Source organism: Gracilinanus agilis, chromosome 1 (genome assembly GCF_016433145.1).
Source record: "Gracilinanus agilis isolate LMUSP501 chromosome 1, AgileGrace, whole genome shotgun sequence".
Taxonomy (NCBI): Eukaryota; Metazoa; Chordata; class Mammalia; order Didelphimorphia; family Didelphidae; genus Gracilinanus; species Gracilinanus agilis.
In genome coordinates this window covers 612,942,048-613,086,226 of record NC_058130.1, presented here as the reverse complement: position 1 = coordinate 613,086,226, position 144,179 = coordinate 612,942,048, and the positions used below count along the sequence as shown (strand labels likewise).

General features: G+C 39.3%; 1 pseudogene; it reads left to right on the top strand.

Annotated features, from left to right (window-relative positions):
• Window positions 1-54,325: 54,325 nt before the first annotated feature.
• On the top strand, window positions 54,326-106,874 carry LOC123254751 (annotated as a pseudogene).
• The last annotated feature ends 37,305 nt before the right edge of the window (window positions 106,875-144,179 follow it).

The window sequence follows — 144,179 nt, the reverse complement described above, 5'->3', positions numbered from 1 at the left end:
CACTAGTCTTCTTGACTTTGAAGCCACACCACCTCTCTTTCTTCTTAAAAAATATGTTTTATTTATTGAATTTCATTGCTGCTGAACTGGAACTTTATTTCTCTCTCCAGTGTCTAGGCTCTTTTTTAAATGGATCGGTGATCTCATTGATATAGGGAACCCCCAAGCAAATGATTCCCTCTACTATGCAGGTTTGCACCTTTTCAGTCACTTAAGAGTATTAGATAGGGGCAGCTGGGTAGCTCAGTGGATTGAGAGCCAGGCCTAGAGACGGGAGGTTCTGGGTTCAAATCCAACCTCAGACACTTCCCAGCTGTGTGACCCTGGGCCAGTCACTTGACCCCCATTGCCCACCCTTACCACTCTTCCACCAAGGAGCCAATACACAGAAGTTAAGGGTTAAAAAAAAAAAAAGAGTATTAGAGAGTTTAAGTGCCTCACGCAATGTTACACAGCCAGTTGTGTCAGAGGGAGAACTTGAAATCAGGTTTTCCTCCATCAGAGACCAGCTCCCTGTCTACTATGCCTTCTTGCCTCTCTTCAGTGGGCTCCTTTTTTGTTTTTTAAAATAATCCTTACAACCTATTTGTACAAAAATATCTATTGCAGATTCTTTTTGTGGTAGTAAAGAATTGGAAATTAAAGAGTTGTCTATCAATTGGAGAATGGCTGAACAAGTTTTTGTATATAATAGTGATGGAATGCTATGGTCCTAAAATAAACGGCAGGCAGGATGATCTCAGAAAAATCTGGTAAGACTTACATGAACTGATGCAAAGTGAAGTGAGCAGAACCAGAAGAACATTGTACATAGTGACAACAATATGTCTTGAACAACTGTGAATGACCTAGTTATTCTTGGCAGTGATACAATACAATCCCAGAGACTCAAGATAAAAAATGCCATTTGCCCTCCAAGAAAGAACTGATGAAGTCTGAATGCAAACTGAAACATACTATATTTAATTTTTTTCTTTTTTAATTTGAGATCTCTTTCACAAAATGTCAAGTGTAGAAAAATGTTTTATATGAGTATATGTGTAAAATCTATGTCAAATTGCTTATCATCTCAAGGTGGGGAGAGGATCAGAAAAAAGAAGAGAATTTGGAACTCAAATTTTTAAAAATTGTTTTTTACATGTAATGGTTTTTTTTTTTAATTAAGTTTAAAAAAATCTTACCTTATGTCTTAGGATCATTTCTAAGATAGAAGAATGGCAAGGGGGGGTGGGAGAGGCAGCTGGGTAGCTCAGTGGATTGAGAGTCAGGCCTAGAGATGGGAGGTCCTCGGTTCAAATCTGGCCTCAGACACTTCCTAGCTGTGTGACCCTGGGCAAGTCACTTGACCCTCATTGCCCACCCTTACCACTCTTCCACCAAGGAGCCAATACACAGAAGTTAAGGGTTTAAAAAAATAGTAAAAAAAAAAAAAAAAAAAAAAAAAGAATGGCAAGGGTTAATTAATGAGGGTTAAATGATTTGACCAGGATCACAAATCTAAGAAGTGTCTGAGACCAGATTTGAAGCAAGGTCCTCTGGACTCCAGGCATGGTTTTCTATTCACTCTGCTACCTAGATGCCCCTTTATAGGCTCTTTTTTGTTGTTGTTGTTGTTAATTTTTTTTAACCCTTACCTTCCATCTTTTCATCAATACTGTGTATTGGTTCCAAGGCAGAAGGGTGGTAAAAGCTAGGTAATGGGAATTAAGTGACTTGCCCACAGTCACACAGCTAGGAAGTATCTGAAGCCAGATTTGAACCTAGTCCTCCCCTCTCTAGGCCTGGCTCTCCATCCACTGAGCCCTCAATGGGGTCTTAATAAATATTTGTCACAATATTTTCTATTCTCTGCTCATATCATATCCTCCTCCCAGCCACCAGCCTTCTTTCTTACTAACCTTTGCTGCTTTGCTCTGAGCTCTGAAGGAGTCATCATCATCACATTTGCCCCCCCAGGAAAGACGAAATCACTATCAGCTAAGACAAGGCCACCAAGTGGCCTCCAGCAATGGCGGCCTTCACATTCCAAACAGAATTCATTCTAAGACCTAAAAAAAATAAGGCAAGGTTACATCGTCCCAACCCAAAACTGCTCACACAGAAACTGGTGTATTTGTTAACGACTACTAACCACTCCTCCCCATCTGTCAAACAAGGAGGAATTCCACAGGTCCTTTACTCCAAACAGCCCAGATGGCAGCTATTCTCATTCAGGACAAATACTTCACACTCGGTGACGTTTTTTTAATTGCAGAATTATCAACATCATTTAATTTTCAAACACACTGTAGGTGGTACTTGTTTTGAAACTGCTAATGATACATCACAGCAGAGTGAGAATCGTGGTGATAATAAAATAATTCACACCTAGGTAGATTCAACACCTTAGTGAATGATTATGATATAACTGAAATCCAGAAGCACCTGATAATATCCAGTATTGATATGAATTTATTTACAGTCATTAACAAAACACTCAATGTGGTATTTCAAAAAGGAAGTGATCTATTTTTAAAATTGGGCTTTTTAATGAGCTAAACCTGTGATTTCATTTGTAGAGAATTCCCTGCGAAGAAACTCCCCCTAGAAATTGTTTTATAATTTATAATCTTAGTTGCGAGTTATAATTTATAGTTATAATATAATAGTTATAATTTATAATCTTAGTTAGGCGGTGAAGTGGGTAGAATACCAGGCCTGAAGTCAAGAAGATTTCTCTTCCTGAGTTAGAGTCCAGCCTCGGCACTTACTAGCTGTGTGTCCCACTCCAAGTCACCGAATCCTGTTTGCCTTTATTTTTTCATTGATCAAATGAGCTGGAAAAGGAAATGGAAAACCATTCCAGTACCTTTGCCAAGAAAACCTCATGGATGACATCCATGGAGTCACATAGAGTAGAACACACTACGATGATTGAACAACAAAATAGGTAAATGGCATGGATTTCAAATGTCAAAAACTATGGAGAGGGGGTGCAGCTGGGTAGCTCAGTGGATTGAGAGTCAGGCCTAGAGACAGGAAGTCCTAGGTTCAAATCCGGCCTCAGACACTTCCTAGCTATGTGACCCTGGGCAAGTCACTTGACCCCCATTGCCCACCCTTACCAATCTTCCACCTATGAGACAATACACCGAAGTACAAGGGTTTAAAAAAAAAAAAAAAAACTATGGAGAGGGGGTGCAGCTGGGTAGCTCAGTGGATTGAGAGTCAGGCCTAGAGACAGGAGGTCCTAGGTTCAAATCCGGCCTCAGACACTTCCTAGCTGTGTGACCCTGGGAGAGTCACTTGACCCCTATTGCCCACCCTTACCACTCTTCTGCCTTGGAGCCAATACCCAGTATTGATGAAAAGATAGAAGGTAAGGGTTTAAAAAATTAAAAATAAAAAATAAATAAAAAATGAAAAAACTATGGAGAGGGGTAGCTGAGTGGCTCAGTAGCCTGGAGATGGGAGGGTGTTGGTTGTGATCCTGGACAAGTCCCTTAACCTCCACTGCCTAGCCCTTACCTTTCTTCTGCCTTGGAACCAATACTTAGTATCACTTCTAAGACAGAAGTTAGATGGTTTTGGTTTTTGTTTTTTAAAAAAATTATAGAGTGAGAAGTCAAGAAATGAATCTAGGAATCAAAGAGGAGGATGATCTTCCCATCTTGACCACTGAATTGGGAAAAATGGGAAAAGGTGAAGCTTTGATAACTGGAAGCACTGACTCTGAGCTGAAGGCAGGATCTTCATGAATTAGGTTCACTTTTCCCTATGCCATGCTGCCTTGTCACTGACTTGATAAAGGATAGGAAGTGAGGAAAATCCCCTACCAAAACAGGTCCTTGACTTTATTCATTTAAAATGCTAGGAAAAGGGGACAGCTGGGTAGCTGAATGGATTGAGAGCCAGGCCTAGAGATGGGAGGTCCTAGGTTCAAATCTGACCTCAAGACACTTCCCAGATGTGTGACCCTGGGCAAGTCACTTGACCCCCATTGCCTAGCCTTATCACTCTTCTGCCTTGAAACCAAAACACAGTATTGACTCCAAGACAGAAGGTAAGGGTTTAAAAATAATAATAATAATAATAATAATAATAATAATAATAATAAAATGCTAGGAAAAAAATACATTGGAAAACAAACCTGCCTTAACCAGGGCTGAGGCGTGGCAATGGGTTATAGTATTTTTAGAGTGGTTTAAGGTTTGAGAAGCTCTTTCCTCACAACAGCCCTATGAGATGTTCATGATGACATCAAACAGGCACCAGGAAGAAAGAGAGAAAGAGCACTGCTAAGGGGACATAATTCTCAAACTAGTTTCGTGTCTGTTCTCCATTCTGTGGGTTGTGGAATTTGGAATGGTTTGGTTTTTTGGACAGTTTTCTGAGTAGTTTCAAGGTTTACAGATAATAAAAGATATTGTTACAACTCTCTCTTTCTCTCTGCCACAGCTTCCTTCATTCCCTTTCCTCTGCTTTTGGTTTCTCTTTACTTTCAGATGATAAAACATTGCATCCTTTGCTCTTTTCTTTTCTTTGGAAAAGGGGGTCTCTCTATGATTTAAACTATGTTCAGAGTAAAAATATTCTCACTTTTGGGGCAAATGGTGTAAAGTTAATAGACCACAATGAGAATACAGACTCCCCAAATCCAAATTACCATATCTTTTACTTCAATGATATATCTCACTGAGGTGGGCACTCACTCTACTGATGAATGTTTGTTTGTTTTTCTTAAACCCTTACCTTCTGTCTTGGATCAATACTGTGTATTGGTTCCAAGGCAGAAGACTAGGAAGGGGTAGGCAATGCGGATTAAGTGACTTGCCCAGGGTCACACAGCTAGGAAGTGTCTGAGGGCAGATTTGAACCTAGAACCTCCAGTCTCTGGGCCTGGCTCTACTGATAAATGTTGCAGCTTATCTGGGGTCTTTTGATCCTATGTAATTCTTCCTATTTTTTTAACCCTTACTTTCTATCTTAGAAATTATTAAGTATCAGTTCAAAAGCAGAAGAAAGGTAAGGGCTAGACATCTGAGGTTAAGTGACTTTCCCAGGGTCACACAGCAAGGAAGTATCTAAGGCCAGATTTGAACCCAGGCCTTTCCTACTCCAGGCACTAGTGAAAACTGTTTTCCTGCATTTTTAAATTTCAATCTTATTTTATTTTTAGATCATTTTTTCTCCCCATCATCCCTTCAAAATCCCACTTGAAAAAAAAAAGTCCCTTATAAACACATATAGTCAAGCAAAACAAATTCCTGAGTTGACTACATCTAAAATACATGTGCATATCTAAGTATACACACACATACACACACACCCCACATATATATATGTATGTGTATATATATGCATATATATATATATTGAGAGAGAGAGAGAGAGAGAGAGAGAGAGAGAGAGAGAGAGAAATAGATGGAGAGATTGTGAGATCCATATTGCTGAGAGGGGTTCAAGCTGCAGAGATGGGTGCAAGCTGCAACACAGAATTCCATAGTGCCCCTATGGATCTCACAAGATGGAGAGATGGATGGATGAATAGATGACAAAAAGAAAGATCAATAGATAAATAGAAAAAATCAATACATAGAAAGAGAAAGAAGGATAGATAGCTAGATGACAGAAATAAAGATAGAAAAAGATAGAAAGATCAATAGATAGAAAGAGAGAGAAAAAGGAAGAAAGAGAGAAAAAGATAAAGATAGAAAGATAGACAGGCAGACATCATATCATGGAGAAAAGGAGCATTAATGACTAAAAGAAATAGGAAAAACTTCTTGGAGTATGTGGCTCCAGGAGAAGGCTATGGAACAAGGAGGTAGATGAGCTTTAATAACAATCAGAAAGTTGGAATCATTGAAAACACTGTGAAATTTCTCATATGCTCTCTGTCCCAATATCCTCCTCTTCATCATTCTCCTCCTCCTCATTATCCACCTGGCCAAGATATACATAGAGATAGACTCAATGTTCAGTTTCATGTCACAACTTGGACAATATCCTCATTCCTTTCTAGGTTGTACTCTGAACTTTCTCTTCCATTCCTCAGCTCTTCAACCTGAACCCCTGGCCCAGCCCAGAAGTGCCCAAGTTTGAAGCACCCCTGGCAGCCTCTCCCCCTGATTGGATGTCTCCTCCTAGTCTCAGGATTGAAGATCCAAGCTGTATCTCATCCCTCTCCAGACATCCTCTACCATCCCTTCACCCCTTTTTCAGTTCAGTATTGTCTACCCCATTAGAATGTAAGCTCTTGAGTAAAAAGGATCATCTTTCTTTCTACTTATATTTATATTCCCAGCACATCGTAACTTGACACATCGTAAGCACTGACTGATGGGCTGACTGCATTTTTTTCCACTTTGTTTTTCTGATATGGATGGATGAATCACTTTTCCCTTACCACAAATTTCATTGAGCTGCCTCCTTTGTAGTATTTCAGAGCTTGGAGTATGTGGTCACTTTGGAAAAGGAAAATGTGGAAGACCCTTTTAGCAATAGAAAAGCCTTCCTTCCTTGGAACCTTTCCGATTATGCTAGTGAGAACTTTGGGTGAGTTTTTTAACACTTCAATTGATAGCAGTACCCAGGAGGATACTGAATAGAGTCATTTTGAGTCACCCCTATATGAAGTCTTTTTTGGTATATGTGTGAAAACATCTTAGAAGGAGAGCCTTCGAGGCTGTATTTTGGGGGCAGCTATGAATAGAGCACCAGACCTGGAACTGGGGGGACCAGAGTTCAAATTTGACCTCATGCATTTCCTCACTGTGTGACCTTAGGCAAGTCACTTAACCACAATTGCCACTTTTCTGTCTTACAATTGATACTAAGACCAAAGGTAAGGGTTGGGTTTTTTAAGACTATATTTTATTCTGCCAAATCAACTGTTTTCCTAAAATAAATAAATAAATAATAAATTGAATACAATCTTCAATTTTCCAGTTGCTGGCCCATTCAAAAATCCTTTCCAGCTTGCTGTGATCTAACAGCTTGTTCTGCTGCCATATTCATTCAGACCTTAGGATGGCTCCCATGTCTCCATGAGGCATCTGCAGAAAATAAGAAGGAGGGGGCAGCGGGGTAGCTCAGTGGATTGAGAATCATGCCTAGAGATGGGAGGTCCTAGGTTCAAATCTGGCCTCAGACACTTCCCAGCTGTGTGACCCTGGGTAAGTCACTTGACCCCCATTGCCCACCCTTACCACTCTTCCACCTAGGAGCCAGTACACAGAAGTTATGGGTTTAAAAGAAAAAAAGAAGATAAGAAGGAAAACCTTTTTACAGTAAGCTTTAATATCACAAACCACTCTCCTGCCTTCTTCTGCTTTATCTGTCATCTTCTTCCTTGTATCCACAGTGGTCCCTAGGATACAAAACTGAAACAACCCCCTGCTCCAGTTTTCCTCATGAATTCTGCCATCTCTCCCCCTTCCCCTAAATCTCCTACTCCAAGCCCTTACTGCTAACTGGGAAAAAGATGGCTAAGCCTGTTGGTGCTTTAAAAAAAAATCCAGAGGATCGATCACATATATATTAATTAGTTTATAGGTTCACAGCCATTATAAGATAAAAGCTGGCTGAAACTATCCCTTCCTCTCCTTCTGTGTCCTATCACCATGCTCCAGCCCCATCGGCTACCTTCACCTACTGCTTTTCTAAATGTGACTTTTTTTTCCTTCAAGGCTGAACATGATAATCATTTTTTAAAATCAGATTTTACCTAAATAAAAATTTTGAGTACAGGATAGAAGAATGCAATATAATTTACCTTGGCTTGCAACACAGAAGAACCCTAAACGTGCATATGTCTCCTTTAAAATTACTACACTTTGCAGAAATCAATAAGAGATCATTAATAGGAGACAGCTGACTAATTCTTGCAGATGGAACATGTACTACAATTAAAATTTATCTTTAGTTTAGATGATTTAAAAGATTATATTACTGACAATCCTCTCTTCTTTCATTCATGAAAATCTTGACTATTTCCCTGTGACTGGAATTATGTAAGTAAAATCCAAACAAAAGACATAACAATTGAATGCCTGCTATGTGAAAAGCTCAGTGCTTTGGGCTAGGCGAGTGGTTCCTAAAACTTTTTTGAGTATGAAGACATCTTTTTAACATCAGAAAAATTTGCAGATCTCCACTTAGAAGTAGCTGTAATATTAGTATCCATTAAGAAAATACATATATAAAAAAAAAAAAAAGAAAATACATATAGAGAGATTACTATGATCTGAGTAGCTGGAAACTAGGGCAAAGGTTGCTAGTTTCACTATCTTCACCCAGTCCTATTTGGGTCTTGCCCCTGAACTGATTTGCATGAAAACCAGAAGTATTATGGAGGGTGAAAATAATCTCTCATACCAACTCCATGTAAGATGTTGTTTTGTTCACTGGAATCCTAAGGAATGATTTGAAGGAACCCAAGCTAGCAAGTCAAGAATATGAAAGGAGTTTAATGAAATCTCAGACCATAAGTAAGATAAAAGTTTAGACTAAGAGAGACTGAGTGGCAGCAGAGGGAAAAGTGGTCTTTAAAACAGACTTTTAAATGTTTATACCCTTCTCCATATAGCTGACTGGGTATATCTGGTGAGGGTCTGCATCACACAAAAATCTGAAAATAACCCATGGAGTTATTAACTAGAGAACTAGTCAATGCCATATTGCAGCTGTGGACCAGCATATGATATCAGAGAGTGGCAGCAAGTTAGAGATGCCTGGTAAAGAACAACACAGCGACAGCATCAGAGGGAAGGGAATAAATATTTATATGATGCCTACTGTATGCCAAGTATTGGGTAGAACTGAAGTGTAGGAAGCATAAATTACCTTACCCATATGGATTCCATACGTGTTCCTGTCTATGTGCGTTCCTTAGTTATATGTGTCCCCCACACATGCTCATCTATGTGTCTACTGTCTAATGCATGTTCCTGCATTTGACCCCTCTCCCACTGGTGATGTGGTAGTCACCCATAGAAGAGTTTATCCCTGTGTATCCGAAGGAAATCTTTCTTGACCCTAACTTTGCTAGTCTGTTTTTTCTTTGAACTATGTCCTGTGGTCAGCATAAAATTATAAAAAACATTAGTGGCTTTTTGTGGTGGCAAAGAATTGGAAATTGAGGGGATGTCCATCAATTAGGGACTGGCTGAACAAGTTGTGGTACATGTTGGTAATAAATACTGTTGTGCTATAAAGAATGATGAACAGGATGATTTCAGAAAAAGCTGCGAAGATCTGCAGGAACTGATGCAGAGAGAAATAAGCAGAACCGGGAGAACATCGTACACAATAACAGCAATGTTGTACGATGATTATCTGTGAAAACTTGGCTGCTCTCATCAGTGCAATGAGCTGGGACGATCCTGAAAAATTTATGATGGGGAATATTGTCCACCTCTAAGAGAAAGAAGTGTTGGAGTCGCCTTTCACATCATTGTATCTTTGGTTTTATTTGGGGGTTTTGGTTAAGCATGACTCTGCTCTTATAACAATGACCAATATGGAAGTGTGTTTTGTGGGACAATAAAAAAAATTAGTGGCAGCTTATAGGGCTATAGTTTTGTATATATATTTGACCCATAAACAGCTTCAAAGCTGGAAGAGTTTTCTAAGGGCCCATTTTAAGGGGGTCTGGGTAATACATAGACAGTGGCCAAAGAGTTGCTATCAATTCAGTAATTTTATTTAAAAATTGAAGACACTTTATTTGAATCCTGTATGAAAGAGTAAAGCCCAAAGTTTCTCCATACAGAGTGGTATTTAAAATTGAGCCCAAGATATAGGTAAGATGATAAGGAGCTAAGGATGTCTCTAGCTAGGGAACTCCAATGGATGGAAAACTAGAAATAAACAATAATTTTCATTTCAAAATTGTTCATATTCTATGAATGAAGCAAAAGGAGGGTGTAGTAAAATGGAACGAGCTTGACTATTCAAAATACAGTCCTCCTACTTATTACCTATAAAGACTTGAACAAGTAATTTAACTTTCCTGGAAGTAGAGGAAAGGAGAATAGACAGCTTTTTTTTTTTAAATCATTGTGGAGAAGCGGCCCACCTTCCTCATCAGTATTAGCAATGACTGTTCCAACTACACACTATGCAGACCCCACTCGGGTCCATTGGTGTTGTCTCTAGCCACGACCCTAGGCCAACATTCAGAGAAGCAACGCCATTTTTTAAAAAATATTTTTTAAATGTTATTTACATTTTTTAAATTCAATTTTGTTTAATTTTCAGTTCTGAATTATCTCCCTCTCCCTTCCCTTACTCACCCAATAAGAAGTTAAGGCCTGGAGATGGGAGCTGTCCTAGGTTCAAATCTGTCCTCAGACACTTCTTAGCTGGGTGACCCTGGGCAAGTCACTTCACTCTGTTAACCTAGCCCTTCCTGCTCTTCTGCCTTGGAAATGAATCTGATGGTATTGATCCTAAGACAGAAGGTAAAGATTTTTTTTTAAAGAGATTGGATATATAATAATAATGATGATAACTTTTATATAGTTCCTACTATGTGCCAGGCACTGTGCTAAGTATTTACAAATATTATCTCGTTTGATTCTCACAGCAACCCAGGGTAGATAGTTATTATCCTCATTTTACGACTGAGGAATCTGAGGCAAATAGGTGTTAAGTGTATTGCCCAGAGTGGCACTAGTAAATGTCTGAGGTCCAGTGTGTACCCAGGTCTTCCTGACTTCAGACTTGGCGCTCTCTCCCCTGTATCACTGACCTACAGAAATGACTGAAGGGCAAGATTCCAGAAAAGACAGGAGGACGGGGAATCAAAGGCACAAGGAGAAGAAAGCCTGCATGGAAAAGGTTACGACTTGGGTTTGGCTTTAAGGGATAGGTTGGGATTTTCTAGAGGTTGAGAAATGGAATGAGAGGTTGAAAAGATATATAGCATGAGTAAAGGTTCTCAGGGGGAAATGGGCAGGCCAGGTTCAGGCGAGCCAGGACTCTCAGCGTAGCCAAAGCTTCCTTCAAAGGAATACTGGCAAGATAGGTTAGGAGGAGAAGTGTTGGGTCTTCCTTCCATTCCCTTCTTTCTTCAATGCTATCCTTTCTTCTCACTAGCTATTAAATGTCTTTCCATTGACGCAGAAGGAAAACATATCGATCACGTCGTTCGATGGGGATATGATTAGGGTTTTGATGTTAAAGGATCATCTACTGCAAATATGAATAACATGGAAAGAGGTTTTGAACAATGATACATGGATAACCCAGTGGAATTGCTTATCAGCTCTGGGAGGGGGGGGAAAGAAAGGGGGAGGGCAAAAAAACATGAATCATGGAATCATGGGGAAATATTCTAAATTTTTAAAAAATGAAAGAAAAAAATGTCTATCCATTCATCAAAGCCCAACTGAAATCCTAGACTGTAGAAGTCCTTGGCCAATATTTCTGGCTCTTTCATCCCATTCTACATTAACCATCTCAATTAGATAGGGCAGTAGCTCAGTGGATTGAGAGCCAGGCCTAGAGACGGGAGGTCCTAGGTTCAAATGTGGCCTCAAACACGTCCCAGCTGTGTGACCCTGGGCAAGTCACTTGACCCCCATTGCCTAGCCTTTACTACTCTTCTGCCTTGGAGCCAACACACAGTATTGACTCCAAGACAGAAGGTAATGGCTTAAAAAAAAAAAAAAAAAAAAGATTGCATGATCAATTAGATAGGGCAATCTTGCCTTAGAGAAGATACTTGGTGCCATTCCTTACCCAGCCAGAGAAATTCCTTACTGTAGAAGGTCAGGAATTCTCTCCCTCAGTTCCTTGGACTGTTAGGAAACTAAAGACCCAAATTCAAATTCTTGTGCCCCTACTGAATAATATCAAACACTCAGCCCAGGGCAAGAATAAGGCACTCATTACCAAATGAGGTACCAGAGTAGAGGGTTCCCTCCCAGATTTCTGAAACATCAGGCTGAGTATACAGAGCTTCACAGAGGGGAAATTACATGTCACCAGCCCTGCCCAGAAGGACTTAAACACTAATACACGTAGACCCCGCCAAAGCAAAACATAGTTTTACCATATGGTGTGTAGTTGCGATCTTACTCTTAATTATATAAGTCTGTAAATCCTTCGGTGTGAAAGATAAATTGGGGGAGGCTGGTGTCTAAAGCAAAAGGCATTCCAGGCAGTCTGTGCGTAATGTGACAAGCCCACAGTGACCCAGGGAGCCTGCCAGGAAGGGCAGGTGTTGCCGGGAGCTGAAATCTGTCTCTGCAGGTCGATGTCTGTGCCATTGGATGGCTGCTGAATCATGGGAAGTGGACTGGTCCAGGCCCCCTTCACCTCGCCCCCTGCCCCTCACACATCACTCACGGAACTGTTTCTTTCTCTAAAGGCAGGACTGTATCATAGCAGCTGAAATTGGATTGCCTCTGGGAAAAACAAAAGAATCCATCCCCCAAAAAATGTGCTAAGAGAAGTGGTTTATTTTCAGCTACCCAAGGATCATGGGGTAGCAGTAGAATGATCGGGTGCCCCAGGAGCATCCTCTGTCAGTTTGGGCAAGAGGAGAACGCAGAATCCCCTTAATGGCTTCTTCTGATGGGTACTAAGCCACATGGAATGTTAAAGCTGGAAATGACTCCTTTTTTGTTTTTTTAACACATAAGGAAACTGAGGTCTAGTCAAAAAACTAGAATTAGATCCCTAGACTTGTATATTCATAGTACAGTCTGCTTTCTATTGTTTCTACAACTTGCCTTTTAAAAAAAAAAAACCCTCATCCTCAGACACTTCCTAGCTGTGTGACCCTGGGCAAGTCACTTAACCCCCATTGCCCACCCTTACCACTCTTCTGCCTTGGAGTCAATTTTTTTTTAAACCTTTACCTTCCGTCTCGGAAGGTAAAGGTTTAAAAAAAAATTAAATAAATAAAATAAAAAACAAAACCCTCATCTTCTGACTTATAATACTACTAAGTATTGATTCCAAGGCAGAAGAGTGGTAAGGTCTGGGCAAAAGGGGTTAAGTGACTTGCCCAGGGTCACACAGCTAGGTTACAACTTGCATTTTGTACTCCACAGTCCAGCTGAATTGGCTTTCTTTTTATTCCCTGTGAGCCATGTTACATCTCCTATCTAGCCTTTGTAGAGGTTATTTCCATTTTTGGAGGTGTATGTGTGTATGTAGGCATATATGTAAATGTAATATGCACATATGTATATTTCTGTGGGCATATATGCACACACATGGTATTTGCCCTTTTTATTATATGTGCGCACATACAAATATACCTATTTACATGTGTGTATAAATACATATATATATAAACACACCAAAAAAAAAAACCTAATAATAATAAACAAAATCCAAGAAGAAATCATAGGGAAATGTCCCCCAAAATAATGACAAGATACTTAAAAATCTGACAGCCAATAACTTCAGGATTTATAGAAATTAAATTATAAAAACTACTTAAAAATACATACACACAATGTTTATGTCACCCATGGAGGTGCCCTTTTCCCAGAGAGAGCTCCTATTAATCTCTTTGAGGAAAAAAGGATCCCAGTTCTGGTCATACTGAGTCCAAGTAGATACAGTTCAGTATCAATGAAGCCTGATTGCAAAAAGCAAAGATTTGGGCCTTTTCTTTTATTCTTTAGTTCATCGTACCCCACCCCAAAGTCTCAAGTCAAATATCTGAAATAAAGTTTAGATATGGCTCATATCTAAGGTCTCTTCAAAAGGGATAAACAGTGCCTTTTCTAGAAAAGTTATTTACTATCTAAGGTCATAGACATCAGGTATAGGAGAACTATTTACATCCTCAACCACAAAAGAAATAATTTAAACACAAAAGACTTCTTTGCTCAAATTGACAAATATATAGAATATGAAACAATAACGTGCAATTTCTGTTATACTATCCCAAAAGGCTAAATACCATGTTTCACATTCACCTCCAATCTGTACCATCCAAACAGTAACTCCAGGTTAAGACCTTCTAACCAGCCAGATATTCATGACATCGTCCAGGCAATGGTCATCTTCTCCTCCAAGAAGGCTGTGTTTACAGCAGGAAGCATTTTCTTCCGGATTACCAGTGCCAAATTCTATGATCGAATAAGATAATAACTGTGATAACACCACACCAAAAACATAGAAGGAAGGTCTCCAGCAAGAGGGGTCGAGCCACTTTGGAGGAAGTTATCTACAGGAAAATGTGGACAAGAGTTGTATAGGACGAGAAGGTGTTGATGGGGCCCTTTTTCTATATTTCTTGACATGGTATGAATAGTAGAGAAGCATAGAGGCAACCCATCAATTATCCTTAATGCTATCACTGGATGCAGTACAACCATAGCTGAGATCAAGGACACGATGAAATGTTTGAAAAGCATGTATTTCCATTAGAAGATTTATCTTTGAAAAAAGAAATTAAAAGCAGCACATTGAAGAAAATCAATAAGCAATGCTTCTGAAGTTCTCAAATATTTAAATGGTCCAAACCCTGATGCTTTTTTCTGTTTAGAAAAATCTTTACACTTATGTCTAACATCCACTCTAAAAAGTTGGGAAAAAAATAACTGTGATAACAACTTAGCACAAAGTCTGGCACGTGGTAAACACCATAAAAATGTTAGTTATCATCATCATGAACTCTCAAGTTCACAAATTAGTCATCAAGGCTAAAAACAGCCATCTCAGGGTCACTATTCAGTCACCTGTGTTCAAAAGGAAGAAATGCAAAATGGAAGCATCGAGAGACAAGAGATTCAATCTCAAACTTACTTAAGCAAGAACATTACTGCTGTGTGTGTGTGTGTGTGTGTGTGTGTGTGTGTGTGTGTGTGTGTTGTATGTTGCCACTAAGGTTGTGACTGGGTGAGAGAAGAAGAGAAAAAAATCTACCCACCCATCTGGAAAAAGGACAAATGTATTCAAGTCTACAGTCACACATTTGAAGATAGAAAGAGGGAGCAAAATCAGAAGCTGTTTCTCCTTTTAAAAGCCTACTGAGTCAGCTGGACACAGCTCCCAGGGATGGAGGCCATAGGAACCTATCAGGAGTCTCGGGTGGTAGATGCAGGGACCCCTCTAAAAGGGTCCAGGGCAAAGACTCAGCTCCACTGAATGCTGTAAACCAGAACCCTGAGGAGTTCCCCCAAGTTACCTCCATTATATATGTGCATATTATATTAGAGGCAGCTTGGTGAAGCAGTATATAGAGTGCTAGTCCTGAGTCAGGAAGAATTCAATTCAAATTCAGCCTCCAACTTAACCTTTGTCTGACTCAGTTTCCTCAACTGTAAAATGGGGATAATAATAGCACCTACCTATAAAAGTACTGTACTTTTACTTTTATACTTTTACTACTAAAAGTATAAAAGTAAATACTCCATAAACAAAAAAGAAAAAAAAATCCGATTTCCTCTCTGGTTCTAAGTGGGGCCAAAAAATTTAATCAAATTTTCCAAATCACAAGGGCGTCAATGCCCCTAACCCCCACAATGTGGAAGGGATACCTGCACTTAATATTTGCTTGAAGATATACTTAGTAATAAATTCTTTAAAAGGCCAGTGCTTCCACTTTCCACCTTATCATTCCACTGGAACTTCTCACATAAAGTTAGTAATTTTTATTTTTTAAATTTTTGCTTTGTTTGATTTTTTTCAATCACCCAAGAAAAAATTTTTGACCTTTGTTTTGGATTTCAGATTCTTTCCCTCCCTCCCTTCCCTCTTCCCCAGGTCCCCAAGCAGTAAATAGTCTGATATAGGTTATACCAGTGCTTTCATGTAATACATATTCCCATATTCCCCATGTCATGACTGAAGACACGTAGCATCAAAAAATTCATTAAGGAAATAAAGTGAAAGATGGTGTGCTTTGATCTATAATCAGATTCCAACAGTTCCTTCTTTGGCTGTGGATAGCCATTTTTTAAAATCATGAGTCTCTTGGGATTAGCTTGGAACCTGGTTTTGCTGATAATAGTTTAGTCCTTCACAGTTGATCATGGTATAATCGAATGATCTCTTAATTGACAAATCTAGTGACCTTCTCTCCATCCTCACTCTCCTTGACCTCTCTGCAGTTTGGGGCACTGTTGATGGTCACTCTCTCCTCCTTGATATTCTCTTCTCTCTGGATTTTCTAGACTCACCTCTCTCCTGGTTGTCCTCAGTCTCCTTTACTGAATCTGCCTCCAGATATGCCTTCTGACTGTAAATGTCCCTCAAGATTTTCTCCTGAGTTCTCTTCTCTTCTCCCTCTATACTATTTCACTTAGTAACTTCATCAGCTCTCAAGGATTTAATTACTATCTCCATGCTGATGATTTTCAAATCTATCTATCCTACCCCAATCTCTGCTGACCTCCTATCTTCATCTCATTTCAGACATATTGAACTGGATCTCCAGTAGACATTTTAAGCTTAACATGTCCAAAACTGAACTCCTTTCTCCCTAACCTCCACCACCACCCCCACTTCTATCTTCCCTGTTGGCTTTTCTTTTTAAACAAAAACCCTTACCTTCCATCTTAGGATCAATACTGTGTATTGGACCCAAGGTAGAAGAGTGATAAGGGCTAGGCAATGGGGGTCAAGTGACTCTCCCAGGATCACACAGCTAGGAAATGTCTAAGGCCAGATTTGAACCCAGGACCCCCCATCTCTAGACCTAGCTCTCTTTCCACTGAACCACCTGGCTGTAGCATTACTTTTGGTGGCATCACCATCCTTCCATTTTCCTAAGTTTACAGTCTAGGAGTCATCAAAAACTCCATACTCTCTCTTATTCCCCCATATCTAATCTGTAGGCATATGCTTTGACAATACAGATTGTCAACTTCCCCTTTGCAGTGTACCTCAAATATATCCCCTTCTCTCCTCTGACACTGTGTGAGATTAAAAATTAATATCCAAATACTCCAAGTATTATATTTTTATAAGGTTTATTCATAATAACTAAAATAAAAAAGCTAGAATAAAAAGGGTGCTAATCCCACTGCCCACGTGGGAAAAGAGAAGCAAGAGGGTGGGCTTACCACAAACTTATAAACAACACATGAAGACGCAATGTGGATGGAAGGAAAAGGATTCTGGGTAATGTAGGTCAGGGGTTCAATATTTTCTAATTATACAACTGCTGCCTCACACTAGACAACTGTTGTAGTCTGCTGATAGGTAGGTCAGCCCTGCCTCAAGTCTCTTCCTATTCTAATCCAAACTCCATTCAGCCACCAAAGGGATCTTCCAAAAGCACAAATCTAATTATGGCAACCCCCACCTCCTGTGCACACATGTGTACATATGCACGCACATGCACATACACACACACTCAATAAATGCCAAAATTAAATACAAAATCTTCTGTTTGATATTCAGAGTCCTTTATAATCTAGCCATCTCCTACTGTTCCAGGCTTCTTATATCTTGGTCCTATCATCTAGTGACATTGGTCTCCTGGCTATTCCATGAGCAAGACAATTCATCTCCAGGCATTTTCCCTGGCTGTCCCCACCCTGCCTGAAATGCTCCCCAATTATCGACTTCTTTGACTTCCTTGAAGTCCCAACTAAAATCTTGTCTTCTTCAGGAAGCCTCCCCCCATCCCTCTTAATTCTATTACCTTCCCTCTATTAATTATTTCCTATTTATCCTTTATAGAGTTTGTATATGTCTATTTGCCTGTCATCTCCACCATTGAATTATGAACTCCTTGAGGGTAGGGACTGTCTTCTGCTTCTTTTTGTATCTCTCATGCTTAGATAGTGCATAGTTTTTGTTGTTCAGTCATTTTCACTCATGTCCAACTCTTTATGACCCTATTTGGGTTTTCACAGCAAAGATATTGGACTGATTTGCCATTTCCTTCTCTGTGGCACATAGTAGGCACTTAATATATATTTCCTGGCTGACTTGACTGCTTGTTGACCGCTTGGTCAATCACATACCATGAAACCCATTTTTCCTAATCTTAGGGTCCTTGAGGAGGTGGCCTACCTCTACAGCTGAACCATTATAGCCAGTCAAGTGTCCAAGCCTCTTTATAGCAGTTCAAACCTGGGTGTGGATGAGGTGGAAGGGTTTATAGCTCATTCAAACAAGGCAGACTACTCAACAAGTCCCTGCTGTGACCTCCTCCCTCCCTGGCATCCTGCCACCTCTTGAGTCTATGTTTCCTTATACTGCTTTTTCGGAAGTACTGTAAGAAAGCTCTATTTGCTGGGAACTCCAGAGGCCCCATCAAAGAGGAACCCCAAAGAGGGCTGAGGATAGGATGAGCTTGCTCTGTCCTACACTCAGCAGAGCATGTCTTTTTGCGCATTAATGGACACAAAGGGGAGAAATGGCAGATTCCCCCTTTTGGAGGAATTCAATTAACAGGCAAGTATTGACTTTTTTTTTTTTAAATAAACCAAAGCAGTTTCTATGTAACCTAATTTATTTTTAGGAGGTATTTATTTTATTTTATGCTTTTCATCTGAAACGAGAGTGTTTCTTGTCTCCATCTTTGTCTCCAATCCATTGTACAAATATTTTTGCCCCAGTCTGTTTTTTCTTGAATGTCTTTCTTCACAGCCTGGGCTTATTGGAATAAGGAAAGCAAACTTAGCACAGAATTGTTCTACTTTCTTCTTTGGTGTGAGAGGATAAGTAAGGTATAGAAAGGAATTTTAGAGGGAAAGAAGCTCAGAGTTGAAAGACATTTTAGCAGCCACCTCGTCCAGCCCATACCTGTACAAGAGTCCTCTCTATAATATTAGTGACAAATGGTCATCAAAGCCTCCTCTGGGAGAACTTCAGTGAGAGGAAATCCACCATATTCCAAGGCAGCCCCTTCTACTGTTGGACAGCAATACCAAGTTTTTTCCCTTAGATCCAGCCTGTTTTGTCTGTGTGACTGCCTATTTGCAACTTCTAATCTTTACTCCTAGTTCTCTGCCCTCTGAAGCCAAACAATATAAATCAGGTCTTATTCCTGAAGGCATTGAGTTTTTTCCTCTCCAGGCTAGATGCCTGTCGTTCTCATCTAGTCTAACCTCTTTGTCTTAAGGATGAAGGAAGGGCCCTATTAGCCAAAAGTCAATCAGGTAAGAAGCAACAATGTCATCTTGGACCCCATGTCTCTTGACACTAAACGTCCACTTCTTATAAGTCTTCCTATAAATCCAAGTCAGTCCAAGTTTGAAACAAAATCACCCCCTTGTTCCACCTCAACCCTTTAACTACTGGGCACAATTTAAATAGTTTTCACTTATTTCTTTGGAGGAAGAAGGAAGTTTTCATCACATGTTGTTCTAAGGTTTGGATTTCATAAAGAACCTATGTTCCAAAGTGTTTTAAACATATCCCTCAGCTTGTCCCTATGTCCTCCCCAAGAAGTTTGGAAGGATCAGACATTAACATTCCCCTCCCAGTGAAGTATCTTAAGTGCGAGGAAATCACAAAATATTGTCATCAAGTAGGAGTGACAGCACTGCATTCTTTATTTTAAAAACCTCAAAAAAGAGTGCATTTGATAAGAGCATCTTTGCTTTCTAGATGTGGGTTTTTATTTCCAATGGGGGCTCAAAATAGTCCATTTGCCAACAAGAGTCAATACTGGTTGTCTGAGATCTTCTGGGGGTTAAATTTCCTTCCAAATTTGTAAAACCAACATACCTACTTACCTTCCCTCCTTTCTTCCCTTCCTCCCTCCCTCCCTTCTTTCCTTCCTCATTTCCTTCCTTTCTTTCATTTGTTCATTCATTTATTCATGCATTTATCTATTCATCCACTTATTTATTCATTTATTTGTTTGTTTATTAATTTATTAATTTGTTTTTGTTTCAATTCAATTTTAATTTATTTTCAGGTTTTGATTCATTTCCTTCTACCTTCCTTCCATTCTTTACCTCACTCCCTTCCCCCCACATTGAGAGTGGAAGAAAAACAAAACATTTATTATGAATATATATAGTCAAGCAAGATAAGTTCCCACATTGGCCATGTCATATACATATTTATATAAGGAGAAAGGAAGAAAGGAAGATATATATATATATATACACATGTGTATATATATATATATAAATATTTATGTCTCATCTTGTATTCAGAGTCCATCATTTTTCTCTCAAGCAGTGGACAATGTTTTATCATGAATCTCTTGAAATAGTTGAGTGCTGTGTTGGTCAAAGTTCCTAAGTCAAAATTGTTTGTCTTTACAAAATTGTTACTATTGTTTAAATTGTATACTTCCCTCTGCATCAGTTCAAATAAGTCTTCTAAGGTTTTAAGTCCTTGCCTTAAGGCATATTTTTTAAAGTAGACAGTCGTTTTTAGTATATCAGTCTGATTACTTTCTGACCTGCGTTGCCAAGGTATAGTATAGGATACATGAGACCAAGAACAATTCCCCAATGGATAAGGTGTCAAAGGAAATAAATGGTTCTCAAAAGAAAAACTGAAAAGTATTAACAATCATATGAAAGATTCTAAAACAACTCCCTGATTTCACCTCACGGGGGCAAATAGGCAACAAAAGACAAATAAGTTACTGTTGGAGGGACTCTACAAATACAGAAATACTGATGCTTTGTTGGTGCAGCTGGACAATTGTTAAAGGATTTGGAAAGTACTTTGGAATTAGGCTAAGAGAGTAACTAAAATGTCCAAACCATTTGTCCCAGCTATCCCATTACTGGGCATGTATTCCAAGGCATCAATGATAAAGAAAAAGGCCTCTTAGACAATGAAATATTTACCATGATACTTTTATATTAGCAAAGAACCGGAAACGTTCCCATCATTTGTCAAATAGGTAAAGAAACTTTGATTTGTGAATGAAGTAGGAAAATACTTTTTTCCCCATAATCTTATGATGCTTTAATTTTCTTTTATACCAAAATAAAGAACTGATGAAAATACCAATTATTGTCAAAGGCACCACCATTATCCCAATCACCCAGGCTCACAACCTAGGTGTCAGCCGAAGCTCTCAATTTCTCTCAGGCCCCATATCCAATCTGTTACCCAATCCTATCTCCAAATTCAATGTTACCCATTCTATCTTCAAAAACGTCTCTTCTCTGACACCACAGTCAGCATGGCCCAAAACCTCATCCCTTCTTCCCAGATTATTGCAATCACCTTCTAAAGTTCTCTCTGTCTTAAGTGCCTCCCCACACCAGAGCATCTTCTACATAGCTCTCACAGTGGTCTACTTAAAGCACAAATCTAACTATCTCCCTGTGTCTCTGTCTCTGTCTCTCTGTCTCTCTGTCTCTCTGTCTGTCTCTCTCTGTCTCTCTGTCTGTCTGTCTCTCTGACTCTCTCTCTCTCTCTCTCTCTCTCTCTCTCTCTCTCTCTCTCTCTCACATACACACACACATACCAGTCAGTAAACTCCAATGGCTTGCTATCCCAGGATACAATAGAAAATGCTCTCTTTGGCATTCAAAACCCTTCATAACCTTTCCCTCTCCTACCTTTCCAGTCTTCTTACATCTGCTCACCCTCAAGAACTCTACAATCTAGTGACGTTGGCCTCCTTACTGTTTCATCAAGCATGATGTTGCATCTCCATTGGGAATGTCTCCCATTTGGAGTTTTCTTGGCAGAAAGACTGGAGTGGTTGGCCATTTCCTTCTCCAACTCATTTTACAAATGAGGAATTGGAGGCAAGCAAGTTTCAGTGGCTTGCCCAGATTCCCATACCTTGTGAGTGTCTGAGGCCAGATTTGAACTCAGGAAGATGAGTATTCCTGACCCCAGACCCAATTCTATCCACAGTCACTCAGCTACCCTATTCCAATCATTTTACCTGACTATTCCCCATGCCTGGAGTGCTCTCTCTCCTTCCTCTATCTCCTGGCTTCCCTGGCTTCCTTCAAGTCACAACTAAAATCCTCCTTCTACAAGATGTCTCTTCCAATGATTTTTGGGGGTGGGGGGGAGGCAACTATGTGGCTCAGGCCTGGAGGCAGGAGGTCCTGGGTTCAAATCTGATCTCAGACACTTCCCAGTCGTGTGACAGGCAAATCACTTAACCCCCATTGCCTAGACTCCACTGCTCTTCTGCCTTGGAAACAATACTTAGTATTAATTCCAAGATGGAAGGTAAGGATTAAAAAATAATACTAGTGACTTCCTCTTATTGATTATCTCCAATTTATCCTGTATATAGTTTGCTGGTGCATTGTTATTTACATGTTGTCTCCCCCATTAGACACAGAGTACCTTGAAAGAAGGGATTATTTTTTTGTCTTTATATGCCCTGTTTAGCACAATGACTAACAAATAGTATATGCTTTAATAAATTCTACATATAATAAATACTGTATATGTTTTAATAAATACTATAAAGTCTTAACTATGTCTGAAAAGACAGTCCTCTGTTTCTTCTTATTCCCAAAGAAAGGTTTTCATTGTTGTTGAGTCATTTCAGTCGTGTCCCACTCTCATGACACTATTTGGGGCTCCTGTGGCAGAGGTACTGGAGTGGTTTGCCATTTTGTTCTCCAGATCATTTTACAGATGAGAAAACTGAGGCAAACAAAGTTAAGTGACTTGCCCAGGGTCACACAGCTGAGATGTATCAGAGGCCAGGTTTGAACTCGGGGACCAGGGCTCTATCTTGCCTAAAGAAAAGGGATGAAGCTAAAATTTCCTGGGAAGTGAGAAGTGAACAAGCACAAGAGGGAGGGGAAGTCCATGATTTCCTCTACCAGAGACAAAGGAGTGAGAATGGGGAAGAAGAAGAGATTACTGCTGCTGCTACTGCATTAACCAGGAATGAGATGCTGAGAATTTAAAAAAAAAAAAAAAAACTCGCTGCAATATGGGTAAGCCACATGGAGCCAAGGCAGAATGGTCATAGCTGCTTCTGATGCTGAGAAGGAAAATGGAGAAACTTCTGTTTTCTCTGTCCTCTTAAACCACTCTGGTTCTTGCACTAAGTCAGTATCCCCAGCTCTCATTTCAATCTTCATTGTTCACTTTCTGTATATTCTGTATATAGCCTTCAAAAGGAATACGTTGCTCTAGGTATGATTCATTGAGTGCGTCTCTCCTTGGGGGATTAAATGCAGGCAAAAGGGAGGTGATGGTGGACCAAGAAAGCAGATGGAGATGGAGAAATAGATTCCCTTCCTAATCGCCAGGACTTTGTCAGCTGGGAGCTCGAGCTGAACAAAAGAAATATTCTTAGAGCTTTCTGAAAGCAAAGAAGAATAAGTGAATCCTGGACACGGGATCAGCCAGCGGTTTTCTGGTGGGATGTGGTCTGGAGACACGAGTGGGAATCATCCAGCCGTGTGCTACCAAATGTTTAACATACCAATTTGGGTGGGGAGGGGAGGGGAGAATCTACATTTTTAATAAGTCCTCCATCACTAAGTCCGGACAATCAATAAAACAATAAATTAAGCCCTGATCCGTAGCATTTATAGATTTCAGTAGATTTTCACCGAGTTGGTTAGAGCTGGCCCCAGCACAATTCTGTAGTCTTGACTAAAGAAACTTCTCCCACGCAGAGGAGCCCAGCAATGTCTGGGGGGAGAATAGAGAGGAATTAGAAAAAGGCAGAACATATGAATTAAGGTAAGCAGGGAAAGAAAGAAGGAAAGAGAGGAGAGAGGAGAGAAGGAGGGAAAGAAAGAGGGAGAGATAGAGACAGAAAGTGAGGGAAGGGGGCAGCTAGGTGGCTCAGGGACCTGAGAGCCAAGCTTAAAAACAGGAGGTCTGGATTCAAATTTGACCAGATACTTCCTACCTGTGTGACTATGAGCAAGTCACTCCCCCTTCTATTGCCCAACCCTTACCTTTCTTCTGCCTTGGAACCAAGGCACAGTATTGATTCTAAGACAGAAGGTAAGGGTTCGTTGTTTTGTTTTGTTTTGTTTTTTTAAGAAAAAGAAAAGAAAGTAAGGGAGACAAAGAGAAAGAGAGAAATGGAGAGAAATATACTAGTTGGTTTTCTTCAGACTCCTACCTCTTATCAACTCCTGAAACCACTGCTGTTTATTACATATAAATATGTAAAATATTTATTTTTTGTTATTCTGAACTTAAAAACCAACAAACACAAATGTTGTTTTTGTTCAGGTGTTTCAATCATGTCCAACTCTTCATGACCTCATTTGGGGTTTCCTTGGCAGAGATACTGGAATGGTTTGCCATTTCCTTCTCCAGCTTATTTTATATGAGGAATTAAGGTACATAGGTTTATGTGACTTGCCCAAGATCACACATAGTAAGTGTCTGAGGATGGATTTGAACTCTGATCTTCTTGGCTCCAGACCTAGTGCTTTACCTACTACGCCACCTCGCTGCCCTACAAACATGAATATTTCCATGCAAAAAGAGGAATGGATATAAAACTGTGAATCTCTGTTGTATGTAGTTTTCCAAATATAATAAATTTACCATGTTAATTTCAAAATTGTCTTCTTTATCTGTCTCCCTCTGAACTTCCATTTGCTCACTTCCACATTTTTTTTTTAAATTTTAAACCCTTAACTTCTGTGTATTGACTTATAGGTGGAAGAGTGGTAAGGGTAGGCAATGGGGGTCAAGTGACTTGCCCAGGGTCACACAGCTGGGAAGTGTCTGAGGCCAGATTTGAACCTAGGACCTCCCGTCTCTAGGCCTGGCTCTCAATCCACTGAGCTACCCAGCTGCCCCCACACTTCCACATTTTTAAGAAAATGTTTCATAGAAGGAGAATTTATTCTTGAAGATTAAAAAACAACTGACAACCCACCTTCCCCACTTTCTCCTTCTAAAGAGGCAGGTTAGAAGCACCCAAACACCTTCACTTCGAACTAGTGATGTAAAATTTCACTTTTGTCAACAAGGATTTGGGAACTGGTGTGCTCAAGAGGTCAGAGACACCAATGACGGTATTCAGGTAGATAAGTAGGCATTTCCCTAAAGAGAACAGCAACTGCTGTTTCTATCAAAAAGTTGTTCTAAAGTGGCGCCCAGCTTCTCTATACTAGCAGCAATGCAAGGATCCAGAGCAAGGCTGAGGGACTTATGAGAAAGAAAACTAGCCACATTCAGAGGAAGAACTGAGGGAGCAGAAACAGTGAAGAATTGTTATCTCTTTTTGGGCCATTTACCCAAGGATTGTTTTGGTCCAAATTTCTAGGTATTAAAGGCAATAGAGAGCTTGAACACATGAGCTGATGAGGATATTATTGGGGATGAAGACACTAAAAGATAACTCTAGTCCAACTATCAATAATATGGAATTAGGTCTTGATCAGTGATACATGTAAAACCCAGTAGAATTGTGCATTGGCTAAGGGGGGTTAGGGGGGTTTGGGGAGAGGGAAGGAACATGAAACATGTAACTATGGGAAAATATTCAAAATAAAAATATAATTAAAAAAATAAAAATAAAGTGGTGCCCAATATTGGACTTTAAGAACAGTGGAAACAAATAGCAAATATTAACTCTTCCTAAACGCCCAGCTTTCCCTTGTTGTTACTGTCTAGTCATGTCCCACTCTCTGTGACCCCATTCTTGGGGTTTTCTTGGCAGAGATACAAGAATGGATGGCCATTTCCTTCTCTAGCTCATTTGACAAATGAGGAAATTGATGCCAACAGGGTGAAGTGACTATCCCAGGATCACACAGCTAGGAAGTACCTGAGGCCAGGTTTGAACTACCCACCACCTACCTGCCTTTCCTGGGTTATCATTTAAAATCATATTACGTTGCCAGACTCAGTTTGGAATCAACATTTTTTTCCAAAGTCTTTTACCTTAATTATATTATTATAATCATATTCCATTATCACATGTAGACATAAACACATGTATATGCACATTTCTACTTACTAATATCAAAATGAAGTGAGGTCAAATTATACTCAGTTAATATTTCTGACCTTTTCTTGAGGGGATGTTAATGTTTGTGACTCATCATCCACCTTATTATATTTCTTATCCCAGTAGATTGGTGTCTAGGAGACTTGTCTGGATTGTACAGCTAGTAAATGGCAGAGTAGATCCTGGTAGATTAAAAAAACTCATATCCCAATAGAATACAAGCTCTTCAAGGGGAGGAAATATTCATTTTTGTCTTTGTGTCCCAATGTTTAGCACACAAAAGACAATAATCAATGTCGGTTTGACTAAATTGAATTTATGTATGATTATTCTTCTCAGTTATTTAAGGTTCATTGGGAATTTCAAGGCTAATCTCATAGTAACAGTTCGAAAAGGAAGTAAAAGACTTTGAAAAGAAATGTCGAATTCCATTAGCCTAATGATATATGTAGATATGGAAGGATTTTATATTTTATTTTATATTTATTACTTATTTTATTATTTGTTACATGTAATATTATATTTTACTATTTAATTTGATAGAGAAACCATGTGATATAATGGAACAAGCTCTAGTTTTAGAGGTAGAGGAGGATCTGGGTTCAAATCCTTATTTAGAAGGCCCCAGTTGAAATCCTGCCTCTTCAGCCCCTTGCTACAAATTACCTTTGGGCCATCACTTCTTTTGTCTTGTCTTTAGTTTCCTTGCCCATATAGGGGTCGTACCAGATGACCCCCAAAGCACTTTGCAACTTTAAATCTATGGCTTCTGACCTCTTAAATCTATCTGCTATATGCCCTTTGGGAAAATATAATATAATGAAAAGACTATTGGGCACAATTTGGGCTTCAGTCCTGGTTCCACCTATACTGGCAAAGTCACTTATGAATCTCAGATGAGGGAAATGTATTATGCTTAAAATGCTTTGTAAACTTTTAAGCACTCTACAAATGACAATTCATATTGCTATCTCATTCTAGCCTCACAACTACCCTGGAAAGTGGACAGTAATGAATTTCTTTTTTCAGACCTTTACCTCCCTACCTACCAGTACTGTGCACTGGTTCCAAGGCAGAAGAGTGGTAAAACCTAGGCAATGGGGGTTAAGTGACTTGCCCAGGGTCACACAGCTAGGAAGTATCTGAGGCCAGATTTGAACCCAGGACTTCCTGGCTTTAAGCCTGGCTCTCAATCCACCGAGCCACCCAGCTACTCTCATTTATTATTTATTTAAATAGTTAATATTTAAATATTTTAATTTAATTTTTAAATTATTTTTTTAAAATGTTATGATGCTAGAGGAGTTATCCTCATTTTACAAATAAGGAAATTAAGACCACCAAGAGAGGTTAAGTGGCCTGTCCATAGTCACACAATTAGTAAGGGTCAGAAGAGGCAGGATTTGAACGAAGACTTTCCAGATTCCATTCTACTCTGACACACTATTGTGGATGTAAAGTGATTTCCAAAATGTAGAATGCTATTAATAATAGTAATGTATTTCCGAGGGTACCCCATATTTCATTAAACCCCATTCCTGTATTTCATTTATAATTTTATATTTGCATTTTTAAGGGGGAGGAAAAAAAAAAGTTCTGGTCAACCCTAAAAGCCAACTATTCTGAGGACATTAGGGAGGGAGTTTAAGGGAGATAAGTGAACTTTCCCCTTCATCTGCTCTTTTTAACTAAGCTATTTTCCCTCTAAATCTTTATATTCCTATATATGTAATATAGAAAAAAATCACAATGACTTTGCAGGAATTTAGAAATAATAAAATTTAGAATTTGTTTTTTTTTTCCCCCAGAAATTCACCATTTACCCCTTAAACATAAGCTGTGAAGTTTTGCCATATTTCAAAATATAATTTTATTATGCCTTGGGGCCAAAAAAATGTTCAGTATCCAAGGAGCAAACCATTAGGTACCTCCTATATGCAAAGCATTCCCGGAGGGAGATACCACCACTCTTTTCCAGCCAAACTGGTCTGGCTAATTTCTGGCTCCCAGACACATGCTGTGCATTTCCATTTCCCTACTTTTGCCTCTCCTGTTCCCTTTTTCTAGAATTCAGTCCTATTCCCTATTGCTTTCAGGGCCTCCTTCCTCTAAAACCCAGCTCAAGTCCTGCTTCCTCCATCAGGCCTGCCCAGGCCGCCTCAGCCAGCTTTGACCTTGTTTTCTTCTGCACTGAGAAAGTACATCGTGTCTTCCACACTGTCTCGGTATTGAACATGCACCGTCTTGCACAGTTAGTTATCTTTTTTATGGATGTGTGCCTTCTCTCCCCCGACTGGACTGCAAATGCCAGGACTCTAAGGGCTGAGTCTCACATATATACCCTCAGAAACTCCTAGCAGAAGGTCCTCCTTCCTTTTAGCAGGCACTGCACAACCAATGGGTGGACTTCTTCAGCTGATTCTGATTTGACTCATCAATTCCTTTCAAATGTACTAGAAATTGCTCTGTGTGTGTTTGTTTGACAACAAAAATTACTTTTTGCTTTAAAAATAATTTCGATCTTTGCAGTAAGAAATGAAGTTAATATTTTTAAGTTTATTTATTTAATTAGTTAATTTATGATATTTTTTCCATGGTTACATGACTCATGATCTTTCCCTCCCCTCCTTTCCCCCTCCTTCCCCCACCCCATAGCCAACAAGCAATTCCACTGGGTTTTACATGTTTCATTGATCAAGACCTATTTCTCTCTCTTTTTTTTAAATAGGCAATGGGGATTAAGTGACTTGCCCAGGGTCACACAGTAGGGAAGTGTCTGAGGCCAGATTTGAACCCAGCATCTCCCGTCTCTAGGTCTGGCTCTCAATCTACTGAGCTACCCAGCTGCCCCCTATTTCTATATTATTGATGGTTGCACTAGGGTGATCATTTAAAGTCTATATCCCCAATCATATCCCCATTGAACCATGTGATCAAGCTATTGATTTTCTTCTGCATTTCTGCTCCCACAGCTCTTTGTCTGGATATGGATAGTGTTCTTTCTCATAAGTCCCTCAGAATTGTCCTAAATCATTGCATTGCTGCTAGTACAGAAGTCCATTATATTCAATTGTACCACAGTCTCTATGTACAATGTTCTCCTGGTTCTGCTCCTTTCACTCTGCATCCATTCCTGGAGGTCTCTCCAGTTCGCCTGGAACTTCTCCAGTTTATTATTCCTTTTAGCACAATAGTATTCCATCACCTGCATATACCACAGTTTGTTCAGCCATTCCCCAATTGAAGGACATACCCTCATTTTCCAGTTTTTTGCCACCACAAAGAGTACGGCTATAAATATTTTTGTACAAGTCTTTTTCCTTATTATCTCTTTGGGGTATAAACCCAGCAATGGTATGCCTGGATCAAAGGGCAGGCAGTCTTTTAAAGCCCTTTGGGCTTTAATTTCCAATTTAATTTCCAATTTCCAAATTGCCATCCAGAATGGTTGGATCAATTCACAACTCCACCAGCAATGCCTTAATGTCCCAATTTTGCCACATCCCCTCCAACATTCATTACTCTCCCCTTCTTTCATTTTAGCCAATCTGCTAGGTGTGAGGTGATACCTCAGAGTTGTTTTGATTTGCATTTCTCTGAGTATACGAGATTTACAACACTTTCTTATGTGCTTATTGATAGTTTTGATTTCTTTATCTGAAAATTGCCTAATCATGTCCCTTGCCCATTTATTAATTGGGCAATGGTTTGATTTTTTGTACAATTGATTTAGCTACTTATAAATTTGAGTAATTAGACCTTTATCAGAGGTTTTTGTTATAAAGATTTTTTTCCCTAATTTGTTGCTTCCCTTCTAATTTTGGTTGCATTGATTTTGTTTGTACAAAAACTTTTTAATTTAATGTAATCAAAATTATTCATTTTACATTTTGCAATATTCTTTATCTCTGGCTTGATCTTAAAATCTTTACTTTCCCATATATCTGACAGGTAAACTATTCTATGTTCATCTAATTTACTTATAGTTTCCTCTTTATATTCAAGTCATTTACCCATTCTGAATTTATCTTGGTGTAGGGTGTGAGATGTTGATCTAAACCTAATCTCTCCCATACTGTTTTCCAATTTTCCCAGCAGTTTTTGTCAAATAGTGGGGGTTTTTGTCCCAAAAGCTGGGATCTTTGGGTTTATCGTACACTATCTTACTGAGGTCTCAACTTAATTTTTTTTAAACTCGGAGGGGGCAGTCAGGTGAGACGGTGGAGATGGGAGCTGCTGGGTTCCAATCTGGCCCCAGACACTTCTAACTGTGTGACCCTGGACAAGTCACTTTACCGCCATGGCCTAGCCTTTCCCTCTCTTCTACCTTGGAACCAATACAAAGTATTCTCGGAGGTTCCTCCCAGAACCTCCATGGTGAGGACAAGCCTAGACCAAGCATCCTTCACAGGCCATCATGGTGCACTGGGAATCTACCTTCTCAACTCTCTTTTATGCTTCCCCTTTCATTGGAATATAAGCTCCTTGAGGGAAAAGACGGTCTCCCTCTTCGCTTCTATTTGTATTCTCTGCAGTCAGCACAAGGCCTGGGATGGCTCAACATTTAATAAATCTCTGTTGGCTTCATGCTTATTCTTTTCTAGTCTACCACCACGTGCCTCTTTGAAACCTTCCTGAAAGATGTGAAGCAGGAAAAATGGTCCAACTGAGTTAGAATCCAGCTGTGTTTCCTTTCATTTTATTTTGGTTTTTCCCCAAAATATCAGTGTGAATGAATGCACTGAGCCTGGAAAATTTTAAGAGCATCCTGGAGATAGGACTTGAGATTTTATGTACTTTATACTTTCATGAAATAATATTCAAATTATGAAATGATATTCAAATTAAAATTTTTAGAATGCTCTAGGGGATGGCTAGGTAGTTCAGTGGATTGAGAGCCAGACCTGGAGGCAGAGGGGAAATCCTGAGTTCAAATTTGTCTTCAGACACTTCCTAACTGGGTGACCCTAGGCAAGTCACTTAAGCCCCAATGCCTAACCTTTACCACTCTTCTGCCTTGAAAGTGTCGGTTCTAAGATGGAAGATAAGGGATTTTTGCTTTCTTGTTACTCCATGATTTTGGAAACAGTTTTGAGGTGTTTTTTAAACTCTTACCTTTCATCTTAGAATCAATATTGTTTATTGGTTCTAAGGCAGAAGAACAGTAAGGGCTAAGCAATGGGGGTTAAGTGACTTGCCCAGGGCCACTCAGCTAGGATGTGTCTGAGGTCAGATTTGAACCTAGGACTTCCCATCTCAAGGCCTGGCTCTCAATCCACTGAGCCACCTAGCTGGTCCCTGAGCACAGTTTTTTTTTTTTTTAAATTATAATATTCAAAAAAACTCAGTAAAAAATTGTTATCTCTGGCCATTTACCCAAGGATTGTTTTAGTCCAAATTTCTAGGTATTAAAGGCAATAGAGAGCAGAGCCCCGAGTTGGAAAGACTTGAATTCAAATACTGCCTTACTTATTAGTCATGTGAATGAGGAAAGCTGCAACCATTCTGTGCCTCAGTTTCCTCTTTTGTAAAATGGAAATGATAATAGCACCTACCTTAAAGGGTTGTTATGAAGATCAAATGAGTTAACATATGTAAAGCAGTTAGAAACCTTAAAGCAATATATAAATGCTAGTTACTACTACTTTTCCATCCACACATAGGCTCAACTGTTCCATTGTTTGAAAGGAGAAAGTCGGCTTCTCCTAAGAGGTCATAGCCATCTAGGTAAACTGTAGTTTTCATTAGTAACAAATATAATTTTTTTTTAAGTTGGATGGCTCTTCAAGAAAATCGTAGGGAGAAAACAGTAACACAAATATCTAAAGATACAAGAAAAAATAGGATCTGGCTTCCATGCTATTTCACAACTGCCTATAATTGAGGTAAAAGGAGAGAGAATGGCTGTACCAGCCACAGAAGGCAGAAGGAGACAATAAAGGTTTTTCAGAAGCTCTAAAAGACTACATGTATATAGCAGGGAAATAAGTTGACCACAGGTTAGAAATAAGTCAATTTTAAACCTGACCAATAACTGCCTTTTTTGACTCTTAAACAATTAATGGTAGTCATCAGCTTGGGTCGTTCAAATTTAACCTCAGGGCTTCCCTTCCCCTGGCCTTAATCCAAGGTCCAGTGCCATTTTGTCTTGTGGCTCTCAGTTCTCTGAGCTCCTTCATTTAATAGTTTTCCTTTAAAAAAAAAAAGCAAACAAACAAATCAAAACAATAACAAAATATCCTAGCATGTATTAAGTGTTATGGCATAATTCTACTGTGTTTCGGGGATCTCCTTTGGTAAAATAAATATTTAACACTAAGACTTGGAGAATATTTTGATCACTCAGACCTATATTTTTGTCTACATCTATCAAGTCTTCTCCTTAGTTTCCTAAGGCTATTGGGGAATTCAGGAGAGAATTCCAGATTCCCAGCAGGCCAAAATGTAATAGTTTTGTTATACTTTCTTTTTGTAAAGATGAATTGTGTCTATTCATTGGGTGGATTTAAATGGAAGGGAAATTCGAGACACCCAAAAAAAGGAGCCTTATACAGAAATACCCATCTGTGGTGCAGATTTATGAACACTTTTAAGACCTAGAATAGCTTCACAACTCTAAAGCCCAACACAGAAGTATTCCCCCCAGCCATATTTCGCATTCCAGGGGACAGTTAAATTTTAAATTTAAAAAAAAAAAAAATATATATATATATATACACACACACCATTTGTGAAACATCAGAGCTGAGTTCATCAATAAAACTGAATTTTGTGAGTGATGGAAGGAGAAGTTTTAGCTTATTTAAAAATGTGCTGATATATATTTCTTAAAGAGGTCTGAACCAGAGGCACTGCTTGCTTCAGGTTTTGGAAGTTCAACTTAAAATAAAAGGAAGGATGTGACAGATAGTGATGCAACAGGGCAGCTGCTGGTATCAAGTGAACCTATGGAAAACGTTTTAAAGGAACTGAAGAACTGGCTGGTAACAGCATCGGTTACTGAGTAAGCAACTCAGCTCTTCCACAGTTTCTTACAAAACACATCTTGACATGGCAGGATAAAAAAATTAAATGTTTAAGAAACAGTGAAACTGAGCTTGGAAACGGACATTTGTACGAGCTTGGCACGCTCTGGAATCCACATGGGCCAGCTATCCCACAGAAGTTTCTTCTCAGAAGTTTTTCCAAAGAGAACTTTCTAGAAATGATCAATAAAAGAGGAATTAAAATAAAATAAGAGGCTGCTCTCTCCTCTTTCTTTAGACACATTGAAGCTGATTCAAAAAGTTAAAATGAGCAGCAAAGGCCACTCTTGCTGTGCAGAGTGTTCTGCCTTTTGTTCAACTGATGAAAACTAATATCTGATGAAAACTAAAAATTTCACTCAACAATCCAAATATTTCCAAAATATCCAAATATGTAGCCTCATCTATACAGGAAAACCCGGGTAGCCAAATGAATTTTCCTCTCCCATATTTTACATGTATGGCATTAGATCAGTGTGATCTGTCTGATTAAGCAAGCACCTCTAAGAAATATAAAACAAATGCAACTAACTGTTGGATGGTTATGTTGTGAAATATTATATTTTATTTCCAAGAGATAGATAAGAAGTTATGGGTCAGGCTGTGATTTCTCAAGAATGATTATACCATATGATGCTGGATAGCCAGCCTTCTTAAAAGCATAGGATGGATCATAGATTTTGAACTAGAAAGAATCTTAGAAGTCAGCCAGTCTAGCTCCTTCATCTTACAAATGAATGAAATTAGCACTTAAAAAAATAATTAAGAGATTTGTCCAAGGTCACACCGGCTCTAAGTGTCAGAGTCAAGACTGAAACTGAGGTCCCTGAGGTCTTTTTTTTTTCTTTTAACCCTCACCTTCTGTCTCAGAATCTGTTCCAAAACTGTAAGTATTAGGCAATTAAGATAAGCCACTTGCCCAGGGTCACATAGCTAGGAAGTCTCTAAGGTCAAATTTGAACCCAGGACCTCCCATCTTTAAGCCTGACTTAAATCCAATGAGTCACTCAGCTGCCCCTCCCAAATTGTTTAGAATTTACAAAGGAATATTATTAATCATGATAATATATCGTGTATCATATCAATAATCAAACAATATTCCTTTGTAAATTCTACAATTCTAATAGAAACCCTCACTTTAAAAACCCACCCAAATCCAATTAACTTCATTTAGTCACTTGATTACTAAGTAACCAAACTTAATTTGATACATTCCATAGTCTTGGAAGAAGGAATGAAGTTATTAAAACATATATTCACAAGCCAAATGCAAATTTATTTTCTAATAGATATGTTACATTTTGTTTGTCCTGCTCTAGGTTTGAGTTAGTCAATCATTGATTCTATGGTTAGCATATGCACGTGTAAAAGGACTGGACCAGATGACCTTCTCATGGTCCCTTGCAGCTGGTTGATTCGGAAACTGGTAGGTGGCACTGAAAAATGCCCATAGAAGTAGGACCTGAATTACAAACTACAGGGCAGAAGCAAAAGGTAGAAAGGTAGGAGGCTTCCATAGCATACTTATTTCTAGTGCTTCTCTTGAAATGGGAACAAAATACTAGACTCCTTGAAAAAAATGAACAAAAAATTTGGTCTCAACAGAGCTTCTAGTCCATAATCTTCTTAAACCTTTGGTTTTAAGTAATTGCTCTACTATCAAAGGTAACTTTTTTCCTCTCACTCTGATAGAAATCACCACTCACTACTGGCCTAATAATAACCTTGACATCTATATACCTCTCTAAGGGATCTGATCCTCCCAATAGTCAAGTGACAAAAATCCCATAGTTGAAAGTGACTTGCCAAGTCTTAAAGCTCAAAAGTATCAGAGGCAGAATTTGAGCATAGGTTTGCCTTATTCCAAGCCACAAAACAGAATAAGATTAGAACCTAAAGCTGGTTAAAAATAATTCTGAGACTATAGCTACTCTAGTCAGGGTTTTATTTACAAACTTGGAATCAGGTCTCTACTGTGCATCTCCTTCCTCAGTGCCCCCTGATTGATTTAATTTTGGTCAATTCAGCTTAATTCAGCATTGCTTATTGAGTGCAAGGCACCATACTAGATTTGAGGAAAAGAGAAAGAAAGAAAGGAATGAAGGAAGGAAGAAAGAAAGGAAGGAAGGAAGGAAGGAAGGAAGGACTTCTGCTCCTGCTCGATTGTAAATAAACACACACCCCTCTTTTTTTAAAACTCTTAAGTTTCCCTCTTAGAATCAATACTGTGTATTGGGCTGGGCAATTTGGGGATAAATGTCTTACTCAGGATCACACCATTTGAACCCAGGATCTCTCATGGCTAGGCCTGGTTCTCTAGCCACTGAGTCACTTAGCTGCCCCCCACGTTATCTCAAATAACTGAGATGGAAACGGTTCAATTTGATCTTCCTCATTGACCTCCTCTTCATTTCAACATATCCCTGTCTCTACTTGTTTCCTTTCATCCTTTGCAGCAATTTCAGAGGAAGTGCTTTGACCTTCTTCTCTAAAGTTCTTTCTTTCCACATCCTCAGTCCCATCAGAAGTCTGTTTTTTAACTTATCTTCTCATTAGAATCTTCATTCTTTTCTGCTTCACTAGATCCTGAAATTCTGTTCTCTCCTCTATGCCTCTCCTGGTTTCTTTGTACCTGAGTACTTTGGATTACAGAGATCAATAAATATTCAATGAGTTTTAGTTTTACACACATGCACACTTCTCCTTTTGTCCCATCCCCCTTGCGCAAATCCCATCCTTACACTATCTTAACAAAAATTTAAAAACTGACCCAAAGAATCAAGGGTATATTCATTCAATCTTGGCATTATTCCAATTAACACTAACATTTTCTCTAAACTCCTCCAAAAATAACCATAAATTTGTCTCCATTTTCTCACCACCTACTCTTTCAGTGATTAAAGGTCCTCCCGCTCCTGCTAAACATGCAGGACAGCCAGTTATCTCTTTAACAAGATCAAGAATTTTTGTCTATCTATGCTAAACGATTGTGTGTGACTGGTAAGAGATAGGTATTGTTAAGCTTTGATTGTTATTGAGTAAACATGCAGAGACTCTGGACCCCAAGGAGAAAGAGATAGGCTCTGACATCCCAGGAACAATAGATCAAAGGGGAAAACAAGCATCCAGTGAGGAACTGTGGAAAATTGAGAAAGTTCAATGGGTACCAGTAAAAACTTGCTGCTCAAATACTCAGAACTAGTCAGTAAGGAAGTGAAAATCAAAAAATATTGACTCTTCTTTGGTTTCTTTGGTCGCTCAGTTGAACTTGATAAGAGTTCTCAATCATTCCCTCTTTATTAGCTATAGGAACTGTCTACAAACATGCCCAGGTCTCCCCAAACCTAAAACTGCCTTCCCTTTGCCCTTTTGAACTATCCAAAAACTGCTCCATCTTTGTCTTTCACAGCTAAACTTCTTGAAAAAGTTGCCTCTACCCTACATCTCCACTTCCTCCCCACCCACTTTCTACTCAATGCCTTGCCATCTGGCTCCTTCCCCTAACTCTAAGGAAATAAGTTGCTCTCTCAAAGATCATGAATGGCATTTTTTTTAAAACCTTTACCTTCTGTCTTAGAATCTATACTTCCAAAGTAGAAGAGCAAGGGCTAGGCAATGCTAGTTAAGTGACTTGCCCAGGATCATACAGCTAGGAAGTGTCTGTGACCCCATCATCAGCAATATTCTAACAACAAAATCCAACTGCCTCTCTTCAGTCTTCATCCTTCCTGACTTCTCAGCAGCATTTGATAGGGTTGACCACTTCCTCAAACTGTAAATTCTTTCATCCTTTGACTTCAGAGACCACATGCTCCCCTGGTTTTCATCCTAACTCCCTAAATGTTCTTTCTTGATTTCCTCTTCATCTTCTTCCTGACCCTCTCAGGGGAATCTTCCCCTCAGATTTTGTAGTTGGCCCTCTTCTCTATACTCTCTACCACTACAATCTCTTTCATCAAGGGATTCAACAACCTCCTCTATGCAGATAACACTTCAGTTCCAAAGGACAGCCTCTCTCCTTAACCTTGCAAGCCACAGGTCCAACTGCTTATAGACCTGATTGATATTCCTAAAGCAGAGTTTTGATTGAGTCATTCCCTTGACAAGATCCAGAGACTCCCTATGGACTCTAGGCCTCTGATTTGCAATTAAAAGCCTTCTGGCTCATTCCTACTTTTATACGTTATTATCCCTCAAGCAATATATGCTCCAGTCAAACTGGACTATTTGCTATTCCCCACATAAGACAATTGAGCTCCCATCCCTATACCTTTGCACAAGCTGTGCCCGGACTCAAAAATTCTCCCTCCTTACTTCTTCCTCTTCAAACCCCCAAATCCCTTCAAGTGTCACCTCCTAGAAGACTCCTTTCCTGATTCCCTAAGTTGTGAATACCACTGGGTGCCTAAATCTTTTAATTTATTTTATACATGTAAGAAAGGGGTCCTTGAAAGCCTAGAATCTACTTATCACCCCCCAAAAAGGAGGCCTACAACTAGCTGCTTAACTATATAATACATGGAGCCATCACCAGGAGGGTCTCTTAATGAGATGCAAACTAGTCCCACATATGGAACAAAAAGAAAACAATGGAAAGTGTAGAATTATAGGTCACACGTTAAGGTGACCTTTAAATGTCAGTTCCTTGAGTCTAGGAGACAGACTTAAAAAGGAACCCAGCTCCAGACATGATGAGCAAAAAAGGCATGAAGCTGGGTTCCTCTTTAAGTCTGTCTCCTGGAGCTGGGCAACTGTCTCACACTGCACCAGTCCTGGCCTTTGCAGAGCCAAAGGAACCTTGTAAAGAGCTTAGCACAATGCCTATCACATAGTAGATGCTCTATAAATGCTCCTTCCCCATCCCTTCTATTTCGTATCAGCCATGGAAGACTAATAGAGATGCAGGTGCTCTGATATATGTCACACCAAAACAATGGTAATAAGAAGGAAGAATGAAGACTTTATGTGTCCCCCAGAGAACATAACTATAGGCAGTATGGTGGAAAATATGAGACCTTCCCCAGATAGTATGCTTCTAGCATATGTGGATCTTATTTCATCAAGCCAGTCTCCTCCGCCTCAGGAGTCTGTAGATGACTGGAAGTGAAAGCAGATGGCTGATAAGAGACTGTAAGAAGTGATCCAAGGTAAGAAGCATGGCAAAGATTCTGCAAAATTCAAGTTCCAGATCCCTGAAAGTACCCAACTGTTGAGATAATGGCAGAAGCTGGCACTGTGCCAAGAAATACTCTATTAGACTATCACTGGCCCTATACAATGAACCAGAAAACAGTTGGTGCTATTTAGAGGAATAAAGCTTTACATGATGACTTTGGACATATAAATCAAAAGAAGAACTTACTTCTAGTAAAGAATAGACTTTCTTGATCCAAAATGGCAGCACACATCACTTAAAGTATGAGTCGTGCTCACTGCATGCAAAGAAAAGTCCTGACCACTTGGGAAGCATCCTAGGAGAACACAAGCACTAGCAAAGGAATGAATTTGTGTACACTGTTTTCTATCTCTGGAAGGAGATGCTAGTAAGAATACGAGCCATATTCTGGTGATGACTGATTATGTCAAAAGATTTGCAAAGTCATACCCAACCAGGAACCAGAAAATGTCTTAAGTTGCTAAAGTAATGAGGGAGAAGTAGTTCTTAGGGTATGGACTTCTGGGCAGAATCCATTCAGACAGAGCCAAATATTTTGAAAACAAATGACATAAAGAGATATTAACTTGAGCTGGCATCAAGAAATTTAGAAATATATCTTACTACCCTCAAGGGACCAAAGCTCGAACATTCCAATAGCACATTACTGAGCATGGTAGACACACTGAGACCAGAATGAAAATCTCGATGGAGTCAACATTGACTCCTAATTCCTAATTATTCCTAATATAGGTCTCTACCAGAAATGATGCCACGGGCTTTACAATATGATATACCTTTTGGTATTTGGTTGATAACTACACTTACCCGGTGCCTTTCATTTTGGAGTGTCTGCAAGTAGAATAGATGATGACTAAGGTCCCTCCCAACTCTAAATTTATGATCCCATAGTTGAGGTCATTTCCTCATATGGAGGCCATTAAGGGAAGGCATTAAAACACTGGATTTCATTCCTTCATCTAAGACAGAATCTGAAAGAAACTTACCATTTAGCTACAACTTCAGCTCAGAAGAGTGCTGACATCCCCAAATGCCCAAGTTTGTTAGTAAGACCTCGAAGAAGAAAGTTTTGCTAAAAAATCTTGGAGCTCAGAGAGCACACATGTTGGCGTCTCAATGGAAAGCTTTTCTTTGTTGGAGAGAGTTAGAAAGAAACACTAGGCAACGAACCTGTTTGCAGAGTCGCCCCAGAAACTGGTGGAGGACAGAAAATGTTTAACTAGGAAAGAGGAAGAATATAAAGGAATGATCCCTAAGAGCCGAAGACCTAACCATGGAGAAAGAAATGAATGGTTACAGGAAGCATCTCCCACTGATAGTCTTCAGCCAATCTCCACTGATCCTAAAATTATCTAACCTAAAAAAACTATCTAACCTAAAACTGATCAAATCATGAGAGAGCCATCAAAGCATCTCAGGATTGCTGTTCAAGGACTCATCCTCAGGAAAAGAAGCACTAAGGAGAAGAGGCAGGCAGGGACTTGAGATTCAATCTCTGGCTCACCTTGCCCAATGCCTGTGTTCACTGCCATGTGCATTTAGCCACCATGGCTGCTATTGGGAAGGGAATTCCCATCCCCTATCACAATCCCCCTGAAATCAAAGGGAAAAGGGCAAAGTCCTAAGTCACATGTTCAACAAAAGAAGAAGAAAAAAGAGGCAGAGAATGCTCTTTAGCAAGGTGCCAGAGCTCACGTGTTGGCTAGAAATGGCTAGAAGTGGAGTCAAGAATAGCGATTGACTGATGTATGACATTATTGAGCATAGATTCAGGAGGCCTGGCTCAAAACTTACTAGCTGTGTTCATAAGGGAGTCACTCAAAATCTCTGGATGCTAGTTTCTTCATTTTTGAGAACCATTTAGAAAATTTAGAAATCTGTAGAATGGGAATAATAATACTTTTCCTACATGCTTTTTAAAAACACTTTATCTTTCGTCTTAGAATCAATATTGTGTACTGATTCCAAGGCAGTAGAGGGCTAAAGGCTGGGCAACGAGGGTTGAGTGATATGCCCAGAGTCACAAAGCTAGGAAGTGTCTGAGGTCAAATCTGAACCCAGGACCTCTAGGCCTGGCTCTCCATCCACTAAGCACCTAACTGGCCCCATAATGATACTTTTACTACCTCCTTAAGGTTACTAAGAAGAAAATGTTCTGTAAACCTTAAACTGCTATATAAATGTAAATCTGATTCAACAAACAAGTATTTCTTCATGAAAAATATGGTACTAGGCACAGGGAATAAAATGAAGATTAGTTCCTGCTCTATTATTATTAGCCCCTTCAATTAGAATATAAACTCCTTGAAGGGTAAGAAGCATAATTTTTTTTTTGCTGTTATATTTTATTGGTATCTACAATACCAATAATTAGCAAAGAACTGGATAAACTTTATATAATAATAAGTAATTACTGCAATTGATTTGTTGAGTTTGTTATTCTCAATGGTATCATGTTTGATTTCTTTCTTCTACATGCTTTTTAGTACCTTTTCTTTTCCCCAGGGTACACAGAGAATAGAAAGAGGACCACTTGAACCCTCAGAAGGATCTGAAGTTTAAATATTAAGCCACTGTATTCAGAGGCTAGAAGTTGGTACAGGGAGCCAGATATGGCGTCCAGGTTCTAAAAAACTAAGGATAAGGACTAAAGGTGAAGAATTCTTATTTTCCTCAAATAAACTAGAAATCTGACCTTGACACTTGGAGGCAATGGACTCTAACTGTTGGAAATGTAGAGCAAGGAAATGGTAATAGGAGAAACAAGAAAACTCCCACATCTCATTCCCAGGGTGCTGTGAGTGTGCATCTGTGTATTGTTGGGAAGGCAGAGATAAAATTAAGGGAAAGCGGTAGTAATGTTGGATTTGCACTTTAGCAGTGATTTTTTTTTTAGAAAAGGTAATTTCGAGGGGCAGGTAGATGGCTCAGTGGTTAGAAACCAGGCCTGGAGACAAGAGTCTCGGGTTCAAATTGGGCCTCAGACACTTCCTAGCTATGTGATCGCTCTTCTGCCTTGGAACCAAAACTTAGTATTCATTCTTTTTTTTATTGTCATGCAAAACACACTTCTATATTGATCATTGTTGTAGGAGCAAAGTCATACATAACCCAAACCCTGAAATAAAACTATAAATATGCTGATGTGAAAGATGACTCCAACAGTTCTTTCTCTAGAGGTGAATAGCATTCCCGGTGAGAAGTCTTTCAGGATTGTCCCAGATTGGTGCATTGCTGAGAGGAGCCAAGTGTTCACAGATAATCATTGTACAATATTGCTGTTACTGTGTACGATGTTCTCCCGGTTCTGCTAATTTCACTTTGCATCAGTTCTTGCAGATCTAGTATTCATTCTAAGACAGAAGAGAAGAGTGTTCTTCTAATTACTAAAATCTCTTGTAAATTAATAAATAAAATTATTAAATATATTCCCAGGGCCACCCCCATCTAACCTCCCCCATATAAAAGAAAAGGCCATAAATGATATTAATAATGTTATGGGCATAAACATAGATATGACCCAAGAAACTTCTTTGTAAAAGAGAGGACTAAAGTTCCATTCATTTTGCATTTTATTTATTTTTTTTAAATCCTTACCTTCTGTCTTAGAGTCAATACTGTGTATTGGCTCCTTGGTGGAAGAGTGGAAAGGGTAGGCAATGGGGGTCAAGTGACTTGCCCAGGGTCACACAGCTGGGAAGTGTCTGAGGCCGGATTTGAACCTAGGACCTCCTGTCTCTAGGCCTGGCTCTCAATCCACTGAGCCACCCAGCTGCCCCCTCATTTTGCATTTTAAAGAGTGTGAAATCTCCTTCTGAGATATTAATTAGCAGAAGAGCTCAGGATGTATCCTTAAATGGCTGATTATTAAGACCATAGTACTCTAGGCTGAAATATTTTTTTCACTTCTATATTTCCTCCCATTATTTCCTCCATGGAGGTACCCTTTTTTGGTGATACAGACCACTATCCCTTTCTACAGTCAGTCTTCATGAATTGATGGTCACCCCTCTTGTAATAAGCATAGACAACATAGGAACCAGGAGAGCCTGGGGGTGTCCTGCCCAAAAGGGGAAGGGAAAGTTCAAGGACAATGCCAGCCCCAGGGTCATACAGACATATCCCAGGGCTCTATTCAAGCTCACAGGGAAGAGACACCGAATTTAACCTGGCTAGTTCTCCCAACACAAACTAGGAGGCCTTTGCCTACTAGAATTTCAGAGTACTTAAGAAATAGGATGCTTCCACAGTTAGGAAGAATGAAGTCATGGAAACTAGAAAGTAACCATCAGACAAGTTAGAGAACTAGGAGAGAATAGTTTCACCAAAAATCCAGAGGAGGAAAGGGGCAGCTGGGTGACTTGGTGGATTGAGAGACTGGAGATCCTGGGTTCAAATCTGACCTCAGACATTGCCTAGCTATATGACTTAACCTCCATTGCCTAACCTTTACCATTTTTCTGCCTTGGAACCAATACACAGAATCAATTCTAAGAAGAAAAGTAAGCGTTTTCTGGGGAGAACATGAAAATTTTCCTCCCTCTTATAAAAAAAAAAAAATGGTACACTTGTCTTTCTCCAACCCTGAGAAACCTTCCTCCTTCTCCACAACCTTTAAAAGATCAGCCTCAGTGCCAAGTAGTTCATCTGGATCAAGTGACTTAAACACATCCAAATCAGCCAGCGCATCTCTTACTCTCTCATTCCTTCACTTATTCAACGAGCATTTATTAAATGCCTGCTATGTGTCAGGCACTGGTATTCATAAGCAAAAATGAAACTTTTCTGCTCTCAAGGAGTTTACATTCATTCTGCCAGAGGGAAACCACATCCACACAGATAAACCAAGACAAAACTTTTAAAGCTTAAAACTGCACTAATATTTGGGGAACATCCTGTATATAAAAAGTGTTGGGGAAAAGGAAAATGGTCTCACACCTGGGGAAGTGGGTCACCAGAGAACTTCTGTACAAGGTCACAGCTGATCTTACCTTTGAAGAAAGCAAGGGATTCTAAAAGACAGAGGAGAGGAAGAAGAGGTGCATCGGAGCAATGGAGGACAGCCAGGGCAAAGGCTGAGTGTGTGGGAGATGGAATGTTTTGAATGGGCAAATCAAACAGGCCAATTTGGCTGGACAGTGGATGAGGGAGAGAAATGAGAAATCAGTCAGGAAAAATAATTTGGAGCAAGATTGTGAAGGATTTTAAATGCCAAACAGAAAAGTTTGTGTTTTAGCCTACAGGCAAATGGAAGTATCTCCTTACTTATCTTGGCTATTGACTCCATATTAGCCATTTTTGTTTAATCTCATGCAGTCCAAAGGCCATTCTCCCTGGCCAAGAAAACAGAAGGAAACGGAGTGGAGAAGCTCTTTCTCCTCTCTGTGGTCAATTATTATTCCAGCCACCCCAAGCAGCTATCCTGTCCTTTCCTTTTTCTCTCAAGAGACCTAAAAACAAATACTTTTTGCTGTCTTCAGTCTTCTTGGCCAGCTTTGGCTCATCCTGACCTTTAGCAAACCTGGCACTATTTCTTACATTACTGTACCATGCTTTTTTCTTCACCCTTAATTATCTACCCATGCTACCATCTTTTGTGCATGTCAATAATAAGGAACAATTATAGTGTTTTAAGTTTTTAAAAGCACCTTACATACATTATCTTGATTGGTCCTCACAACAAACTAGATAGGTGGATGCTATTATTATCCCCATGAGATGAAGAAACTGACAGAGAGATTAAGTGACTCACCCAGGGTCATACAGCTAATAAGAGTCTGAAGCAAGACATCTTCCTGCTTTCAAGTCCAATACTTCATTCTATTTTTGTGGGGATCAAATGAAATAATATTTGAAGGCCATTTAGCACAATGTCTTTACATGGTAAGCACCAGATAAATGTTTATTTTCTTTCTTTTTATTTTTTATTAAGTTTAGTGTGTGGCTCACTGTCTTTTTCTCACACCACTCCAACTGATGCCATCCTACTACTGGTATTCAATATGCACACTCATGTTTTCTTTTCTTTTTTTAATTTTTTTAACTTTAATTTTTTTTTAATATTTTTCCATGGTTACATGATTCATGTTCTTTCCCTCTCCCCCAAACAGTCGCCCCTCCCCATAGCCAATGCACAATTCCACTGGGTTTTACATGTATCATTGATCAAGACCTATTTCCATATTATTGATAGTTGCACTAGGGTGATTATTTAGCATCTACATCCCCAATCATATCCCCATCAACCCATGTGTTTGAGCAGTTGTTTTTCTTCTATGTTTCTACTCCCACAGTTCTTCCTCTGAATATGGTTCTCATGTTTTCTTGATTATCCTAACTTCTCAGATCCTCAGTTCCTATGTCCTACTCTTCCACATGGGGATGGTTATCACCTTGATCTGCCCATCATCCCTCTTCCATGTTCAAGAACTCTGTAATTCCTTTATCCATTCATTTTATTACTGTTCTCTCTCCCTGTATCTTTCTATTCCTAATTCTTTTCTTTATCCTCATTGTGAGTTCCAGTTCTTCCTCTCCTCAGTACTTTCCCAGGGTATCAACCCTTCTAAACTTGTTTCCCTTCCCCGTATTGATCCATCCCTTGGTGAATCAGTTCAAAGATATGAAATCATCCATTTTCAAATCCTTTATTCTCCTGGCCATCCATCATTCAAACTTTTAAAAATCCAGACTATGGATGTCCCCACTCTCCCATATCTTACTGCCTATGATAGTCAAGTCATCATTTCCCAAATGGTTACTCTCCTAAACTTCATCACTGTCTCCAGAAACTCATTTTCCTACAAGATCTAATCAGCTCTAAAACTTATACCTGCCAGTATCCCCTAACCTTCCTCCCTTAACTAGAAGGAGTAGAAGGCAGACAAGGGAAAGATCTTCCCAGATCCTCCTCTTAAGAAGCGGACTCATGTACTATCTTCCCCCTTTAGATTGCATGCTCCTTGAGGGCTCACTATCTTCCCCCTTTAGATTTCATGCTCCCTGAGGGCTCACACTCCCTCTTTTTCTTATTTGTATCCTCCTAGTGTTTAGCACAGTGCTGGGTACCCAGGAGATGCTTAATAATTATTTATTGATTAATTGATGGCTTATTCACTACACCAGAAATCTAATTTAATTGGTAAATGCCCTGTGAATACATTTCAAACACTTTAGTCGAATTCCCTTTTTCCTCCTCATCAGAATTGTTTCTCTGTGTTTTTAGAACTTCATTCCTGAGACTTTTCTATCCCTCTCAGGGATACAGAATTTGGAACCAGAGGATTCTATCTAGCCTTTCTCTGAACTTAATAAAATCTCCTGTCCCTTGGTAGGACAGAGTCTTTGAAAAACCAGGGTCATCCCGTGATATGAGTTGTTCTAAAAGGATATTAATGAAAGAATATTTAAATAAAACCTCAGACTTTTACATATTATAGACCCTCCATCGCCTCGCTCTTAATGCTTTTTCTGTCTTGGTATCAATCCATTCTAAGATAGCAGTTAAGGTTAAAAAAAAAAAATCTAACCAACTCTGAAACTTAGACTTTGTCAGTGCCCCTTCCTCCTGAAGCCCTTCCCCAGACGACAATCTATGTAATAATGTCCCCCACAACACCAAACATCCCATTCAAAATGTATGCTTGGTTGGAGCTGCTCAAGAATCCAAAGGCTGACATGGATAGCTTGACTTTGTTTTTTCTGATCTAATACCAAACTAATGATGCATAACTGTTACAGATTCAAAGTCGTGTCAGAGCATTGAAGGAACGGGCTGCTCCTCTGGGGGCCTCAGAAGAACAAGTAAGTCATGCCAGAGTTCTCTCCAAGTCGAGATTTCCTCCAGCTCCTCGTCCTCCTGGGAAATAACCCAAACGCCTGGAGTCACTACCGGTGCTTCAGCCAAAACGGGGAAAGCCCCTGTTGGGTTGGTCCTCGCTTCCATCCTTTCTGAGGTGAGGATCCCCAGTGCTGTAGGTTTGGGGGTCTTCTGAGGGCTGTGAAAGTTTGCTCCTAGGAAACACTGAGTTCACAAAATGATGACAAATAGTCATCTGATTCCACCGAGCAACACAGTACAGTCATTCCACCAACTGCAATGTATAACTGTATCAATAGTTTCCTGATTCCATTTTTAAAAGACAAAAATAATTTTGAGATTCCCAGGATTTCCAGAAGAACTTTCAAATTCTTCATTTTTTCCCTCCCATAAGACCCTTAGTTTCTGTCTTGGGATCAATACTAAGTATCAGTGAGAAGTAAAGACTAGGCAATTGAGGTTAAGTGACTTGCCCAGGGTCACACAGTTATCCAGGACCTCCCATCTCCAGACCTGGCTCTCTTAGCCACCCGAGCCACCTAGCTACCCCAACTTCTTTACTTTTAAATGCTGCTTCAGCTCCCATTTCACAGTCATGCATCTAGATTTTTTTTTTGATTGTGTAATGGGGAATAACATAGGCACAGAACACCTCTGATGGCATTTCTCCTTATGGAGAAATGTGTGGGAGCCTGCTTCCAAGAAAGACATGATAATGTATGATGGAAGGGCCTCTGGAGAGATACTGGAGCTAAGGCAGACAATTTGTTACTGGTTTTGGTTGGCTAATCATATGGTAAATAGAAGGCTCTTTGATCAGCTATGGAGATATTCCAAAAGGACTAACAACCAGAGCTTGGGCCGTTCTCTCTTTGGCTTTGCTCAGACTCCATCCCTGATAGTATCTGATGAAAAACAATATTATAAAGTGTGGGATCCATATTGAGTTCTGGGGGGAACTATGGAATTCTGTGCTGCAGCTTGAACCCCTCTCAACAATACGGATCCCACAAAAGGGAGAATCCCTGGGCCGGCTCCCTTTCAAGGTCAGCCTGTGGCCCCTCGGAAACAGGTCTCCTTTTGCCTCAGCCTTTGCTTTTTTCTATTTTAGGTGAAGGGTCTGGAAATTCAAAAGGTCAGAAGAGTCAGGGGACAGCCTCTGGGTTTCCCAGCATCTCAGAATCTCAGGTCTGTAGCCAGCCCAGAAATGATGCCCTCAGGAGCAAGGCATGACTTCAGGGAATGACCTTTCAGACCCAACCCATTGATAACTAAGATGAGGACTCAAACAGCGGCATCAATAATACAATTCAAGGTGAACTTGGTGAGATGAAGACATGTAGTAACCGAGCTAAGAATGATCCCCCTCTCTGTAGAGGCCGAGGCCATACAGGAGAGGTCCCTTGGGTGTTAGGGGACCAATGTTTCTACTCTTGGTATTGCTCTATCTTCTACATAAATACCCCTTTGTAAAAGTTAATTGATGGTCCAGAGAGCTGTAAAACTGTGACTAAGATCTAGCAATACCGCTGTTGGGTCTGCTTCCCAAAGAGATCAGGGGAAAAGGAAAAGAATCTGTATGTTCCAAAATATGTATAGCAGCTCTTTGTGGTGGCAAAGAACTGGAAATCAAGGGGATGCCCATCAATGGGGGAATGGCTAAACAAATTGGGATATGGGATTGTGATGGAATACTACCGCACTGTAAGAAACAATGAGCAGATTAATTTTTTTTTAACTTGAAAGAACTACATGAGCTAATGAGGAGTAAAATGAATAGAATCAAGAGAACATTATACGCAGATACAGATTTAAATTTTGAAGAATAACTTGTGAATGTTTGCTGGATGATGCTATCTAATGATATAGAGAGATCAGGAAGGGGCTGAGATTTAAAAAATAATAATAGGAGTAGTTCCCACCCCAGTGGGAGAAGGACATGGGAGAAAGAGAAATAAATGTTAATTGAAAAAAAGTAAAATTAATTTAAAAAGAGAAAACAGTTAATTAACATTAAGTGGTTTAATAGAAATGGAGGCCATTCCATGGTCCCTCACCTTGGGGAGAACACAGCTAATGGGAACTGAATCCAATGGCACTAGAAAAAAAAAAAAAAAACGGGTATCCCTAGACCCTGGAAAGGCAACCAGCCTCATTTTGGGAGACTGAGCATGAGCTGCCCTCAAGTTGGGAACAACCTGTTAGCCAAAATGCATTCTAGTTCTATCTTCTTTTCACCACCCCCATTAGACTCAAGGTACTTGGCAAATACCCCAAATGGCCAGATAACAAAAAGTTCTGAAACCCCCTGAGGTCCTCAATGAATATGGATTCTCTGTTTCTCTGGGAGCTTCTCCTTCACAAACTTTTCCCTCATCATTCTAGTCAGAGAAACAGAATGGGTTATTAGATAAAATGCTAGGGAGAGAACTAGCTACATGACCCTGGTCAAGTCACTTAACCATCATCTGATAAATGGGATAATGATAGCTATAGCAGTTACCTTAGTGGGCTGTTGTGAGGATAAAATGAGAGAGACAGAGAGACAGAGACAGAAAGAGAGAGAGACAGAGAGAGAGACAGAGAGACAGAGAGACAGAGAGAGAGAGAGAGAGAGAGAGAGAGAGAGAGAGAGAGAGAGAGATATTGAGAGTTAGAGACAGAGAGAGAAACACTTTACAAACCTTAAAGTCTTAGTTCAATTATTCCCCTAAACCTTGAATCCCTTATACTTTTTTCCACTTATACTTGAGATAACCCTTGACTTATACTTCTTTTTTGAACCTAGATATTTGTAAGCTTAAAGTTGAAATCCCTCCACTTCACCCTAATACATTTATCAAGCTTAACATTTATCGATTATTCTCCAGGTATAAACTTGGCTTGGACACTTCCTCTTTGGCTGAGGGACTCAGTCATGCCCTTTGAGGTCTGTTTAAACCAGAAGCAAGCTCAGAACCTGAGACTCAAATATCTGGTGGGAGAGAGGAGAGTCCCCTCTGAGGAGGAATTACTTGGAGGGGGTTGGGGAAGAGAGGAGAATGCCTCCCACACAGGCTGAGATCTGCTCCCCATCTTGGACAATGAAGTACCTCCCCTGTGGCTATTATAATTATTGTTGGTGGTCTAGTTCAGCCATGCCCAACTCTCCATGACTAGCCATGGCTAACCAGACCCTTCCGTCCTCTGCTATCCCTCAAAGTCTAACCAAGTTTATATTACTGTTTCCATGACACCATCGATCTCATCCTCTGCAAGCGGAGAAAGGAAAGCATCTTCTGCCCTCCTTTCTCCTTTTGCCTTCAATATTTCCCAATATCAGGGTCTATTTCCAGTGAGTCCTGTCTTCTCACTATGGGGTCAAAGTATTTAAGCTTCAACTTTAGTATCTGTGCTTTCGGTGAACAGTATGAATTAATTTCTTTAAATATTGACTGATTTGGGGGCAGCTGGGTAGCTCAGTGGATTGAGAGTCAGGTCTAGAGACAGGAGGTCCTAGGTTCAAATCCGGCCTCAGACACTTCCCAGCTGTGTGACCCTGGGCAAGTCACTTGACCCCCATTGCCTACCCTTACCACTCTTCTGCCTTGGAGCCAATACATAGTATTGACTCCAAGAAGGAAGGTAAGGGTTTTTTTTAAAAAACAAATAAACATATCAATAAGCACACGAGAAAGTGTTCTAAATCTCTAATAATTAGAGAAATGCAAATCAAAACAACTCTGAGGTATCACCTCACACCTAGCAGATTGGCTAAAATGACAACAAGGGAGAGTAATGAATGCTGGAGGGGATGTGGCAAAATTGGGACATTAATGCATTGCTGGTGGAGTTGTGAACTGATCCAGCCATTCTGGCTGGCAATTTAGAATCAGGCTCAAAGGGCCTGGGTTTGTACCCCAAAGAGATCATAGATAAACAGACTTGTACGAAAATATTTATAGCTGCGCTTTTTGTGGTGGCAACAAACTGGAAAAGGAGGGTATGTCCTTCAATTGGGGAATGGCTGAACAAACTGTGGTATATGCGGGTGATGGAATACTATTGTGCTAAAAGGAATAATAAACTGGAGGAGTTCCAGGCGAACTGGAGAGACCTCCAGGAACAGATGCAGAGCGAAAGGAGCAGAGCCAGAAGAACATTGTACACAGAGACTGATATACTGTGGTAAAATTGAATGTAATGGACCTCTGTACCAGCAGCAATACAATGACCCAGGACAATTCTGAGGGATTTATGGTAAAGACGCTACCCACATTCAGAGGAAGGACTGCAGGAGAGGAAACATATAAGAAAAGCAACTGCTTGAACGCATGGGTCGGGGCGGACATGATTGAGGGTGTGGACTCTAAACTACCACACCAATGCAACCACCAATGGTTTGGAAGTGGGTCTTGATCAAGGACACATGACAAAACCAGTGGAAATGTGCATCAGCCATGGGTGGGGGGAGGGCGGGGGGCGAAGGGGAAAGTAGGAGCATGAATCATGTAACCATGTTAAAAATGAATATTAATAAATGTTTAAATTAAAAAAACACACACAAACAAACAAACAAATAAATTAATAAATGTTGACTGATTTTATCTTCTTGCTGTCCAAAGGACTCTCCGAAGCCTTTTCCAGCACCACAATTCAAGAGCTGTGATTCCGCAGTGTTCCAACTCTCACAGCCATACTTCTAGATTGCTTCTAGAAAAAAAAAATCTAGAAAAAAATAGAAAAAAGGAAGGTCGTTTTAGTTTGCCATAGCTTTCCTTCTTAACATACCTAATACATACATGTAGAATATAATATATATGTGCTTACTATATGCTGAATTTGAAGTTGAGCTGAGTGCCAGTCCCTATACAAAGGTTCCTCATCCCTCTAATTTAAAGGCATTAAAAAAAAAACAAAACCTTATCTTCCATCTTAGAATCAATACTCTCTATTGATTCCAAGACAGAAGAGCGAGTGGTTAAGGGCTAGGCCATGGGGGTTAAGTGACTTGCCCAGGGTCACACAGCTGGGAAGGGTCTAAGGCAATGATGGGCAAACTACGACCCACAGGCCAAATTCGGCCCACTGAAATGTTCTGTCCTACCGGGTCATTATTCCTAATCTGACAAATACAATGAGTAGGATACAATACAATGAAACTTCAAAAGAGCTGTCTTAGAAACAGACTGACAGATGAACATTTCCTTTCCTTTGGCCCCCTCTTTAAAAAGTTTGCCCATCACTGGTCTAAGGCCAGATTTGAACCTAGGACTTCCCATCTCTAGGGCTTGCTCTCAATCCACCAAGCCAATTAGGTAGGACTTTTTTTTTTTTTTAAAGAAGAGCTAATACTCAAATCTGACCTCAGACACTTCCTAGCTGTGTGACCCTGGACAAGTCACTTGACCCCCATTGCTTAGCTCTTACCGCTCTTCTGCCTTGGAAACAATCCACAGTATTGATTCTAAGATGGAAGGTAAGGGCTTAAAAAAAAAAAGACATGCGTGTAGAACTGGGGCTTCAAGCTAGCTGGGTATAATTTTAGCTGGGAAGGGGAATGCAGAAGAAGTTGTGCTCTGGTATTGTCCTGAGTCTTTATTGTCCCTATTAAAGAAGACTTTGTTCTGGAATCGATATCTCCCTCGTAAGCTGGGGATTCTTTGCTTTGGCTTGGTTTTCCCCACTGATAACACACAAAGGATGAAAGTCTCACACCAGACCATTAAAAGGGAGAGCAAAGGTACAGGTAGAAAAATGACCCGAAATTGGGAGGTGGGACACAGAGAAGCCGGTCAGATCTGAGACCCTCGTTCCTACCGAAAACCCAAAAAGCCCCTGCGGGGGTGGCAAGAGCCACAGAGTTCTCTGACCAAGTGAGAACTGGATCCAAGGGACAGGGAGGGCCGGAGCTCCAACAAGGAGGGGTCAGCCCACGCCAGGATCTTCCAGGGTACCCTAACTTGGGTCTCCTGCATAGGTCCCAGGGAGGTGAGCTTTATCGGAGAAGAAAAGCCACCTGGCTCTCTAGCAACTCAAGGAGTAACAGAAGGGAATTCTAGGCTAATGCAAAGGAAGAGCTGTTAGGGGTTCAGTCATGAGCTGTTTGGACTTCCTGTAGATTAAAGAAATCATTTTCATATTCTATATTCAGCGGTTGATTCACCCAAGACCTTCCATGGGAACTGGGGACCCCTTTCCTTTTTTTTTAACAGATGTACAGAACCAAACCACATTCCAATGTTCCCAGGAGAAACCCTGGGTGGAGGCACAAGCCAGAGTATTATTATTTCAAGCAAAAGCAGGATGACTACTTGTCAAGTAGATTGCAGAGAATTCAGGTTGGACTAGATGCCTTCTGAGTCCCCTTCCAAGAGGATGTTCTATGATTATTAAGAGTGACCCCAGGGGCAGCTGGGTAACTCAGTGGATTGAGAGCCAGCCCTAGAGATGGGCAGTCCTAGGTTCAAATCTGACCTCAGACACTTCCCAGCTGTGTGACCCTGGGCAAGTCACTTAACCCCATTGCCCACCCTTACCACTCTTCCACCTGGGAGCCAATACACAGAAGTTAAGGGTTTAAAAGGTTTAAAAAAAAAAGAGTGACCCCAAAGACTGAATATCACTCGTATTAACACTAAGCTTTAGTTTTGGGCCACGGGTTAGAGGACAAAATTTAGATTTATATGGATTTTTTGGATACTGATTTTTTTAAGCCACCTAGCTGCCCCCCTCCACCATGAATTAGTCTTAAAAAGTTACCTGGGGAGGAGGGGGGCAGCTAAATAGCTCAGTGTATTGAGAGCCAGACCTAGTCCTGGGTTCAAACATGGCCTCAGATACTTTCTAGACCAGTGGTTCCCAAACTTTTTTGGCCTACCGACCCCTTTCCAGAAAAAAATGTTACTTAGCGCCCCTGGAAATTAATTTTTTTTAATTTTAATTTAATTTTAATTTTAATTTAATTAATAGGAAAGATAAATGTACCTGTGGCCATCACCACTCCTCCTGGATCACTGCAGCACCCACCAGGGGGCGGTGGTGCCCACTTTGGGAATCACTGGTCTAGACAATGGAATTAACTCTACTAAGACTACAGCCTAAGGGGACATCTGAGTGGCTTGGTAGATTGAGAGCCAGGACTAGAGATGGGAGGTCCTGGGTTCAAATCTGACCAAGCTGTGTGACTCTGGGTAAGTCACTTAACCCCCATGGCCTAGCCCTGATGGCTCTTCTGCCTTGGAACATACACAGTTTTGATTCCAAGACAGAAGGTAAGGGCTTAAAAAAAAAAAAAAAGTTACCTGGCAAACTGAGAATGGCTGTTGAGTGTTTTGTCCAAGGTCCCACAGCCAGCAGGTACCAGAGTGGAGACCCGAACTCAAATCCTTTCTGCCTCTTCAAGCTCCCTTCTCTAGCCTCTGGGCCATAGACTCCCTCTGGTGATTCTGGATAGTCTGATGATTTCATACCAGAAAAAGAATCCCCCATCCACTGTAGGGTATTTTTCACCTGCCTAAGTAAGATCAAGTAATCAGGCCGCCAGTGACTGCATCTGGAAAATGACAGTCTTCAGCCTAGGCAACTGCTCTGACCCCTGCAAGAAGCCTTCATTCCCAGCATTGCACTTTTGCAAATTCCTGTGTGGTAGGAATCTTGGCCCCCAGGCTCCCCCGGCTGCTAGCTGGCCTAGGAACATTCCTGGTCCTGTTCTCTAACATGCTCCATGAGAACCAGAACCACAAAACCCGGCGATTTCGATTCCTAACCTCCAGGACCAGGCCGGGTCCTTATGCTAAGCCCTGGAATTGTTGTTTCTTTTTCTGAAATGCTGGTCTTTTCCCAGCCCTGAACAGAGGCTTGTCAGGGACAGCCAGCACCTGAGACTGGAATTTCTAGTGCTTGAGGCAAATACCTTTGGTCTCTAACCGGATTGCAAAGCTCCAGAAAGACACCAGCCCCAGCCCTTCCCTTCCACCCCATCAAATTTTTTTTTCTTCTTCCTTGAAGACTTAAGTTCAGTTTTTCTCTGCAAACAAACCACTTTGCATATGCAATAGCTCCCTCCAAAAGGACCCCTTGGCTTAGGGTTGTTGTTTTTTGTTTTTTGTTTTTTTTTTTAACCCTTACCTTCCATCTTGGAGTCAATACTATGTATTGGCTCCTAGGCAGAAGAGTGGTAAGGGCTAGGCAATGGAGGTTAAGTGACTGGCCCAGGGTCACACAGCTGGGAAGTGTCTGAGGCCGGATTAGAACCTAGGACCTCCCCGTCTCTAGGTCTGGCTCTCAATCCACTGAGCTACTCAGCTGCCCCCAGTTTTTTGTTTTTAAGGTGGAGAGAGAGAAGGAGACTAGACCCTCCCTTCTTCCAGGATTCCCTCTTTCTGTTGAAAGTACCTCCATCTTTGCCATGTCCCAGGTGGGTAGACATTATCTTGGACTCCTCGTCCCACAGAGCCAATCGGGCACCAGATCTCGCCGCTTCTCCCACCACCATCCACATCCGTGCTTCCCCTCCCTGAGCGGCTATGGCCTTGGAGAAGTCCCCATTCCATGCCGCCAATGCCTCCTCCCCGCTCTCCTGGCTTCCAGTCTCTCTCACCAGCCTGGTCCGCCCTAAACATGGCCCCCAAAGTAATTTTCCTTACATGTAGATGGTGTGATTCTCTCCTCAACCAACTCTATTAGCACCTGGGGGGTACGGTGGAGAGAGCACTCAGGAAGACCTGAGTTCAAATCTAGTCTCAGGCACTTATTAGGGGTAGGACTCTAGACAAGTCACTTATTTTCCTCAGTTTCCTCAATTGTAAAATGTGAATGGCAATAGAGCCAATCATGCAGGATTGTTGTGAAAAGCAATGAGATAATATTTATAAAGATGCTTAGTGGAGGCAGCTGGGTGGCTCAGTGGATTGAGAGACAGGAGGTCCTAGGTTCAAATCCAGCCTCAGACACTTCCCAGCTGTGTGACCCTGGGCAAGTCACTTGACCCCCATTGCCTAGCCCTTACCACTCTTCTGTCTTGGAGCCAATACTCAGTATTCACTCCAAGACAGAAGGTAAGGGTTTAAATTTTTAAAAATTTAAAAATTAAATTAAAATAAAAAAAGATGCTTAGTGTCAATAGTTAAATGCTTATTCCAGTGATGGGCAACCTTTTGAGGTTGGTGTGTCAAAATTAGCCAAAACACTGAGCATAATTCGGATGATGTGTCACTTGGAGAAAAAAAAAACATAATTTCACGATATTTATAGTTTAAATAACAAAATGTATAATTGTAATATATAACTGCATTTAATAAACCAAAATAGGTAAATTCATATAGGCAGAATTGTCATCTATAGTGCCCAGAGTGTGCTCACTACACTACGGCAAATGTTTCATCCTCGGCATGTGGCCCCATGCTTCTCTGTATGTGGCCGCGTGTCATCGAAAATGGCGACATGTACATGTATGTCATAGGTTTGCCATCACTGGTTTATTCCTTCTCTCCTCTCCCAATTGCTTTTAAGTCATATAAACTCTTAGTTTAGTTGTGAAAATCCTATGCAACCTGGCCTCAATCTATCTTTCCAGCCTCATGGTTATTATTCCCATTCCACAATTTGTGATTCAGACAAATTAGCCTTCCCTCTCTGGGACATTCCCTCTCCATTGGCCATTCCCCATCCCTGAACCATACTCACTCCTTACCTCTGGCTCAGAAGAGTTCTTCCTTTAAGATGAAGCTCAGGGGGTAGCTGGGTAGCTCAGTGAATTAAGAGCCAAGCCCAGAAAGGGAGGTCCTGGGTTCAAATTTGACCTCAGACACTTTCTAGCTGTGTGACCCTGGGCAAGTCACTTAACCCCCATTGCCTAGCCCTTCTGCCTTGGAACCAATACATAGTATTGATTCTAAAGTGAAAGGTAAGGGTTTAAAAAAAAAATAAGATGAAGCTCAGGCACCATCTTCTACATGATTTTCCTACTCTCTCCAACCCCTCATGGCCTCCCTTTCAAACTATCTTATATTAAATTACTTTGGATATCCTTGTATTTATTCACTTATGGTTTATGCTGTATATATTTTTATATGTATTTGTCTCCCTCATTAAAATGTGAGTTCTTTGTGATTGTTTCATTCTTTATACTTGAACCCCCAATGCTTAGTACATTACCTGGCACATAGTAGATACTTAATAAGTAGTTGTTGATTAATTAATGATTTCTAGACAGTTCATGTAGATACTGAAAGCATTTTTAAAACTTAACAACATTGAAAGCAACACTAATCTTGGGTGCAAAGTAGTCCTGGGTGGATGATGTTAGATGTAAAGAAAGTAGATGTGTCTTTTTTTTTTTTTAACCCTTTTCTTCTGTCTTAGCATCAATACTAAAACAGAAAAGTGGTGAGAGCTAGGCAATGGAAAGTTAAATGATTTTTGCCCAAGGTCACATAACTAGAAAGCGTCTGAGGTCAAATTTGAACCCAGGACCTCCTAAAACTGAGCCTGGTACTCTATCTGGCTGTTCCAGGAGTGCTTCTTCAAAGAATCTCATACCCCTAAGGCTAAGTGCTAAACATCTACCTTCTAAATATGAAAAGGTCCTAAAAAAGACTTCCACGTATATAGGCTACATCCTCAATAGAGAATTTCTAGAAAGACCTAGAACCCAATGATCCTACTACCAGATATATAAATAACTCCAAGGACATCAAAGATGAAAGGAAAGGTCTTGTATACACAAAAACAATTTTTGTAATCTCTTTTTGTAGGTATTTGGACCAAAAAGGAAAGTGGATGCCCATCAATTGGGGAACAGTTAAAAAACTGTAGTATCTGCATAAAATAGAATATTATCATACATGAGAAATGAGGAGTATGAAGGGAAACTTGGGAAGATTTGTCGGAACTGGACAACTTACAAGATCACAGAACATTCAAAGACTTCAGAACGCTGGGCCCATTGTGATTTCAAGACCTAATCACAACGCTGCCACTCAACAGAAGCGTGGCAGATTCTCAGTGCTGAATGAGATGGGCATTTTCAGGCATAGAAGTGCTTTTGTTTGACCAGTCTTATTTGTTACAAGAGAGGCTCTATTGAGAAAAGACAGCATTGAGAAATGACAGTAATTTTTTTTTAAAGATCATCTACATAAAACATTTAAAAAAGGAAAAATAAAGAAAAAGATAAACGACTTTCACAGAATGAGCTGAGGAATCTGTGATCTGCCTAGGCTTGAGGAAATTAGTTCTCACACTGTTGAGATGATCACCAAGCTAGTCAAGTGTCACTGCTAATAAGCTAGTGAGTTTTCTCAACCCATATTGAAAAGAGAATTGTTATTCTCCTTTCTCTCTCTTCCAAAGTTACTTTATCCTTCTGTTCATCCAACGACTACCTTTACAGACTATCTCCTGCTCTACAGAAGGACTTTCTTAGAAATAATAGATCATCGAAAAATATTCTTAAAAAAATTATAAAATAAATTAAAACAAAAAAGAAAGAATGGATTATATAAATCCTTCTAAGTCTTAAGCTTTGTTTAAGGGATGCAGTCATTTGTATATTTTTATTTTTTAAAGACCTTTTCTGTCTTAAAAACAAAACTCTAGGAGGCAGCTGGGCAGCTCAGTGGATTGAGAGCAAGCCCTAGAGATGGGCAGTCCTAGGTTCAAATCTGGCCTCAGACACTTCCTAGCTGTGTGAACCTGGGCAAGTTACTTGACCCCCATTGCCTAGCCCTTACAACTCTTCTGCCTTGGAGCCAATACACAGTATTGACTCCAAGACTGAAGGTAAGGGTTAAAAAAAAAACAAAACTCTAAGATAGAAGGGCAAGGCAATTGGGGTTAAGTGACTTACTCAGGGTCACACAGCTAGGAAATGTCTGAATCCACATTTGAATCCAGCTCCTCCCAACTCTAGGTCTGGTACACTATACACTATGCCACACAGCTGCTCCCATCTGTATATAATTTATAAATCTTTCTCTTTCAACATAGCCAATTCCACAAGAGATTTTCATTTTGGATACTTTTAAAAGAAAAAATTTTTTCCAGTTAAAAACTCACTGAGAGATATTATGCCTAACAAAAAGTAATAATCAATCTTGAATCCAGAAAAGGGGTAAGGAAATATCCCTCCTCTTTTTCTTGAGGATTTTGGGGCATCGGGGAACAGAATATCACATATACCGTGAGACACCATCGAAATGCCCATTGGTTTTGTTTAACTATATTAAAAATTATTATTTCAAAGGCAGACTTCCTGGGATAGGGTTGGGAAAGATTGCAAATAGTATATATAAAAATGGTTATGACATAAAAATAAAAAGCAACAATAAAACTCTTTTAAGTAATACATATAAGTGGCACTCAAAAAAATTATTTGATGAGGGGCAACACATCATAAGAGAAGGATTAATTAGGAGCCAGAAGATTTGGGTTCTGGTCTCTCTACCAACTAATTGCTATGTAAATTGTACCTATAAATTCAAATTTAAGTTCAAATATAGATTCTATTTGAACTATAGACCATAAAATGAGATCTTATAGATTTCACAGATTCCCTTTGAATATAAATACTTGGAAATATACATTCTTTATTATTGGTCTAGATCTGATTTAATTGACTTGGGGAGCTTTCAGTGTGGAATGCCTTCCCCATGCAGTTATCGCTGTGACAGTTTTAGAGAGATGCCCAGGCCACTGTGACTTGTTAAATGATTTGTTCATTCTATATTTGCTTTGTTCTAGACCTGTGGTTTTGTTGATGTAGTGAGTTCCTAGTAAGGAAACACCTTTAAAACCAGGTAGGTAGCAAACCGTCAACAACTGCTAGAGTCTTAGGGTTGAGTGTTTATGATAAAACAGTCATCCTGACCCCAAGGCTACGTGTCTATATGCTATGTGGTGCTGCCTTAGTGCTTCTTTGTGCCTCTCTGCAGGTACCCACAGACATTCACCTATAGGTGCATATACAAGGGTGGGGTGGAAATCACATTAGTTATAATCCATAATCAGGGTTTTGAGACTTCTCTACCAGCAGCAAAGCAATGATTTAGGACAATTCTAAGGGACTTAGGAGAAAGAATGCTACCCACATCCAGAGAAAGAACCGTGGGAGCAGAAAAACAGAAGAAAAACAACTGCTTGATCACATAGTTAGATGGGGATATGATTGGGGATGCAGACTCTACAATCACTCTAGGGCAAAAATCAATAATATGGAAATAGATCTTGATCAATAACACATGTAAAAACCAGTGGAATTGCGTGTCGGCTATGGGAAAGGGTCTGAGGGAGGGGAGGGAAAGACCATGAATCCTGTAACCGTGGAAAATTTTTCTTAATTAATCAATAAAATTAAATTTAAAAAGAAGAATCAAGGGAGATAATATTTATAAAGCACCTAGAACAGTGTCAGGCACAGAGTAAGTGCTTATAAATGTCAGGTATTATTGTTATTTTGTTGTAATAAACATAGGATTCATGGGACATTGAAAAAGGAAAAAAAATTGAATTTTCTTCCCTAAATATTATTCATTATTAAACATTATTCATATGAATGCACATTCACACATAAACATATAATCATAACAAACATTAAATCACATTTAAATTAAAATTTAAATAAAAATTAAAACATTAAAAGATCAGACGAGTGGTAATTAGCCTGTATCTCTATGTATGGCAGACTGACCCAACTTTAAAATGAGAAATCACACCACCAGTTGTAGTCGCATTGCTGACCGCCCATCTTGTCTCCAACTCCCTCATTTCTCCCTACCTGCCTCCTCAGACTTTAACCAAACTGGTTGGGTTCTAAGGGGCAGTCTGATGTAATAACTAGAGTGCTGAATTTGCCTCTTGACATATACTAATTGTGTAACCTGGGCAAGTCACTTAATCTCGCTAAACCTCAGTTTACTCATCTATAAAATGACGAGGCTAGACTATGTGACGTCTGAGGTTCCTCTCAGCTCTTTATCAGTGATCCTGTGATGTTACCTTAAACACACACACCTTCAGGATGGCTTTAAATGGAACCACCTTGTGATGAAGTCCATTGCATGATACAATGGAAAGATCCCTCAATATGGAGTCAGGAGCCCCGAGTTCAAGCTCTTGAACTCACCATTTAGGAGTCATCATAAACATGATCTGGTCTCAGTTTCTCTGAGCCTTAAGGATTCGGGAGTATTTTTTTCCCTGGGATGGGTTCTAAGCCCACATTATACGGTCTCATGTCCTAAAGCAAACAGTGCTATGGTGAAGTTCTGGTGTGTACTGCCTCCGGATCCACAAGCTCTGGCCATCAGTCTCCTGCTTTATAAATAGAGAGGGTTGGCCCAGATGGTCTCAAAGACGGGTGCCAGTAGCTCTAAGTCTGTGATTCCATAAACCTATGATTCTGCATTCTTCTTAAAGTAAACCACTTTAGTGGGAAACTGTTATTTAAATCTAAATAATAAATAAACTTTTTATCACAGACAGAAAATTAAGGTTTCTTTAAAGATGAAAGAATCCATCCCTGGGCAGCAGTTAGGATAGATGACACTCTTGCATTATGCCAGTTTTTATAAAGGCTTTTTGTTCCTAGGGTACCCAGAGTATACTCTGATGGAGCCAAGACCTTTGCCACTCTGAGAGCTAGTGGGCAGGCTTTTTGGCTGCCTTTGAAGAACAGTGGAAAGAACACCGGATTTGGAATCAGAGGACCAACTTTGAACCTTAATTCATTATTTACTTTCTGTGTGATCTTGGTCAGTTAGGTGATATATACTAAGGAGTTGGATTTAGAGTCAGAAATAATAATTATTATAAGAGCTAACATTTATATAGCTCTCATCGAGTACCCAGACTCTGTACTAAAGCACTTTATAATTGTTATCTCATTTGATCCCAACAACAACCCTGGATTGTCATTGGTTTTTATTTTAAAACCTTTACCTTCCATCTCGGAATCAATACTGTGTATTGGCTCCAAGGCAGAAGAGTGGTAACAGTAGGCAATGGGGGTTAAGTGACTTGCCCAGGGTCACACAGCTAGGAAGTGTCTGAGGCCAGATTTGAACCCAGGACCTCCCATATCTGGTTCCCTGGATTAGTTTTTGTTGCTGTCTGACTCTTTGTGACCTCACGAACTATAACTATCCATGGGGTTTTCCTGGCAAGGATATCAGACTGATTTGCCATTTTCTTCTCCAGTGGATCCTTTTGTCAGGCAGTCAGAGGTTAAGTGATTTGCCTAGGGTCATTCAGCTAGAAAGTGTCTAAGGCTAGCTTTGAACTCAGGTCTTCCTAACTCCAGGCCAAGCAATCTCTCCAGTGAACCACCTAGCTGCCTCCTACAACCATGGTGGCTAAGGGCTATATTATCCCCATTTTACAGATAGGAAACTGCAACAGACAGAGGTTAAGTGACTTGCCACAGATCACAGAGCTAATAAGTGTTTAAGGCAGATTTGGAACACAACACAGCTAGTATATGAAGTCCTGTGTTCAAATCCTGCCTCAGAAACCTGCTAGCTCTGTGAGCCCAGGCACATCACTTCACTGCTCTCAGGTTCAGTTTCCTCATCTGTAAAATAAAGGAGTTAGAACAGATGATGATGAAGGTCCCTCCCAATTCTAGATTTAAGATCCTTTAGTCAAGAGCATTCCCTCATATGGAGGCCATTAAGAGCAGGCATAAAAACCTTAGATTTCAATCTGTTTGAACTTCCCATAGCCCAAGACAGCTACCACAAAGGCAGCAGTGGGCTCTCACATCCTTTAAACACTGAAACCATAGACTCCTCTTCTTCCCACAGTGATCTTGCTTTGGTCTCCAGAATCAAGGGAAATGAATTGTTTTCCTGGCCAAAGACTGTAGAATTTTCTTTGGGTTTCATGATGCTTGAGTCATGTTCATACTTCTTCTATCAAGAATCCTCTGACACTGGTAAAAGTACACATTTGTGTCTCCCAGATGCCACGTCATTCCTTGAAATGGCAGGAGACAGGAAGGAAAAAGACAACGTGTGCAGAAAGAGAGCAAAGCCCCTTCAAAAAACCTTTCTTCAGGCTCCTGGCTTGGAAAGGCTTCTCTTCTCTCCTCCCTCTAAAGCAAGAAAAGGCAAGCCAGATGCAGAAAAGCCACCTCCCTGACGATCAGAAAAGTTGTGCCTGTCTTACCTACTGCTAACCATGGACTTGTTTGAACTGTTTCAGGGGGTCCAAAAAGACAAATTGGAAGAGGAAAGGGTGGGGGAAAGAAGGTCATTTCTAACAGGAGCAGGGAGAGCTGAGAAAAGAGGCCCAGAGAGACAGAGTTAGTTCCTCAGTTGTCAAGTTTAAACAAGACTAAAGCATCTGACTTCAAAGGGGTCTCTGCAAAGTTAAAGAAACAGGCAGGGTGTGGAGAAGAATAAAAATTCTGGACCATTAAGGAAAAAAGATAACTGAAATAAAACACGTCTAACCCAGTGGAATTGCTTGTCAGTTCTGGGAGGGAGGAAGAAAAAGGGAAGAGAGAGAACATGAATCATGTAACCATGGAAAAATATTTGGAAATTAGTTAGTTAATTTTTTGAAAAGCTATATGAAAATTGGATATGTGAGTTTTAAAGTATTTTTTAAAAACTCGTTTCTTACCAGGTTTTGGATTTTTTTTTACACCCTTATCTTCCATTTTGAAGCCCCCATTTCTTACCATGTCAAGATGGACAACGTAGGTTTGCAGCTCTGTCAAGGACATCTGGAAGTTAGCTTCAAAATTTTAACTGTTGGGGACAGTGAGGGGGCTCAGCGGATAGAGAGCCAGGCTTAGGGATGGAAGGTCTTGGGTTCAAATCTAAACTCAAGACACTTCCTAGCTGTGTGACCCTGGGCAAGTCACTTAATCCCCATTGCCCAGCCCTTACTGCTCTTCTACCTTGGAATCGATACACAGTATTGATTCTAAGACAGAAAGTAAGGGTTAAGGGTTTTTTTTATTCTAACTGTTGCCCTAGCAACAACCCAGAAACAATCCCTGGCATCTGTAGGGATTTCAGTCACGTATGTAGATTAGGACCATTTAGGGCAGAATTAACAACAGAGTTAAATATACATATATATATATATATATATATATATATTTATATATGTGTGTGTGTGTATACCCAAAAAGCATTTTTATGGGAATTAATCATACAATGAGACTATGCTGAAAAGTCACTTCCTCCCTCTCTCCCTCGCTTCCACTAAACCAGTGGAGGAATAGTAAGTAGTAAAGAATATTACCATGGAATGCTATTAATAAATATCTTGGTTCTCCTGAGCAACTTTACATCATGAATCAAAACCTGTTTTCACAGGTCTTATTTCTATTCATTGAATTATTGGGTAATATCTGAGGGAAGAAATTATCCCCACTTTACAAATACAAAATATTGAAGAACAAAGAGGTCAGAGGATTATAGACTCATAGATTTAGAAGTGGAAGGAATCCATCGAGTCCAAACCTCCCGTTTTAAAGATGAGGGAGCTGAGGTCCAAAGGGTCACACATGAATTAGCACAGCAATGGCTTTGAGTTTAGCCTTCTAGAAACTGTACCACAAAGAATTATCTATAAGTTAATAGCCTCTCGTCTGTTCCTATGATAACCAAAATCATTACACTCATAAGATCATAGCTCTAAAGCTAGAAGGGACCTCAGAAACCATCTAAGCTACCTCCCTTGTTTTACAAGTGAGGAAACCAAGGACCAAACAGGTTAAGTGATTTGTCCGAGGTAGTAAAATGGCAAAAGCAAGATTTGAACCCAGATCCTCCAACTTCAAATCCAGTATTCCAATCCACTCTGCCTCAAGAATTTAGCTATGATTTTGACCTGTACTCTGTATTCTAGAGAAGATGGTCTATCATTTTCCTTTAGCTCTTTTTTTTTTTTAAACCCTTACCTTCCATCTTAGAATCAAAACCATATATCAGTTCCAAGGCAGAAAAGTGGTAAGGGCTAGGAAATGGGGATTAAGTGACTTGCCCAGGGTCTTTCATTTTGTTCTGTGTTTGTCCTGGACTACCATGACAACCTGAGGAAGGAGAATGAAGGGTCTTTCTATCCCCTTCCTTTATCTAACATCTATCAACTCTACATTGTTACTCCAATTTGATACTTGAGACCAGAAGCTCCAGCCAAGTCAATTCCAGGACACAGTCACAACTACAGCAATGAAACAGCAGAAGAAAATAAGGATGTTTTTTAAAACCCACTTCAGGACATCAAAGGACCTATGATCTCATCCATGTAAATACTTCCTGAGCAAATCTCAGTCCATCTGTGCCATTTTATCCTGAGATGTTTGTCAGAGTTTTTTGGTTATTCCTCTGGAAAGCCTCTACCCAAAGCACCATGGACCTTTGTCAGCTTCTTTGAATACACCAATATTTTAAAATCCAGATAGCTCAGTTGATGAGACTATAGCCCACCACACACTAAACCAAACCACACAAAGGTTGACCATTCCTATTTGCCCTAAAAAGGATTCTGGGTATCATCTAACACTATTATATAAGGAAGGAAAGAGACAAGAGGTATACAGGATCATAGATCAAAAGGACTTCAGAGGTCTTTTTACCCCTCTCATTTTCCAGATGAGAAAAATTGAGGCCCAGACCAGGCAAGTAATTTGCTGAAGGTCATATAAATAATGTGGAAGAACCAAAATTTGAACCCAAGTTCTCTATCTTCAAATCCAAATCATTTTCCACCATATTAGGCTACTTTCATTTTCTTTACATGCAAAGAAACTATAATCAGGCCCATTTGTTGTTGTTCAGTTGTGTCTGACTCTTCATGATACTATCCACAGGGTTTTCTTGGCAAAAAATACTAGAGTGGTTTGCCATTTCCTTCTCCAATGGATTAAGGCAAATAGAGGTCAAGTGATTTGCCCTCAGTCACCCAGCTAGTAAGTGTCTGGAAAATCTAGAAGTTAGATTGGAACTCAGGTCTTCCCGATTTCAAGCCCAGTACTCTATCCACTGAGCCACCTAGCTCCCTCCAAAATCAAGTTTATAACATCCAGTTGTTGCCTACCAATTAATTGTAAAAGAACAGAAACAGGGCTTTTTAAAAAAATTTTTAAATTAACTTAATTTTTTAAAACCTTTATCTTCCATCTTAGAATCAATACTGGGTATTGGTTCTAAAGCAGAAGAGCACTAGGCTAAGGTTAAGTGACTTGCATTTTTCTCTTACTTTCTGTGTTTCTAATGATAATGAGCAAACCTATAAGGAGTTAAAAATTTGCCAGGCATCTGGGTAAGTTTCCTGCTAGCTAGGAACAGGATGATAAAGGCTCCAAGGACAGTAAGCACAACTTAGCCAGAAACTATGTAATGCATCTTTGGCCCTAGTCCTTGGGTGCTCAATCAGAATCATTCTAAATCAGGGTTCGACACATATTAGAGGTGACAGACAGAAGTCTAATGGGATGCTGGTGAGAAGACCACTTCCTGGCCACATGAAAGGCTTCAGAATCACGACTGTGGCTGACTTTAAAAGCAGATGGATCAGTCTTCCCAGACCTCTCCGTGCATCTTTGATGAACTAGTGTACCAAGGCACCCCCTAACCCCCCCCCAGGACACTACTCTATCCCCACAGTCCCTCACTCTCATATACTCAGATGCAACACACAGAGAAGTACATGTGGGCCCTTCAAAGCAGAGACATCCGTGAAAGAAAAAGGTACTAACTAGGTCATGTTAACCTTGTAGCCTCTCCCTTTCACTCTGCAAGATCTGCCCTCTTCCAAAGAACCTTGGACCACGGAGGAAAGAAAAGGATTTTGTAATGGAGGTCAGCGATGCACGCTCTGCTCATAAACAGAGCTCCTTGCTTTTTTTTTATTATTATTTTTTTTAAACCCTTAACTTCTGTGTATTGGCTCCTAGGTGGAAGAGTGGTAAGGGTGGGCAATGGGGGTCAAGTGACTTGCCCAGGGTCACACAGCTGGGAAGTGTCTGAGGCCGGATTTGAACCTAGGACCTCCCGTCTCTAGGCCTGGCTCTCAATCCACTGAGCTACCCAGCTGCCCCAGCTCCTTGCTTTTTAACACCCAGCATTCACCCCTATTCATAGAAGCTGCTCCTCCCTCGTTGGAGATTCATCCCGAGTGTGTTATAGAATAATTATTATTATTAATATCGCAATGATGAGCTCTTTTGCTGGTCTCCTGCTGTCTCCTGATACACACTATGGTATTAGGAAACCTGGACTATTGACTCAAAGTGGGGAAACAAGATGTTTTCCAAATTTCTCAGTTGCCAAGCACCGGGCTCCTCCTCTCCATGAATAACATCCTGATTGGAGGGAATGATTGAGGACTGGCAAAAGAAGATAAAAACACAGGGGAAAATGCTGATGTTCTTTCTCACATCCAACATGGGAGAGAAGAATGAGAAGTGGGCCAGAGTAGCTGTGTGCTAAATGCAGCAGGGGGAGGTTAGGGAAGACAGGAAGAAGAGGAGAGCGGCCACCAAGACACCAAAAGGCATACAGAATGGCCTTCCAAGGGCTGAAAACACAGCTCAACTCTACTCTCCCTCTATCAGGTCAAAGAGTTTTTGCTACTTCTATTTGCTCCCAAAAAAAAGCAAGGTCAGGAATACTATTGACCTAAGACTTTGAAATGGATAGATAAGATGAATAGAGCTAAAATTCAGGAATGTTTTTCACACAGAGCTCAGATCCTCTTACAATCTTCAATTAACAAGCAATCAAGGGGTGACTGGGTAGCTCAGTGGACTGACAGCCAGACCTAGAGGCGGGTGGTCCTGGGTTCAAATTTTGCTTCTAGCTGTGTGACCCTGGGCAAATCACTTAACCTCCATCACCTAACCTTTACCACTCTTCTGCCTTGGAAACAATACATTGTATTGATTCTAAGGCAAAAGGTAAGGGTTAAAAAAAAACAAGCAATCAGAGTATTTGACATTCATGTCCTTCCTTTCCAGCTTCTCTCCAGCCTATCCTACCTCTTCCCTAAAGATGCTGAGGGACGGAGGGTACCAACCCGTCCCTCTCAGGCAGGTTACCCGATCTCTTCCATAATGATGTGCAGACTTGGAGAGCAACACCTTCTCCCCTGTTCCCATGCCTCCCAAACAAAATAAAACTAAACTTCCTTTAAGCAAATCTGATTGTGAAAATTGACAGTAGAAAAGTTTATTACTTTAATATACATATACAGAAACTCATATTTAAAATTAAGAATGAGGCCACAAACATGGCACATAAATCTAAACAATATCGGTGTCTGGGCCTTTCTCAGATCCTTCAAAACTGCTTGCACTAGTTAAATCATCGATTTAGAACTGGAAGGAATTTTCTGAGGTCATCTAGTCCCATCTCCTTAATTTACAAATGAAGAAACAAAGACTTGGAGAGATTTCATAACATGCCTAAAATTACAAAGAAAGAGTCGGGAGCAGCAGTGAGATTCCACAGCTTAAATCAGTTGAGGCCACTTCATCCTGGACACCCCTAAAAGAACTTGAAATGTTAATAAATCCACACACACACACATACCCCATTCTCTTGACTTGTTAGTACTAGAGGAAATACAAGAGCCTACAAGAAATGGAAGGAAACAATGGCCCCAAAGCAGAAGGGAATACTGCACACTAAAGCCAACCCTTGGACTCCATCTCTGAAATAAGGGTCTAATCTTTCTCTTGGGCCCGGTGCTTGGCTGCTGATGTGAAGCTGGAACATGTCTCAGTATTGGGTGTTTGTGGGTGCTGGCTAATCCCTCCAACTGATTCACACCTTTATTAAACTGGCTACTTGGGCAAGAAGGAGAATGAGGCAGGCCCCGGCACTCTGGGCAAAGGCTAGAGCAGAGTACAAACCCAGCGCACCTAGACACGTCACGATGGGCTGATTTCCTAACCTCGTTTCTGTGTCAGAGGACGCCACCGTTTCCCAGGGGAGAAGAGGAGGACCTGAAGACAAGAAGCAGGTCTACAGAATACATTCATCTCTCTCCGAGGGAACAGCCATTTCCTTTATCCGTTCACACCCTGTTTTAATAAACTAGAACTAACCCACTAAGGCAGTTGACATCACTCACCAGCCCTGGGCTGCATGTGCAGGTTGGTGCATGTGGCTGACATCAGGCCTGTAGTCTGGGGAAAGCTTGTGGTGTAAAGAAGATATCCTGTTTCCCATGCACATGATACCAGTTGCATCAGTGGGTTAAAGTTCAGAGGCAGCCAGGTAACAACCTTCAAGGTGATAAGCTACACTTTTCCTGGCAGATAACCATGGTGAGAGACACCAGTAAGTTCCTATACCTCTGCCTTCACCAGTTACTCTACTTTTGCCTTAATTGAAGCCTCTTTAACCAGTCCTGGTACTGATCATCAATTAAAAATGGATTAACTGAATAATTATTTTTCTTTCCAAAGCAGACATGGATAGTATTTTCCAATACACTGCTGAAGCTGTGTAGCTTATTTTTAGTAAGAGAAATCACGGTTCCCAAAGGATGTGAGATGAAGGTTGGAACATGGGTGGAGAGTTTCTTTTAGGATGGGCAGGCTGGATTGTAAGCAGCGGGAATAGGGGATCAGATTTTTAGCTCCACCAAGACAGAACTTGTGAAGGGCTGATTCAATAGGTGGCACTCTTCCCTCTGAGTCAGTCCTGAACACCATGTCCTGACATGGAAGAAAGGGGTGCTGAGCTCTCCTAAGGGTGCTGGCTGTCTGTCTTCCAGATGAAATGTGGATCTAACCTGCCTTTTTAAGGAGCCCTTGGCATTTGTCCATAAGGGCACTTGAGGAAAATTCCTGCTAGGTAGCAATAACTGATTAAAACTTCTTAGGGAAGTTATGACTGGATATTCAAGTGGTTAAATATTTTCTGGGTGCCTACTGTATACAAGAAATGCTATGGAGGAGAGAGATGTTTCAGGCACAGTCCCTATCTTCAAGGGGTTCGTTGTGTAGACAGCAAAGCAAAGTATTAAATACTTGGAAAAACTCTAGGTAATAGAGTTATTTTGTTTATATATAGACAGTGAGTTATCAAATGAGTGATAGTGAAATAGTGTTATAAGTTCAGAGGAAGGGGAAATCAATGAAGAAAAATCTGGGAAGTCTTCAAGAAGAAGAGGAAGGAGATTCATTATGCCCTTCAAGAATGAATAGAATCCAGAAAGGGCAAGGGCATCACATGTAGGGGTAAGAAGCAAAAGGAAAGATAGATTGGGCAGCTGGGTAGCTCAGTGGAGTGAGAGTCAGGCCTAGAGACAGGAGGTCCTGGGTTCAAACCTGGCTTCAGCCACTTCCCAGCTGTGTGACCCTGGGCAAGTCACTTGACCCCCATTGCCCACCCTTACCAATCTTCCACCTATGAGACAATACACTGAAGTACAAGGGTTAAAAAAAAAAAAAAAAGGAAAGATAGATTTCCACTGTCAAGAACTGTTACGGGGGGCAGCTAGGTGACTCAGTGGATAGAGAGCCAGGTCAGGAGTCAGGAGACCCTAGATTCAAATCTGACCTCAACTACTTCCTAGTTGTGTGACCCTGAACAAGTCACTTGACTCCAATTGCCTAGCCTTTACCCATCTTCTGCCTTAGAACAGATACTGGCTTAGGAAAGAAAAAAAAAAACTATTGTGATACCTTTCAAATTGACTTGGTAGCATTCACTTCACGTAGAGGTGGTTACATTCCACTGATCTCTAATTCTAGTTAAAGCTACTAACTGTATTTAACCCATCTCATGAAGAATACAGATTTTAGTTGAGAGTTGTTACTGTCTAATTTAATTTATAAACCAGGTTGTCAAAACAAGTAGATGAACAGCATTTTAAATACCAAAAAATGCTCAGAGACAAGCAAAATAAGCACTAAATTTATCTCCTCTGTGATGAAACTGAGGAAAGTTTGAAAGCAGAAGAGCCAATTACCTGAAGACTGAAAAGGGGAAATGAGTGAGTTTTCACCTTCTGAGACCCAAAGAATCATCTCTGAGGAAACCAAGCTATCGTTATAAAAATGGGAAAACAGAAAAAAAAAAAAAAAAACAAAGAACCTAAATGAAGCCAGCCCCTGGCAGCACCCTTTTCAGAACTGAGAGTGGCCACAGACAAGATAGTCAGGGTTAGCAGCTTCCCCAGAGCCTGGATGCATAAACTCATCACAGACTTCTCCCTCCAATACTAGCAAGGCTCACATATCAAGGTGGTTTACCAAATGCACAGAGGGGAAACAGATGGACAGGCCCTATTGGTTTCTCTTCCAGAGAGAAAGAGTCCCCATAGAGAAGAGAAACTCATACATAGCAGAAAATATCCCCAGGGACCCCAGACCACCACAGCGTTAATGTTTCTCTACTTCAAAGCTCTACCCAGCTCCACTCACTTCCTTTGGGCTAAGGCATACTGTATTCATAAAACTGCAAAGGGCTGGTCAAAAGATCAACGAGACTAATGGTTATCTTGCTCCTCCCCTATTACCTGCTCTGAGTACAATCCTTCTATGGATAGAAATTCTCAAGGCACAAATAACTAATTTAGTTTGTAAGCAAGTAGATGAATGACATTTTAAATACCAAAAAATGCTCAGAGATAACCAAAACAAGCACTAAATTTGCCTCCTTTGTGATGAAACTGAAGAAAGTTTGCTCTGGTTTTTGGCCTTTTTGCTGTGCTGCCTTTCCCCATGTGCTAACAGTTACCTAAACAAACAAACAAAAAAAGGCATCACAAAATCCAATCAACCTAGAGATAGAAGGATCTGGGTTCAAATATGACATCAGACCCATCCTAGCCATTGGGACTCTGGGCAAGTCATTTAACCCCAATTGCCTAGCCCTTATCACTCTTCTGCCTTGGAATTGATATTTAGTAGGGATTCTAAGACATAAGGAAAGGTGTTTTGTTTTGTTTTGTTTTTAACTAGCCAACTAAACTCTTATTTCACACATCAGGCTAGATGAGTGGCTAGTTTAAGAAAGTTATCAGTGAAGCAAAGCTGTGTACAAAATTAATAAAACAAACACATTGGGGGTGGAGGTAGTGAAGAGTAGTTACCCCAAAACAAAACTATTTTAATTTTTCAGCTATGCAGGCAGAAAATCAAAAACCAAAAGAGGACAAAACATGCCAATGAAAGTCCCAGATGAGAAATGATGACACATACATGGAGTTAGTGCCACTAGGAAAGAATACTGAATACATCATCAGAAGAGGGTGGGAAATGATTGATGGGAAAGCAAAAGGCATCAATTAAACATATTTTCTAATAAATGCATAAATCTCTCACAGAGTAAAAACACATTCCACGCCAGAACTAAAGACATAATACATGCCAAATTAATGACAACACCGAGTGCCTGCTTTGTGCAAAGCCCCCAGCTTGGCCAACCAGCTATGTCAACGAATCTATATCCCAACAGAAAGAATGCCTGAAGCAAAGGCATGCACACCAATGAGCACATCTGGGCACACACACACACTCACACAGATATACATATGTACCACAAGCACAGCGAGTAGGGGAATGTCCTTTCCCCCAATTGAAGAGACAGAAAACTCAATAAACAAAGAGGAAAAGGACTCGAGATAAGGAAGTCCAGCCACCCATACAAAAATGCAACATACACAGAGTACCAAGAACTGAAAACATTCACTAGAGAAGGGAGTTCATCAAAACACAATGGACCTCCCCTTTCAGCACACATGGGGATTTTGTGTTCTATTTGCCACCGGATCAAGCAGGCTGTGTCAAAAGCTGGAGTGTTGAGAGTCTCAAGGTTATTGCTGATCCTGAGCAGTGCACAGGGTAGCCAGCCCATCCGACTTCTAAGGAGAGGGAAATGCTGACATCAGGAGGGCTGGCAAGGCTCCTCTCGAGAATCTGTTCCCAGATTGCCGGCTACTGCCTACAACTAAAACCAATCACATTTAATCTGAGCAGATAGCTTACGACAAATATTTCTGTTACAGTAACATAAGAGCATATTAAAATACAATACCACTTTAAGACCAAAGACTGTTAAAGGTTTGTGTTTATAATAATCATATAGCCCTTAGAGACTTATAACCCACAATCAGGATTGTGTAAGGGCTGCAAGGCTGCATATACATACTGGAGGAAATCCCAGGGTCTCAAATAGCAGTGGTTGCTGCTTGGATCATAGCAATAGCTATTTCTATTGCACAGACATGCACACGCATCTCTCTTCCTCTCTCTGTCTCTCGCTGCCTCTGTGTGTGTGTGTGTTTTTCTCTGTGTGTCTCTCTGTTTGTCTGTGTGTCTCTCTCTGTTTCTCTGTGTGCGTGTCTCTGTCTCTGTCTCTCTCTGTTTCTCTCTGTCTCTCTGTCTCTCTGTCTCTCTCTCTCTCTCTCTGTCTCTCTCTCCCCTCTCACACACACACACAGAAACAAACAACTTATTCAGCCTGTAGGGGAATGTTCTTTATCCCAACTGAAATGCCTTTGTCCCCTCTCTCCAGCATTCTTTTTTTTTTAAACCCTTACCTTCCGACTTAGAAGTAAACTATCAATTCCAAGGCAGAAGAATACAAAATGGGAGCAAATTAAAAATCAAGGATGACTCCTAGGTTGCAAACTGGAAGAATAACGATAGCCTTGGTAAATAGAGAAGCAAGGAGAAGGGATGGGTTTAGAAGGAAAGATAATGAGTTCTGTTTTGACATCCTGAGTTTGAGATGTCTACAGACAGCCTGCAGTTGGTGATGCCTAAGTGAAAATCAAGAGAGAGAAATGAAGGTTCTGCATATAGAGATTTTAGAGTCATCTCCTTACAAATAATAATTAAATCCATTTGAGCTAATAAATAACTAGTTAAGTATAAGGAGAAAAGAAGTAGGGTACACTCTTATGTAGTGGGTAAGATTGTGGATAATGGTTAATGAGCCTGAGAAGTAAAGGAAAACCAAGAAAGTTGCCATGAGACCTCAAGAATGAGAAGAAATATGGAAGAAGTTTGTCCATAACATCTGATGCTGCAAAGATGCCAAGGAGGATAAGGACTTTCAAAAAGCTATTGGATTTAACAACTATGAAGTCAATGACGACTTTGGAGAAGCAGTTTTAGTTGATTGGTAAAATCACAAATTGTATTGCAAGGACTTAAGAAACAACTGGGAAGTGAGGAAGCAGAGATAGAGAATATAGGCAGCTTTTTCTAAGACATTTGCATGTCTGTGCAATAGAAATAGCTATTACTATGACCCAAGCAGCAAGGAAGAGATATCAGATAGAAGATAAGAAATGAGAAATCTAAGATAGCTTGAAGGATCAAGACAATTGTAGGGGTATTTTTGTTGTTGTTGTTGTTGTTTTTAAACCCTTACCTTCCGTCTTGGAGTCAATACTGTGTATTGGCTCCAAGGCAGAAAAGTGGTAAGTGTGGTAAGAAGAGTGGTGAGGGTAGGCAATGGGGGTCAAGTGACTTGTCCGGGGTCACACAGCTGGGAAGTATCTGAGGTCAGATTTGAACCTAGGACCTCCCATCTCTAGGCCTGGCTCTCAATCCATTGAACTTCCCCCCAATTGTAGGTTTTTTAAAGATGAATGAGATCCATGTGTGTATGTAGGCAATTGAGAGGATTCCTTGTGGGACAGGTATCTGGAGATGACAGCAATGTTTTTGAAAAGTCAGTAAAACTTTTTAATATTTTGTTAAACTCAAAGAATGGTCCCAGCTGTATCAAGGTCTTGCTACTAATACTACTGTAACATCTTCATCTCTCAGTCAATAGTCACAGAAGGTTCAAGAAGTCCTAGGAACAAATCAGCCTTTCACGGCATTGAAATCCTATTGAACTTCTGCAAGATCTAATCCTTCATAGCAAGTTGGAAAGGGAATTGTGAGGGGATGCCAGCTCAGGACCTCTCTGTCCTTGGGTAGATCCATTTGAATGCCATGATGAGGATTCAGTGTGTCCCAAGAATTCTATTTTGGTTGATCAGGTCAAAGACTTGTTTCTCAAACTTGGCCTAGACCCCGTTATTATCAAGGTTTCCAGCTGTGGTTCTGTGATATATTGTTGAGCACTTCTGTGATTTATTTCATGCAGAGCATTTGGTCAGGAATGCAGCTGCCATTTATTTGCTTGTTCCTATTAGAAAATATCATCCACCACAGCCCATTTTGCTTTATAAGATAATTTCCCAAGAATGCACTTTAACAAGTGCCTATATTACTGTGATAGTCACACAAGGATTAAAAGCAAGGTACTGCATAAGTTCTGTGTTCATCTGGAAGAATCCTTCTTGGTTAAAAGGTTTTTTGGTTTTTGTTTGTTTGTTTGCTTGTTTTTAACCTGAAGAAGTTGTGCTTCCCTTCAATAGCTTCCTTATATCTACTTACTGTGTATCTTATATGGAATCAAGAATTCTAGATTCTTAGTAGAAGGGGTCTCACAGGCTGAGTGTTTCAAGGAAAATCAGTAAATATGATAGTGATCTTTGAGCTAGGGCAGAAATCTCAATGGAGTCAGTTTAGTGCATACCTAGGATACAATCAGGAATGATGCTATAGGCTTTATCTCATTCTTGTAAATGTTTGGGGGTAAACTGCCTCTGGCTATTAACTTGCAAGTATGTTTCTGGATTAAGGGAAGAGCCAGAGAAGACATACCTAGTCATGGTTTCAGCTCAGAATCTCAGTGAGAATATGATACTCTCTTTGGTTGCCAAGATCTTCATCCAGGTGATAGAGTTCTGCTTGAAATAATTGTATTCAGGTATCCAGGAACAGGTTTTTGTTGTTATTGTTCAATCATTTCAATCATGTCCAACCCTTCATGAGCCTATTTGGAATTTTCTTGGCAAAGATACTGGATTGGTTTGCCATTTTCTTCTGCAGCTCATTTTATAGATGAGGAAACTGAGGCAAACAAAGTTAAGTGACTTGCCCAAAGACACACAGCTATTAAGTGTATTGGTTGGATTGAACTCATAAAGATAGTCTTCTTGATTCCAGGCTTGGCATTCTATTCACTGTACCATCTACTTGTCTGGGTCTAACTTAGGGCCAGGTCTAGCTCAGGGGAGTTCAGTGGTTCAAATTTCAAATCAGACTGCAATGAGGCGCCTTTGGATTATAAAATGAAATTTTAAAAATTGATTTTCAATATAATTTGATATAATCTTCAATATGCAATCAAGTTAAATTCAATATAATTTAAAAGGCTACGATTCCTAGCTAAATTTGAATAAAACAGTACTTTTCTCCACTTCTAAATTCGTCATAGTGCAGCACTCTGGTTAAGAAGAAATCATTCAGGAAGGTCCCAAACCCCTGTCCCTGCCACCGTCCCAGAAAATGTTTAACAAGCTTTGGAAAATGTAGGGGTAAGAAATGTGTGTACCAGTGACACTCTTTTAAATTTAATCTAAGGATCCAGGACAACTTCAAGAAACTAGATTCTCCACCGCCATAGAAGGAACTGATAGAGTCTGAATGCAAATTGAAGTATACCATTCTTTACTTTATTTCCTTCATGAATTTTTCTCTAGTATAAGTATTATATGTCTTCTTTCACAACATGACAAACATGGAAGTATGGATTGCATGATATCATATGTACAACCTAGATCATAGTCTCTATTGTCTCAGAATAGGGGAAGGGTAGGAAGGAAGGAGAGAACATGGATTGAAAATGTCAGAAAATTATTATTAAAATTGAATCTACATGTAATATAAAAAAAAGTTCGAAATGTTTTCATCTGCATTATTTTTTCTTTATCACTAAGTTCAGATAATCAACAAAACAATAAATCAATGCAAATGCTCACACTGGAAATTTAACAATCAACTCTCAGAGCCAAAGTGGGCTCTGAGCCCAACCCTACCCTTCCTTCTGGGCAATGGGAATTCTGATAAAATTACCAAAGCTCTAATTCCAGTAGGTTAGACCTTCAAGCCTCAGGGACAAGGAGGCCAAATCAATAATTTAGTTCCCTAGTTCCCTCAGGCCAGCCAATCCCAAGGAAAGAGTCTCTGCCCCCTTGAAGGGAAACCAGATCAGCCTACATAAAACAGGTGTCACTCCCACCATAGTCCGGAATGTACCAGATAGACAATGGAGAGGGAAGTCCCCTTAAAATCAAGTTGTAGAAAGAATTGGCAATTTGCTTGCTTATAAAACAATCCCAGACTTGGCCAATTGGTGAATTGATTTTGCTTAATTACGCATATTTTTAAAGGGATTTGCTTTGTTTTTTCTTCATTTTGGCTGGGCTGAAGTTTCAGAGGAATACAGTTAGTAAGAGGGTTGTCAAAAATAGAAAAAGAAAATAAAGAAAAGAGGATAACTGAATTTTTTTAAATGCAGAAGAGAATGGAAGAACAAATAATAAGCAAGTAGGTCAGCTTTGAAAGTTATATATATTGAATTTGTTATGTACTTTGCATATGGAAATACTCATTTTGTCTGGTGTTTTTTTATAATAACAAAAGAATAATTAGAATAATTTTTTGATAGCCTCCAGAAAATGGTCAAAGATAATGTATTGAAACTATCCACTGCCTATGGGGATGAGTGTGTGAGTAGTGATTGAGTGTGTGAGTAGTGATTGAGTGTGTGAGCTAATCTGAATAGCAAAACTCACTTATCTGCTATGGAGGGGCTGTCAAAGCCTGATAATATCTCGGAAGATGATTCTGAGGGTACCAGAACTGGGCAATGGTACATACCAAGAAATCAAGGAACTCAGGAGCACCTAAGGGTTCACTGAATTGTGAGTTAGGCCTAGAAACAGGAGGTACTGGGTTCAAATATGACCTCAGACACTTCCTAGCTGTGTGACCCTAGGAAAGTCACTTAACCCCATTGCCTAGCCCTTACCCCTCTTTTGCCTTGGAACCAATACATAGTATTGATTCTAAGATGAAGGTAAGGGTTTAAACAAAAAAGATATCCCCATTTGAATTCCTTGTAAAAATCTGTAGTTGAGTATGTCTAAAGTTAAACTTATTAGCTTTTCTATATTATCTTTTGCAAAATTATGTATTTTTGTGGTTTCAACTATAATCCTGCCAGTCCTTCAAGTTCACAAAACCTTGTTTTTCCCTCTCTTTTATCTTTAAGAATAAAATATGTTAGCTGGCATTCATATAGTACTTGAAAGTTTGCAAAGCATTTTATATATATTATCTCATTTGATTGCCACAGTACCCTGGGAGGCATGTATTATTATTATTCCCATTTTAAAGCTGAATAAATTCGGGCTGAAGGAGATTAAGTAACTTGTTTAATGTCAAAGAGAAAGTATGTTAGAAANGGAAGGAAGGAAGGAAGGAAGGAAGGAAGGAAGGAAGGGAGAGAGAAAGGGAGGGAAGGAAGGAAGGAAGATCAGAGAACTCAACTAAATCTATCCCAATTACAGATGAACCTCTCTACAGATAACAGGGAAAGATTGAACTCAGAAGCAATAACTATACAACGTAACACTCCAGTCATGATAGTTCCTGGGGGAAACAAAGTGCCTGTAGGGATACCATGCTAGCCAGCCTGAGCCATCCACACAAACTCACAATTCTGTTTTCAGATCAACACAGTCCACACATAAGAGGCTCCCGGTGAACAAAGGTTATAAATAGGAGACTAAGAGCCATCCATAAATTTAGGGTTAGAACTCTAGACCAATAGGTCTATGGATGCTGATAATCACCTACAAGTTCAAGAGGACACAGCAAGATTGCCAGGATTTTTTTCTCGGATAAATAGATTTATAATAAATAATTCATAGGGGCAGCTGGGTAGCTCAGTGGATTGAGAGTCAGGCCTAGAGACAGGAGGTCCTGGGTTCAAATCTGACCTCAGACACTTCCCAGCTGTGTGATCCTGGGCAAGTCACTTGACCCCCATTGCCCACCCTTACCACTCTTCCACCTAGGAGCCAATACACAGAAGTTAAGGGTTTAAAAAAATTTTTTTAAATAATAAATAATTCAGGAAAATAATTGACTAACCAAACAAAATTCACTGAGGGACTTTGTTTTCCAAACTGCGTTTTGCTATAGAACTATATTTCCTTAATGTGACATTAGTTAGTAGGAACTTTGAAAATGATGTTCTACATTTTACTCCTGAGATGGGCTTCTGAAGCATCTATGCTAAAATATAGTAGTTAATACCCAGGCAGTGTTTCACCATGTGACCTCTATGTGGTTATGGTATGTGACTATTATATATCAGCATGTATTTAGTGGTAACAATTCCCAGGTTACCAATTATGGTAGGCCTGTACTCTCATTAATTTTCAAATCTCTTAAGAACCATATGCCGTAAGTGTTTTGATAAGATTCTTTGGCAGAGGAGAAATCACTTGAGAGACCAATACTTGAGCATCTCCAGGTCCCTAGAGAGCTACACCCAACTGGGACTATAGACAAATAGACACAAAAGCACCCTGGTTGAATTGCTAGAAACAGCAATTTTTCAGATGGGAGGGGGGAGAAGTTGGCCCTCTCCCCCCTCAGCCACAGATGTAATCCCAAAAAGCAGGAGGTAAATAACCAGATGTTAAATTAAATTTAAAGACTTTCTAGAGACCCTGATTCCTTTTTTTAAAGTATGCGTTGGAAGGAGGGAGGGAAGTTGCTTAATTGAATTGGAAAGAGTAATTGCCATTGGCAGGCTGAAGATAAGCTACACCCCTCATTGCCCTTAAAATGCTACTTTATCAACCCTGCAGTCAGTCTAAGCTAGAACCTTTAGGTTTAGGAAGAATCCTGCACCTGAAAGGGAATGGATTTGTTTCCACTCTAGTGGCCATGATGTTTTCCAGCTACTCACTCACTTCCTAGAAAGTCAGACTATTGGAGAGGATTTGAGAGAGTTCAGCTAGGTCCAGCAGAGAGCAGAGAGTCACAATCTCTTTATGAAGACACGTTCACAGAGAAGCTTTCGAGGCAGGAAACAGATTCAAGAAGCAAGAGCTCCAATAACAGAGAGGAGAGTTTATGGATTCCAGAGAACACTAGCCCTGGAAGACAGGGTGCAGGGCAGAAAAGGTCCAGGGACCCCAACAGAACAAGCCACTCGGAGACAGGAACACCTATGTCCGAGAAGACTCCTACCTTTGGGAGCCTCGTGGGACCGCTGGGTGCCTCAGTGGTCAGAGCTCTGGCTCTGAAGTCAGGAACATCCGAATTCAAATCTAGCTTAGCTAGGAGACCCTGAGCGAAACAACGTCATCTCCGTTTGCCTCAGTTTCCTTAACTGTAACATGGGAATAATAATAACATCTATTTCCCAGAGTTATTCTAAGGATCAAATGAGATGATAATTTTAAAGTTCTTAGCACATTATATCCCTGTTAGCTGTTATTAACTATTATTATTACCTTTGGGTGGAGAGATAGCCCTGAGGGAATGAGATATACCTATTTATGTGCATGTTGTCTCTGCCATTTGAAAGAAGGATCCTGGAGGAAAGGGGTGTCTTCTTATTACGTAGCAAAGCGCCTCATCTATAATGAGGATATAATAAAATGCTTATTGATTGATCAGTGGTAAGTAATCACACTGAACATACGGTGAGAAGAAGACACACTACTGTTCAGAGAGGGTCAGAGGGAAGAACAAAGGATAAGGAGGAGGGAATTTTTTGGAAGCAGTCCATGTAACTTCTAAAAATAATGAGCTAGTGAGTGTAGGAGGACAGGCTGCTCAGCATCAGAGCTGATTTTTTTTTTTAAAACCCTTACCTTCCATCTCAGAATCAATACTGTATATTGGTTCCAAGCAGAAAAGCAAGGGTTAGGCAATAGGGGTTAAGTGACCTACCTGTGGTCACACAGCTAGAAGGGGTCTGAGGCCAAATTTGAGCCCAGAATCTTCCATCTCTGGGCCTGGCTCTCAATCTGAGTCACCTCGATTTTTTCTCAGCATCGATTAGAGACCAAGACTTGGTGGAGGCATCTAGGAGCCTAGGCCAGGAGAAGAGATTACCCTCAAAGCATTTCTGCCAGGGTTTTGGAGAGGGATCCTATGGTTGATAGCTTATTGACCAAGAGGGACAAACCGTAAACCATTAACCTTTCTTGCTAGATGAGACCTTTGAGGCCATCTAATCCACCCCCTTCATTTTGCAGATAAGGAAACAGAGAGTTGAAGGAACTTACTTCAAGTCATTCAACTAGCAAGTAAGAGAGATGAGGCTGAAACTCCAAGTCCAGTGGTCTTTTCACTAGAAATGCTAATATTATAAACAGGCCTGCATGGCGATCACTGCACTTAACAAGTAAAAAAGTCATATAAATATATAACACTAACAACATACCCCAATAAATTAGGGGTCAGCGGATATGAGGAAACAATTTTCCAAAGAATTACAAACACATGAAATCAGGGTTTCCTCAGACACTTCCCACTCTGTCCTGGGCAAGTCACTGAACCCCCATTGCCTAACCCTTACTGCTCTTCTGCCTTGGAACTAATATAGTATTGATTCTAAGATGGAAGGCGAGGGTTTGTTTTTTTAAAAAAAGATACAACTTACAACAATGCTAAGGTTTTACCTTACAATATGCAAATTGGCAGAGTTGACAACTGATAGGGACATTCAATATTGTTGGAGAGGCCATGAGAAGAAAGTCTCACTAATACCTTTTTGGGGAAACTGTGAAGTGGCCCAATTGTTCTTAATGTCAATTTGGAATTTTTATTTTTTTAATTTATTCAAAGATATTTTATTTCCCCAATTACATGTAATAACAATTTTCAACATGTGTTTTCCAAATTATAAGATACAAATTATCTCCCTCCCTCCCTTACCTCCCCCCTCTCAGAGGTAAGCAATTTGATCTGGATTATACATATATTATCATGCAAAATATACTTCCATATTGGTCATTGTTGTAAGAGAATATTCATATAAAACCACTGATTTGGAACTTGAAGACAGAAGCAAAGGTCCAAATATAGAAAAATATTTGTGTTCTTATAAAGACTTGGGAATAAAATGTATAAATGTCCATTAGTTGGGGAATGGCTAAAAAAACCGCATGTAAATGTAATATGATGATATTATGCATTGAGGAATATGGAGGCATTTATATGAATTGATACAGAGAAAATAAGTAGAACAAGAAAACTAGATATACTAATGAGTACAGCAGCATAAAGGAGAAGATTACTAAAAGGGTATCAAACTGAGAATAAAGGAACCAATGAGCATCCCGAAGAACAGATGAAAAAACATGCCTCCCTTCTCATGGCAAATGACCATGGGGCTCCTGGGACTGAGTGTTGTATATACTGCCAGATGTAGTTGATTTATTATATGTTTTTATTTAATTACTTTGTTAACAAGGAAGAGTTAGATCTGGAAAATGGGGAAGATTGGAAATTACTGTAATGTAAAAATAAGAGATGTCAGCAAAGTTTATTAAAAATCAAATCCCAAACTTCCAAAGTTAAAAGGGATCATCCTGGCCATCTGGTTCAAATCTCTCATTCTACAGATAAGAAAACTTAACTTTAGAAATTAAGTAACAGGGGCACAAAGTGCTACTGTCAGGGTTCAAAACCCTGACTATAAGCCTAGCATCATTTATTCTACACTATATTTCTTCACAACTGGCAATAATTTTCAGACTTAATAATTCTAGCAAAATTAGTTACTCACAACACCTCCAATGTATGGCTCGAACCATTTGTACTTAGCAGTGGGAAAAAGTGCCTCAATGTGGGACTGACTCAGGGCCAAGTTTTTTAATGGAGTACAGAGTTGTAGGGATAACTTGAATCAGCCAGTCACCCCCTTCACTAAGCTGACTAAGCCCTTGTTTAGTCCTCTGATTTAATTATCAATGGAATTAGAAATTCTCCATTCGGATTCCTCAATAGTGTCACTAGCACCAGTACCAGTTATTTAAAAGTGGCCACTTCCTCTGTCCATTGGAGGAAAGGGGGATCTCCAGCTCTTTCTGTGTCATGCCAGGGTTCTTCTACCGGTGGCTTTTGGAAAGATGGGAACTTCAATGTATCCAAATCAGATTACATCTTTGCCTAGCTGTTATATCACTGCCAGCAGGTACAGAAAAACACATGAGGGAATGGACTATTCTCATGATCTGCCTATTGAATATGCTGCCTCATCATTTGACATCCAGAAAACTATTCAACCTGCTTAGAAAATTCAAGCAAGCAAACCAGAAAGTATTGAAAATAGAGTGAGGAAAAGGTAATGAGTTTTTTACTAGTTATGTGACCCTGTGCAAGTCACTTGACCTCTATTTGCCTTAATCCACTGAAGAAGGAGATGGCAAACCACTCTAGTAACTTTGTCAAGAAAACCCCATGGACGGTGTGATCCACGCCTCGAGGTCACAAAGAGTCAGACACGACTGAATGACTCAACAACCAAAACAGAGGAAGCTCTTCTGGACTGGATCTTCAGCTGCTACAACAAAAATGATTTGTTGTTGTTCAGTCATTTCAGTTGTATCCAACTTTTAATGACCCCTTCTGTGGTTTTCTTGGCAATGATACCAAAGTGGTTTGTCACCTCCTTCTCCAGCTCATTTCACAGGTGAGGGAACTGAGGCAAACAGGGTTAAGTACAGGGTCACACGGTTGCTAAGTGTCTAAGGTCAAATTTGAACTCGGATCTTCCTGACTCCAGGCTGGCTGCTTTATCTGCAGTTACCTAACTGCCCATCAAAAATGATGGACACCCTCAAAAACTCACTAAATTTGGCATTTCCCAAAGGGGTAGAACCCAGGAATACCACTGTTGAATCTATACTCCAAAAAGATCAAAGAAAGGAAGAGGACCCAAATGTACAAAAATATTTAGAGCAGCTCATTATGTAGTAACAAAGAATTAGAAACTAAGAGTCAGACATAAACAAATTATGGTTTATGAATGTAAAAAGGTACTACTGTGCCAGAAGAAATAATGAAAGGGATGGCTTTAGAGAAAACTGGAAAGGTTTGTAAAAAATATTATAGAGTGAAGAAAGCAGAAACAGGAGAATAATTTCTACAGTAGTAATATCATCATAAAACATACAAGTTTGGGGTTTTTTTATTTGAAATTTTTTTATTTAATTAATTTATTTAGAATATTTTGCCATGGTTACATGATTCATAAAACATAAAAGTTTGAATGGCTTACCTGTCATCTCAGGGAGGAGGGAAAGGGTAGGAGAGAAGAGAGAAAATGTATTACAAAATGTCAGAAAATGATTATTAAAATTGTATCTACCCATAAATAAACAAGAAAATAAAATGATGGGCACCTTGAGGAAAGAGTGACCACTCTATATGAGAACTCACAATAGGGAAGAAAAGTCAGACATAGTCTGACATTGACAAGCACCCTAGATATTGAGAGTGGGCTGCAAAGAGTTCAGTCAAAGGAATAAATAGGTAGGACCTTGTGATCTAAAATTCCATTGGGAAAGGCATTCCAGGAAGGATAGGAATCTCTAAAGAATGACATTCTGAAAATTCTGACAGCAATAAATCTGATAAAGTTTGGGGGTGGGGAGGACAGTGCAGTGGATAGAATGCCAGCCTGAAGTTGGGAAGACTCATCTTCCTGAGTTCAAATCTAGCCTCAGACACATACTTAGCTGTGTGACCCTGGGCAAGTCACTTAACCTTGTTTGTCTCAAAAAACAAATATAGAGAATAAGTTTCTAGGCATGGATTGCCCTGAGTTCTCCCTTTATTTTGGCATTAAAGATATCTCCTCCTTAGGGTATGAATTGGCTTTGGCTTTGGCTTCTTGGCACCTCCTGCAATCACATTGAAGGTGATTGATATATTCCTCCTCATTTCAAACACTACACTACCTGAGCTACATTCTTGGATTTGTTTGGGTTGTTTGTTTTTTTTTAACCTTTATCTTCCATATTGAGTTTAAGGCAGAAGAGCAGAGGGGCTAGGCAATGGGAGTTAAGTGACTTGCCCACCATCACACAGCTAGGAAGTATCTAAGGCCAGATTTAAACCCAGGACTTCCCATATCTAGTCCCAGTTCTCAAGAGCTGCCCCGGATTGGTCTCTAAAAGATCCACATGGAGACAACAAGAGCTGAGAGATTCGAGAAAGAAAAAGGATTAGAGTCTCAGCTTTGGTTCCCTGGAAATGAAACCTCTTTCTCCGTGAAGCCCCACTTCACATGGTCTCAGGAGAGGAGAAAGCACTCAGTTCCAGAGATGGCAGCATAAAGAGGGAGCAGGAAAGGGAGTTCTTGAACAAGGAGCAGCATTCTGGGCTCCATCTCCTAGAGAGAAAGGGAGGAGTTCCTGAATAAAGCCAAGCTGGTGGGCCAAGGGGAAGAATTCCTGGTTCAAGCAGCACAGCTAGAGCCAAAGGGCAATGTAAGATAGCGATGAGATATGAATGAGCCACCAAGAGCTTTCCTGTAAGCAGCACCCTGAGTTATAGAGACCACATAGGTCCCAGGGGTGAGAGGGCTCGGGGAGAAGGAGCAAAGGGGGATACCCTGGGGGTGGGGGTTCATCTGAGTACTAGAGCTGAGACTCTTTTCTTACCTTTACTGTTGAGCTGCTTTACTCTCGTTTTGTTTTCCCTGCCAAGAAGAATAATCTTTGACCTGGGAAGGGCAGAACCCAAATGGTAAAAGGGACTTGAAATCCAAGATAAATATAGAGATGGTAAGAGAAAACTTAGCAATCCTGGATGAATTTAACTTGCCAGGACAGGGCTACATGCAAGAATACTGAAAGAACTAGTAAATGGTATCACTGGCCAGTGGAAATTTCTGAAAAATCATGGAGAATGGAAAAGGTGCCATTGAACTAAGGAATGGCAAATGTTCCAGTTTTCTAAAAAGGCAAGAGAGGAGAGTCTGTAAACTATCGGCCAGCGAGTTTGACTTTCCATTCCTAGAAATATTTTAGATAATGTTATTTTTTTAAACCTTTACCTTCTTAGAATCAATACTGTGTATTGGTTCTGAGGCAGAAGAACAATAAGGGTGAGTCAGTGGAGGTTAAGTGACTTAACTAGAGTCACACAGCTAGGAAGTGTCTGAGGCCAAATTTGAACCTAGGACCTCAGGTCTTTAGGCTAGGTCTCAATCCACTGAGCCACCCAGATGCCCCCTAGATGATATTATTAAAGGAAGGGTAAGTGAATATCTAGAAAAGCAATTAGTGTCACAAACAGCCAGCACAACTTCATCAAGAGTAGCTCATGCCAAACTAAACTCATTTCCTTTTTTAAAAATCAGGTTATAAGTTTAGTAGATCAAGGGAATATTTCAAATATAGGTTACTCAGATTTTAACAAAGCATTTGAGAAAACTCTCTCATGCTCTTCTGATGAATAAGATAGAGACATGAGCCAGACAATGGTAATTTAGTGGATTCACAATTTGTTGAATTCTGGCCCAGAGAATGGGAGCAGAATGGCAAAGTGGACAGAGTTTTGGGTCTGGGGTCAGGAAGACCTGAGTTCAACCCAACCTCAGACACTTACTAGCTATGTGATTGTGGACCCTTTTAGCCTCTGTTTCCTTACCTATAAAATGAGATAGAGAAGGAAATGGCAAACCATCTTTGCCAAGAAAACACCAAGTTATGAGGACTCGAGCACAACTGAAAACAACTCAACAGTGATCCAGAGAATATCCATAAATAATTTTACATTAACTAGAGAAGTCTCTAGTGGAGTACTCGTGGGTCTTGGCATTGTAGCATAGATTTTTAGAGCTGATAGAAACCACAGAGGTCATCAAGTCCAACCTCCTCAGAAATGAAGACCCAAAAGTTTGAGTGATTTTTTTCTCAGTCACAAAGCTAGAAAGCCACAGAGCTGAGATCCTCTGCCTCCAAATCAAACATTCTTTCTAGCATGATAACATGTTTGAGACATATCAGGTTCCAGAAGAACTCTTTCTGTGTGTTGAAGAGATGGGAGGAGGGAAAAATCAGGCCTGAACAAGTACAGAACTGACTGGCCCCAGAAGATCCCAGATCAAACTATACTCTCAGCTTTACCACAGGGTGACTTGTACTCCACAGACTTTTAGCTTGAAAACAGCCAAAGCGCATCCTGCTATAGATTCCTTTTTACCCCTGTTTGCTAACAAAAATCAAGGTCTTTCTAGATTAGCTCATGGATACTTTGAATACACCACATTATACTTGGTTGACCCATTATATGTCTAGACATTTATAATTCCATCTTATTTAAAAACTCTCTAAACAAAAAAAAATCAATTCTATTTTAAAATTTTCTTTTGTGTGGCAAGATAACTTTAGTTCAACTTAATTTATAAGTCCAATTAGAAACATACTTATGAAATAAATCAACTAGCATTTATTAAGGACCTACTATGTGCCAAGCATGCGAAGACTTCCCCTGGCAGAATGGACAGATAAGAACAATTTGTTCCAGTAGCCACAAAGGCAGCTGAAGCAGAGCCTGCAGAACTCTTAGAGCTTGGTCAGGCACTGAAGACATCAAAGTCATCCACTGCATCCTGGGCCACCACTGGTTGTCCTGACTTTTATCTTGCCACTGGACTTCAATGATTCCAAAAGAGAGAGTGAGGCTGATGGCTTGATGCAACTCTGCCTCACTTAAGTTGAATTCATGCACAAGTCAAGACATTGATGCTATTGGTCATCTACAAAAGAACAAATAATAGCTGACTTCTTTGACTATAATTGGAAGGAATCCTAGAGATCATTAAATCCAACTGTCTTATTTTACAGATATAGAAACTAGGGTTGAGCAACTATGTGCTAGAAGTACTATTCTAGGTACTGGGGATTCAAAGACAAAATTCAAAGTCTCTTGTATTAAGAAACTTATATTCTATCAGGGTAGACAACATATACAGAGGTGGGAATGTCATGAAGACTAGGTCAAGTGAGAATGCTAACATGAAGCCATTATCCAAGAGTTCCCAAAAATTCCAGGAATTTTGACCATCGAGAAACTTTCTTCTTCTGGGAAGCCACATGGCCAAGATATACAGAAGTTAAGCAAAGAGGCCATTCGGGTCTGCAGTCTCCTTCCAAGGCAATAGCTAAGGGGGTTTGGGGAAGTGAGCTTGTGGGGAAAGTAAGTGGGCCTAAGAGCTCATGGTATGACAGAGCCTTCATGAACACAGTTAAGATAAGCAGAGAGAGTAGAAATCCTATGGGCCAGTGAGAACTGAGTGGAGGGAGATGTGACTAGGGACCAGCAGCAACTATAGTTAGTAGACTCCTAGATTCCAGAGACAGCTTCTTTGTTCTCCTCTCTTCCTTAGAGCACTCCAGGAAGACCTCTGCTGCACATTTACCTGTCTTATTATTTCATTTTTCATCCCCTTTCTAACAGGTGAGTAGGAGGATGGGGAAGCAGGAAGAGATTCAATTCCTCCTCTCCCTAGCCATCATAATTTCCAATGCAATTGGAAACCTTGTTCATTTTAACACTTACCTATATCTGTGGCTGTGCTTTTTGAAATATGGCCATTAACAGGCCTTTTTGTTTTGTTTTGTTTTGTTTTCCCTGCCCATTAGTTTGAGGGTTGGGCCTGAGAGACTGAAAGTCATACATGTAGCAAGTGACGGACCAGATCTGAGTTCCCTTCCTCCAAATACAGATATAGGCATATTTCTACTGTAGCAAGCTGTTTCCATATTACTGTACATAATTCTTTTAATTGACTTGGAATATTCACAGCAAAAAAAAACCTAGAAAGGGATAATTCACCTTTCCACATCTTGGAATCTTAGATATAACAGCTGTTTACCTTCTTTATCCCTTTTTACAGGAGTAGGATCTCTTGCCATTATAAAAATTTTCAGTGTGAGCATTTATACCTGGAAAATCATCAAATACTACAAATTGGGGTCTGATTTATTGTTTTGTTGATTTTTAGACTTAAGAAAGTGATGAAGAAGATGTTAAAAGTGCAGATTTAACTTAAAAGTGCGTCTAGCTTCTTTTTTTTTTTTTCTTTTGAGGGAAGGACAGTTTGTTAAACATTTACCATCACACTGCTGTCTCTCCTCAAGTTTCCCCAAACTCTAACATTTTTCCATTTTAGCCTGCCACCGAGAAACTCTAAGAATTTTTTAAAATAATATTTCAAATGAAGGAACTAATGTTTTATCATGATCTTTGCACACATCTTTAAAAAAAAAAAACTAGCTTTGCAGAGCAGTTCTGCAACTACCACTATCATCAACCCTCCCTGAGACCTTCTTAGTCCCTGATTGTGGCCAGGCTCTTTCTGATCCTTCCTGAATTTAGCACTATCCAGAGCTGAAATAAACAAATAAATAACATGGTAGCTCTAAAATCCCAGCACAGAAGGCAGAAGGCCCATTACTCTTCATTATTGGCTTGAAGGGATGGAATTTCACTCAGGAAGGGGGAAATGATCACACTTAACAAAGAGATGGAGGGCAGAAAAAGGCCCAGGCTTCCACATCCCTCATGGTATTCGTTAGGAAGACTAAATAAAAACAAGATGCCTGGGTAGTTGTGTGGAGATGATCCTGACAGGTCATAAGGAATGCTCTCTTCCTTAGTTCTCCAAGACCCCGCTGGATGATGGTACCCTGTCATAATCAGCCCTTGCCAGCCCCCAAGCTTTTGAGATTGTGCATATTCTGGAAACTTGGGGGGAGAAACGCTCAAAATAAAACAGGAAAAAAAGAAAGGAGGGGGAAAATGAAACAAACTGTGGAACTATGCCCTGGCACCTTTGCTAACAAAGTAATGAAACCCATACAGAGGTAGTTAGTCGATCATTTCCTAGCCAGGGAAGTCAGGTCTATGGGGATTCCTGGTCAAAGGGTTCTTTTCCATTACGTTGTCAGAGCCCCTTATCTGGAAGTAACCCCGAGCACAGCCATCGATCACTGGTCAGGACAGAGGTTACATCAGCCTCAGCCACAGAGCAGCAGAGGCAGGGCAGGGAGAGGGGGACAGTTTCAGAGCTCACCCACGAAAGAACAGCAATTGTTCTGCATTCTCAGCACTCCTCCTTGACTGTCCAGTGTTTCCAGTTACAATGCACAATACACTTTGGCAGGAAGGAAGACAGCATGAAAAACTATACTGGGCAGCATTTATAATGTAAGCAGCTTGTGAACTTCCTCTTTAAAAATACAATAAAATCAGTATTTTACATGCCACTTGCTAGTGCCGTGGGGTACTCCTTTAATAATTTTATTTAAAACGTGAAAACATATATACATTAAAAAATATGGAAAGTGGATTAAAGGACTTTAATTATCGAGTACAGAAAGAGAAAGGATAGGGTTTTCTGCACTTTTCTCCAGAATCTGGGACTATTTTTAGAAATTATGTATTTCTACTTTTAAAACATTACGCAGGCTAAATGCAACAAGTTCAAATCCATACCTCAGCCTCCAAGAATCACTTAATTTCTTCAAAATCCAACTTGGACACCACCTCCTATATTTGTCATTTGTAGTTCACTCAAATTCCTTAATGTCCCCCCCCCAAGATTATTCTGTATTTGCTTTGAAGGTGAAGCAGTGTGGCACCATAGAGATGCATAGAGATCTGAGTTCAAGTCCTGCCTTTGGTACATAGGCTATTTGACTCTGAGCAAGTCAATTAACTGTCAATTCTCTTGGCAATTCCCTAAAATTATGTCTTCAGCAAAGGGACTTCCCTTACACGAGGAATTCCTGATATCAATGAAAGCCAAGGGCCAGTTCAAATCTCTATTTACTTTGCATTTATTTTAGTTTGATTTATCTATGAATATGTCCTGTCCCCAACATTAATAGAAATTGAAAAAGCCCTCAAAATACGCACTGGGTAAATCCTCTGAGGCAAATTCTATGGGAAGACTTGAGAGATGAGACGATAAAAAGGAGATACTCCCACAAAATGCACCGGCAGGAGGAGGGTTGAAATCTGCATCAGTGGAGGAAATATCCACTGTTGAGATGACAGATTCATTTGAACATCTGCAGTCTATCCTCCTCTCCAATAAAACAGAAGCTCCTTGAGGGCAGGGACTGTTTTGTATCCCTGTTGTCTCAGCACCTATCTAATACAGTGTCTAGCATACAGGATTTTTTTTAATCCTTTCCTTCCATTTTAGAATCAATACTATGAATTGGTTCCAAGGCAGAAGAGAGGTAAGGGCTAGACAATTGGGATTAAGTGACTTGCCCAGGATCGCCCAGCTAGGAAGTATCTGAGTTCATATTTGAATCCAGAACCATCTCTAGAACTGGTTCTATATTCTGAGAATACCTAACTACCCCTGAGAAGGCTTTCTTGAATGAATGAATGAATGAATGCCTATGACAGATTCTGCAAAGAAGTATTTTTGTAATCCATCTGTCATTTAATAATTGAATTAACTAAACCTTTCAGAACTAGTTTCCTTTATCTGGAAATGCAATTCAATTCAACAAAAGTTTATCAAGCATCTACTTTATGCAAAGCGCCATGCTAGATGCCAGGGATTATTGTTCAGCCTTCATTTTCAAAGAGGACCAATAATATCACAGATTATATCTGGACATAGCTCGTGAATTGGATTTTAAGGGAGGCAGAATTGCACAGAGTTGTCACTCATTCTCTCTTCCAGTCATCAAAGTCCAGTGGCAAAACAAACATCAGGACAATGGCCCAAGATGCAGGGGATGACTTTGGCATCTTGGGTGTCAGACCAAGCTCTAAGCACTCCATTGGCACCTTCGTGGCCATTGGAACAAATTGTTCTAATCCACCAAGAGAAGTCTTTATGTGCCCTCACTCGACAATGGGTACAAAGCCTGTTGATTACCCTCAACCTGGTTTAGCCTGCCTGTTTAAAGGGTTTTGCAATTTGGCTATGTTGACTATACCAACAACAGAGTATAAATGCTGGCAAGTCCTATGTCAGGTTGTAGACTTTGTGCATGCCATAGCTAGTTGGAACCACAAGTGAAAGCTGGGTAAAAGGTAAAACACCAAAGATGGAGGAACAGCCCTGAAAAGGGCTTGGCAAGCTCTCACACCAGAGATGCTAGTACCCCTGCAACATTCTATACCCCATACATACCACTGCTGGGAATACAAAGGGGGGGGGGGGAAAAGAGTCCCTGCTCTCTGAGACTTTATATATTCTGGGAAGCCTTTCAGAGATCCAATGTATACTTTGTTAAATGATGGATCTGTGATCTCTTCAGCATAGAGCCCAGTCATAACAGTCTATCATGTCTAATTCCTCCTACAATGTGATTCCTATCCATATCCTCCTTTTCCAAGGTACTAAGGTAGGGAAGGAGCCTCATCTAAAGAACTGAATAAAGGACAAACATACTGAATAATTCCACTCTGATAGTAGAAGTAAAATGCCTACTCACTTGCTGAAGCTAGGTTTCTTTTTTTCTTATCTTTCCTTTTTTTTTTTAAAATCCTTACTTTCTGTCTTAGTATCAATTCTAAGACAAAAGAGAGGCAAGGGTCAGGTACTGGGAGTTAAGTGATTTGCCATGGGTCATACAGCTGGGAAATGTCTGAGGTCAAATTTGAACCCAGATCTTCCTGACCTGGTGCTCTATCCCCTGTACTACCTGGTTGCCCCCAAAGGTAGGTTTCTAATAATCAGTTAGGATTTACTGAATCCCTATAATCTGCTAGATGTTGCTTTTCTAGCTTCCTTCAAGTCCCAGTTAAAATCCTAGCTTCTATTGTAGGACTTTCTAGGTGCTCCTAATGCTAGTGCCTTCTCTCTCTTAATTATTTCCAATTTATCCCTTATATAGTTTATTGAACAGAGTTGTTTGCTTTTTGTCTCCTCCATTGGACTGTGTGTTCCTTGAGAGTAGGAACTATCTTTTTACCTTTGTAAGATTTAAATTAATATCCAACACTCTAAGAATTATATTTTATAAAGTTTATTAATAATCGCTTGAAGTAGAAAGAATAAAAAGGAAATAGAAATTTTAAAAAACCTAATTATCTAACAAAATTATGACCTGTGAGCAAAAACTCTCCTGGCTCTCACCTCATGCCACCTCCACCAAACCCAATCACAGGAAGAGAGAGAGAGGTGGGGCTACACCAAATTTATATCCTCCCTACATCAGTGTGAGAAGGAACATGGGATGCTGGGAATTGGGAGTTCTAGGGTACAGAAATTAATTATACACCTTCATATCCCTAGCATTTAGCACAGTTCTTGGCATATAGTAGGTAGTTAATATGTATTTATTGAAGGACTAATTTATACTCAAATACTGATTTGCACAAATATATCATATGCAATATGATAGAACAGCATAGATTAATATAAATCAACTAATATTAGGGTACATATAATATTTATATGAAGTTTTCACCTAAAGTAATTTTTTAGTATAGAGTTGACTCTGAGTTCTGGAAGGCCATGCCAACAGAGTAAAAATTCTGGCAAGTACTATGTTGAGCTGGAAGAAATTCAAATATGTGTCCAGTGATGGCACATGCATTGATTGTCCATATGAGGACTGACCTAATCAATCAATCAACAAAAGATTTACTAAATGCTTCTCACTATATGCCAGGAACCATGTTAAATGTTTGTGCTGTTGCTGTGGTTGTTCTTTTGTTTGTGACCCAGTTTTCTTGGCAAAGATACTGGAGTGGTTCACCATTTATTTCTCCAGGTCATTTTACAGGTGAGGAAACTGAGGCTAACAGGGTTGAGTGACTTGCCCAGGATCCCACAGTTAGTAAGTGTCTGAGGCCAGATTTGAACTCAGGAAGATGAGTCTCCCTGACTCCAGGTCTGGCTGTTATATAATTTGGTACATAGGCAATACATAGAGTAGAAGAAGGAGAGTAACTGTAGAGGACTAGGTGTCAGTATCTGCATCAGGCGTGGGTAGGGTAAGGAAAGACCTCCTGCCAAAGGTGGTATTTGAGTTGAGATCTGAAGGAAGACAGGAATGCTAAGGAGAAGAGGAAGAAGAGTATGGCAGGCACTGGAGAAAGTCCATGCAACGTTATTAAGGCAGATGAAGGATGCATCATATGTGAGGACCATAAAGAAAAGAAACGTCTAAGAAGACTGAAAAGACAGGCAAGGGCACAAGTGCTGAAGAACTTTAAATGCCAAACAAAGAAGGTTATATTTGATTTAAGAGGTAATAAGGCACCACTGGAGACTGAGCAGGGGAGGCAACATAATCAAAATCTATACAAAAGCTTGGCCTCAGGGTGATGTTTCAGCTTCAGCAACTCACAAACACCATATTCCAAAGCACCAAGGTGTGATCTGCACTGATGGAAGGAGTAGCCAGTAATGAAATTCCAGATTCTTGACCTATTCAAATAAACTATTCCAAAGAAGAGAAGAAAACATGAAACTCCTTACCTTCTTTGTAGCAATTGGGAATCCTATGGGTACGGAACATTGAAAATATGTCAGACTCAGTTGTTCTGTTTGTTAAAAAAAAAAAAAAAAGCTAATTGCTTTTTTCCCCTCTTTTAATTCTATTTTTAAGTTTTTTTTGTTTGAAGGGGATAGTTTGGCATTATTTAGAAATAAAGGTGAAATAAAAACAATTTTAAAAATAAGTAAAAAGTTCATTTTTGGATTTTGAGAAATACACATATGATTTAAAAATAAGGTACATTACCTACTTTAAGCAATCCAATATTCAAAGATCCCAAAAAGATGAATTAGAAAATCATTGGATCTTGAGCTAGAAGGAATAATAGAGGTCAACTAGTCCAGTTCTCTAGTTTTCTCATTTTAAAGATAAAGAAACAGGCCAAGTTATTTAAGGTCATACAGGCAGTAAGAAGCAGAGGTAGGATCTGATCCATTGTTTTTTCCATTATATCATATTGCCTCCCAAATGACTTTTCACATTGCAAAAAAAGACACTCAAATTTTCAAAAGGATTCACTGTTATTTTCATTAAATAGCCATCATAATCATAGTTATTTATATAGTGCATTAAGATTTTCAAAGATCTATGCAAATATTATCTCATTTGATTCTCACAACAACCATGCAAGGTAGGTCCACCTTTTACATATAAGGAAATTGAGGCAGATAGAGGTTAAGTGACTTATCAAGGATCACGCATACCTTGGAACTAGGGTCTGAGATAGGATCTGAACTCAGTTCTTCTTGACTCCAAGTCTAGTACTCTATTCACTTTACCACCAAAGGTACATTTTAAATAATTCCATTTTATTTTTTAGATATTTTGCATTTACTTAAAAAAAAAAAAACACCTCCAACAAAATAGTGGGAAAACCCTTGGGTTCTGTCAAAAGTCCTGGGTTTGAATCTTCTCCAGTACTGACTGATTATAAAATCTTGGGCAAGTCATTTGTCTTATATGGGTCTCAGATTCCACCTCTGAAAAATGGCGAGATGGGATTAAATTAACAAAGTCCCTACCAGATTGAAATTCTTTGATTCCATGAAGGGTCTACATGAAAAGTTTATCGCCCATCTAAATTACAGATTCACCATTGTTCATTTTTTTAAGGCTTTTCAGTGAATCTCACTTTGGCGGGCTGGAGATGGGGGATTGTTTACTTCTGAGAAGAGCTCAGATCTTGGTGACATTATGCATGTCCTTCTCCCAAGGTTGGAAAAACACAAAACAAATAGTTTATAAATTTCCATTTTCTAGGAATGTCAAGCTAATTAATGTTTTCTCCATTGTCCAATCAGTGCCTAAGCCCCTGTATTAAAAGGGAACGAAGGGCTTTGCTTTTCTGGCTTGCCTCGAGTGAAGGAGATTTTCCAAAATACAGGAGTTCCTGTGAGCAGGCACTTCCGGGCTTGGAAGATGGTGTAAATTTCCCCTCCCATAGAATAGTATTGTGTAATTATATACATTGTGGAAACGACACGTCTGAAGCATTAATGATTCAACAATGTGTTAAAATACCAGACCATGGGAAGGAGTGGACTCTCCAAGCAGGCAGATCCAGCACTCCTGAGAAGGTTTTGTTTTTTTTCTAGGCTGGCCAATAACAAGCATGTTTAGTGCTAGAGGACATGGAGATAAATACCGATTCGCTGTCTTTTGCTGCTCCAGAAATATTTTGCTCCCCTCTCTGTCCCCAACTTCACTGAATTGCTAAATTCACCCCGAGATTAAAATTTTGGTTCAGTGCCTATGGTAAATGGAACATGGGAAGCTTATAAATCAGATATTCATAACTCAGAGAATAACTATAATTACATTTTAAATTGTGGCAGCACCAGGTCAGGGGTAGCCACAGGGCTGGGCTAGCCAAGAGGTACTAGGACTGGGAACCAGGCCAGCTAACCAGGGCAGACGAGGGATTACAGTCAGGGGAGAGGTCATACAGAATGGAGAAGCCTGTAATAGCTGGAAAGGACCTTTGAGGTCATCATTATCATCACTAATGATGGGTTTCGATATTTTTTGTAGAGCTTTCTTTCCATCTCACGAAGGGTCTTACATATGCAACCTTTATCCTTTACCCTGTGAGGTAGGCACCATAAACATTATATTCCCATTTAGAAACTAAGATTCAGACACATTTGGTGTGACACAGTTTTAGTGTCATGGGTGAACCCAGGTCTTCTTCCATCTACTGGATACACTAATTCACCATATTATATAGAAATGTAGCGTAAGGTTGAGTACAAAACTTTACCACCCCAAGGTAGACTGAATAGCTTTAAGAGATGAGAACATGTTTCAATGAATCACTTAGAATCCCAGGAGACTAGGTTTTTGAACTGAAATAAAATCACACAAGACATGTTCAGATAGATTGAAGAAACTTAGCCATGTCCCTAGATCATCTACAAATTATCAAGTGAGCTGAAAAAGGATGGAATTCCAGAAATTTGGAGCAAGTATGGCTTTCTAGAACATTCCTGAAGAGGAATCACCTGGGTGAGGGAGGAAGGGAAAAGTTAATCATTGGGAGTGATGGTTGGAATAAGAATCATCAATGGGCTTCAATAGTCTAAAGCAGTGGTTCCCAAACTTTTTTGGCCTACCGCCCCCTTTCCAGAAAAAATATTACTTAGCGCCCCTGGAAATTAAATTTTTTTATTTTAATTTAATTATTTTTTTTATTTTATTTTATCAATTAATAGGAAAGAGAAATGCACCTGTGGCCATCACCACTTCCCTGGATCGCTGTAGCACCCACTAGAGGGCGGTGGCGCCCACTTTAGGAATCACTGGGCGAAAGTGTTATACAATTACTGAGGATTCTAAGAATAAGCCCAGAGTGAAGATTTGGGGGTTTCAAAGCAAAATGGTAAGGTCTGAATGCATGAATGGGACAAGATCAGCATCCAAACATCCGAATAAGATAAGGCCATGATCTCTTTAGAGAGGTGACCATCTAAAGACATTTAACTAGCTGTGTGACTAAAGGCAAGTGTTTAATTCTCTGAGATATATTTCCTCATCTGCAAAATGGGGATAATAATACTGGCACTATTTGTCCCAAAGGACTGTTTGAAAAAAAAAATGATTTTGTGAACTTCAATGAGCTATATAAATGTTATGTTATTGTCAATATTATTATAGTGACAATCTAGACCAGTGTCATGGGCAGAAACACAGAGTATATAGCCAAAAGTTGTGCCCAGATAGCCAGTGTGGTCAGAATATGCACATTAGAATGTATAATATATTTACATGATAATACATGTATAACCCAGATCAAAATTTTACCATCTCTGGGAGGAGGAAGGGAAGGGACAGAGGGAGACAATTTGGATCTTTTAACTTCAGAAAACGCATGTGGCAAATTATTATATGTAATTGGGGAAATAAAATAGCTTAAAAAATGAATAGGTAACATATTAAATATAGTTGTATTAGTTTAAATAGTAAGGTCAAACCTGAGCAGAAAAATAGAGGCAGAAGTATAATCAAAACATATAGCAAAGTTGACATTTGAGACCCACAAACAGACATTAAACAGCCATAATTTAAAACTGATATGGGGTTCCTGATCTCTAGGGGTACACTTCTTTGCTCTAGGGGTCCTCCAATGGCCTCACACCAAGGCCCACATATCTATAGCATCTATTGCCTCTCTAGGTTACTCATCCAACACACACACACACACACACACACACACACACACACACACACACACACACGAGCACCTGCCTCTCTCTTGAGCCACTGTCCAACCTGTGACTTAATACATCCTGGAGTGGAGAGAGCAGTTTGGCATTGCTTCTTCCCAAATGCCGCATCCCCTAAAAACTTGGACCTCTCCATTCTCTGACTCCTCCTCAGGGTTAAGAGGTCTAGGAAATGGGCCACCCCCACCCCATTACCTTGTCTCAATTCACAGAGCAACCAAACTGCACTGAATCATCCCTTTTGCTGCAAAACTGACCCTGCCTGGGACAAATTAAACTTGGCACCCTGATCACAACTAAGGTTAAGGTTAATAGATGATTATGGCAGGGGACAGCTAGATAGCACAATGGACAGAGCTCCAGGCCTAGAGTCAGAAGGTGCTTGGGTTCAAATCTGCCTTCAGACACTTCTTAGCTAGATAACCCTGAGCAAATCGCTTAATCCCAACTGCCTAGCCTTTACCACTCTTCTGACTTGGAACTGATACTCAGTATTGATTCTAAGACAGAAGGTATGGGTTTATTTAAAAAAATGTATTTGTTTGTTACATTAAAGTTCCCAGGTACCTCCCTCCTTCCTTCCACTCTCCACACTAGAGAAAGCATCATCTGACAAAAAAAAATTGTATATATAAAATTATGGCTTCCTTGTTTCTACTCATCATTCTTTCTCTGGAGGTGGATATACACAAGCCATTCTTCAAACAACATTTCTATTGCTACATATAATATTTTCTTGGTTCTCCTCATTTTGCTCTTCATCATTTCATGTAGGTCTTTCCATGTTTTTTTAAAATTCAATAATATTTTATTTTTCCCCAATTACATGAAAAACAACTTTTAACTGTTTATTTTTTTAAATTTTGAATTTCTAATTCTCTTCCACTCTCCCTTCCTCCCTTTTCCATATTTTTTAAATTAACCCATTTATCATTTCTTACTGCATAAGTAGTATTCCAAGACAATAATATGCCACAACTTATTTAGCCATTCTCCAATTGATGGGCATTGTCTCAATTTCCAGTTCTTTGACACACCCTATAGACTCTTGGACTTTTGTCTTCTGCCCTCCTGTTATAGCTAAAGGATTATGGGTCTCTTCTAGCCACTGTGCAGCTGAACCTTCCTATATGCACTCACTCACTGAATTAGGATGTAAAAGCTCTTTAAGAACAAGGACTATCTTGCTTTCTGTTTATATCCCCAGCACCTGGCACCCAGGAAGTGCTTAATAAATGCTTTCTCATTCCACCTACTTCACCAGACCTGTGCTTGCCTAAAGTCCTCAAAATGTTAACAGCAGTTCTGGGTGTGATTAAGAGAGAAGATAAGAGTGTATTACTGAGTCTGAGTATAATACTGAATTTAAGCTGAATATGAGAAAACAGCTTGGTTTGGAGCTCCAACAGAGTCACTAAAAACATTGTCTCAAGATAGGAACAAGCAATTAGGTCCACACATCAGTATAGCCAGGGTATGACTGGATAAAAAGCATCTGCTCTCTGCCCTAGAGTTAAGTGCCCTTCTTGGTGTGGGTGGATAAAGACTAGCAGGTGTGGACTGTTCTCAGAAGTAAGGTTCTGCAGGGACTAGTGATTATAGCAAAGGGCTAAGACCTCTGGGGATTCCTTACAATTCAAACTGAAGGGGACTAAGATAAGAAGGAATGCAGAAAGCCAGGGGAAATTTTTTTGCAGCAAGTTTCTCTGATAAAAGCCCCCTTTCTCAACCATATAGAGAATGGAGTCAAATTTATAAAAATATGAGTCATTCTCCCATTGATAAATGGTCAAAGGATATGAACAGGCAGCTTTCAGAAGAAGAAATCAAAGCCATCTAGAGTTATATGAAAAAATGTTCTAAATAGCAACTGATTAGAGAAATGCAAATTATAAGACAATCCTGAAGTATCATCTAGCACCTATCAGATTGGCTAATATGAAAGACAAGGAAAATGACAAATATGAAAGACAAGGAAAAACTGGGGCACTAATGTGCACTGTTGGAGTTGTGAACTGATGATTCTGGAGAGTAATTTGGAACTATGTCCAAAAGGTTATAAAATTATGGGTACCCTTTGACCAAGCAATATCACTACGAGGTCTGTATGCAAAAGAGATTTTAAAAAAAAAAGAAAAAGAATCTATCTGCACAAAAATAGCTATATCAGCTCTTTTTGTGGACTCAAAGAATTGGAAATTGAAGGGATGCCCATCAATTAAAGAATGGCTGAACAAGTTGTGGTATATGATTGTGATAAAATACTATTGTGCTATAAGAAATGATGAGCAGGATGGTTTCAGAAAAACCTGAAAAAACTTTTATGAACAGATGCAAAGTAAAGTGAGCAAAACCAGGAGAACATTGTAGGAGAACCAGTAACAGCAGTATTGTACAGCCATCAACTGTGAAACACATGGCTATTCTCAGCAATATAACAATCCAAGACAATTCCAAAGGTTTATGATGAAAAATGCTATCCACCTCCAGAGAAAGAACTGATAAGAGTTTGAATGCAGAAAAAAGCATAATTTTCTGTTTTTTTCCTTGGGTTTGGTTTTTGTCTGTGCTTTCTTTGCAACATAGCTAATATGGAAATGCTTTACATGATTGATCATGTAACATCTATATCAAAGTGCTTCCCTTCTCAAGAAGGGGGAGAAGGGAAATAAGGAGAGAATTTGGAACTCAAAACCTTTAAAACAAATGTTAACAATTATTTTTACAGGTAATTGGGAAAATTTTTTTAAATTTTTTTAAACCTTAAGGGACCTGAAGTAAAATCTCTAAAACATTATTCTGAACCCAAACATATTCAAAAATAAAAAACATAACTCAACAACAACCAGTCTTTTCTTAATTTCATTGACTAATTGAATTTATTACTTATTTTTAGGGTCATACATATATAATTAATTTAATTGGTTAATTAATTTAATCAGTATAGGTATTTCCTCTTCTACCAACACAAATCACAATACCTCTGCAAGGGTCCTCAAGAGTAGCTGCAGCTGAAAACTATTACCCTACCACCAACCTCTCAAGGAGCTTCTCCTAATTGAGCTAGACAGGTTATTGGATCAATCAATGAGCATTTATTAAATACCTACTGTATACCAGGCACTGTGCTAAGTACTGGGGATACAAGAAGGCAAATGACAGTTCCTTTCCTGAAAGAGATATTATAATAGAGGAGACAACATGCAAAGAACCTATATACAGGAAAAATGGGAAGTAATTAGCAGAAGACACTAGAATAAAGAGCTGGGAAGGCTTCCTCTCAAGGATGGGATTTTAGCTGAGACTTGGATTCATGAAGGCAATAGGTGGAGTTGAGGAGGGAGACATTCCAGGAATGGGGAAATGTGAAAGAAAATGCCTAAAGCAGAGAGATAGTCTTGATTGTGTGACAACTAGGAGGCTAGCACCAATGAATCAAAGAACACCTGTGATGGAATAAAGCATAAGAAGCCTGGAAAGGTAGAAAGGGATAAGGTTATGAAGGGTCAGAGACTTAGATCTGGAAGGGGCCTTAGAGTCCATCAAGTCCAACCAACTTATTTTACAGGTGAGGAAACTGAGGCCCAGAGAAGATAAAGTTATTTATCCAAGTCCTACAGTTGTGAAATTTGAAACCAGCTATTATGGACTGGGGTTGACTCAGGCCAATATCTAGTAGTTTAGGTTTAATATTGATTCCCCCCGTCATATCACCCCTGCCCCAAAAAAGACCAATCTCTAGTAGTTTAGGTTTGATTTTGATTCCCCCCATCATATCACCCCGTTCCAAAAAAAAGACACCTGGAGATCATTCAGTAGTGAATGAAAAAAGGGTTTATTAAGCCATAGAGGGGGAAGAATATTCAACAAGGATAGGCACTGAGAACACTTTATGTTAATTCAGTTGAGTGAAGCTCCCTTGAATGAGTTCACTATGGTTATCTACCAGCCAAGTTTCAGAGAGTCTGAAGCTCCTCATGGCTGCTCTGTACTCCTGCTGATGTCACCAGCCTGAGCCTTTAGTCTCCAGAGCCAACCAACAGTCAAGGATGGTCTTAACCTTTTAAGGAAAAAAACTAGCCTTAACTTGCATGGAAGTGACACTAAATCCAGTGGCCCATCCACACTGCCTCTCAGCTGAGGTCCACAAACATAGTGGCCACCGCTGGGATCACAAATGCCTTTCCAGTATGGCAAGACTTGCCAGAGTTTGCATGACAGCAGGCCAATCTTCAACCCTTCTAGATTCTGGGGCAGCTAGGCAGCACAGTGGATGGAATGCCAGGCTTGGGGTGGAAGAACCTCAGTCCAAATGGGACCTCGAACATTTCCTAGCTGTGTGAGTCTGGGCAAGTCACTTAACCTCATTGTCTAGTCCTTAGCCCTCTTCTGCCTTGGAACCAATACAAAATAGTGATTTTAAGATAGAAAGTCAAGTTTAAAAAAAAAAAAAAGGTAGAAGGTAAAGGTTTTTGGTTTGGTTGTTTTTTTTTTTTAAGACCAAAATTCAAGTCTGTCAAGATAATAGATGGAGTAAGATTTAAATGGAATTTTTTTCTCTTTATAGGTTTAGAAACAAATTCAACATCATTTGGGTAAACATTAAATAAAAGTCATATTGTAATGGGGCCATTCAATTAACTGTTTTGTGTTCAGTCTTGATTTTTATTTTAGCTGTAGAGAGTAACACCTCAGTTATCTGGAGAACAGTCACCCAGAAATCTGAAGTGCCTGGAACAAAGTAAAAAATGAAAACAAACAAATAAAACCTCAGAAATAAGAAAAATAAGTCTTTGAGTTGCCTGAACTGATGTCACAAAATCCCTGCCCAAATAAATCTCCTACTTTCTTCATAGGATTGCTCCTCAGTTCTTAATTCTGAGCCTATTTATGCATCATTTTAACACATTTCACCCTATAGTTCCCAAGTCCATATGAGATAAAAAAAAAGCAGCAGATTAGAGGATATTGAAGATTGGGGGATAGAGCAAGAAAGGAAGGTACTCTTAAGGGCAGGAGCCCTGACACTAGCGAAAACTTCACCAATACCCCAAGAGCATGAAAGAGCATAAAAAAAAAGTCTCAAGTGCTCCCAAGCCCTAGTATTCTAGAGCTTCCACACCACTATCTCTTGAGAGATTCACAGTATGGTAACAGAGGGAAATATTGCAAGTAAAGCCAAGTACGAGAGCAAGATGTTCATAATTAAGACCTCGAGACATTAAGTAAAATTCAATTCAGTACACTCTGCTACTTGCCATCAAATACTTACTATTTAAAAAAAAATTTTAGTGCTTATGGTGAGCTTCAGTTATCTAGAAAATTAATCCATAAGAGACAGACAGATAGCTCAGTAGATAGAGAACCAGGCCTGGAGATGGGAGGTTCTGGGTTCAAGTGTGACCTCAGTTATTTCCTAGCTGTGTGACCCTGGGTAAGTCACTTAACTACAATTGCCTAGCCTTCTCTATTCTTCTGCCTTGCAACTAATATCTATTTTATTGAACCAAAGGTAGAAGGTAAGAGTTGCTTGTTGGTTTTTTTTTTAAAGAAAAGAAAATGAAATTGTATGCCCTTGGGAAAATCATTTTAATCTCTCAGTAAACAAGATGATCATAAGTTGCAAAGCAGATGTTGATCCAATATGAGTAGAAGGAGTATCCTCATAGGGATTTCTCTATACCTAGCTCAAATTAGATCAAGAACCAACTATTAAATTTTCAGTATAAGCATTTACACCTTGGATATCATCAAATGCTACAAATCAGGGTTCAATGTGTTGTTTTGTTGATTATCTGGACTTTGGAAAGCAATGGAGAAAATGTTAATAATGCAGATTACTTTTAAAGTGTGTCTAGTTTACTTTATTTCCCTGGAGAGCTGGTTGTTAAATATTTCACAGTATACCCTTGACTACACTTATCACCTCAATGAGTCAAACCAAAGAAAAATTAATTCGCCTGATAGGCCAGAAAAAGGATTTATAGCAGTAAAAATAATTCTATTACTATTAAGCAAATGCACTATAAAAATCCAAGTCATGTCATTAAGATAACTAAAAATAATCAAAAGACAGCATGCTTTATATGCATGTTGTCACCCCCATTAGACTGCAACTTCCTTGAGGTCAAGGACTATCTTTTGCCTCTTTTTGTATACCCAGTACAGTGGGTGATAAAGAGAAGGCAGTTAATCAATGTTTATTAGTTGCTAATGGAACAATATAGTGTCAGGAGGGAGATACAATTTAATTAGTAAACATTTAGAAGGTAGCTGGGTAGCTCAGTGGATTGAGAGCCAGGCCTAGAGACACGGGAGGTCCTGGGTTCAAATCTGGCCTCAGACACTTCCCAGCTGTGTGACCCTGGGCAAGTCACTTGACCCCCATTGCCTAGCCCTTACCACTCTTCTGTGTATTGGCTCCAAGACAGAAGGTAAGCGTTAAAAAAAAAAAATTGGTAAACATTTATATTGTGCCTACTGTTTGCCAGATATCTATGGAGATACAAAAGGAGCCACAAGAAAGTCTCTGCCCTCAAGGAGCTTTTCTACTGGGAGAGATCATAGGCAAAGAAATATTTACAAATAAACTACATATAGGACAAATAGTAAATAATTAGCAGAGAGAAGACACTAGAATTAAGAGCAGTTGGAGAAGGCTTCAGGTAAAAGATGGGACTTTAATTCTGACTTAAAGGAAACCAGTGAGATAACAAGTCTGAGAGCATGTTAGATTAAAGGATCAGTAAAAGACTTAGAAAAGAAGTGGAACTTTAACTAGATTTGAAGGATAAACAGAATTTCAACAACTGAATATTGGAGAGGTTTGTCTTCAAGGTGGCAAGCACAGTATGAGCAAAGGCTCAAAGGCAAGAAAATACTAGGTCTGTTCAAAGCAATAAGTAAATAAATAATCCATAGAACATCGAGGATACACGAAGGAGACAGGGCCAGAAAGATAACATCAAAAGGTCGCATTTATTTATTACTTTGCTACTTGTAGAATGGTTTCCTCAAAATAACCTGATGGGTAGCCAACACGAAAATCTATTCCCATTTAACAGATAAACCAATTTAGAGAAGTTAAAGCCCATATAGCTGTGTAAGAGCCAGAACTCACAAAATAATCATTATTAGAACTGGAAGAAAACTTGGGAGATCATCAAATCCAATCACCTCACTTTACAGAGGAAGAAACTGAGCCCAGTAGAGTGAAGAGATCTGGGGCAGCTGGGTAGCTCAGTGGAGTGAGAGCCAGGCCTACAGTCAGGAGGTCCTAGGTTCAAATCTGGCCTCAGACACTTCCCAGCTGTGTGACCCTGGGCAAGTCACTTGACCCCCATTGCCCACCCTTACCACTCTTCTGCCTTAGAGCCAATACACAGAAGTTAAGGGTTTAAAAAAAAATAAAAAATAGAGTGAAGAGATCTGTTCAAGTTTGCTTTGCTAGTAAGCGATGAATCTGACTAGGACTTAGACATCGATACAGCTTTTGATTCCAAATCTTTCCACAGCACCACCCTGCATCTGCATACTATACAATTTATTAAAGTTGTTTAAACTTTTAAATTGTTTTACTCGGCTTCTGCCGACCTATCCCCAGCTAAGCCCTAGTGTTTTGAGCCTTGATTGAGAGCCTGGAAAATATAGATTTGATTTGCCAGCCAATTTGGACATCAGAACTTACAGAGATGGATGAACTCTTGACAGCTAGATTACTTACTATTCAATAAATTATGATTCCTCGGTACTCAATAATAATGAAAAGACAAAGTCCAAACTCCTTGGAATGTCATTCAAGGACTTTCAAAATCTAGTCCCAATTGGTCTCGCCCCCTCTAAGCTAATAGTTCCTTATTCTTTAGCCCAGGCTTAGCTCCAACTAGCCTCGTCTCCTTATTGGCTCCACAATAAGCCATGTGAATTCCCACTTCTGTGCCTCTGTTCACGCTGTGTGACACCCTAAGGAAGACTTCCCCTTTCCTCTCCATCTATCCAATTCCTGTCTTCTCTTCTGAGTCTAGCTCAAGTCCAGATGGCTAAGATGAGCAGGAGGATACAGAGAGAAATATACGGTCCAAGCCTACACATCAGGGCTTTTTATGCAGATACCCAGGTCAAAAAGAAAAATGCAAGTAAAATCATGATCTGGGTAATAAAGTACGTGGGGCAGGGAAATTGAGGAGCAGGGAGTTGGGGAAGGGTCAGTGCAAAGAATCAAGGCTTGCCTTTTGCCCTGGGGCCCTATTCCTGCTTTTATTGCTAAATAACATGGCCCTTGCGAAAGCAATCTAGTGCATTTAATAGGCCTTCTGACTTGTAAGTCGGGAAAATAGTTTTCAGAATCACCCCTCATGAAATAACATGCTTAAGATGCTTTTAGTAAATATAGCAGCAAAAACAGGAAATAGGGCAATGTTAAAGGAAACCTCTTTCCCCTAGGAGTCAGCTTCCATCTGTCATGTCCCACTGCCCACACTGCCGCTAGGCACATGGATGTCCTGCTATAAATAAGGCATTCTGCCAGGAGGCTCCAGCCAGCACAGAAGCCAGCAGTCCATTTGCTAAAGAAGGGATTGGTAGAGAAGCACATCACAAAATTTGGAATCTTCGTTTTCTGTGGATGTAACTTATTTGCTTCCAGTCAATTTGGGGTGATGTTATAGACTGTACCACCAAGTTTGTGTGCTTTCATTTTTCCTTAATGGTCAAGCTATTATTCCTGCCCTCAGTGGTGGTAGCAACCTGTCCCAGTGCTCCGTTCCCAATCAGCAGTCTCTGGGCTTTATATCTTGGAAGTGAAGCAGCAAATACTGGAGGAAGGCAAAAAACACTCCCCCCAAAGATGAGCCCATCAAGACCATCCACCTCACTGCCTTCTTGGGCTACAAAACCAGCATGACCTACATCATTGTGGAAGTGGATATGTTTGACTCTAAAGTGAATATGTTTGACTCTAAAGTGAATAAGGAAGAAGTGGTCAGGCTGGTCACCCTTGTGGTCATTATAGACATCAGGGGCTACGTATAAAGCCTCATACACTTTGTATATAACCTACATAAACTCCTGTCAATGACTAGACCACGATGGCTATGTGCAAAGCTCCCAATGCTGCTGTAATTTTATTGAACACAAGAGGTAATTCTATAAGAATAGACACAAATGTGAAACAGAGGCCTTCTCTGATCCCTGCAAGAAGGAGCAAGACAGAGGTGACAAGAAACAGCTGGACAAATGCTTCAACAACATGAAGAGGTTCTGCCGAGTTATCTGGGCCATTTCCCACACCCAGGTGTTCCTGCTCCCTTTGAGGCAGAAGATATCTCACCTGATGGAGATCTAGGTGAATGGCTCTACAGTTTGGCTGAGTAACTGAACTGGATCCAAGAGAAACTGGAGTAGTAGATGATGGTGTCCACTAGGTTTAGGCAGGACAAGATGACTTGTGTCACTGGGGTAACCGAGGGGAAGAGTTAGAAAGATATCGCTAGCTGCTGACCCACAAGGAAAACTGACCCCACAAATCCCACCAAGGCCTTTGCAAGATGACCTTTATCAGAATTTGGCACCCTACCTTAGTAGTATAAGTAATCTATGCCTGGACTAGGCAGAAGGGCTACTTCCACCATGCTGAAATCAATAAGAAAAGTTGCAAGTTTGGCCAGTGCTACCAGATCAAAGATGGTAAATTGATCAAATATAATGCATCCATCAATTATGATCTATCTGAAAAGAACATTAACCCTCTGGAAGGGTTTGTCCATAATCACTGACTTTATCATGCTAAACAGTTGTATTACCGGGATCAAGAACTGTCTTCACACCTTTTAAAAAAAAATCCCTTTTGGTAAAAGAGAAGCATTATGCCCTGGCAAAGATGGACTTGAAATTTATTGAAGCTACCTCCAAATTTAGCCGTGGCCTCTCCTAGACTGTGGAAGAAAAGAAAGCTTTCATGGGATCACTCAAGGAGGACCCTGTTGCTAAAGAAAAGACTGTTTAATGTTTCCAAGCCAACTGGGAGCTGGCAGACTCTCAATAAAATTGAAGTTATTTTGAAAATAAAACAAAATAGAATTAAAATTTCTTATCCTTGGTATTTGTTGTTATTCTATTGTTTTTCAGTGGTGTCTGAGACTTCATTTGGGGATTTCTTGGCAAAGAAATTTAGCCATTACCTTCTCCAGCTCATTTTACAGATGAGTAAACTGAGACAAATAGGGCTAAGTGACTTGTCCAGGGTCCCATAACTACAAAGTATATGAGGCCAGATTTGAACTCAGGAAGAGAAGTTTTCCTGACTCCAGACTCAGCACTCTATCTACTGGGCCAACTAGCTACCCTTATTTTATTGCTATTGGCACAGCTATTAAAATAACTTACATTTCTATCATTTATTTCAGGTGTTTTCTACACAATTCTCTTATAAGATAAGTGGTATAGAGATTATTATCCCTATTTCATTGAAATTGAAGTAAATTGAAGTTCAACTTGATGCATCAAGGCTGGTACTTGAATCAAGGTCTCCTGGTTCCAAATTCAATGTTTCTTCCATTAAATGAAAACACTATACTAATATGAAAAGTTACATACTTCCACTAATCATCCCCGGTATTAAAGGTTGAGTCTACAAATAACCAGTTTAGGAAGGTGAAATCTATTTCTACAAGTGAGCCAATCTCTAAATATGAGATACGAGAAAGTTCCTCACTTTTTAGAAGAAATGGGAGATCAGAGATGTAGAATGTCAAATATGGCCAGCAGTGTATTGAATGATTCTGCTTGACTTTTTCTTTGTTACAAGAAAAAACTCAACTGGAAGGGATGGAAGGGAAGGATATCCAGAAATGCAATGATATAAAATACAAAGGGGGCCAATAAAACTTAGTCTTTTAAAAAGGCAGCCAAGAAACTGTTTTTGTATAACCACCACTCCACTGCCTTATTCTATTCCAGTCTTCCCTAGGTGATCAAATCCTTTTCTCTGAACCTTTCCTACCCCTATAAACCTCTTACTTGGCTTGTGTTTCATTTATACTCAAGATCCTGCTTTCTGCCAGTTAATCTGATAAACTAAACCTTTCATTTCAAAACCTCCTGCATAGAATCATAAAATCTTAAGCAATTATCTAATTCAATCTCTAACCAAAGCAAGACTCCCCTCTACAATACACCTGGAAAGGAGAAGTCCAACCTCTGCTAAATACCAACAGTAACTGGGAATTCACTGCCTCCAAATCAATCAGCAAGTAATCACCATATACCATCCCCAGTGCTTGGCATTAGCGATACAAAGGAAGAGATAACACTGTCCCTGCCTTTAGGGACTGTCCGGGGAAACAGCATACATCCACACATACAAATATATACATATATATATATATATATATATATATATATCTCATTACATGCAAAATGTTCATGTAGTGCAGTGATTCCCAAAGTGGGCGCCACCGCCCCCTGGTGGGTGCTGCAGCGATCCAGGAGGGCGGTGATGATCACAGGTGCATTTATCTTTCCTATTAATTGCTATTAAAAATTTTTTTTAAATTAATTTCCAGGGGCTAAGTAATATTTTTTTCTGGAAAGGGGGCGGTAGAACAAAAAAAGTTTGGGAACCATTGGTGTAGTGTTCTCTCTGGGAATTACCTCCCTAATTCAAACTCATAATGGTGAGGTGGTCAGTTCCCATGGCAGTGTCTACTACCCTCGGATGCCAAGTACTCTCTGGGACAACATTTCTAAAACTAGAGCTCCAAAGCCCTATAGGCATGTTTACATTTAATAGTCAGTCATCTAGTAGACATAATTAGCTCAAAGAAAGGCATGTATTAGGATGGCAAACCTCCACCATAAACTTGGAACAAGATACAATTATACACAGCATCAGGTGAAAGGATGAGAACATAGAGAGAGTCGTAGTGAGGCTCACTACGAGTGAGGGAATCCGTGTGGCCAAGGCAAGGTTCATCTTCAGCACTGCAGAGTCTAGATATTCTTTCTCTTCTCCTGGGGTCCTCACCGTGTTCCCCAACTGCCAGGCATGCTACTCAGTTGGGCTACTTTGACCTGTTCTTCTACATGATTGACTCTCAGCTACCAAGATTTTCTCTTGAATTTTCTTGAATTCAAGAATTCTCTTGAATCCAAACTTGCTGCTATTCTTTACCCCCAGGGGCATATTTTCCTTGGAAAGCCTTTAATGATTCTCTTGAGCCTGCGCTCATATGATACCAACTGGGTAACTCCAAAAAAAAAACATGGTGGGAAAGAAGGAAATTGACCCTCCCTCCCTCCTACTTACAACACTGCTCTCTGGTAGAGGGTAACAACAAAGGGACATTTCCTCTTCATGAGAGGGTGCTTCCTTAATACCTTCTTCCTGACTCAGCTGTGTCTCCCAGAGCCAGCAAACTGGCTTTTTAAAGGTAACTAGGGCATGGCTGGACTTTAGTAGGTCAATGGCAAGCTGTTCTTATCATTCCATCAAGTTTGATTAAAGTCTTGTTTACACCTTGAAAAAAGTTAACAAAGTTTAAATTCTTTTTTTACACTTAGCTTAAAACCTCAAGACTTCCTTGTCTCTGTTTGTTATCTACCCCTCACTTACTGTGAGTAAATTCTACTGGGTTTGAGTGGGAAAGGAGGAGCAAAATTGATGTGATCAGGTTGCTCTGAACAAATCTCCATACACATACATAAAAAATGCCAGGTAACTTGGGAGACTGGATGAGATAATAGTTGGATGGGAGGAGAGAGAGATCATGAAAGGCTTCATGTATAAGACAGTACTTGAGCCTATAACCTCAGAAGAGGTCGTGCATTCTAGGGATGGAGAATAACTACAGAACAGAGGCATTGACAGGAAATGAGGACCTCCTAAGCCAGAAGGCTAATTTGGTTGAACTATGAAGGGGAGATTAGAAAGGTAAGTTGGAACCACATTTATAAATTTCATTAAATGTCAAGCAGAAGAGTTTGTATTTAATCCTAGAGGTACTGCATAACTAGCTATATGATACAGTAGATCCTGTGTTACACTTGAAGATAAAAAGACCTGAGTGTAAATCCTGACTCAAATACTTACTAATTTTATGATCCCAGAAAGTGCACTTTATCCTCTTAGCTTTAGCTTCATTATGTATAAAATGGGGGAAATAATTGCAACTATTTCCCAGAGTTGTTGTAAAGAACACATAAAATAATATGTACATCACTTTGCAAATCTTAAAAGCACTTTATAAATAGTAGCTTGTTATTATTATTATTAAAAGGAAGAGGCTAGAATTTATTGAGCAGAGGAATGGCATACTTAGTCAGACCTGTGATTTAGGGAAATCACTTTGGCAGCTATATGAGTATGGATTAGAGAGAGGAGAGACTTGAAAAGGAAGATCATTTTTTAATTCAAAAATATTTTATTTTGCCAGTACTTGTAATAATAATTTTCAACATACATTTTCAAAAATTATAAGATCCAAACTGTCTCCTTCCCTTCCTACTCTCCCCCCACTCTGAGATGATAAGCAATTGGATCTGGGCCATGCATGTATTATCATGCAAAACACTTCCATATTGGTCATCATTGTAAGAGCACACTCATACAAAACCAAAAACCCAAAATAAAACTAAATAAACTGATGTGAAAGGCAATATGCTTTGATCTACATCTGACTGCAAAAGCCCTTTCTCTGGAAGTGAATAGCACTCCCTGTCATAAATCCTTCAGATTTGTCCCAGATCATTGTATTGCTGAGAGCAGCCAAATTTGTTCAGCCGTTCCCTAATTGATGGACATCCCCTTGATTTCCAAAAAAGAAAGATTATTTAGAAAGCAATGGCAATAGTCCAAGCAAGAGGTGAAAAAGACCTAAACTAGGATGGTGTCCATGTGAGTGATGAGAAGGGACCTGTATGTGAGATACTGTATGGTTAGCATCAAATCTTTTTTTTTTTATAGGAAATGGGGGTCAAGTGACTTGCCCAGGGTCACACAGCTGGGAAGTTTCTGAGGTCAGATTTGAACCTAGGACCTCCCATCTCTAGGCCTGCCTCTCAATCCACTGAGCTACCCAACTACCCCCAGCATCCACTCTTGCTGACAATCATAGATAGATAGATAGAATAAGGGAGAAAAAGGAAATGAAGATGGCCCTGAGGTTCTAAACTTGCTGACTAAAAGGATGGTGGTAATATGAACAAAATAAGAGAAGTTCAGAAAAAAGGGTAGATTTGGAGGTGGAAAGAAAGGGAACTAAATTCTGCTTTAAACTTGATATCAGGGAAAACAAGATGAATTCAAGATATCTATGGGACATTCCATTGGAAATGTCCAATATTCCACTGGAAATGAAGGACTAAAGTTCATAAGATAGACAAGAACTGCATACATATAAACCTGTGAATCTCTCCAAAGAAATGATCATTAAACTCCTAGTTGATAACATTCCCAAATAAGAGTATAAAGAGAAAAGAATGGAGACCTAGGACGGAACCCTAGTGTCTTAGGGTATACCCACATTTGGGGGCCATGATGTGCATGCTGATGCAGTAAAAGAACCTAAAGAGAGATCAGAGGGCTAGAAGAACCAAAAGAGAACAGGGTCCAAAAGCAGTGCAAACCCTTTTTGGACACCTCTAGTTTTGAGTTTTTTCTTATGTTGAGTTTAAATCTATCTTCCTATCACTTCTACCCATTGGTTTGATTTGCCTTTTATGCCACATAAAATTATTTATTTTGCTTGTACGTGAATTCTTTGGCTACAGTAATCCATAAAACAAAGAAAAATGATATATTGTCTTTCTGGCCCCCTTTTGTATTAACAGTGATAGCAGTCAAGTAACAAAGAAGAAGCAGCTAAGATGCTAAGAATGGCAAGGTTTTTAGATTCTATTAAACATTCACGTTTTAGTGTTGGTACTTTAAATATGAAGTCTTTCTACCCCCCCCCCAAAAAAAAAAATCAGAGTTGGTATACCACACCAGGAACTGAATTGGGTCAATATTGACATTCTTGCTATAAGTGAGACCATAAGAAGGTACAATGAAATTAAAGAAAGACAGCACCTTGGCTATCCTTAGAAAAGTAAATAAAGAAGGGGACAGAACTGATTTCATCATTGACTTTAAAGGCAACCAGAACCATTATTCCATGGGGCACTTGGTCATCCCGACTTGCAGGGATCATGATAAGAGTAACTCAAAAGATCACTATAAAGACAACTGCAGTTTAGGAATCAATGGTGCTCAAAAGGACCATAAATGGGGTGGAGCAACCATTTTTTTCCCCTAGAGAGTTGACTTTTAGAAGGTGCTGACAGCATCTGCAGTCCTTCAGCAGCATAAAAACAATGGACCTTAGCACCTAGTTAACAAGAATAATTAAAAATAGGAAGCTACCAGATGGCCTGCTTCCTCCCCCTAGGGGCTACACCCCAGTAAGCTGCTCTCCAGCCAATCTTGCCCTTCCCCCACATCCCCACCAGCAGGCTCACATGTCCCCAGTGTCTTCTCTCTTCTCACATGAATTTGTCTTTTAAAAAAACTGTTTTGGACTCAAATTTCATGTCACTTGCCCCAGACACAAAAATTGCTAGCTATTGCTCTGATACTCTGTGACTGCGATGAAGGTGATGGGGTTGGGGAAGAAGAAAGAATGCAGTGAAAAATAGAGTTTAGGATTAAGAAATAAGAGATGCTAAATGCTGATGAAAGACCCAGAAGCATGATGCTTGTATGTCATTACTACACACTAGCTATATGAAATGCAGGCATTTCTAAAACATATCATCTATGTGATGCTGGGCGCGAAAGTCATTAGACTCTATCTGCTTATTAATCAGTGCTCTAGACAACTTTCTAGCCACAAAATAAATAGCTAGCTAGCTAGCTAGCTAGCTAGCTAGCTAGATAGATAGATAGATAGATAGATAGATAGATAGATAGATAGATAGATAGATAAAATTAGTTTGGAGAGAAGGTAGCAATGTGCTTTAGCAGATGGTATTTCTCATCTGGGAATTCCCTATATCAATAAATCACAGATCTAATCCAAATATCAACCTCATCATCAAAACGATGAATCCACTGAAAAGAGGGACTCTACGTAAACTCTTGTTATTTTTTCCAGACTCAATATAGGCTGTTTAATGAAGAAGAAAAAAAATGGACATGAGGATTTGCTATCATTTGATCTCAAATATATATGTATATATTTAAAAACAATGCTTATCAAAATTTATCTGAGGCTAGATTAAAAAATGGAAAAATAGATGAGTGAGATTAGATAAGGAAAATCAAAAGCAAGAAATCCATTCCATTCAAGAAATGCATTTCAAGAACCTGAACCAATTTAGTAAAAGACATGTTTATGCCACGATCTTATACCATATACCACAATGAATTCTAAATAGATGAAAGCTCCAAACATAAAAAGTTTTCACTAAAAGGAACAAAAAAATGGAAATTTGGCTTTTACCTCTGTGGATCTGATAAGAATCTGTTACTAGATATGAGAAAGCAGAAATGATAAAGAATGAGACATAGAAATTCAATTATATAAAATTAAAAGCCTTTCATAAAAAATCAGTGCTGACAGAATTAGAAAATGATTCAAAGTGGGGAAAAAAATCTTTGCAAAAAACATAAATATGAAGAATCTATAAAAGTAATAGACAAGCGGTCAAAGGATATAAACAATGACTTCAATAAATTATATACAATATAATAAATATTAACTATCAATAACCAAATGAATTTTTTAAGTCCCTAATAATTATAGAAATGCAAATTAAAACAACTCTGATGTATTCTCACACCCATCAAATTGGAAAAAATAGGAAAATTCAGAGACTTTAAATAGACACACATTATAATTACTGCTGATAAAGTTGTGAATTGGTCCTAATAGTTTGGAGGGAATGAAATTAGGAAAGAAAAGTTTCTAAATTGCTCTTATTCTTTGAGCCAGAGATCATACTAGTGGGTAGCATCTAGGAAATCAGTGATAACAAGAAAAAAACATTAAAAAAATTCCAGCATCTATTAACAAAATGTATACCTAAGGAATAGAAAATGGCTAGATGAATTATAGTTTTTTAATATATTGTATTGAATGTATTATGAATGTGTTAAATTAAAATATGAAGTATTACATTGAAATATGACATATATTATAAGGCTTGATAAATATAAAAATTTCAGAGAAATATGGGAAGACTTTTATAAAGTAATGATGCAGAGCCAACAGATAGATGTTCAAAGGTATGAACAGTTTTCTTTTCTTTTTTTAAATTTTTAATTAAAAGGGGCTTCTAGGTGACTCAGTGCATTGAGAGCCAGGCCTGGAAATGGGAGGTCCTAAGTTCAAATCTGGACTCAGACACTTTCTAGCTGTGTGACCTTGGGCAAGTCACTTAACCCCTATTGCCTAGCTCTTACTGCTCTATTGCCTTAGAACCAATACACAGTATTGATTCTAAGAGAGAAGGTAAGGGTTATTAAAAAAATTTTTAATAAAAAAATTATAATTAAAGAGTAAAGAAAACAGAGACAAAAATTATGAACAAAATTACTACAAAATCTAACCACAAAAAAACAAAATTTGGGCCAAAGACAATGGGAAAAGGTTGACACTAAAATGATTAAAGTTAAAACATACTTAAAACATGCCTTTCCATTTGTAAATAGTGTGATGGGCAAAAAAGCACAGTATTTAGAGTTAGAAGACCTGGGTTCAAATCCCATCCCTGTTACTTACTATCTATCTGACCTTAGGAAACTCACATTACTTCACTGGGATTAATTTCCTCAGCTATAAAATGAGAATGATGGGTTTGATAACCTCTAAGGTCCCTCCCAGCTCTAAATCTATGATCCTATGCACTATAGAAATAAAAAGCACCATGCAACTATTAGTCATAACCTGCTTGACAGTTATATTTGGGTGGAATGCACTTTGTAGAAGTGCATTTCTTTGCTTGAATGCTTTCTGAATAGTCTTTGCTGTGTCAATTAAAAATGTTTCAACAAAAATTATTTTTAAAAAGTATGTAGGGGCAAGTGATCCCTTTTGAGATCTCACATTACACCATATAGACACCTACCTACTTTGCCTTTGCCCAAGACATGAACTGGCAAATAGGCCAGAGTATTACTGTGGAAAGATATTATTTTCAATTAATGGCTCTCAAATATGTTATTAAATTTTTCAAATTAATTTTAAAAGATTAGGTTGCCTGATTTACCAGAATATATATATATATATGTATATATATATATACTTACCAGAATATATATATATATATACTTACCAGAATATATATATATATATACTTACCAGAATATATATATATATATATATATACATATATATGTGTATATATACTTCAGCATTTGCCTTTGATTCAGAATCTGGCTTTCACAAGACTTTTTATTCAATACCATTGATACATTTATAACATGCTGGATGATTTCGGTATTAAGAAAATAGGCAGCCACAATTCACTTTTCTTGGATAATTTTAAAGAAGAGGCAATCCTCTGATTAATTAGGTTGGAAAACTACTAGATAGACTTATTTCCTCTACAATGATACACCCCTAAAATAATTTATAGTACATTATTTCTACCTTTGCCACTGCTTCATCATAAGAAAGTCTGATATGGTGACTGGAGGACTGAGTTTTAGAGTCAGGAAGACATGGGTTCAAATCCTATTTTCAAAATTACAAGCTATACAGCTCTTTTGTAGAAGCAAAGAATTGGAAATTGTGGGGATGTCCATTAATTGAGGAATGGCCGAACAAGTTATGATATATGATTGTAATCAAATACTGTCGTATTGTAAAAAATGGCAAGTAGGGGCAGCTGGGTAGCTCAGTGGAGTGAGAGTCAGGCCTAGAGACAGGAGGTCCTAGGTTCAAACCCGGCCTCAGCCACTTCCAAGCTGTGTGACCCTGGGCAAGTCACTTGACCCCCATTGCCCACCCTTACCAATCTTCCACCTATGAGACAATACACCGAAGTACAAGGGTTTAAAAAAAAAATGGCAAATAGGATAATTTCAGAAAAAGCTAGAAAGACCTACATGAACAGATGCAGAGGGAAATGAGAAGAACCAGGAGAACATTATACACAATAACAGCAATGCTGTATGATGATGAGCTATGAATTTAGCTATAATCAGTGATACAATTATATAATTCCAAAGAACTCATGATAAACATGCTATCCTCTTCCAGAGAAAGATGATGGAGTCTGAATGCTGATCAAAGCATACTATTTTTTCTTTTATTTTTTCATGCTTTTTTTGTTTTAGTTTTTATACAAGTCTTCTTCCACAGCATGACCAATGTGGAGATGTTTTGCATGGTCACAATCTAGACCAGTGATTCCCAAACTTTTTTGGCTTACCACCCCCTTTCCTGAAAAAAATATTACTTAGTCCCCTGGAAATTAATTTTTTAATTTTAATAGCAATTAATAGGAAAGATAAATGCACCTGTGGCCATCACTGCCTCCCTGGATTGCTGCAGCACCCACCAGGGGGCAGTGGCGCCCACTTTGGGAATCACTGATATAGACCGAGTGGCTCACCATCTCAGGGAAGGGGGAGAGGAGGGAGGGAAAGAACTTAGTATTCAAAATTTTGGAAAACAACTGTTAAAATTGCTATACCATATAAGTGGGGGGGAAATAAAATGTTATATTAAAAAATACTAGTTATATAACATAGTCTAGTTACTTCACCTGAGAATCAGTTTTCTCATCTTTAAAGTGGAGTTAATAATACCTATAATTATCTCACAGGTGGTTGCATGCCTCAAACTAGATACTCTATGTATTCCCGAAATAATCCTACATTCTTAAGACCATCTGAGTACAACCTCTGACAGATGCTACCATGCTGGAAACCGTCAAATATAGTCTTGGCAACTGAATATGTATGTGTATATCCAAGCTAAGTTTGGAAACGCTCCCTACCAGAGAGCTGGAGAGAAGTTGATAAATATTTAGCCCTGTTGTTGTTGAGTCTTTTCAGTCATATCCAACTCTTCATGACCCCATTTGGAGTTTTCCAGGCAGAGATAATAGAGTGGTTTGTAGTTTCCTTCTTTAGCTCATTTTACAAGTGGGGAAACTGAGGCAAATAGGATTAAGTAACCTGCCCAAAGTCATACAGCTAGCTAAGTATCTGAGGTCAGATTTGAATTCAGGAAAATGAGGCTTCCTGACTCCAAGTCCAGCAGTCTATCCACTGTACCACCTAGAAGCTTCAAATGGCACCTCATCCCATAGCACCTCATGAAACCTTGTTCTAAGGATAGTAAATGTTTCACTAGGCATAGACGCAAAGGATGCCCATACACAACATCCTGAACTATTGCATGCTGTCTCAGAATTGCTCTCTAGAATCTGTGAGTTAATCACCAAACAATAATTAAGCATTTGATTTATGGTAGGAACTGTACTGGACACTAAAATACAAAGATAAAAATGATACAGTCCTGCCCTTAAGAGACTTACTTTCTAGTAGACAAAAACCTATAGACAAAAATATGTACATATAGTGTTACATACAAAAAAGATGCAAAATAACTTGAGGGGAAAAGGCTTCTTATAGAAAGAAGGTGGTGCCTGTAAAGAGTCTTGAAGGAAAGCAGGGATTCATAAGGCAAAAATATGGAGAAGGTTTATTTGAGTGAAGCACATGGATGGGAAATGTAGTGTCATCTATGAGGAAAAGTAAAATGTCCACTTTGTGTGTGTGAAAGGGAGAAATATGTAATATAACTGGAAAGATAGACTGACTGCTAAAAGAAATGATAAGCAAGATGATTTCAGAAAAAAGCTGGAAAGATCTGCATGAACTGATGCAGAGAGAAATAAGCTGAACCAGGAGAACATTGTACATAGTAACAGCAAAACTGTATGATGATCAACTGTGAAAACTTGATTGCTCTCAGCAATATGATGATCCAGGACAATTGTGAAAGACTTATGGAGAAGAACGCTATCCAGCGCCAGAGAAAGAACTGTTGGAGTTGGATGGATGTGAAACAAAACATAGTATCTTACACATCAGTGTGTTTATGGTTTTATTTTGGGGTTTTGGTTATATTTGAGTATGCTCTTACAACAATAACCAATATGGAAGTGTGTTTTGCATGATAATAAAAAGAAAAGAAAAAAACATGAGTGGGGGGGAGCAGAGAAGAAGGATTTCACCAGGTTGTGAAAGATTTTAAATGCCAAACAAAGGAATTCTTATTTGATACTAGAGTCAATAGGAAGCAGCTGGAGTTTCCTGAATAAGATAGTTACATGATTAGACTTGTGCTTTATAAAAATAACTTTGACAGCTATATGAAGGATAGATTGGATTGGAAAAAGAATGGAGGCAATGAAACCAAGTTCGGTTCTATGAAACAATAAAAGGAGAGATTAGAGATGTACAAGAACTATGGGGGTGTGTGTACCAATAGCCAAAGCGAGAAAGGACATCAAGAAAGCAATGGTAGTCAACAATATCACATTTAGAAGAGAGGTCAAGGAGAAGGAGAAATGAAAAAAGGTTACTAGATTTAGAGATAAGGAGGTCACAGCAGCCTTAGAAAGAGCAATTAAAGTGAAGCTATATAGATTACGAGGTTCTTAAAGGTGAGTAGAAATGGTAAAGATGTGAAGAGAATGAATATAGGCTTTTCTTTCTTGAAATTTGGAAAGAAGAAGGAAGAGCAGTATAGGATAATAGTTTAGAAGAGGTTCAGATTTTTTCACCTCAGGATGGAGGAGAACTGAGCATGTTTATAAGAAGTGGAGAAAGAGATACTAAATATGAAATAGAAAGTATTTGTCCAAGTGAACAAAGTCCCCTGGTAGATAAGAGGGGATGGAATCAAGGGCACAGGTTGAAGGACTAGCTTTGACAAGAAAAAGTACCACCTCATCCTCTGAGATAAGAGGAACGAGAAACTGCATACATGAAGACAAAGAAACTTTGAGATGTGAAAGAGAGTTAAGGGGAAAGCATTTCAGATAACCTGAATCTTTTTTTTGGTAAAGTTGGAGTCAAGGTCAATTGAAGAAAAAGGAAAAGGTATGTGATACTATTATAGTAAATGTTGATCCAGCCCTGTGATTTCTAGGTGTGGGGCACTCCTGGTGTGGATACTCCCTCTGTCATTAAAGACTGGCAACTCCCTTGTAAAGTATAGACTACAGATACTACCCTGAGTAATTGAGAGATTTAGTGTCTTATTACCCATGATCAAAAAGCTGCAGGTGTCAAAGACAAGATGTGAACTCAGCTCTTCCTAAGAAGAGTCCTCGACCCCACTAGGACATATTGCTTCTCAGTGAAGGATATAGGGTGTCTAGAGCTGAATAAAAAATTCACAATGAGGCCCAGTGGAAAATAGAAAGCATACTTTTGTAGTGGACACCATTAACACAGTCTTAGTACTTTCTCCATCAGGACTGATTAAAAAAAAAAAAAAAAAAAAAAAAAAAAAGGTAAGTGATTAAGGTTCCCCAGATTGCCTGCAAATGCCAGGAAGATATTCAAAAGTATCTGCAAGAATGATAATGAATGGATTGACTGACCACTGAAGAAGGAGGGCAGTAAAATGAAAACAATGGAAGCAAAGGAAGAATCAAATGACTCTCCATCATGTTGAAGGCAAAGATTTAGAGGAGTAAGAAAGTAGAAAGGGGGAAAAGGTATTAACAGTATAAATGTAGAAATTTTAATTTAAGTTATTATAGCCATAACAGATATGGGTATGCATGTCATCTCCCCTACTAGGCTTCCTAAGCTCCTTGAGGATGTATTTATTTTGCTTAGTCCATAAGCATTTATTAAGCTCCTAGATAAAGACCTCACAATTTAACAGAGGAGACAACATGAAAATAATTATGTGCAAAAGCTAAATGCAGGATGAGAAAGAAGTCAACAGAGGGAAGGCACCAGAATTAAGAGGGAGTGGGAAAGGCTTCCTGAAGAAAGAGGGGTTTTAGTTGAAACTTGAAGAGAGCCAAAGAACTAGCAGAAAAAGATGAGGAGGAAAAGCATATTAATCATGGGGGGGACAATCAGCGTAAATTCCTGGAGTCCAGAGATGGAGTCTTGTTTGAGGTACAGAAAGGAGTCCAGTGTCACTTGGTGATAAATACTTGTTTGTGGTGGGGTGAGTAGGAGGAATAGTATAAAATGTAAGATGACTAGAAGGTTAGGGTGAGAGGAATAGATTGTGAAGGGATTCAAAAGCCAAAGAAGAGTTTATATTTTATATTGGAGGTAAGAGGGAGCTACTGAACTTTATTGAGTTGGTGGGAAGGGGGTGGCATGGTCAAACCTATGCTTTAGGAAAATTCTTTTGGTAGCTGAATATAGGATGAGACTTACAGTAGGGAAAGACTTGAAGCAGCCAGACCTACCAGCAAGCTATTGCAATAGTCCAAATGTGAAACGATGAGGGCTTGCACCAGAGAGGAAGCAATGTCAGAGAAGACAAAGGGGCTGTGTTGCAAAGGTGAAGTCAGCAGGCACTGGCAACATTTTGGATATAGGCAGTAAGAAATGGTGAAGAGTCAGGGCTGACATCCAGGTTTTGAGCTTGGAGAATGGTGGTATCCTCTCAACAGTTATAGGGAAGGTTGGAAGGAGGGAGGGTTTGGGAGTAAAATTGAGTTCAGTTTGAGATATGTTGAGTTTAAGATGTATACTGGAGGGGAAGATAGGTGATTCAGTGGATTGAGAGTCAGACCTAGAATCAGGAGGTCCTGGATTCAAATCTTACCTCACATATTTTCTAGATACCTGGACAAGTCACTTAACTTCAGTTGTCTAGCCCTTACACTCTTCTGGAGTGGTTCTTGGAACCAATACACAGAATTGATTCTAAGACAGAAAGTAAGGATTTTTAAAAAGATGTATACTGGATCATACCTGGCACATAGGCACTAAATGATTGTTTATTGACTGACTGACAAAACCTCAGTTTCCTCATCTGAAAAAAAAGGGGGTTGGACCAGATGGATTCTAAGACTCTTTCTTGCTCCAAATTGATAGAGCATATTCTCATATTCTTCATGTATATCATACAGAGGAGAGAGCACTGAAGTCAGAGGACATGGTTTCAAATCCCACTTCTGATTAGCTGTGACCTAGAGCAAGCCATTTATTTCAATTTTTTCCTTTGTAAATTAAGAGGATTGGACTAGATTAGATGGCCTGTGAGGTCCTTTCCTGCTTTTGAATTTTAATACTCTATTCACCTTTCCTTATGGCACAAAAATGTATCTATCAGAATTTATTCAGCCATTTCCCAATTAATGGGCACCAACTTTGTTTCGAGTTTTCCATTATCATAAAAAAAGTATGTTATGAATATTTGGATATATTTGGGGCCTTTCTGTCTATCCTTGAACTCTTTGGGGTTTATGCCCAGTAGCAGTATTGCTCAAAGGGCACAAACAATTTAGTCTCAATTGAGTTCAGAACAGTTAGCATGTCCACAGCTAAACCAACGATGTATTAATGTGCTCATCTTCCCATAGACTCTCCAAAACTATTTATGTCTCTTAGCATCTTTCAGGTGATCTTTTTCAAAGTCACTGGGTGAATGGATAGCATATAATTTCCCAGGCTGGCGTCAGCTGTTCCCCACACAATATACAACTGTTTTCTGTGAGAAAGTTGCTAGTGTTCAGGGCTTTCTCGTTTTGAGTAGCTCAGCAGAAGGTGCTCCTACCAAGCCTTCTCCCAGAAGGTTCCTTGGCAATTTAATACTAAAACCCCATAACTCATCATTTTATACATTTACCTAAAATTAGACACAACAAATCAGAAGTTGCTATCTGCCTCAAGTATCTCTCTTTGCCCAGCAAAGGTTTCTGTGGGGGTTCCATACATCTTAAAATGGAGAAAGCACTGAAACATTAAATGTTTTCCCTTTTTTTTCTTTCTTTTTTCTTTTTGCCATTTTCAATTCGTATCTAACATAAACAATCTTTTCTCTTCCGATAGGGAGAATCTGAAAGCATTTAAGACACTTTATTGGTTAGTTTTCACCACAGTGATGAAAAACATAAGAAAGTGACAATGTCCTATAAGAGTGGTGTCCATATTTAAGGTTGATCATAAACTATTAATCCCAGGGGTTTATCCTGAAGGATGTATGCCCATTAAGAATATCTGCTAAACAGATTGCAATAGCTTTAAATTGATTATTCTGCTATGCCCAGTAAGGAATATACTTTTTTTCTTGAACCTTTACCTTCCATCTTAGAACCAATACTAAATATTGGTTCCAAGGCAGAAGAGCAATAGGTAAGACCTAGGCAATGGGAGTTAAGTGGTCACACCGCTAGGAAGTGTTTGAGACTGGACTTGAACTCAGGTCTTCCTGACTCCAGACCCAGTACTCTATCCATTGCTCTAACTCAGTGATTCCCAAAGTGGGTGCTGCAATGACCAGGGGGGTGGTGATAGCCACAGGTGCATTTATCTTTCCTATTAATTGCTATTAAAATTTTTAAAAATTAATTTCCAGGGGGCACTAAGTAATATTTTTTCTGGAAAGGGGGCAGTAGGCCAAAAAAGTTTGGGAACCACTGCTCTACCTAGCTGCCTCTTCCCACAATAGAAGGGGTAGATGAGAACAATTTGTTTCAGCAGTCATGAAAGTGGCAGAAGCGTGTACCATGGAATGCTTAGATCTTGGTCAGACATAAAAAAAGCCAAGGTTATCCATAGTATCCTGGGCATTACCAGTCGTTCCAACCTTTGACTTACCACTGGACTTCAATGACTCTGGAAGAGAGATTCAGGCTGACTATTTTGTGGCAAGTCAGAAGATGATCCCAGCAATGTCATTTTCAATCTTATTCAAGTACAAAGGACAAAAAACACCAACGGACCAATTTATAGTACAAAACAAACAAAAATCCAGGACCTCAAAGAGTTCATAACTTCCAAGACTAGGTGTGTGAAAAATAAAAATGTAAAGCATTTTGTTTCAATTCAATTCAATCTGATAAACATTTATTAAGCATTCTCTAAGTGTCAGGCACTATCTCAGTCTAGGAATACAAAAAGAGGCAAATGAGAGTCCCTCCCCTCAAAAAACTTACAATGTAATGAGGGAGACAATATATAAATAAAAATCTACAATGCTAGCTAAATTCAGGATAAATAGGAAATAATTAACAAAGGGAAGGCACTGGAATTAGGAAGAGTTGGGGAAGACTTCCTAAAAGAGGTGGGATTTTAGCTGGAACTTAAAGGAAATCAGAAAGGTTAGCAATTGAGGTAAAGGGAAAGCACTCAATGCATGGAAGAGAATGCCCAGAGCAGGAAGATCTGAGTTCCACTCTGACCTGAGACACTTAAAGTTACGTGACCCTGGGCAAGTCACTTGCCTGATCATCTCAGTTTCTTCATCTGTAAAATGAGCTGGAGAAAGAACAGCAAACCACTCCAGTGTCTCTGCCAAGAAAACCTCAAATGGGGTCATGAAGAGTCAGGCACTACTAGAAATGACTGACTATAATATATAAGTAGCAGGTATCAATTGGTAGAAGGGATTTCCTCCAGTAATGAAACTACCAGTCTAGTCCAAAAAATAAGTGAGCAGGTTAGGTGGGAAATTAAGAGTCAATTTGGGTCTTGGAGTCGGGAAGATTGAGTTCATTTCCTACCCTTTACCTATAAACTGTGTGATCTTGGCAAGTCTGCTTATAATACTTAAGCGACCCCAAGTAACTATTTTTAAAATCTTCTTTTCCCCAAATAACTCTTTAAAACTTTAACTTATAAATGATTTGTCAATGTGTACCAGTGGAGGGAAGTTTCCCTACTAGGTCTTCTATACACTATACACTATAGAATAGTGAATTACAAATTCAACATGTGTTAGGTGCTTTAAAAAAAAGTCTGAATAGACATAACTCTAGAAGAGTCTTAGTTATAGATGAGTTCCTAATCTGAAGAGTTTGAGGGAATGTCCAGATTAATGACGCCACATGCCTAGAATAAAATTATTGAGAAGAAAGAGCTTTTTAAACTAAATGCTCTGTAATTGTGAGCTATCATAAATGGAATCTCTACAATAGATTCTAGAAGAGTTATTTCAGAGTTCATAGAATCTAAGAGTTGGATGGTTCTAGAGAGATTTAACTTCCCTCTTAAAATAATTAGAATAATTACTACAGCATCTCTGAAAGATGATCATTCACTATTCAATTATTTTTAGTGATAGTAAACTCATTTCTTTACAAAACCCATTATCAGACATCTCTTCCTATAGCAAAATGGCCTTTTCTTTAGTTGAGTATGTTTGAGTAATTTCTGCCCAGTGACTTTAGTCTTGCCCACCCAAAGCATAAGAATAAGTTTAATTCCTATCCTACATGACGAACTTTCACTTCAGCTCTTTCCTCTCTTAATCAGTTTTTGCCAAGTCTTATCACATTTACCTTAACCCCTCCTCATATCTACCCCTTCTCTCTGTTCCCACTATAACCATCTTCACCTGAATCCATGCACCTTAGATACTGCTCCAGTCAAATGAAATTATGGACTCACGTCCTCAATGGCTCATTTGTTTTTTTTGGTTTTGTTTTTTTTAATCTTACCATCCGGTGAGGAATAGCTTACAACCTTATCTGTTGTCAATTTTTACCCAGAAAATTGGCAAGTAGCCTACAAAGTCCACCCATATAACTTACTTTAAGCTTTAACAGATTAAAACTATACTAAGTCTTTGGGCACATCCTGCATGTAATATTCCCTTATTTTATATCTGCTCTCCATCCTTGTCCTGGCTATCAGCACATTGGATGACTCAGCCTAACAGTCTTAAGCCATAAGTACTTTGCCCTTCCTGGTCCAACACTCCTACATGATTCATACAGAGAAGCACTAATCCTCCCTATGGGAAAAAATAATTCGAAGGACCAAAAAAAATTACAAATTTGTGGAACACAATAGAAAAGTTCAGTCAAGCATCTGGGCATTTAATTTACATAATGATGGATATTTACATATTTAGAAAAACCTTGGAAATAGCAATTCTGCAGCCACTCTACCAACCCCTGTCCCTCCCACCCGTCTTCCCCTCTATTCTGACCTCACCTTCAGGGAAACAACTCTTGTCCAGATGTTGAGATGTCTGTCATCTGGCAACTGAATCTGCAGGGACTACAAAATCTACCTTCTTGGCAGCCACAGCAACTAAAGACCCAGAAAAGAAAGTTCTCAACACAAAAGTTTAGTGTTATCAAATAGCTCAGTATTAGAAACAAGCTTTATTCATGGAAATGACATTCAAGAAGAGGTATCATCATGAGTTTGCCCAGCACCCTAAAGAACTTTCTGTCTGACTCACAGCTCAAGCCTCCTATACATGTTGTCTCCCCATTAGATTGTGAGCTCCTTGAGAACAAAAACTGTCTTGCTTTACTATTTATATTCTCTACCTTACCCTTAGCACAATGTTTTTGCCCATAGCAGGTGGTGATTAGTAAATGCTTTTTTATTCATTCATTTGGCTAAGTGAGCAGACTTTTTGGCCTCAAAATGACTTCACAGAGGCACAGATAAACCTGAGTACATCAGTTTCCTCATCTGTAAAATGGGGGTACTGGACTAAATAACTTCTAAGTTCTCTTTCATTTTAAAAATTCTAGTTACATACTAATAATCAGTGATCATTTAGATCCTGACTCCAAATCCTGGGCTGTAATCACTAGGCTGTTTTGGGTTTGGTTTTGAACATGAAGTCTGTCTCTTCTTTACAAATTATTTTATGATTTAGACAACCAGACAAAGAGCAAGAAGTTCCAAATTTTAAATCTGTCTTGGGATGGTGGTACATATTGTAGAAAGGAATAAAAACTAGTTTTTACCTTTGAGTTTCTGCACTGGGTCACATTTACTGTAGTTAAACTAGTGATCAGTATTTGAACAAATATACCTGACACCTTCCAGTTCAATGAGCTGTAGGACACAAATGGACCAAACACATGGTGGCATTCATACCCATGCACTAGTTAATAAACCACAGACAGATAAACTAATGTTATAAAAGCAGTTTAAGAGCTGTGATGATGTGGTCTTATTTCTTTTCTCAAGTTGAAACTAATATAGTAAAACAAATAAAAAATGTTTGACTAAATTTGAGTGAATCCATTTGCTTCAATTAGTCAGTCCACATAGATAAGTATTTATTATGTGCCAAGCACTGAGGAATACAACAGAAAGCAAAAGATAGTACTTGCTCTTAAGAACCAATTCCCAGGAGCATTAATTAATAAATATTTATTGATTATCTATTATGTGCAAGCCACTGAAAGTCACAAGAACTAGTTCCCTAGGTTTGAACAAGGGAATAGAGAACAGTCTTTATACCATCTCTCTCAGTGCCAAGCAGGAATATTATGTACAGAATCCTAGACGGTTGGGCCTAGAAGACACAGTAGCATGCAGGACCTTGGATCTAGAGAAGGAAAGGACTTTGGAGGTTATCTAGTCCAACCATCTAATTAAGGCAGTGATGGAGCACTGAGCCTGGTCAGGAAGAGTTCACTTAAGCTCTGTGTGCCTGTTTTCTCAACTGTAAAATGGGAATATAATAGCATCTACCTCACAGAGTTCTTATGAGGATCAAATAAGATAATATTTGTAAAAAGTGCTTAGCAGAATGCCTTGCACATAGTAGGTGCTGTATAAATGCTTACTCCTAACTTCTTCATTTTTACAGCTGAGGAAACAGAGGCCCATGAAGGTTGAGTGATCTGATCAAGGTCATAAAGATAATACAACCCTCACATTTTACAGATGAAAAAAGGGAGTCTCAGAAATATAAAGTGCCTTGCTAAAAGTTATTTGTAAAGAGAGCAGCCAAATTTATTGTTCACATCGACCTCAAACACTGCCAAGCTGTGTGACCCTGGGCAAGTCACTGAACCCCTATTGCCTAGCCCTTACCACTCCTCTGTCTTGGAACCAGTACACGGTATTGATTCTAAGACTGAAGGTAAGAGTTTTTTTAAAAAGTTATTTGTAAAATGTTTTTATCATATAATCAGGGTGAGAGTTGCCTCCCCATTCTCACCCAAAAGAATCTCCTGAACTAACCTTCTGGAACTACCTAATACTCTGAACTAATTGACTTCTGCAGTCAATTAAATTAAAACTAAGAACCTACTATTAAAAAAAAAAAAAAAAGCTCCTGATATCAAGAACTGTAAGTTCTGTCTAGGGAGTGACTTAAAATTCTGAGGACTAGAGAATGATCTCACATCCAATACTTCCTCTCTAATCCTACTCTAGTTCTGGACTTCTTGCCTGGGTTATAGTGAGGTTTCCTAACTGGTGTCTGCTAGTCTGTCCCACCTCCAATCCGTCCTTCATGCTCATGCAGAAATAATCTTAATGTACTGGTTTGATCACCCATCTACTCAAAAAATTTCAGTGGCTCCCCCGTTACCTACTGAATAAAGTATAAATTTCTGGCTATAGAATTCAAAGAGAAGGAAACTTGGTCCAGGAACACTTTCTCTGTCTCCAAGGGGCTTGGTCTAGGAATTTTCAGCTTGCCCTTCCACCTCTGCTTGAAGCTGCTGCCATCTTTAGCACCCCATGGCTCTTTCTCCTCCTGGGGCCATTGGATTCCTTCGGTCCAAGGTTCTGGGGGGCAGGGGGTGGCTCTCTGGGTGCTGGAGGGGACCTGGAGTCTCTGCTACTTCCCATTGCCACTCTCTCAGTCTATCTCAGATGTGGTTTCTCTCAATTTTCTCCAGCTCTGGGTCTTTTAAAGATCAAACCTAAAGCAAAAGGACTCTTAATGTGACATCCCCTTTAGAGACACATTATCTGGCCAGAACAAAGGCTTCCTCCTTTAACTCTGTTAACTTTGACCCCTCCTCCTGGTCACACCCTCCATATTATTATTATTATCTATAAGATGGGGAGTGGGGAGTTGAAAGAGGCTACTAGTTAATTAGATTACTTTCCAACAGAATAGCTTGTTGGTGCTGGACTCTGAAAGAATGTGGCACAGGAAAATCATAGTTTGATGCAAGTCAGAAAAAGGGATGGCTTCAGAACTTGGACCACTGCACAGGGAGGGCAAATCAAAGTACGATTTCCAGTGAGATGCTTTAAACAATCAGGAGGATACTGGGTGTGGGGGAAGGACACACCAGACACAAAGAGAGGTTTAAATGAAAGGTTGGGAATAAAACCAATGAAGTTTGCTCGTTGCTGTTTTGTTTTGTTTTCCTGGGGAAATGGCCTGCCTATCGTATATAATATTTTGTGCCTTAGAGTGGTACTTAAGAAATGTTTGGAAATAATAAGCCTAGACTTAGCCAGTAAATCATTTCTTACTCACATCAAAATCACTTTTTAAATGTAATCTAAGCAACAAACTTTTTAAGATGGTGACATGAGGGAATATTTATAATTATCCCCCAAATAATGGTTAATTTGCCCCAGAATCACACAGCTAAGCAAAAGTTTTAACTTTTCAAATAGAATATTAAAAATAAGACCATAGGATCACAGATTTAGGGTTATAAGGGATCTTAAAGGTCATTTCGGTCATCTCTTTCATCTTACAGATAAGGAAACTGAGGCTGAAAGGAGGTTAAGACTTGCCCAAGGTTACATACATAGATAGATAATGCAAAACTAGTCAAAGGAAAGATCCTATATAACTATCACCTGCTCTTTCTATTATTGCATTTTATGGTATAGTGTTTTGCCAATAAGGAAGTTCCAAAGATTTTTTTTTGAGGCAAGATTTCCCATATCAAATGAGATCATTTTGATAAAGTGTTTTGTAACTCTTAAAATGCTCTACAATTGTGAGAGGTTATTAAATAGTTATTTGGTGATAGCAGTGCTATATGTAAGGTGTGTTCTACTTCTTTATGATATGTTTATCCAGACAGGATGCATGGATAACTTTTTTAAAGAATATTTGATTTTTCCCCATTTACATTTTTTTTTAAACCCTTACCTTCCATCTTGAAGTCAATACTGTGTATTGGCTCCAAGGCAGAAGAGTGGAAAGGGTAGGCAATGGGGGTCAAGTGCCCAAGGTCACACAGCTGGGAAGTGTCTGAGGTCAGATTTGAACCTAGGACCTCCTGTCTCTAGGCTTGGCTCTCAATCCTCTGAGCTACCCAGCTGCCCCCCTCCCAATTTACATTTTAAAACAAGTTTTAAACTATTTTTTAAGTTTTGAGTTCCAAATTCTCTCCCTCCTTCCCATCCCTTCCTCCTCCCTGAAATGGTAAGCAATCTAATATAGTATTTTACACATACAATCATGTAAAACATTTTTTCACATTATTCATTTTATCGAAGAGATCTTAAATTTTTTAAAAAAGGAGAAAGAAAGCTAAATATAGTAGATACACAGATAACTTAAAAGAGTGGAACTCTGTGTCTGTGTGTATGTATATGTGTCTCTTTCTTAAAACAGGAATAGAAAATTTCCCTCCTTTCCTAAGCTCTCTCATCAATTCTACCCCTCCTGTGGTCATGTAGAATCATGTCATCATGCTCTACACCAAATAGGAGAGTCTTGTGCAAGTAGTTCCATAGATTATATATAAATGATGCAGACAACAGTCAACCAGTCGTCTCCAGCTTCAACCTCTCTCTTTTAGCAGGAAGATGAATAATAGATTTTGGGTTTATGTGTCATACTTTGGCCTTCCACCTGGGCCAGGGCTAGAGTGATCCCTTCTTTAAGCCTACAGGAAGTCAATGTTTCACTATATTTATTATTCAGAATGGATTGCAAAATCTCAGTTGTTCACCAGGTAGCATTCTACTAGAACCCCAAACCCAGGGGCCTGGTCAGTTTCCTTCTGGCTCAAGCACTGCATAGCATTCCTAAAAGTAAATCAATATACCTGAAAATATCTAGCCTGCTCCTCCCACAAGTCCATGCTTTGACAGCAGGACTAAGCAGTTTAGAATAATTTTCACCAGCTGAGACTGAAATCATTCTATCAGATGTAATTGAACACTACTCAGAATATTAAAATATAAAATCTATTTTCTATAAATTGCATATGAGCCCTGATCCTATTTGGGCTTCCCCACTTAGTTCTCAGCTCCATTTACTTACAGGACTCAGAGATTTAGCATTCTACGATAACCTAGTTTATTGTATATAAAACAAAATAAACAGGAAATGATCAAGAAGTCCTATATGGAGACATTCACCTTAAGCTGCCTCCTAAACCTCCTCCCGGTGACCCTCCCAGATGTTCAGGTATGTAACCCATGGCTCATGTGGTCATGTGGCAAAGGATTAAAGGCAGGGAGATGTCCACACCCCATCTCAGAATTATGAACTAGAGGCAAGAGAAGGAAAGAAAGCTGGAGGAAGAAAAATTATTTTCCCCAGTTCAACAACATAATAGGATGGGATTCCCAATTAGATTATGATCTCCTTGAGGGTAGGGACTGTCTTTTGCCTTTCTTTATATCCCTGAACACTTAGCATTGTGCCTGGCACCTAGTAGGTCCTCAATAAATGATTATTGAAATGAATGAATGGCAATAACTGTCCATCTTAACAGCACAAGACTGTCTTTCATTACAGCTTTTGGTTCTCCCACTCTCTTAGGGTGCTCTGACTTTGGGGAAGAGTTGTGTTCTCTACTTCCTCCCAAGATCTCAGTCATTCCCAGGGCTCATATCTCTGGCAAAAGCAGCCATTGTTGCCATGGCAGGTGATTACCCTCCCCCTCATGGAAGCTTGGAAGTCTGAGTCCAAGCTCATCATCAGGAAAACAAGAGGTAAATCCTGGACACTGAAGCATAGAGATCACTTGCTTCTGTCTCCTACTGTGGATCTCCTACCCCACAGAGAATTTGGGGCATAATATCTTGGCATCCCCTCTCTATAATAGAAAGGAACAAAGTAGTCTCATTTTCAGTAGTGAATCTCACAATTTCTGATCTGTCTCCTGTCAAAATTTTCTGTGCTTCTATTTAACAAAAACTACTGGGAAAAGTGGAAAACAGTATGGCAGAAAGTAGGTCTAGACCAGTATCTCATACCCTATACCAAGATAAGGTCAAAATGAGTATACGATTGAGATACAAAGAATGAAACCATAAAAAAAATGATACCATAAGTAAAGCAGGGGAACATAGAATAGTTTATCTAGTAGATCTATGGAGAAGGGAAGAATTTATGACCAAACAAGAGTTAGAGAGCATTATTAGGTATATGATGAATAATTTTGGTTAAATTTTAAAAGTTTTCATACAAACGAAACCAATGTAGCCAAGATTAGAAGGGAAATGACAAACTAGGGGGGAAATGTTATAACTCATTTCTCTGAGAAAGGTCTAATTTCTCAAATTTATAGAGAACTAAGTCAAATTTATAAGAATACGTCATTCCCCAGTTGACAAATGGTAAAAGATATGAATAAGTAATTTTCAGATGAAGAAATCAAAGCTATTAATAATCAGATGAAAAATGTTCTAAATCATTCTTGATTAAAGAAATACAAATTAAAACAATTCTGAAGTACCACCTCACACCTATCAGATTGGTAAAGGAAAGTGATAAATGTTAGAGGAGATGTGGCAAAATTAGGGCACTAATGCATTGGTGGTAAATTGATCCAACCATTCTGGAGGGCAATTTAGAACTATGTCCAAAGGGTTATAAAACTGTGATTCTAGAATACCACTACTGGGTCTATATACCAAAGAGATCATAAAAAGGGGGAAAGGACCTACTTGTACAAAAATATTTATAGCAGTTCTTTCTGTGGTAGCAAACAATTGAAAATTGAGGAGATGTCCATCAATCTGGGAAATGACTAAACAAATTGTGGCACATGTTGGCAATGAAATATTATTGTGCTATAAGAAATGATAAGCAAGATGATTTCAGAAAAAGCTGGAAAGATCTGCAGGAACTGATGCAGAGTGAAATAAGCAGAACCAGGAGAACATTATACAAAGTAACAGCAATACTGTATGATGATCATCTGTGAAAACTTGGCTACTCCCAGCAATAAAATTATCTGGGACAATCCTGAAGGACTTATGACAAAGAATGCTCCCCACATCCAAAGAAAGAACTATTGAAGTCAAATGTAGATCAAAGCATACTATCTTTCACATTCGTTTATTTGTGTTTTAATTTTGGGGTTTTGGTTTTATGAGTCTTCTCTTACAATGATGACCAATATGGGACTATGTTTTGCATGATAATACACGTATAACCCAGATCAAATAGCTTACCATCTTTGAGAGCGGAGAGGAAGAGGAAAGAGGGAAACAATTTGGATCTTATAATTTTGGGAAATGTATGCTAAAATTCTTATTACATGTAATTGAAAAAATAAAATATCTTTGAATAAAGGGAAAAAAAAGAAATTTTCTTTGCTTTAAGTTTTCTAGAGATGAAAAGCACATACAAAAGTACTAGCAAAATGCCTCCTTGCACACAAAGATTTTTCATTCCCTGGAAAAATTATTTGATGTAAACATGATCATTTGCAATTAAGCAGCATAAGTAATGACATTTAATACACCTGGGGTCATTATCCCAGCATCACAGATAATCATACCATGGTTCCATATCTCAGCCAGATGAATGTTACGTGCAATGAACCTAACAGAAAACAAAGCTTTCCAAGATGATTTAAAGACTAGTTATCTAAACTGACATCTGTAATCACAGTGATAGTGATGGATGAAATAGGGGGGAAAACACCAATGCATGCCTAACAGGAAAATGTAATAATAATACATGCATTAAATTAATTCATAAATAAATCAGTCAGTCAATAAACATTTAGAAGTACCTGCTATGTGTCAGGCACTGTCCTAACCCCAAGGAATAAAAAATTTAAAAAATATATATATAGTCTGACCTCAGGATGTTTGCAGTCTAATAGGGAGGAAATGGCAAGCAAATAAATATATAGAAACAAGCTATAAACAAGAAAAATAGGAAACAATTAAGAGAGGGAAGGCACAAGAATTTAGAGGGGTTAAGAAAGGTTTCTCATAGAAGATGGGGTCTTAGTTGGGACTTTAAAGGAACCAAGGGAAGCCAAGAGGCAAAGAAAAGAAAGGAGAGCATTCCAGGCACGGGAAAGAGCCAGAGAAAATACTTGGAGCCAAAAGATGTGGATATCTTGTTTGAAGAACAGCCAGGAGGCCAGTGTCACTGGATCAAAGAGTACATGGTAGGAAATAATGTATACTAAGAATGCAAAGGTGGGGGTGGAAGTGGCAGAGTAGATTATGAAGGACTTTGAACACCAAAGAGAAGATTTTGTATTTGATTCTGGAGAAGATAAGAAGTGTGTAGTAGGAGAGTGACCTGGTCAAACCTGTGCTTTAGGAAAATCTCTTTGGTGACTGAGAAGAAGATGGACTAGAGTAGGGAGAGGCTTGAGGCAGGCAGACTCACCAGGAAGCTATTGCAATAGCTCAAGCACAAGGTAAGGAGGGCCATCACCAGTGTGATACCAGTATCAGAGGAGAGAAGGGGGCATATTTAAAAGATGCTGTAAAGGTGAAGTCAACAGACTGTGACAACAGTTTGGGGGAATGGAAGACAGCGATGAATAAAGGAGGACACTCGGGTTACCGGCCTGGGAGGAGAGTGGTGTCCTCAACAGTTATAGGGAAGTTTGGAGATGGGGACAATTTAGGAAGAAAGATAATGATTTTGGTCTGAGACATGCCGTTTTTAACATGTCTCTTGGACATTCGGTTGAAGATATCTGAAAGGTAGTCGGAGATAAAAGACTGGACATCAGCAAAGAGATTAAGACAGTAAAGGCAGATTTTGAGAATTATCATTATAGAAATGATCATTAAATCCATGGAACTGATAAGATCACCAAGAATAGTTCAGAGGGAGAAAAGAAGAGAGCCCAGGACAGAGCCCCGAGGAACCCATGGTTAGAGGGTAAATAAGATATCTGACAAAAATGGGAAAAATCAACTGAGATATAGCTGAACAAAGCATACAAAGTATCATGTAATTGAATATTTCCCACTAGAAGAAACGATAGAAGGGATAGTTTTAGAGAAACAACTTGGGAAGACATATGAAAGAAATGATGCAAAGTAAAGAACCAGGAGGATAATTTATAAAGGAACAACCTCATTAAAAAAAATACACATATACACACACACACATATACACTACTTGAAAAGACTTAAGAACTCTGATCAATGTTATCAATAACTAAAAATACTACCTTCTCCCTGACAAAAAGAAGGACACAAGGTACAAAAGAGACATTCAGTTTGATTCAAGATGTGGTTTTGTTGTGCTTGACTATACCTGTTAACAAGGATTGTGCTTTTATTTTTTTTAGTTGGAGAAGGATAAATAGGGAAAGAGGAAGGAGTTAGACATGGTGTTGCCCCCAAAAGAAGAAAAGAATGAAATGAAGGCCACTGAAGCATTTTTTAAATGCACAGAAGAGAACAGAAGAAAGTTCAGAAGGAAACACAAACAGGATAGTTTTGAAAGTGACATGAAATGTATCATACACTTAAAAAACTAAACATACGTAGTAGTTGAGTGATTTCAAACATGATCTTATTTTTCTGTTCTATTTTGTATACAGAAGTGGTCTTTTTTGGATGTGTATTAAATTCAGAAGTTTGGCCCCAATAAAGAGATGAGAAAATGTACTTTCTCTTTGTAGAAGTTAGGGAAGATTATGAATGAAAAAGGGCAGCTAGGTAACAAAGTGAATAGAGTCCTGGGCTGGGAGTCAGGAAGACTCATCTTCCTGAATTCAAATTTGTCCTAGGATACTTACTACCTTTGTGATCCAGAGCAAGTCACTTAACCCTGTTTGCCTCAGTTTCCTCATCTGTAAAATGAGCTGGAGAAGGAAATGGCAAACCATTTTAGTATCTCCATCCAAAAAACCTCAAATGGAAAAAATAAAAATAATAAAAATAAAAACCTCAAATGGGGTCACAAAGAGTTGGACACAACTGAACGACTGAGCAACAACAACAAATGAATGAAGAACAAACATTACCTATACTGCCAGATATGGTTGCTATGTTGGTTAGTTTTACTAAAATGCTTTTCTCCTTTTCTTTTTTTTATTCTTAGCTACAAGAAAAGACATTCTGGATAGGGAGGGGAAATATATATTTGAGAATGTGTACCTGGTTTCTTCAGGACTGAACTCAAATCCCACCTTCTATAGGGAAACCATCCCCCATAGTCTAGACGCTAGTCACCTTCCTTCCTGAGATTACCTTTTATCTGTATACCTCTCATCTGTACCTAGTTATTTTCATATTTGTCCTCCCTACTAGAATGTAAGCTCCCTGAGGGCAAGGGCTATTTTTGTCTTCATTGTATCTCAGGCATTTATCACAATGCTTGGTACATAACAAACAATAGTTGGCTGACTGAATAAAGATGATGCTAAATATATGTCTATATACATAAGTGTATATATGAATTTTAAATTTTTTCTTTATTTTATTCCAAATTTACACATAAGTTTCCCATGGTTACATGATTCATGCTCTTTCCCTACCTTCTTTCCTCCCCTTCCCAGAATTGACAAGCAATTCCACTGGGTTATACATGTAGTATCACTCCAAACCCATTTCCATATTATACATTATCTGTTTGAATTTTTTAAAACATGTACTTTTGTACTTTTTTTGTAGAACATTTATTTCTTTCACAAGAGACACTCAAAAAATTTTTCTCACTGAGAAGTCATATCAATTAATACATTATATTTTCCTTCCCCTGGGAATCCTGCTTCATAGGAGGAAAATGAAGCTGTGATCTATTTCACTACAAGTAAAATGTTACAAAATATTTACAAGGAAAGTTAAAAAACAAACAAAACCAGAAGTAAACACACACACACACACACACACACACACACGAAATGCATAGGTTTTGAACAAATATCTACTCCAGTGGCTTACCCAATCACTTAAGAAAAGGATTTCAAAAAATAAAAATACAGACACCAAGGCTACCTATGACCAGAAAAAAAAAAAAACTGGGAATGTAGTGAAAATATGAGACAACAGATGGACAGCCCAAGGCTACATTAAAAGAATTAGGGAAAGGCCTCTAACTTATTCTGAGGAGCCTCCAGGATTTATGGATAAGAATCACAGAGAAGGCATGGAAGGCCTGTGATTCTCATCTAAGGTGAATATCTGCCTCTCAAGCACCAAGACTGATAAAATTATAGATAATGTGGAAAGCAGTTAGCTAACAAAAAAATAAGTTAGGCTTTAAAGTTTGCCAAATACTTTACAAATACTACCTTATTTGATCTTCAGAACAACTCTAGGAGATAAATGCTATTATTATCCCCATTTTACAGAAAAGGAAACTGAAGCTGACAGAGCTTAAGTAGCTTGATCAGGATTACACAGCTAGTGATGGAGGGTGAATTTGAATTGAGGTCTTCCTGACTAGAGGTCCAGTGAGCTCCCCCTCACTACCACTTACCTGCCTTCAGTTAGCAAATAAATCTGTATTTTCACAAACTGGGTTCAAGGGAAGCAAATCTAGATAATAAAGTGGCTGGTGCCAAGTAAATTCTCAGAATCCTGAGCCATATTAGCACCCTCTTAGTCCTCAGCCCTCTTGGGTCCTATCTATTGCTCCCATTGTTTTTTTCTCAGCAGTCCCCTCTGAGGAAATGGGGGAAGAGGCATGAGGCAGGCAGGAGTTTTCAGCATTCACAAGGCTGGGATGCCAGCCAGGTCCATCTCTTTCTCCCTGAATCTGGGGTGGGGTGTTAGCCGAAGTTGTGATCTAGACAGAGGAAAATGAGGGCTATTGGGAAAAGTTTGAAAGGAAAAAGTAAATTTTTAGAAAGCCAGGAGGCATACAAGTTTCAGACCTGCTCAGGGTGATATCGAGAGATCAGAGGGATTCTAATCTGTCTGAGCCTTCCTGGTAAGCAAGAAAGTAAACCACAGGAAAGGGGAGGGAAGGAGGAAGGATAACTTTGTCCTTACAAAGAGGAAAACTGTATCCTTCTGAACAAGAGAGACGTGGTTCAATTTAGGGTCAGAAGTATGAAAGAGGGGTAGCTAGGTGGTTCAGTGGATTAAGAGCCAGACCCAGAGAGGTGGCTTCAGACACTTTTTAGCTGTTTGACCCTGCTCTTGCTGCAATTCTGCCTTAGAGCCAATATACAGCACTGATTCTAAAATAGAAGGTAAGGGTTTAAAAAAAAAAAAAAAACTATGAAAGGCAGGGGACCAACCTTCCTCCAGAAACTCTGAAAAAAGGAAAGGTGGTGCTTCTACCTCATGAGAGAGAACATAAGTGGGGAAACAAGAAAACAAGGCTTAGAGGTATTAGATGCTGTACAAAAACATGTGGCAACACCATGGCTCCCGTTTGGCATGGAAGCAAACATGATTATTGATGGATTAAGGCAGGATCTTGTGAGTGGCAGGAGGCAGGCTCCACCCTGAGCGAAGCCTCCACACATCTGTCCTTGCAGGAGGTCCTAGTTTGTGTGGGCAGCTCCGGTGACTAGTGCTGCTGATTTAATGCCAAAGGGCAGATCCCTGAGAAAGGAGAACATCCATCCTAGCCATAGCCTACAAGTGTAGGGCTTAACTGAAGTTGAGAAATCAGCCAAGAGGTTTAAAAGAGAGAGAGAGAGTTCATTTAGGCCCCAGAGATTAGAAAGCCCTGAGAACCTTTTGTCTCAACCCAATCTGATTGAAAAATGCTAATAAGTGATGCTCCAAAAGGGGGATGGGGGAAGGGAAGGAGTAGAGGGGAGCAGGAAGGTGATATGGCCAAACTGCAATACAATTCAAAAAGTAACACCAACAAAAACAAGACTTTTAAGTTGCCAACATTTTTTGAAAAAGTGTTTCAGGGATACTGAATTTTATTTTTTTTCATTGAAGGAATAGGGTGCAAAACAGGCAGAATTCTTAGTGAAGTCCTTCGTGGTTTAGAGAAAAGAGCCTGAGATTTGAAGTCAAGCATAAATTTGACAGTGAATTCAAATTCAGGTTAAGCCATTTACCACTTTGATCAAGTATCTTGGATAATGAGTCTCAGTTTTCATGTCTATAAAATGAGGGTGTTAGACCAAAAAAAAAAAAAATGCTTTAAAGATCCCTTCCAGCCCCAAATCTCTTCTCCTTCAAATGGCATCCAATGTTAAGTTTTCATCCTGCTCTGGAACATGGAACATCTTGTTCTCTGAATCACTTCTACAGCTCCACAAAGTCCAAATCTTTATTATTTTGGCTTTTTCTGCCTATAGGGTAGCACTGCCTAAATGGACACTGCTAAATAAATAATCCTCTATCTTCTTCACTTTCACTTTCCCTCAAGGTCCAGTGCTGCCATAATTTTTTTTTTTAATGTAACTCCTAAATCCACAAATTGTACCATATCACCCTGTACCCAACTTCTGGGACAAGGAAGTAAGACAACTAACTGGTGGCTGGTTTTCAAAGAGATGGAAAAAAAGAAAATGCAGTATTCAGTTGGCTCCACTTTTTCCCTATTGCCTATTTTCATAGGTTTACCATGCTTTACTAAACAATATTCTCCATTAGGAGGAGGAAACAATCATCTCTCATCCCCCAGAAGGAAGGTTGGCACTTCATTAACTTTACCAGTTTTTCAATCCCAGAAACACCATGATAAAAGGGTAATTGGTGATAATGCCTGAGGGAAAAATAAGAGAATTCTAAATTTTAAAAAATCCTAAAAAAAAAAATCAGAAAAGCTGAAACTTGGAGATATTAAAGGCTATATCTGTGTACATATACATATAGATATATACATGCATAGATATAGATAAATACATAATATGTATGTGTGTGGAGAGTTTTCTAATTTTTCAAATTACATGTAAAAACAATTTTAAACTTTCATTTTTTAAAATTTTGAGTTCCAGATTCCCTCTCTTCCTTCCCATACCACAGATGGCAAGCAATTAGACATAGATTATACAAGTGCAGTCATGCAAAACATATTTCTATATTAGCCATATTGCCAAAGAAAACAGACTAAACAAATGGAGAAAAAAAAGAAAATTAAAGAAAAAAATGTTAAGACATGATCCCATCTGCATTCAGACTCCATCAGTTCTTTCTTTGGGAATGGATATCATTTTTCATTAGAAGTCTCTTGGAATTGTCCTGGATCATTGTATTGCTGAGAGTAGCTAAGTCATCCATAGTTAGTCATTGTATAGTATTGCTGTTTCTCTGTACAATGTTCTGCTGGTTCTGCTCACTTCACTTTGCATCAGTTCAGTTACATATATATTCTTAAATAATGCTTAAAGCTTAAACTATGTTGATTATCTTTTTTAAAAGCTTTATAGTTACTATACTGAAAGAGGTAAATGCAAATTACTTTCATATCAATTTTTGCTCAAGATGATTGCCAATCCATCTCCCTTTTATACAGTAAGCCATAAAAGTTCATTTACAAAGTGGATTTTAAGCACCTGAGGAAGTTTGTCTTCACTAGTTAGTCAGTCAGTAAATATCTATCAAGCAAGTACCAGTAGTATTCTGTGTCAGGCCCTGTACTAAGGTATTGGAGATACCAAAAAAAAAAAAAAAAAAAAAGGGCAAAAAGACAGCCCTATTCTCCCTGGAACTCACAGTCTAAAAAGGGGGATGATATGTAAACAATTATGTACAAACAACTTATGGGATAGAAAGGAAATAATCAACAGGGGGAAAGAACTGGAATTAAAGGGGGTTGGAAAAGGCTTCCTATAGAAGTGGGACTTCAGCTGGGAGTTGAGGGAAGCCAGAGAAGTTGCTGAGTTTAAGATGTCTCCAGGACCTTTAATTTGAGATGTCCACTAGGCAGTTGGAGATGTGAGACTAAAGTTTGCAGAAAGGTCAGAGTTGGATAAGTAGATTTGAGAGTCAGCAGCAGCTATGTGATCATTGAATCCATCCATGGGAACTAAAGAGATCACTGAGCAAAATAATAAAGAAGGGGAAGAGAAGGCTTTTGACTGACTACCTATTAAATGTCAAAAATGAATACATTCTTAGGTTTCATTAATGGTATCTGGGTCTATTGCATTCTGCTCTAGTCAAACAATATCTGAAGTATTATTTTCAAGGCTGGGCACAACATCTTAAAGATAAGCTGAAAACTGTTCAAGGGAAGGTTACCAAAATGGTGACAGGTCTCAAGTTCATGACATATGAGGATCTCTTGAAGGAATTAAATATGTTTATCCTGGAGAAGGGAAGACTAGGGATGAGAAATAGAGGAGAAGAGACAGAGGAACATAATTGCTACCTTCAGTTATCTGAAGGGTTATTACAGATAAGGGAGTAAGATTTGTTCTGGTTGGGCCCAAAGGGCAAAGCTAGGACATATGGGTGGAAGGTGTGGAAAGGCAAATATAAGCTTAATACGAAGGAACATGCAAGAGCTATCTCAAAGGGGAATGTGCTGCCTTGTGTGAGTGCCCCTTACTATTATTGGCTTTCAAGCAAAGGTTAGATGGGTATGTTGTAGAATGGAGCTCTATCCTGGTAGATGGCCTCTGAGGGCCTTTCTAACTCTTGAAAGAATGTAGCTTTGTGAATATTTCAGGAAAGGGCAAGCCTGTGAGGCCATATGAACTTTAGGGGTCTCTTTCATATGTCTGACTCTAGCCCATCTGCCTGTTCCAGGAAAATCCTTGGTACAAAGAAACATGGAGCTCACAACATATCAGTAAAGCAAGTTAGTTCTTTGGGGAGAAACAAAACAAAGGGATGGTCATGGGAGGACAGACATAGGGCAGCACACTGAGGTCCTCGATGAAAACAATGGGGCATCCTCTCTCAAACCAATAAAGTCTGGTGTGTTTTTATAGGGTTCTTATCTAGGTGGAGAAAGACCAGGCTTTGGGATAAAGTAGTAAGGAGCTTAGATCTGGGCTACTGCTGATGCATGCTTAGTGGTGGTGTAAAGGACTAGTGGGTGGGGAATTATTTGTTGATATCCAAACTCCCTTTCTAGTAAAAAAAAAAAAAAAGGGAGGGGAGGGATTTTGGGCTGCTACTTCCGATCTTATTTTGACAAGATTCCCAAAAAAGGGTTATTTAGTTTCTCCCCGGTGTCTTCATTTAACCAAGACTACTATATACTTTACATCCTTCTAAATGGAGCTAAGGGAGTACCAGAAGTATTTCTGTGGGGTCTTCCCTAATTTATGAGTGATGACACTTACCCTTCCTTCATGCTCTGGTGTGGAAAGTGGAAACTTTACTGACCCTTAGTAGTCACAAAGTCCTTTTAAATGAAAGAAATGGCTCCGCCCAGAAATCTTTCTTTTATTCCTCCCCCTTTACAGGATAGGTAGCTTAGAGATTGGTTTGTTAAAGGTCCCTTAGTGACTTGCCCCAAAATGCACCCATCATTGTGAGTTATCAATTACAAGATATCTGGCAAAAGGAGAAAAGATGCTTAGGGTAGCTGGCAGTGTTAAATATCACCCATTTCTTATGATCATTCATCAGGATGGGTACTGCCTTCTCATTTGATATAGTTCTCATCCATGTTTTTCCATAAATCCTCCATAAATAATTTTACAAAAGTTTGGAATTGGAAGAAGCATCAGGGACCATCTATTCCAATTTCCACCTTAAAAATATTCCTCTCTGCATTTACACAGGATTAGTGTTCATTCAGTCTTTTCTTGAAGAACTCCAATGACTTAGTAATTGCTCTAGTTTTCTCATCATTGGTTGTGAATCTACCCCCTTTCATTTCTGATGCTGGTAATTTGGTTTCCTTTTTTCTTTTTAAAAATTGAGTTCAACAGTGTTAACTATTTTTTAATAAAATATATTCCTTGTCTTTAAAAAAAAATCCTCCATAAATGAGTCATCCAACACACTGGCTGGATTCATCTTCTTTGCCTTCTTTTGGCTATTTTGTTGTTATTGTTGTTGTTTTGGAGATAACAAACAGTGAAAGGTAGTGTGGTTTAGCGTTTTAAAAGCTTGCCTTGGGAGTCCTGGAGGCTTGGGTTCCAGTCTTGCCTCTGATATTGTGGTAGGAGCAGCATTTAACTTAGTCAAGTTAAGCTAGTTAGTCTTTCCTTAAAAGATAATGAAACAAGAGGCAGCTAGATGGTTTGAGAGAGGTTTGAGAAGCCTCCCCTAAAGACTGGAGGTCCTGAATTCACATTTGGCTTCAAATACTTCCTAGCTGAATGACCCTGGGCAAGTCGCAATCCCCATTGCCTAGTCCTTAGCACTCTTCTGCCTTGGAACCAATACACAGTTATAGGTAAGGGTTTAAAAAAAAAAAAAAGATAATGAAACCAGGCGCAGGTAGATAGCACAGTGGACAGAGAGCTAGGCCTGGAATCAGGAGAACCTAGGTTCAAATTTGGTCTCAAACACTTTCTAACTGTTTAACCCTGGGCAAGTCACTTAACCCTATTTGCCTAGCCCTTGCCTTGTCTTAGAACAACAAAGACAAAAAGTAAAAGTTAAAAAAAAAAGATAATGAAACAACTGAAATGTGAATGGAAATGGAAAAAACAATAGCACGCCAAAAATCAAAAATAGATATAACAATATTATAAAGATCCAGAAAGACTTGAATGAAGGGAGATGAGAGGATACCCATAATCCACTCAATTCTTTGTGTGGGTGGAAGGTCCATAGGTGTTACACATTGCACACGTTTTTTTGGATTTTTTCAATGTAACAATTTGGGTTTTTTTCTGTCTCTAAAAAATTGCTGTTTGTTCTGTAAGATGGCTTTCCAGAAGAAAGAGTGGAAGAGATGCTCAAGATAGCAATAATGGCATAAAAAAGAAGATATAGATAGCTCTAATGGTATAAAAAAAAAGAAGATATTAGTAAAAATTTATATTTTTTAAAATAATGAAACCATTTTGTAAAACCAAAGCCAATCATGTAAAACAAGTAGTTGCAGGGGGAAAAAAGCAAATATATTACATATGAAAAATTCCTTAAAGTAAATCCTTAAGTAAACCTTTGGTTTCCTTCCAATCCTGAACCTCAACTACCATGCCAGTTTGAATCACGACTAATTTACAAAGGACACACACATGATCCTGAGAAAGTCATAATCTCTGTGTTCCAGGGAACTCTCTAATACTATAAGATGCAGAGCATTTGTGATATACATTGGTAGAGGGATTTTCCTCCTCCGGCATTCTCAATAAAATTACTAGCCTGGACCAAAAAAACCCCAAAATGTAGCATTGGTCTATGCATTAGCTGCCTCTTATTCTTGAAATATTATCTCATCTTCTTTCTACGTTATGCATATAGCTGATGATAAAGCAACTGATAAGCATTTAGATCTCTACTGCCTGCAAAGCACGGTGCTTGCCACTGGGAATTCAAAGACAAAAATGAAGAAATCTCTGCCCTCAAGGAGCTTATATTCTATAGGAAGAAACAGTACATATACATGTGAGTATATAGAAGATTAATGAGCAGACATAGCAGCTCAGCTAATTCAATCTACATGGAAGAGACTGTGGAGCCTGCTTCTAAAAAGGTATAATAAAATGAAATAGAATTGCCTTGCTCCCTGATTTGGAACATGTGCAGACATTCTGTAACTGGTTCTGGTCTGCTAACCAGGTGATAAAGAAGAGCCTTTTTGACTTTTTATGGAGCTGGAACTGGGGTACATTTAAAAAAACAATAACACTATTCAATGAGGGTCGATCTCTTGGCAAAGACTCTTTCCCAACTTTTTGGCATCAGAGGAGAAGAATATATCTGCGGAAGAACTCTGGATGGGAAAGAAGACTTATGTCCTCTCTCATCCAGAGACAAAGGTACATGGCCTTGTTATTGCCTCTGTTTCTTATGTGTTCATTCTCTCCTGCTTCTCATGAAGGAAATAAGAGATAACTATTACTTTATAAGCTTCAAAAATTCAGGAATAAAAGCCATCAGGAGGTGTAAGAGTGGAAACTATGCTGAGTTTTGCAGCTCATCACATCCCTGTCAAGGTTCAAAGTAATGATGTTCAAGACCTACCCCAGTAATAGCTAAGACTCAGACTCATCCAGCAGTGATACCACATTAGAACATAAACTTGATGGGACCAAGGCTAAATAGAATATGTGTGAACTCTGAACCTGTTCTCCCTACGGATGGAAGTAGTATAAAGAAGAGTATGTCATACACACACACAAACACTCCCACTCAGATTTTAGTAGGAGAGAGAAACTTCTTGATTTATCTGCAATATAAGTATTTCTTTGTAAAACTAAT